At 34.8% G+C, this 121,896-nt stretch overlaps 2 protein-coding genes across 2 annotated transcripts; one reads left to right on the top strand and one right to left on the bottom strand.

The window, feature by feature from the left end:
• Positions 1-398: 398 nt before the first annotated feature.
• On the top strand, positions 399-78,252 carry LOC149786595 (alpha-mannosidase 2C1-like). The gene is given in 30 exon segments (XM_089977095.1): positions 399-524; positions 3,387-3,511; positions 4,604-4,729; positions 13,653-13,776; positions 15,907-15,971; positions 20,279-20,459; positions 22,848-22,945; positions 24,957-25,048; positions 26,839-26,945; positions 28,845-28,955; positions 31,922-32,014; positions 35,346-35,462; positions 36,991-37,086; positions 39,928-40,019; positions 43,074-43,127; positions 48,593-48,719; positions 55,207-55,395; positions 56,147-56,177; positions 57,225-57,422; positions 58,639-58,718; positions 61,058-61,152; positions 63,911-64,015; positions 65,872-65,941; positions 66,871-66,957; positions 67,514-67,657; positions 68,982-69,091; positions 70,167-70,246; positions 71,454-71,605; positions 72,258-72,361; positions 73,839-78,252. Coding segments are annotated over 29 exon segments (3,153 nt in total). The 5' UTR covers positions 399-524; positions 3,387-3,413; the 3' UTR covers positions 73,966-78,252.
• An 8,908-nt stretch (positions 78,253-87,160) lies between these two features.
• Positions 87,161-91,825, bottom strand: LOC149786594 (uncharacterized). The gene is made up of 3 exons (XM_089978226.1): positions 91,515-91,825; positions 88,553-88,702; positions 87,161-88,398 (listed from the first exon to the last, which is right to left on the bottom strand). The coding sequence occupies exons 1-3, from the start codon at positions 91,732-91,734 to the stop codon at positions 88,226-88,228; spliced, it is 543 nt and encodes a 180-aa protein (XP_089834352.1). The 5' UTR covers positions 91,735-91,825; the 3' UTR covers positions 87,161-88,225.
• Between the last annotated feature and the right edge of the window lie 30,071 nt (positions 91,826-121,896).

Below are 121,896 nucleotides of genomic sequence, written 5' to 3'. Positions count from 1 at the left end.
TACATTTTGGAGTATCTGGATATTATTTTTTAATGTATTTTGTAGTATTTACATGTAGATTGGGAGGTCATGAGCAGTATTTGGGTACATTTGGCAGTAATTGGGTATATTCTGGGTAGTATTAGGTGTATTTGGGTAAATCGTGCCACCGCTCATCTATTGGCCTCCTAAAGTTCGATTACGAAGATTTCGTCCACGTATAATATCTAAGTTTGTTGTTTTGAGTTTATTCTTGAGTTTCTTGCTTAAAAAGTGAGACAAATATGAGGACTATTCTTCTTTGCTGTTATCTTTATCTTATCAGAATAACAGGCCATTTTGATTTAGCTTTAATTGGGTCATTAAGTACTCGAAGTCTGGTGCAGTTTTATCAAGCCCAGGTTGACATACTTGCCATTCGACAAAGGAATGTGACAGTTCAAGAGCCTATAAATTTCTTACTTCAGAACCGAAATACGTAATCTATACTACTTGAGAGACAGCTAACGTATCTGGCCCAATACACTTTTGGCACGCATTTTAAGGTGAGTAAAGGAGAAATGTTCAAATTGCATTTGATCCTCATAGTCTGCAAATACTCGCTCAACAAATACATTTTTTAATAGTGCAACAACTTTGTACTTTGTAAAGATATTTTTTAACCTTTGAATTGATGTTCCATGTCTGAAATTTAGTTTTGAATTAAGTTGGTCAGTCATGTATTCCAAACCTGACGATGGATTGCCAACATGGCGGAAGAAGTGCAGATAGTTAGCAAGGTCATTCTAAACGTTCGAAAATACGTTACACTGCAAAAGTATTTCATCGTTTGGAACAAAAATGTTAAACCATACAGCAAGTTCGTAATTTTCCAATCACTAGATATGTAATCTTAGTAGTTCTGATCACTGGCTTAGGAGGTACACCTTTCTGCGCTGATCTTTGGCGATTGTTTGCACCACCAATGGACTTATAAACACGGATATTCTTGAGGGCTGTTCAGAACTATTGTCTCAACTTTTAAGTTACGTTTTCAGTTTTCAGGTACACGAAAGCATGCATTTGAAACAGTAAACAGTAACACGCATTTAAAATCTTTGTTTCGCCTTGATGATGTTTAATTTCTGAATAAATCAAAGGGAGGTGAATTCTAATGGACAATCGGGGACGGTTTATCATCAGATTACTCTAGATAGGAACACATGGGTTACACTTTTTAATTGTCTTGAAGATATTTAGGAATATCACAATATTTATTTAGTTTAACGTACTTTTAATAAAGTGTGTAAGGTTTGACATGTTTTCACATTCCTTTTATTGACTAGAAAACTGTTCATCTCCGAATGCCGAAAATTTTGACTAGATGCAATTTTTATATTTCAACATTGTATCAATTCCTGGCAAAATCTCTTAGGGTTATGGGGTAAAACGAAAATACATAATAATGAGATCCCGGTAAATCCCAAAGAAAGTCAATAGTACTCCCTGCATATTTCAAAATAACATGGACATAACTCATATGTGTGTTGTCGAGTGGCATTTATGTACTATGATGTGGTTGCATGTCTTGCAAAAGTTTCTGTTTAAATCTTGATTTTTTTGTCATGTCGGTTAATACAACTTATGTTGAAGTGTTGTTTAAATCATGCTGATGAGGAAAAAAAAATCTTAATAAAAATCAAAAAGAGTATTAAGTTCTTTCTTTGAAATATTTTAGATTTTCAAACTATCCTTTCAATTATTAATGTAGACGTTGACGTTTCTGTTTTGTCTGACCTGATAATCATTCGCTTCCATTAACAGTGAATAAGTTTTCATAATAAATAATGAAATAATAATACATAATAACAGTAAAATAAATTCACAAATGTATTTCTACCTATAATATGTTGCTTTTGTTTGTATTTGTCCATTGATCGTTCATCTTCTGTGTGTCTGACAATCTGCAAATAATGAAAAAACGCACTGACATGGCAAGACCTGTTTATTTGCTGTCAAGCATCCTAAATACCAATAGTTTTTTTTGTTGTTGGTAGGTTTAGCTGCCAAACGTTTAATCCGGTGGTATCCATAGTCATGATATTTTGTGTATATAATGTATTTGAGATCATCAAATGAAAGATAATTATAACATTTCCCTAGTTGTCATCCGGTCGTCTTGTCCATTAGCTTTTAAGTACTTTGCCATTCTGACAAGAACCTAATCCATAGTTTCTATTTATCCGAGATTACATCATTACCGTTCATTCATTTTTTCGACGCTATTAAACATGTGCCTAAATAGTCAGGAAACTGCAAGTTATCCTTGTGGATTTTCGTTCAGCCATCTTCCCACTAGCCAGTATATTGTGAAATAACAATTCGTTATCTAAACTTCCCATGTTCCGTCAGCTAAAGGTAGCCAGCATAAATACATGTCACGTGCTGTACGGTGAAAGTCCATTTCTTCAACAGACCAATGATATATGAGTAGATTACAAGCATTTAGTGTGTCAAGGCGAAAATGTAAGAAACCGCAACCATATGCTAGTGTGTTGACAAGGGACAAAAAATCATGAATCTAGTTTTTTTTAGGGTTCATACTGAGATATGGTAGTAAGGATTGTGATTACTTAAATAGGTAGCGAGTGGCCGACACGTGGATTAGTTTGGCCCCATACTGACAGCGACCACCCAGAACTCAGCTACAGAATTATATTAAAGATAATTTATTACCATGCTATTGGTACACAGAGGGACAATGTGAGAATCGATTGTGTGTCACCCGAAAATATGTAAAATTCCATTTTATCTTTTAAAGTATTATTTTCTACTAAGACTTTTCTGTTGCCTTACTGGGCTTTCAGATTGGTACAAAGGGTTGCCATACTGGGCTTTAAGATTGGTACAAAGGGTTGCCATACTGGGCTTTAAGATTGGTACAAAGGGTTGCCTTACTGGGCTTTCAGACTGGTACAAGTGGTTGCCTTACTGGGCTTTCAGATTTGTACAAAGGGTTGCCCAGCATTAATTTTTAGGTGTTACAGTCTCCTGGGAATGCATTTGTCTATTTTCCCTGGTGGCTGTTATAAGTTTTCCAGCCCGATTATCATGTTATCATTATCACTGCTCACAAATTGTGAGAAACGTTTTTAAACAATGTTGATGGTTTACATCAGTGGTTCCCAAACCTTTGGCAGCGGACCTCCAGGGGAACGCCAAGTTATTTATATAAGTCTAAAAGTAATTTAATTGGCATATTGGTGCCTGTGCAATGTTTTCTGAAGATAAGAAGGTGTCTTCATATGCGATAAGGCTGGGAACCACTGGTTGAAATTATTTTTGCGATGCGATGCTGTGCTAATAATTCTTTACGTAACTTTCATTACAAATATATTACTTCGTGACGCTTGATGTATCTTATTCAGCTCAGAGCGTATGCCAAGGGACTAAACATGGAGCATGTTGTGATGAAACACAAACGGACAACCCTAGAGAGGGCAGAGAAGTTTATTTCCCCATTGTACTTCACAGATGTAAATTTATATGGCAGGTAATTAATCCTATTTGGTTACAAAGTATGGCCGAAACTATTAGTATTTCCTTAAACAAGGAAAAATTATCCATTATGATATCCATCATTGCCACAATTCATAACAAATCCTACGATGAAGACTGGTTTATGATGTTATTAGTTTAAACCATTTAACGAAGGACAGAGGCCGTACTGGGGCGTGACGGGGTTGGTGGGTTCATTCAGATGAAATAGTCACCTTCGGGTCAGTAGTTTGCCCTGATTTAATGTGAGTCGCACTATCTCCTTTATTCCACCTGAGTACATTAATAATGAAAGTGAAACATCTACGTTGTGCCTGTTCTTCTCAGACAGGAAGATGAAAAATAAATGAGCAAAATACGTTTTTTTACGATATAGTCAATGTTGGTGCTAGTCTGAAGATCATAAATGGCAGAACTTACACTATATTGTTATGTACAAAAACCTTCCAGAAAATTAACATATGCCCAGTCAGAAATCGGTTATGCTTCTATGGTCCCATCCAATTCGATTAATACTAAAATTAATAATTTTAACCAATATTTCATACAAAAGACATATAAAACATTTCATTTTTTAGCAAAAGCTGATGATTTGACTGTAACCTGCTTTTGTGGTTATGGAACAAATGTGTTAAAGAAAATACTTTTGTAATCCTTTAAATGTATTTCATTAGAACTGTGATATTATTGTAAATTTTGAACTTTGTACACTAATATATCCCTTTCGTGTGCCAAATTTGCTATATTTTGGCTGGAAAGAAAAGTCATTCTTCCCAAATATTTGACCACTGAAATAAAGCATTTTTGCTACACTTTACTTATAAAAGTTAGTGCAGGAAATTAAATTACGAGTGAAATGTCTTCTGTTTAGTAAAATTCTCATTCCCTTTACCCCCCATGTCAAGTTTAGCATTTAAGAGTGGAAATATTTTTTGTGGAAATGCAGAAACATATTGTACCTGAAATGGCAAATGGAATTTCTAAATTTAATACACTTTGGAAACTGTAGAAGTATGTTACTTTTAATTGCATAAAATGCTAGCACAATTCAAAGACCTTTTCAGGGTGTATATGCGTTGTTTTCCAGAATTTATCCAAAGTCTGCTCCAGTGACTTCCATACAGCATTATGCAGCACCTGGTAGGATTCCATATGAAGAAGCGGTCAAGGGAGACTACTCTCCAGCTCAAGTAGGACAGTCTTTTGGCCCTTGGTAAGGTTTTGTTCTGCATCCTGAATGTTAGTGGTTATACTTCAAATCATAACTTATCCCTAAAATTTTGACCGACTGAGATTTTTTTCCTTCTTCACATTCCTACATGTGCATGGTCATGTTTTCCAGCCAGTTATCACAGGTAGAGTGTTATCACGTGAGCTTCTATAGGAAGGGTAGTGCACACCACAAGCCAAGCACTCTCTGATGTTACTCATTACATTAGCATTCTAACACAGTAGTTAAGTTAAAAATTAACTTCATCGCATGTATGATTCATATGGCTACATGTACAGTTCATGTTGTTTGGTCTCACACAAAACTGTTGCAATTATTTACAAAATTAATCTTCTCAATATTATTCAAGAAAGAAAAATCAATTCGAACTCAAAGCTGAGTCGAAGATTATATCATGATTTTTGTCTGTCTTTTTATGCAGCAATGAGAGTAAACATACCACTTGCTTGAAAGTCCATTTATGAAAAATAAAAGTTCATACAAAAATAAAAAATGAAAAATAATAGGTCAATAACGTCAAACGGAAGACTCTATAACTAAACCCGCGAGCTTCCCTAATTGGGTTAAAATATTTTGTTACTTTATCTTTGTCGTTCATGTTTTTCCTAAATTTGTATACGTGTTTTGTTTATTTTTCGGACACACATTTTTGGTGGCACCCTCCCTGCTGCTGTCATTCTATCCAAGGATTTTATCAGGACCTATTCGATATTGTGACCGCGGGTCATGCATATTTATCGTGATAAATCCGTGTGGTGTAGCTTGTCCTTTTGAAAAGAAGTCTTTGAGCTTAATCATATTCATATCCCCATAACACCAAATTTGATGAATACTTCGCAGAGTATGTATATCAACGCCATTAAGCACAACTAAAATATTACAGTTATCTCTGATAACTTTTGGTATTTGTATATGACGCTGAGTAACATAAATCGCATCTGTGTTTTTGTGTCTACCTCAAGAAAATATCCCTATTGAAGAACTCTGACGAAATAATTCGATCACACGTGTTGTCTATCCTGATCCACCTAGTCCGTTTAGATAAACTGTTTTATGTCTGGCAACAGGATCATATACCGATGATGATGATGATACTGATTCTTGAATATTTTCACAATAAGTATTTTTATACTCGACATCAAATGTTTCATAACAACCGTTCATTTGTTCATTTTTCATTCTCCAACTGCCACATGGTGATTCATTACCGATATTTAGTTTTTTTTTAAACAAATCTGCATGTTTCTTATCGATATAAAATGAATCCGTTGCTACTCTAACGGATAAAGTAAGGAATAGTTTCCCCATCGAGAACAGATTTATTGAAACATACGCGAGCATCGGAGATTTTAAATAAGTATTCTTTGTTGAGTCGCCACCAATGTAACTCGCAATTGTAACTAATTTAATTCTGTTTGACAGGAAAGCTGTTTATTGGCTAATATATATATATATATATATATATATATATATATATATATATATATATATATATATATATATATATATATATATATATATATATATATATATATATATATTTATATATTTATTTAATTAACCCTGATTGTGAATCCCATTGAAAATCAAACACTAACTTGAAGATCTATGATCTTGAATACAGATTCAATTTCAAAATTTCAGTTTGTTAATAAAGTAAGCGTCCGGATTGGTCGTTAAGTTTGAAATGTATCCTTGATAATAGCGGATTATGACAACACAAATAGACCGGCTTAATCGGTTCTTGTACAATCAAATATTCAGGAAGAACATGAAGTGTAAATGTACATAAAATATATCCTTGTTGTGCATGATTGGATTTTTCAAAATCGATTTTGTAATTGCCGTCAATTGCATCACATACAAGATTAACTGCGACAGTTGATGTTATATTAACAATACCTGGTGAAATAGGACGGAGGACAGAGTACGGATCATTGTTATGTTTGAGAATACCTACCGGTGGGGCTATTATGTCCATGACTCGACAATTTGTGGAAAATATTCATTCATAAGGCCATTGACTGATTTTCTTAACTCGTCGGTATTAAATCCTGGAAATATAAAATGTTTTTCATCTGCTTCAGCTATTGTATAATGATTAGCAAATAGTTGCTTAAAATATATTTTCCCCTACTTCGCTAAACATTTATATACCTAATAATAATTTGATTAGCGTACTCAAGGTCCGATACAATTTGATTTAAATGTTGTATTGTTTCACTAATTTTTTAATTATTTATGTAGCTTTTATTAGGATACTCCTTAATATAACTTTTAAATAACTGTGCTAATGTCGTAAACATATCTTTATGTTCATTTTTAATTTTATTAGCAAGTGATCTAAAAACAATTTCATTAACAACAATCATATCAGGGTTTTCTGGCTCACATTTGTGTATAGTAAGTTGTTGTTGTTATAGGGTTTAACTCCAGTTTTCAGCACACGATAGGCTATACATGGCGGCCAGTGTTAATGGTGGAGGAAGAACCCGGTAAAACCCCGGAAAGAACCACTGACCCACGAGAATCTACTGGCAAGCTTTCTCATATATCCACATTTGCCGAATCTGAGACTCGAACCCACGTAGACATAGGTGAAATGACAGTGATCCGTAACGGATAGTGCTTTAGACCACTCGGCCTCTCGGGGCCCATGTATAGTAAGTAAATGAACATGAATTTAAGGATCCCACCAATATTCTTATCGATATTTTGGATTTCTTATAATTGTTTCTCATCTGTGAGAAAGTCATCTCGTTTTAGTTCTCGTGGTCCATGATAAACAGGTGGAATTTCTGGGCATCCTATCACACTTCGGATCGATGATTGATATGTATCTACATCATAATCTAGGGAGCTTATTTATATCGCAGCTGATAATGTTAGGTCGTGAACAGTGATTTTGGATTCAGATTTAATTCTGCGCTGGAGTTCATCATTGATTTGTTCAATATGATAACTGCCCGTGGAAATTCCTAAAACTTGCCAAATTGGAGTTCAATCGTTTTTTTTTACACGATAAAACCAGATAATTTTTTACTGGCAACCCACCGAATGAATTTGATCTAATATTTGGCCAACTAGTATATACTCTTAATTGTGGCAGCGTTATTTCCTTCGCTAGAATTGCAATTGGAAAGTTGACACTAAATTCAGGATTAGTTGAGCTTGCTGATATCATCGTGGTTTTTGACGGAGTTGTATGAACGACAATCTGCTGTAGTAATTCGTTCAGTGTTGACATTATTTATAATCCCTGATTTTAAATCAGGATTTTTAATCCCGATTTTCTAAATTGGACGTTGATTCTGACACAGTCATTCCCTCGTTATAAATCTTAATCATTTCTGTGAATTTGGTATCTGATATTCTTCCATTACTAAAACTTGATAATATCAAGGAAGATTAATTTGGAGTATGCTGGCGTCGCTGCATGTAACTTTATTTTATACTCATGTAGTTTTATATTTGCACTGTTAGATTTTGTTGCGATGATATTAAGAACACCAGCGCTTGTTGTTGCAGCTGAAAAACAAATTGATATAACTGCTGGTAATGTCGTTGTTATTGTTTATTGCAATACGCCTGGTGCAGTGATAACAGCAGATACTGAATAAACATGTATGTCAACGAACACTACACGTCTGCGATATTTTGTACTTTTACTGTATACTCGTCAACAGTAGTTTCTAGTTTTGTTTGCCATTCAATGCTTGGTCATATCTAAAACGTTGAACGTCAATTGGGGAGTTCATTATATTTTAGTTAGGTGGTAGTTTAGCGACTAATTCAAGACGCCAATAATACAATACGGGGTTGCCTTTTTCTTTAGGTTCCACCATTAAAGTTCCCTCGTTGTTTTGGTTCAACATAACTGACACACATCTAGTAAAGTCAATAACTGGATAACGCCGTGGTATTGTGGTGGATATCGTAAATGTCTTAGTACCAAGTACTGAGAATCTGTATAACCCGGTGACCTTAGCGCGATGTTTAATGGATTTGTTAAGTGGTGACCATAATGTTGATCCAGGTGCTACCGTATACACTACAATGTCGGTAATTGTTTTAATGCCAGAGAGCTTAATGTTGATGACTGGTGGACTTCCAAAAAAATTCATTAATAGATCTATTTATGTTTCTACAAAAATTCAAAAACAATTGTACATGATTACAATATTCAGATCCAAATGTGGACATTCCATAATTGATTGTCATTAAGGAGTTCATCTTCGGAATGTTGCTATCATCAAAGTGTTTCTTCGTTGCAGCGTCATCGCTTGATTATGGTTCTCCAAGATTAGTAATTTTATTATTAGTCATATTGGGAGAACCAGTCATTGTATCACCAGCGGTTAATAAACGATCATTGCTCTCGGTTCTGATTGTGTTGTTGTTGCTGTCTACATATCTTTTCGTTACCACATCATCGTCTGATTTTGGTTCTCTTACATTGATAATTGTATTTTTACTCGTATTGAGATCGCCGTAAATAATATCCCCAATTCTTCTGATACGTCTAACAATTTATCCCATGTCTGATATAAGTGATTCCTGTGATTTTGAAATTTTACCGTTTTTAGTAAACACCACTAAGTTATCTTCGGTCGCATCAGGAACCCGCAGAATATTATTTGTCAACGGGATTTTGCCCGTCTTTAATCGTCCTTGTTTATCCTGAAAAACAACTACTTCATTTTCGTCCACATTTGCAATGCTCAAAATACTAGAGAGTTCATCCTAGGCCTCGTCAAGGGTTGCATATTTAGATAAGTCGCCTTTCAGAGTGTTACTCAGGCGAGAAGATCTTCCATAAATATCTATCATTGTATATTGACTAAGATCTGATTAAAATGTTGGACAACGTGGAATACTCGTGCACTACTTTATGGGGTGGTATTATGAACTTTGACACAGCATCTAGTACACCAATTACTTCATGTCTACATATTGGCGATCTGTTATTGTATGTGCTGGTAATGTTGAATTACAGACTGGAGTGTTTATCGTGCTTATATATTTTAAAAATTATTTTGGTGGAGCCAGTCCGTACGAATCAAAATAAACAATTTTACGTGGATCAATTACTTATGCAACCCAATGAGTATCTGGACCAGAACTTTTATCAAGTTTAATAATACCGGTTTCAACACGGTTTTGTTGTTTTGGTAATTGATCGCACATAAAAATATCTTTGACATTTTTTATACTTACTATTTTCGCAGCATCAAGTAAATCAAACTTTGATATAGGAAGAATCAGCGAAGTGTTCCTGGAAGTCTCAGAACTTTTCCGTACCAGTGAGGCGTTCCTGACAATCTTAGACCCTTTCTCTTTTTTTAAAAGCCTTTATACCGTTTCCGTTTAATTTCTTTAATGCCATTCCAACAGCAGTTCCTACAGCACCAAGTGCAGCTGCTTTTGGAACAGCTGGAGCTGCAGAGGCTATTAACGCTGGTATAGCTGCAAGAAGTGGAAATATACCGCCAGTCTTGATTTAATCTTTAATGGCTCTCGCCATTAAAAAGTGAGACAAATATGAGGACAGTTTAACGTCTGTTTTTGATTGTTTGGTGTCATTGAAATGCCTGAATTTACGTTCTCACAATTATAATTTATTTTGACCACCTTTGATCTGATTATATTTAGTGATAGTTTTATTCCACAGTTCTTTGCTGAATTTGATTGAAGCTTTTTAATCTGACCAGGCGTCAGACTGATACTAACATTATGATATGACATAAATAGCATGAGCAATTTAATTACAGGTTTTCTACTGGAGCATCAATGACTCTCATTCATCCACCAACACCTTGAAGTAGCATTGTTTTGTCTGAGAGTATAACAGCGATTGCTCTATAACTACCACCAGCGGGTAATGCGTTTATTTGAGCTTGGAAGTGTATATCAATGACAGATGGCCTGAGCAAATCTAAATGTTACAGAGAAAAGTTGGTTACAGCGTTGTTAATTTCTATTTGTGATTTTTGCAGACCTGAATCAATATCTTGATCACGTCCCATGAATGCCAACAAACGATGATATGGATGTGCAACATGATTATTCTCAAAGTTCAGTATTATATCCTCAGCTTTTTCTTGATTCCCGTTTATCCTTAATGAAACTTCAGTAACACCAAGTTTGTCAAATATCATTGGACTGCGTGTTTGTGAGTTTACTCGTGTAGCATCTTGAAAAGCAACAAATATATGCCTTGGTGCAGAAACACTTTGATGTGATGTTATATGTCACGTAAATAAACCATTAATATTACTTTGAACACTATATGTGGTCATCGTCAACCATGATAATGTTGATTTGCCACATTGACTCATAAAAGAGAGCAATCGTTGTTCTTCGTCGATTGATGGAGTCATTACTGGCATCGTTAACATATTACTTTACCAGCATTACCAATAGGGTGCCAGATTGCATCATCATCAATAGCTTTTCTTACAAGTACAGCTGTGTGCTTAGCTCCAAAATTAACCTTTCTGACATTTCTGCAAAATCCAAAGATATCTGACAGTGAAATTGCGCATGAAGATCTGCTACGACCATCTTTCAGCATTAATCGACGTGCTGCGAACCCTAAGTTGAATTCTGGATTAACATTAATAATAATATTTTCCACATCAGCGTCAGCAGCGCTGAAATTGTTTGTTGGTCATCTTATGTTATACTGTCTGTTATCAGGTTGATCAACATTATCCTTGACAAACATCACAGACGGATCAGCAGCTCTTGAATAATCATCTGAATATCTTGCTAGACCAAATATTATCATGGCAGTATCGATGTCATTCTGACATATTTCAACATTTCTTACATCAATCATGTATATAGCACTGTTGAATAACGCCATAATACCATTATTAACAAAACCAACTCTAACATCATCTCCATATTCAGTATCATCTGTTTTCAGAATTTCACCTTCTACTTCATTAAATGCTTCAGTAGGTAACAAATATCTACTGGTATCCTGAACTTGAAGTTCGATTCGTCCATGCTGATTTGGCTCTCGTGCATCGTAAGGATAGTATTGATAATCATGCACAGATTCATCTTTGATAACTGGCGCATCCATGTCAAATGATGGATCAGATATACGTTTAAACATTTTATTATAATTGTTATTGTCTAACATGAAGACAAATTCCTGCTTTCAGACTTGTATTTATATTTTTTCTGATAGTGGTACACCAGCCAACTCTGCTAGTTTTTGATTTACAGCTTGACTGATTTTTTTACTAACATTTGCATGCATAAATGTATTTTCTTCTTCCACCTTAAGTTTGATACAGGACATTGTTGCAAGTTTGTACATTTCTGAATACCAAGGGCACTTTCATCCATTGGGTATTAGTTGCATCTTTTCACAGTAGCATAATCCACTTTTGACATGGCAGGATTAATGCTAATTACTGTAATACAAGTATCCCTAAACACCTATATTAACTTGCTTTCTGAGAAACTTAGGTAAGTGATTAGCTGAATTTTTTTTCAAGCTAATTTTTATATACATACATTTATCTGCACACATTGTACTGGTCCATGCAGAGAAAGGGTAAACAGTCTGTAAATATAAAATGTCATGAAAGCAGTTCTGAGTTTCACTTGCCAATCAACATGACACCAGTCTCTGATCTTGGCAGCAGTAATCCGTTGTCACCAGAAGATATATATGAATTCTTTAAGTCGACCTTGATGCATTCAGCTATTTAGAATTTTAATTGTTTCTGTTTGTTTTGTGTTCATTTTACCAGTACTTTTAAAACATTATTGACTATATCATGCCAATTAAATGGGAATTAAGTGCCTTTCCAAAGGACACACAAAGATTTTTTCAACTTGGGCTGGCCTGGGAAGGGTATCAATGCCGGTAACTTGGATTACAAGGCCCTCACTCTATAAACTGAGCTACTGTGGTTCCTTGTTAGAATTAAAGCAATGTATGTATATATGTGTAGTATTTACTAGCACAACAGCACAACCATAGCTTATTCTGTCGAGCCTTATATGTATGGTAATTCGTTTATCGCTATTCCAAAACTACTGAAAGGATTGCCACCACATTATAGACATATTTATCCGAGGTTTTGTTGGTCCTAAATGTAAAGAATGTTAATAATACATCCATTATACTCAATATTGTTGCTACCTTTTAATATATTGTCATGTTAACTTGGAGTATTCACCAAAATACTAATATTGATGTCTAATTTGTCTTATATGACATTGGTGCCAGTCTGACATCCACAGCAGTCATCTTGAAAATCTTGTTATTCCTGAATGAATGAATGGTCATATTAAAGTATGCTTGTCAACAAAACGATGTTTAATTTGGTTGCTCTGAATTTGAAATGGTGATCTTGCAAGCATAGTGTGAATGGCAACACATAAAAATATTACTTGGAATTGTTTCAATTCATACAGCAAACTTTGTGCAAGACAACTTGATATTGGTGAACAATTGTTTTCATGCTTTTTAATGAACCAAGGCATTTAGTCCTATTCAAACCAACTTGTTATATGAATTCAAAGTTAGTAGAATTGTAGTTTTGGTGTAATAAAACTCTCTTCAAATAAGCAAGAAACCAATAAACTAATGTATGATAATATATTCTAATTCACAATATAATTTAAGTTACTTAAATGGACATAAACAATTTCATTTAGTTGGCTTTATTCCCATTTAAATTATACTGTAATAAGTGAACAGTTTCTATCTGCTTTTCTTGTTCCCCCAGGAAAAATATTAATATGAGAGAACTCCAACACGTGATATCCAAAAAGTGTATAACATAGTTGAAGAGATGGAAGAAGAAAATTAGTGTTATTAATATATTATATATTAATTATTTCTTTTGTAGCATAATTGTTTTGTTTTTTTCCACAGCTGATCCACACATTGGTTTCGTGTGGAAATAGATGTACCATCAGACTGGATTGGGGAGGAGGTCAGACTGCGTTGGAATTCTAACACAGAGGCATTAATCTGGATTAACGGACATCCAGTTCAGGTTGTATGACATTCAATGTTTTTTGTCCAGTTTAATGAAACGAGCTGTATGCCTCCCCTCCCCATCACCATGTACACAATTTTTTAATACCTTTTCACCATCTTTTTGTTGTTGCCAGGACCAAATCCATTTCTTTTAAGTATAATAAGTTTTGTTTATTTAGGATATATTAAAAACATCTTTTTACACCTACAGTACAGGTTAATATGTTGAAAGTAAATGGGCTTAAGGCTACATAGAATCCCTGACAAACTTATATAAATAAAAGGGTTTTAAAATAAACAAATATAGGATGAAAAGTCTCAATGTTTGTATTTTTTAGGTCTTTTGTAACTAATTTTGAGAAGTAATTTTGCTTATGTTAAGATTATGAATGGTGAGTAATATTGTAATTGTGGAAAGAGAATTTAAATATCATTTGAAAATTAATCTTTTGCTTCACACAAATTAATTGTATCCTTAAATTTAAAAAATCTAAATGTAAAAATAATATCAAAATATTGTCTGGAATCAGACTCTATAAGGAAATGAAATGTTGTTTAAAAAAACGCTTTACCAGTTTTAACTATTTTCTTGTTTAATTTGTATTGCATAAATCATTATTATTGAATAATTATTTGCAGAGAAAAATATCCATTCATATTTGGAAAAATTAACAGCAATTTATATTATGAAACAAAAACTGATACAAATTAAAGTTTATTTTCAAGTGGGAAGTTATAGTTTGTAGTCAGTTATCTAGCAGGACTGACATCAATGTCAAGGTCATAGTTGTCATGAACTGTTTGTTAGGGATTGGTTTAACATTTTGCATATATGTTTGTAAACGCATGGAGAGATTCTCATAATACCTGAAATGAATCATTACAAAGCTATGATGATTCATTCTGCAATGTTTTTGCCTGCCCCTTTTACATTAAGGTAAATGTGGAGAAAATGTTTAATTGGGATTTTTTGTAATTTTTCATTTGTCTACATTTCCTGAAGTCAATAACAGATAAGGAAACTAAGACAATTCATACTATAATATGCTAACTTGCACCTTGCACCTGTGAACTTGGAGTCAAGGTCATGATTATAGAAAATTTCCAACAAAGATTTTAGTAACAGATATTTCTTTGCTTTTTGTTCATTAACTGCTTGTTTTAATTCTTCATGATTCGAATGGACCAATCTGAAACTAAGACAACTCATTCTGCAGCACACACTTGTACCATTATCTTGTGGTCTTGCACACAACTGGCATCATAGATTTGGTTGAAGTTCCTTCATTTACTTATTATTTCTACACCCCTTTATGATACCATGTTGTTACCCATTAAGTTTCCTGAATACATCATATTGCAGCCCATGTCCTTCATTCTAATAGCCATTGTGTTCTGGGCATAAGATTAATAAACTTGTGAGTCCAAAAGACCAACTTCGGAACGATGTTACTCATGAGAAAGTACTTTGATGGCTTTGTTTAAAATGTCCAAAGATGATGTCATTCTTTTCTGTCCTTGCATATTAGTTTTGTTTGTATACTTCATCTGATGCTAGTCAAATCACTTTTAAAATAAAGACTTCTAAATCACAACAATGTAGGAAGTTGATAGATGTGCAGAAAAGCTATAATACTTTCCTTTAACCTCCCTTTCATTTTTCATCCACTACAAAAGCTCTGTACTTTTATGTTAAGTGTTATTTCAGCTTCTATACCAAGTGATTTTAAAGAAATTAATGTTATAGCAGCCATCAATTGATTTGTGTATTTTCATGGATGACAAAATGGCAAAAGGTTATATTGTCATTAGGCTAAAAGGTTATATTGTCATTAGGCTGAAAGGTTATATAATTGTCATTAGGCTAAAAGGTTATATTGTCATTAGGTTCAAAGGTTAGATTGTCATTAGGCTAAAAGGTTATAGTGTCATTAGGCTAAAAGGTTATATAACTGTCATAAGGCTAAAAGGTTATATAATTGTCATTAGGCTAAAAGGTTATATTGTCATTAGGCTAAAAGGTTAGATTGTCATTAGGCTAAAAGGTTATATTGTCATTAGGCTAAAAGGTTATATAATTGTCATTAGGCTAAAAGGTTAGATTGTCATTAGGCCACCATTTAAATAATCGTTTCATATTTTTCAGGGATTAAGTGGAGAAAATGAAAAAACTGATTTCATTCTGTCTGAATTACTCAAGGAAAATGAAAGGTAAAATAATAAGGAGAAATAGATAATTTATATCTCTACTAGTCTTGAACAAGAAAAGCTATGTGATGGTCTTTTGTCAGGCGTCTTCCATTATCACAAGTTTGTTATTTCTAGTCCACCTAAAATGCTGGGAGAATTGCAAGGAAACAACTTAAAAAATTGGCATCTATTCTCATACGATGTCTAGTTGATTTTAAATGACAATCCATCCCATGAGACATCCATCCCATGAGACATCCATCCCATGAGACATCTGGCCCATGAGACATTACCTTGTACAGCTAATATAGCTGCCATGTTGGCAATCTTTAAAATATTATCACTTCACATCCTAAATGAATTGTCATATTGACATTGTGGTTTTACTAAAAGAATGATATGATATTTATTTGTTCCTAAATAAAAATGGTACTGATTTGACTTCCAATATAGTCACTTTTGATAGAGCTTGCTATTGGCACTCATCCTCAATGGCTGGTCATATTGACATTGGATTGTCATTAGAAGATTCCTTTTAGAATGGTTTCATCTGCATTATTTTATCACCTAAAAGCTCATGATAACTACTAGATACCACAAAATCTATCTTGAGAGCCCACTATTGTGAGAGACAGGGTGTCTCGAGAGACCAGGTCCACATTGCACAGATTTAATACTTATGCAGTTTTATTATCTGTCATTAAAAAAACAATATTTTTTGGCAGACAGGTAATCTTTCAAAACAGTTTCTACCATACTGAATGAAAATGAAGCTTGTCTGACCTCCAAAATGGTCACAAAATTATTTTTATCCTTCCTTCTCCATACTGGATCATCACTACACTTTTGGACTTGTTTTAGAACTTCTAGGATTATTTGGGATTTAATTCACAATATTTTAAGATCCTTTAAATTGCCACATTTTATTCTCGGAAATAAAATATTTGTTGCCTTTTACTAAACTTGCTGGTCTTGCTTTTTCTTTTATTTTATTTAACAGTATTGATTCTACTCAATGTTATGTAAAACTATATGTGGAGGACTTTAGTGAGATGGTGTTTGTATAAAAATACTTTATGATGTTTAATTGGTCCTTAATAGATAATTGTACCAATCAAACAAGAATTTTACAAGACTTTTTGGAGATGTTGTAGGGTGCTAGATTGCGTAAATCACTCAAAATTGTTACAAATTTGCACATTTATGGACCAGTGATCAACTAATTATAGTTGCACATATGAAAATACTCTGCGCAGTATATACTTTTTATTCAACCATTCACTCTCAAAGTGCTTGGTGCGACATAAGATGTATCAGGACGCTTGTCACAGCATCTGCCTTTTTCAAAAACTGTTTACACATCTCAGTTCTTCAAACATTCTGTTGCTGTTTGAACCTTGCATTGAGGGAGTTTCACAACGGGCACATCCAAAATACAGAATACCCTTATAATCCAAAATGACTAATTCCCAGCATAGTTTATCTTTGGTTGATGATTTCATTCAGCAAATACTGACTGATGATAGGGATAATGACAGTGCATTTTTAAAGTTAGAAAGTATATCAGATTATCTGATCTGGGGATGTGGTAATGTAGATACCACTGAGCAATTGTTAACCATAAAAGTGTTTTATAAGAATCCGATATTCAAGATTGATTTACAAAAACTGCATACCGTCAGTCCCACCCAGCCCATTCAGCGGTATTTCGAAACCAAATGTAAAAGATGAAAAATAAAAAGCCTAATTAAAATAAAGATGATTTAAATGTGGGGAGCAATTTTTATTTCTTTTCTCAAACAATTAAGCAATGCAGGATCTGGTGCTACAAAACCATGTAGCCCAATAAGTGTTAAGACAGCAATGATGTCATAGCCTCAAAGTGGTACCCATCCACACTGTAGGGGTAATAATATTTATTCTGTGGTTATGAAAAATTGATTAAATATGAATCTAAAATTAAATTAGGAATTAAAGATATTTATTTGATGAAAATACCTCTGTCTGAACAAGCAGACTACGGCATTGATAGACTTAAAACCCTCATTCAGCGTTATGGAACAGGTAACAAATCATGAATAATAATTAGTAAAATGCTGATTTAAGATAGAGAAACATTGGCAGAGCCTTTGTTAGTGAAAATTCTTATCTCAGAGCAAAATTATCCAAAGGACTATACATATGAGCTGTGGAAAACCGTACCTAAGAACAACAACAAATTGATTTCCCAACTTGTTCCATCTGGCCAACCTAGATATATTTCTATATACTCCTTTAAACAGTAGAATGTATAAGTGGGTTCTCAGCACAGAACAATATTCATACACAGGTAAGGATGAGATTAAGCTTAGAAACAATCAAATGATTATTGGTTATACAGCTAGAGGCAACATCTTTTAAGACGTTGACTTCAATAGTGTTCTAACAAAGTAAACACGAAGAAAGAGAGAGGGATATTGAACTGTCAGGTAAATATTGAACTATGACCGTTTTCTCTTCCCCTCCTTTTTATTCTAATCCCTTCATATTTTGATGACAAGCTGGAGCTCTAATTTGCATACAGTAATATCCTGGGAACATCTCTGTATTATAAGTTGAACATAAAAATAGTTTTGTTACCATGTTTAGTATGTTGGAGTTTCCTGAGAATATGTAAGATGGTTCCAGTCCTCATTTGTTTGGGATTACAGGAAATTCTTATTGGGCAAATAGTAAATAAATTCCTTTGAGGGATTCTTGCTAACAATCTAATGTTTACATACTTATTATTTTTTATTGCCAATTTAGGACATTCAGTCCATTGTCTGGTCTGTGAAGCATAGGTGAAACTTGTCACATTTCTAATGGTTTTGTCATTGTTGCTAGCAAAAAATAAATAGTCCATTTAGCTTTGTGACACTGTTGTATATAGTCATAATGGAAGTCCTTTTATATAGATGACAGAAGGTGGAGAATATCATGTTGTGACATTTTCTGTGTGTTTACATTTTCATTTCTGCACAATTACACGAGTTGTCCATGATCTACCATTACCAGTCTTTGTAAGTAGTCTGCAGTGGAGCAAGGAATAAAATTGTTGGTTTTATGCACAAAAGGTCAAATGTCACTGTTACTGACAGAAGAAACCTGGTTTCTACAAAATATCGTTAGTTTTACATCACAAACCTGGAGAAAACATTCAGATAGTCACAACTGATTACAGGCAGAAAGGAATCGATTTTTGGGTAAAAATTCAGAGGTCCTTTTGAATGAAGGAAGAACACTGGTTTATGCATGATATCTTCATTGCCTAATAACACAGACCCAGGATTTGTGGAAGACTTTAACTTTGAGTAAGGTCCAAACCATTTTGAGTTTGGGGGCCAAAGGTGAAAATTCAAGATCACTATGGCTGAAGAATTTTTTTTATTCCATCCTTATCTTTGTGTCATCACCAAAGTTTGTAGATGGCTTACGTTTTAAGTAGAAGGAAGCATTTTGATGTTTGGGATCAGAATGTTACAGGTCATTGTTCCTCTGACTGAAAGAGAAAACTTCAGGTTGAGACCACATACTTTGACCAATGTGGATTTATTGCTCTCAAGGTAAGAAAGAGGCCTGTAATTTTGGGGTCAAAAGGTCAAAGGTCAAGGTCATTTTAACTCAAAAATGTTTTTTGCCCAATAATGTTTGCTCTTAATTTCATTGTATGACCAAACGTAGCGACTGACCTGCATTTATGGTTAGAAATATTTTTGAAATCGGTAACTCTAATAAGAAAACAATGGTGTCTGTACAAAAAGTTCAATTCTGTACATTATACCTTGATGCTGAGACCTATTGGTAGTGTGTCTCAAGAGTCAACCATGATTTTTTGTGCCTTCATAGAAGACTCTTTAACATGTGACTTATATATTCTGTACTGTTCAATGTACCTATGTTAAATATTTACAGAAATGTTTTTGATTTGTTTTTTATTAGCTGGTTGGCTTGGATTTTCCAAGTGCATCCATGCTCATGTTTTACATACAAGAATAAACATGAATTTTTATAGTGAAACAATAAAATTGTCATGAAGTGAATATGAATCTAGAAAGCTAATTTGAAACCCATCTAAATATTGTCTGGTAATGAAGCTGTTCATCTACAATGATGGTAAAAACATTCAAACTTATTCAAATTCATTATTACACAAATTGCTTCATCATGCGTATTTGCCAGCTGTATTAGCTGTTGTTCTAGTGAACATCACAAAACCCTAATACTGATTTTTATTTAGAAGTAGGATTATGTACATTATTCTGATCATATACCCAATCAATCACATTTTGATTTTATTTTGTTACAAGGCACTGGACAGTATACATAGAGATGGCATGTAATGGTCCATTTGGAGCAGGAGTGGATGGCAAGATCATCCCACCAGACCCCAATAGGACCTTCCCTGTGTCCAGGGCGGAAGTAGCAGTCTTTGACAGGACAGTCTATAATCTGATTAGGGAGGTGGAAGTTCTCCATGATATGGCCAAGGTAGAATAACTGATATTTATAGTATACATAGCGTATTGACCACACTTCACTTCTGTTTTTAGCCATGTTGCAGAATGTAGGATAATTACATGATTGCATCACTACTATTAATGTACTCACCAGAAATAGTTGTATTTACCAATTTTTATATGTTGGAACACAGCATAAATTAAAAACTGCAATTTGGTTTAGGATAAATTTATAATACACAGCTTGCACTTTAGTGACCTTTTTCCATTATACATATTCTGTGCATGTCCTTAGTATTCTGTTTTGGCAAATCCGCGAGTGATTGAGTAGTCTAAGATTGTCAGCTATACTTCTGATTTCTGTCCACGTGGTTTTGTGTCTACTTAGCCAGTGTGGGCATATATGAAAACTTTCCGATAAGTTTGTGATTATTTCAATATACCGGCCACCATATGTAAGAAAGACCACAAACAAATAAACAAAGCCATCTTGTTTAATGGTTGAGTAAACGTCTAGATTTTACATACTACTGGGTGTTCTACCCATGAGTTTTAATCCCATTATGATTGTATTTCATCATTATGTGAACATCATAAGTTTTTGAGACATTGGAAAAAGATAATTTATTTCTCAAGATACATTGCAATTATAGTTATATGTATACAAAAGTGAATGAAAAAATATTCCCATACCTTTTGTCAGTGTCAGGGATATTGTTTTGATACAGTGATATTAGTCCATTGGTTTTCTAACGAAATTTAACAACATTACTTTTTTCAAATATTTTTTGAAAACCTTACATGAATTCATAACAGTTGAAGTCTCTTGGGTCATAGTTTAGGAAGGATGGTGGCGGTAGGGCAGTAGAGGTTAATCTAAAATGGAACTGTTTGAAATTAGGAAACAAGTGACAAGTGTGGGAATTTGTCCTGGCATGACATCAAAGTTGCAGCTTTTACAATCTTAAGAGGAGATATATATATTTGATGAATAATGACAGATATAGACTACAGTGTTTGTTTTGTGGTCAGGACCAAGTACAATGGCATGGGCTTGTCCATTTATTAATTAGTGAACATTAGTTGGAAGCAGGACATATCAGTCACTTTTTCATCACCTCCAATGGCAGCATCAACAGTTTGTCAAGGGTTCAGTTCGAGGTTTTCATATGCATGTAAACACCGTAATGAATTTTCTTGGCTTAAGTGGCATGAATAATTATTCAGCTAAGACAATTTAGTCTATGTCATTCACTTTCAGGTTGTGGTCATATCAAAATTTGCATTAAAATTTGGTTCATATTTTATTTGCTTTTATTTATTCTTCAAATACGTTACCAAATCATAATGCATTATGAGAATTACTGCTACCTCACAAATCCAGCCTCCAAAGATTACAACATTTGAGCTCAAAAGCTAAAAGATATCTGACCACCTAGGTGGCAGTTAGATAGCGTGATCTTCCTTTGATACCTGGAGTGGCGGAAATCCCTCAAAATCTTCAGTTACTACATACACTCATGCTGAGTAGCACGTTCTTTACAGAGAGGCCTCGCAAAATATGTAGGATCTGTTGGGACATTTTCTACCCCAAAACAGGTTGGATGAGTTTCATCTCTGATGGGAACTATACTCCAACTATAAATGTCCAACCTTTTTATTCTCTCTATTGTTGATGACAATGTTTCTAACTTTCAAGTTTTATCCCTTTGCCATCTCCACACTCTTAAGCACCTTGGTACTAACCTGCACGGCTTGTAGATTGCATCCCCTGATATTGCTATAAGCCTGATAATAAGTGCATGTGGGGAATGTGATATACAAAAATAATTTAATGTCCATGTATGTGTGATTTAGATTTTTAATGTAGCTTTAATAAGGGGATGTATCTCCCTCCAGCAGATAACTTTTAAATTAGCTTTTAAGCTAAAAAGTTTAAATCTGGGAAGGCTGGACTTGCAAGATAGTTTTAGTCTTCTAAGGTTATAGAAAAAAATTGGTTTCCTGAACACCTTCATATATTTTTTCAGACTTGGCATAACTCATTATAGAACTAATACATGTACAATTAATTTTGTGACACACATGCATTTTTCCCTTTTGGCTTTTCCAAAACTTTGCATTCATGGCTTAGTTTGCAATTTTACATGCTTGTATTGCAAACAAAAATCTAGTGTCGTAGTGATATGTTTTACTCACTTTCATTTTATGCCAATACTTACACAAGATGAACTGAATGAAGACTTGCAACAAGTTTAAATGGAAAGTTCATTATTTTATTTTTCTTGTTCCTATTAGAATATATACATCTATATCAAATGGAAAATATATGTATCTATGGCTGCCATATGTAGTCTGGACTAAACAAAATATTTCCATATCAATAGTTTAAAGTTTATCTATTTCATTATTATTGTAGCACTTACCTGAGGGCAATGAGAGAGGTTACCAAGCTCTGTACACGGTAAATCAAATGATCAACGCTATACAATCTGAGGATAGGAGTGCCTTTGAAAAGTAAGTTTGTTGCATTTTTATTTTTTCTATAAGCAATACTGCCTTTTTGCATATGTGGAAAATGTAACACCTTCTGTGATTTGTGTAGACACAGATCTGCTATAAAATATTGTGTTTGTAGGACATGTACAATTCTCTGTACTTGTTACTTTTGGGAATCAATTTTAATATAAAGGTTGCTTAATAATGCATTACAAATGATCATTGATCAAGTTTAATTGGTTTGAAATATTTTCTGTATCTGTAATGGAAGACGTGAATTTTGCATATGTGGAAAAGTTTCTTTGTGTCCCATAATTAAGCATTATTATCGTCAAAACAATTGCACACTAATATTTTACCCAACCTCAATCATGACTGTATAGTTTCTATTAAAGATGATAATTTAAAAATGTAAAAATGTAATATATTGTAATCAGTGGTGCAAAAGAAATTTCTCAAAGCAGGAACTCCTCTGCCAGAAAACCTCATCTAGAAATTACAACCTGCATTGACTATTTCTTGAACAGTTGGGCAGACCAAATGTTTCTCAGGTTCACCACTAATATGCCCATCAGTTGTGCTGGTCTAGTAGTTGGAATAGAACTGGCCTTTATATGAGTGGGATTATACAAAAGTTATTAAAAATCATTGCCATGAAATGAGAATATTTAATCTATCTTATTAAATATTTAAACGTTTGTCATCAGTTGTATCATTTCTTTGAGGTTTGTTGTCATTCCATGCATAAAATAGAAGCAAGATTATCTTGGTAGGAGGAATATTATACATGTATGATTCACTTTTCAAGCAAAATGTTGAAATGCAACTGTGATCCATGGAAGGATGAGCCATCTGCAAAGCAAGAAGGCATTGTGAAGTGCAATATCAATATGGAGCATTTTATTTATTACACATGCTGCAAACACGATATTGAATATAATTCTGGAATGACATAGCAACTCCACCCAGCTAATGTTTGTCACTTTCATAACAATTCAGACCATTATATGTTGAGGAAAAAAGGCACATGCATTATTTTCAATCAAGCTATTGAGAGTAACAATAATTTGATATAAATGTCAATGTCATATAAATTATTCTCAATTGGACAACGCCACATTTTAAGTCACGCGTTCTGACCCCTCTGGGTACATTCAAACCTTTGAGACCCAAATATCCTCCAACACTGAAATCATAGGGAGGGGTAGGTTTTCTTATTATTATTATGGAGTTGAGACAAAGTTTGACTGAAAATACATTGGAAACTAGTTCTGAGAAGTTACGTAAAGTAAAAAACACCCAGATCAGCATCATCTGACAACTTACAGCCAATTTCAAGATAGAAAATGCAGTCAGATCATAATAATTGGAATTACACATGTTTAAGATGTACTATTGAACAAATGAGTATAGGATTCCATACTGATTATGAAGTAGGTTTACTGACATGTAAGATGCAAAAACATTGTATTTGTTTGCCCATTCCTCAATCTACACACGCAACCTGTTAAATTATGTTTGGTGGTCACTTTCATAGTGTATTTAGATTCCAAGAAATTTTTTATAGTTAGAGCAGGCTCAAATGAATTTCAAAATCAGACCCAAGTCAGGGGTGGGGTGGGACTACAAGGAAATAATCCCAGTAATCCAGATTGCATTCATTATCACAGGAAAAATACTTTGATAGATTTGTTTAACTGTTAGCCTTCAAGTTTCTCCTTTTTTTGTTATGAGTTACTTTTAATTATCCTAATGCTGTATGTGATATAGCTTTATACATATGTTTGGCACAAAATTTACAGCACGTCATGATACCATGAATTAGCCCACTGAAATAGCTGAACCTAACATAAAGCTATCTGGTTTGAGGTTTCTGGTTGCTGGACTATGTAGACTTATACTTGTGGTTAACGAGATATAGGTTTTGGCAGCCCATGGGCTCCAGGAACAAAGTTTTTAAGACCCTGAAATGTCTTCACTTTTTTCACTCAATATGTAAATTATTACAAATGTTATTATTTATTTCAAGGGTACACAAGATAGCACAAGAGTTCTTGTCACAGAAAAATGGAGATAGCCAGCATGTGATTCATGCCATGGGACATTGTCATATTGATACAGGTAAATAACATTTCTACAGCATGTGATTCATGCCATTGGGCATTGTCATACTGATACAGGTAAATAACATTTCTACAGCATGTGGTTCATGCCATGGGACATTGTCATATTGATACAGGTAAATAACATTTCTACAGCATGTGATTCATGCCATTGGGCATTGTCATATTGATACAGGTAAATAACATTTCTACAGCATGTGATTCATGCCATGGGACATTGTCATATTGATACAGGTAAATAACATTTCTACAGCATGTGATTCATGCCATGGGACATTGTTATATTGATACAGGTAAATACACAGTTCTGCAGCATGTGGTTCATGCCATGGGACATTGTCATATTGATACAGGTAAATAACATTTCTACAGTATGTGATTCATGCCATGGGACATTGTCATATTGATACAGGTAAATAACATTTCTACAGCATGTGATTCATGCCATGGGACATTGTCATATTGATACAGGTAAATAACATTTCTACAGCATGTGATTCATGCCATGGGACATTGTTATATTGATACAGGTAAATACACAGTTCTGCAGCATGTGGTTCATGCCATGGGACATTGTCATATTGATACAGGTAAATAACATTTCTACAGCATGTGGTTCATGCCATGGGACATTGTCATATTAATACAGGTAAATACACAGTTCTGCAGCATGTGATTCATGCCATGGGACATTGTCATATTGATACAGGTAAACACACATTTCTACATTATGTGATTAATGCCATGTGACATTGTCATAGTGATACAGGTAAATAACCATTTCTACATCATGTGATTAATGCCATTGTCACTGTCATATTGTTACAGGTATATAGATATTTCTACAGCATGTGATTAATGCCATGGGACATTGTCATAGTGATACAAGTAAATACACATTTCTACAGTATGTGATTGATGCATGGGACATTTTCATAAGCATACATACCTATAAATTCATAAGTGGTTTTGGAATGCCTGGACTTTTGCCTAAAGACCTTGAAGCAGGTACTTTTACCTAATATATATTTCATTTCAGTTGTTTGCATTTTGTGTTCCATTTGCATCTGTTTCACATTTGCATTTCATCTGTTATCATATAATTTGTCCTTTATGGTCTCAGATGTTCGTTGCATTTTTTGATTATCACTTCCATTCATCACATTACCATTTTCTTTCTTTTTAAAAAAATGAAATTATATTTACCAAATTTGGGTTTTCCACTTTGCTAGAGAGTTAAATCAAATGATTGATAGCTTTTCCTAATTTGTCATTTTACACCTGTACTTTGGTGAAATAGCAAATGAATAAAATTTAAAAAACAATATTTAGTTTACACTAAATTAAAATCTGGTGATGACTGTAGCCAGTGTATAAATATAGTTGTAGAGTATTTGTAAGCAGATTTTATTTCTTATTTTTGTTTTGCTTAAATATAGAATGCATAAATAAAACCAGAGATGATGATGTCACCATAAAAATGGCAGTTGTTTTCTGTTTGTCTTGACAATTATATTGTAAGAGGTGATAATGCTGATGTATCATGAAAAATTGACTTTGACAAAAATTTTAGTGTTGGTTGAACATAATTGAGTTTCAAATCCATGATATGCATTCCCATGTGTTGACAGACTTTTGGTTGACACAGTAAACCATTGTTAATTTTACACAAATGAATATGGACTTGCCGCTTTATGACAGTATCAGTCAGTACAGTTTTATAATTAATTTGGTTCATTTTGATGACAGTACTGATGTTATTTGTTTAGGACTATTTGTTTTTGACAGCATGGCTTTGGCCTTCTGCAGAGGCCATTAGGAAATGTGCCCGAAGTTGGAGCAATGCAATTAGACTGATGGAGAAATACAAAGACTTTAACTTCACCTGTTCTCAGGTAAGATATATACTTTCTATATTATTGAAGACCTCCATTATAACAAAGGACAGGTAAAACCCCAGATGGGGTTCAAATGCTTTTTGTTGTTTTTTATTTTGATTCCATTTGCATTCAGAGAACAAAGGTAGCAAAGTGATCAAAAAGCGTTTGCCTTTACAGGTCACTCACACATCTCGTCCATGTCTGAGCAGGTTCAGGTCTTGCCTCAACAAACGTGGGTATGTGAGAAAGCATGCTAGTAGATTTCTATGGATCACTGATTCTTCTCAGGGTATTACAGGATTCTTGCTCCCCCATGTATACTGGCTCTCATTTATATAGCATATCGTGTACTCAAAAATGGCATTAAACCCCATGAAACCAGAACCAAACTATTTGCATTTCAAATACCATCCAATCATTGTTTTATTTATGGGCTCAGAAATGTATTCTAATTTTATTATTTCCATTCATTTTCCTTTAATGTTTTGTACATTTGTGATGCATTTATAATAGTTTGAATTGTCTTCCTTGATATCATTAAATATGACCTATGTTGCTAAAAATAGACAAACATAAAAAGCATCTTCTGAAAAACAGCAATTGACTACGGAATTATGTAACCATCTTCAGATTATTGACATTTGCAGCTTGACAGACTTTGGTATTAAGGTTTGTTTTGTTTTTAATTTGTACCAATGAGGCCTGTCTATCTTTAAGCATAACTAAAAATATAAAACACAATTTGAACAAATTTTCCCCAGTAGCTGCTCAGCAGAAATTGTACAAAAGTCTACAGAAAGCATTCTTCTTTATGCAAATGATGTTGATTAGCCATAAGACATGTCTGTTTCTACTACAATGAAACATTCTTTAAATGATCTCTTCTCATAAACCAATCTACATCACAGCCTTTCATCTTAAAGGGCTTGGTTTTACTTGTTGTCAAAGTAAAGGAACATACATTTTCCTCTTTTCTGTTCTCCTCATACATTATGATTGGAAAACATATCTGAAGTAAAACAAACAACAATTTCAGGTTTCATCATTAAATCGTACCTGATCCTGATCCTGAAATGAACAGTACATCATCTCATGCCCTCCCTGTACTTATATCGTAGAAAACAAACATGTATATCTGCTCCACATCAATTGACAACTAGAGGGATTTTGGCATCAGTACCTTAATCCAGTGAGTGACCACATTAGGCTCTTACAAAATGTAACAAAAAAGAGTGAAGGCAACAAGTTTTGTAAAATTTAACAAATAATTTATTTCCCTTGAAAAACAAGGTAAAATGAGAAAGAGAACTTATTGTTTTATGAATCAAATCCAACAATAATCTAAGAATAATTCAAGAATTAGAAAATAGAAGTCCTAGTAATAAAAGGTTCTAATGAAACTATGTTCAAATCCCGATGAAATCCAAAATGGAAGGCAATGAAATGTGATGTTGTCAGCATTATACTGATGTGTCAATTTAACAGTTCTTTGTTGAATCACTGAAAAAAATATTCCAGTGTTTGAATTCTGTGTAAATTTTGATAACTGTCCTTGTACAAGAATTAATTTAGAGCACAAGTATTTCCAGGGAAAAATAATCTATTGGAATCCAAATAATTTGAAGAAAAATAACAAATTCAACTCAGACTGGTCACAAAAAAACACATTTAGTGTCAATGATTTAAAGCCCGACTGATAATATTATGGGGCTTGTCTACGAGTTCCTTATACATTCAGTGAAATGTATGTTATGTAATGGATAATTAAATCTGCTTGTGATGTTTAATTTAGTATCAAGAGATGATGACTATATTTTACATTTCATTGTTTGCATGCCCCTTACTGCTGTATATGACATTTGTATTATTTTAGCATTAAAGTTGTCTGCTTTTATTTTGTATTTCCATGAACAGGCTCAGCAGTATGAGTGGGTGAAACAGCACTACCCAAGCTTGTTCGAGGAGATTAAGAAGTTTGTAAAGAGGGGACAGTTTATACCTGTAGGAGGAACATGGGTGGAGATGGTAAGATCCCAAAATTATTATTGGTATTGCATTATTTTTGCCAAATTTATATTTAATTTTTGGGTCTTTTTTTATAGGTTTTTATTTTACTTTGTCAAGTTATACACTTAATACACTTTCATATTGATTATCAGAGTTTAGAACTTGCTGCTGTACTGCTTTCCCAAAACTTGTATATATGTTCTTTGATATGGTTTATTCATTACATATTTAATTACAAAGGAGCAACCTTGTCACATGCTACATACAGATTATGGAATGTCATACCTAATGCGTGTTAGGTTTAGTAATTGCATTTATGTTGGTCATTTGATGACTTAAGATATATCATGTCTGGAAAAAGGAGCACGGTATAAATTTTACGATTGTTGAATAAATTTGAATGTTGGTAAATTTGAAGCATACACTATAAAATATGTTAGCTTCCATGGTATAAAAAAGTAAATCCATGATTGCCCATAAATAAGTTTCACCTTTTTAAGGGTTGCATTAGCAAGAAAACCTTTAAACACATATTAAAACTGAATTTGCAGTTTTCAACATTGGCATTCATATGTACACAGCAGAAATGTTGTATTTTGTCACTGTTTTAACATTTGCCTTGATATTATTTGCTACATTTTTAAACTGTTACTATAGTAGCCACATTATTGGTCTAATTTCTCACAACTTATCTGTTTCTCCAAAATATTTTTTATGTATTTCCAGAGCATTTGAGTATACTAATGTGAAACATATAATATGCAGCCAAAAGTGGATTGATGAACTGAAAACCAAATACGTTATGCCTATATTCGGTGGAACTTGGATAATTTAAGCCCAACAATAAGAATATATATTTTTCTCTATCATAAATTAAGAATACCTATGCATGAGTTTTACAAATTCTACGTTGGATGTGGTTGTTATAGCAACCAACAATTCATCCTCTGCAAGCTGAGATAAAGCATACAAAGAACCCATTGATTGATTACAACAAATAACCCACCATAGTATCACAGAAAAAGCAAACTGATAATTTATGCCAAATTACAGATGTAATGTGTAAGTTCAGCACAAAATATGTAATTCAGCCATCAGACTGATGCCTGTAAAAATGTTAACTTGCTTTGTGTTGTATGGATTATTTTAACCTACAAGGATGACAACACATACTTTTTTCTTTTGTAATTCACAAACTGTCATGAAACTATTTGCAAATGTTCTATAATTTATTATAGTCAATGTTCAGTTTAGTTTGAGTGCAACTGAAAACATACAAAATTCTCATATATGTGAATTTACAAACCTTTTTGGAGTTGCCATTTTTTTCTGGATTTTGCAGTTACTACAGAACCATAAATTTAAATTACAATGCATGTTGTCTCTTCTTCTAAAACAATAGAACCCCTTTGTTACAAGCTGATGCACAAAAAATAGTAATAAAAAAAGAGTGAAAAGCAACAGCTTTGTAAAATTCAACAAATAATTTATTTCCTCAGAGTACAATGTGAAAATGTAATAAAAATGTAATAAAAAGGAACTTATGGTATTGCAATAAAATCCAAAATTTTCGTATAGTTAAAGTTGAAGTCCTTTTAAGTAAAAGCCTGAATAAAATTTAATAGAACTCCAATTTAATAGAAGTCCAAATTAAATCTAAACCTGAAGGTGTTGATGTGCCAACAGCCTTTTGTTGCATCACTGCAATATAATTTTCAGGTTAAAATTCACTATAAATTTCATTGAATGTCTCTGTCCAAGAATATTATTTTTATATGAGCACTTTGTACTTCCAGAGAAAATAATCACTTGAATTAAATAATTTCAAGAAATAAATACCAGCCCAAAATGAATTACTGGTCACAACGATAATACAATTTGACTCTGCTATATCCTAAAGTATGAATGAATTTTCTTTCAGTAACAAAATTATATAGTCCTCTACTTGACCTCAGGTCACAATTAGGATTTTCTAAAAATAATATAACCTAACAGAAAATAACCTTCTAGAAACATGTATATGTTAACAAAATTATATGTTAGTTATTATTAGAAAGTCTGTTCCTAAAATTTCATTATATAACCTGGATTATGTTGGGTACATCAAGTAAATTGTAAGGAAATCCTATTATTCTAGACCCAGACCCAAATAAACATGTTTACTTCTATTAATAATTATCCTGATATTAAACCCATACAGGTAGAGAATATTTGAGCTATGTATTAATTGTTTACAAAATAAAATAAAAAAACAAATAATTCAGGTCAAGTAGAAAATAAACTTGATTTTGGACAAGGTTAAGTCCAACATACAATCTTACATTGCAAAAGCATATAATGAAACAAAGAAGAAAAAGAAACAAAATAACAAATAATGCTAATTAAATATACATAACGCATTCCCCAATCACAGATTTAAAAAGCAATGAACGATGTTGTCACTGAATGTATTTAAGTCGTTTGAGTAACATGACATGTATAAACAAATTAAATATCTTCTTGGTGGCAGTAGTTGGTTTTAAAGTCTAAGAAGATTTACAAAGGGAGCTGAAAAGGAGCATTGTGTGTTAGGTTAACATATTTGAGGCTAAAATTCATTCACTCTTGAAATAAATGATCCCCAAAATATGTATTTATTCTTACCCAAATGTAATGAATTTAGATAAAAACATCCTTTTGACAGTTTGTTGCCCTATTTTCCTTCTGGTTGTTTACCTAGTGTTGTGATGTAAATCTCTAAGGACAAACATGTTTCTGACAAAGTTTTGGATGTTTTTTTCACTGCAATACTCAGAATTTAATCCTTGCCTATTCTGTCATCTTAGTACAATAATGTTACATACAAAATTAAAGTTTTCTTGTCTTTATGGTGCTCCTTCAGTTTACATTTCAAAATTGTTTGTAATATCTCTTTAATATTTCTAATGTTGGATCAGTAAAAGAGCACATAATCAGCTGACATATACAATCTCTTTGTTTCTCAGGATGGAAACATACCTAGTGGGGAGGCCTTTATTAGGCACTTTTTGTTTGGGCAGAGATTCTTCCAACAGGAGTTTGGAGTAACATGTAAGGAGGTAAGCTTTATGTCATCACTGCACTTATTTTGTTCTTTGAACATGTTCCTTGATTGCATGAACATAATGAAAAGAAACTCTGCTACCTCCTGAATTCATACCTGTCCTTTCCATCATACCATACAGATAAATGGAAGAAACTCTTACCAATTACCCCCCCTTAACACTGAAATATTAAACAATAATGATGCAATGCAGTAAGTGCATACAGTTCAAGCTGATGAAGGAACAATATGAGATGTGTAATACTAGATTGAAGTGTTTGTCATTCTCTGCATGCAATGTTTGTACATTATTGTCAGAAGAGTTGAAGAAGGCAACAAGAACAAGGAGAGATATGTGAAGTATCAAATAGAGTGCAACGTACTGAACCTTTACACAAAGACAGCATCAATTGCTTGTGTAGTGGGGACATCAGGATGATCTCCCTCATCAAAAATGACACAAGCAATGCCAACTGCATTGAATAGTTCCACCAAATTGGAGGAACTGAGTTTTAGATTTAAAAAGCTGCCATCTCAGATTCTTTCCAGATGCTGATAAAGTCACAGATCACGCTTCATATAGAATGGGAAGCTATGATGTAGTTGCCAGCTGGGCAGTTTTTGTCTGTACATTCATTGCAAACCTCCATGAAATGTTTGGAGCTGATGCGGGTGTTCCCGTATTATATTTATGACCAAGTGGGCCAAAGCCACTGTAACATGTCTGAGCATTCCTCTCAGGTATTCGAGTCTGAGTGCGTAGGGTAATTTTTGCCATACACAGTTATTGGCTGCTGACCAGTTGGTTCAGCAGGCTGTACCTATTATCTAGCATCCAGAAATATGCTACTTCGACAAGTTTTGCCATGTAACATACAGCAGTTCAGTGGTATGTGGAACCATATGGAGATCAGTTTTACATTCTGCATGTGTTACAGTTCCAGAAACTACAGTCCCCCATGGACCATTCAGCTGTCCAGCAGTGTGCCCACTATTATCTCTGGTGGTCCATACCAGTAAGACAAGCTGCGGTTCATGCCAGGCCACTGATTCAGTCAGGGAGTGCTTGTCTGTTGGAGAGTTACTGCACTCTTCATATTATGCATAATGTATGCCTCAAATGTACAAGATGTAGGCTACTCTTGCAAAGGAGATTATTGTGGTATATTTCAAATTTAACCTTAGCTGTGCTCCACTCCTTTCAGAGTATGTTAAAGGCACTTTGAAAGTAAGATAAGAAGTACATGACTTAGTGGTTATAAATTTATCATATTGCAGGACCATCTGTTGTTTCTGGACATATTTTACCTCTTTTGACAAGGCACATTGAGATAAAAACAGCACAAATACTACTAATATAGATAATGTCTATCACAACCCACCTATTGTATCATAAATAATACTGATCCACTACGGTATTATAAATAATACTGCAGAAGGTGTGCATTAAACTTTAATGACTCACAAGCCCCCAGTCAGCAGTTCTGACTCTCTAAATACATATAGCAACTCAAGTTGGATAAATAACAATTTTATCAAATATACAAATGCAAGAATTTCATGGATATAAATCTTCAGCTCAATATATCATAATACAATAATAGCCGGGTTGACCAAATGCCCTTTACTCTTTACTTCATCATAAAGAAATTACTGTCCTATTGTGAGAGAGTCTCTGTTCAGTGAGTTTTCCCAAGTACTCATATAATTTCTCTTCTTTCCTCCTTCCTTCCTCTTCCTCCTTCTAACACACTGGAAGCCTCCATGGCTTCCTTCTTATTCTCTCAGTGTCATCACTTCGTACATCCTGGTACATCTCAGCACCGACTCTCACGGCACCCTGAGAGCTTCCTTTGAGAAGCTTATTTACCCAGTTCAATTCCCTTCTTTTTGTGAGTTAAGTCTCGGAGTGGCTTTTAGCTAAAAATTCCCTCCTCAACATAAGCTTCCTGCTTTACTAGACAATACATCTCTCTCTCCTGAGAATTAGCAGCTCACTGACGGGTCTGTGTACATTTATGACTAAGAATTAAGCATTTTCCCGCCTAAAGTATTAGCCCCTCACAGCGAAAGATCTAGCTTCTCTCATCCCTAATTAGTCGACATGCCTACCGTTTGATATTGTTTCCGCCTGGGTCCAAGTTTCTTCACTCCATCTTGGTGTGCTATGGGGTATCTGGCCTGAATATGCCCTTTGGCAGAATCCCCACTTGCACAAGGATTAAATACCTTTGAAGCCAATTTAGAGATCCAAAATTATGTAACTCCTAGTAAGACGTCCGGCCAACATGATCTGATTCTGCAAAATTCTGCCTTCGCTTTGTTACAATGTCTGATTCTGCAAAATTCTGCCTTCACTTTGTTATGATGTCATAAAATCTCTTTTATGTTTTTTCTGTTGAGAAATGTTTTGTTTTATTTTCCTGAGCTTCAAAGATTTTACATTGGTTGCCAATCTGAATACAATTCTACCAAAGAATAAGAAGGCAGTGTACATTATTTTGTCATGGGGAAATATAACTCAGTTTATTTTTATTTATTAAGACTTGATTCTTGGTTGTACAGCAGTCTGAAAGGCTTTTTTAATACCTAAACAGCTTTTCATCAATATTTTCATATATCTGGCCAATAATTTGTATTAAATGTTAATATTTTCCTCTATATTTCAATGTTGATGTTGAAATCTGTTTTGTGACACTTTATCTATTACATTAGCTGACCCATTTTTCATATCAGATCTGTGCAAGGGTCTCTGTATGTGACCAAAGTGAAACGGGTAAAAGACATGCAAAAAGAGTCAAAATGGAAATTTCATATATTTGTAAGTTAGTTAGATTGTAGGCATAAATTTGCTGTTAATGATTATTTGTTGTTTCAGGATTTTTTGGTTCAGAATTAAGCTCACAAGGAAAGATTTTGGGTCTAGACCAGTATTCTTCAAATCAAAATTGTTGTTGTTTTCAGGTTCTTTGAAATCAAAGTCACCTGATCTTGGAGTTACACAATGTAACACAATTACCTAGACTTGTGATGTTTATGCTTATAAAGCTTAAAATCTTGTTCCCTGAAACAAAGTTTGATAGAGTCATCCATTTTTGGTCATTCTCATATGTTTGTTGTTCATGTATGACAATTAATAAATTATGCCACCAAGTCAAGATGAACATTTCCCAATTACAGATATTATTTTTGTGTTGACAAGTTCATAAATGTTTTGGAAATGTTATATTTATATTAAGAATTAAATTTGTTTTTGTTTTCACAAACAAGAAATTAACATGTAGCTTTATGAAGATTTTGAAAAGATATTGATATATTAAGGATGGGACATATTCTTTTTCTTTCAGTTTTGGCTGCCGGACACATTTGGTTATTCTGCTCAGCTTCCACAGATAATGAGGCAGTGTGGAATCACCAGGTTCCTGACACAGAAACTGAGCTGGAACCTTGTCAACAAGTTTCCTGTAAGAAGCAGTATATACAAAATGAAAAGAAATTATATTAGAAAAATATGGACACTGAATAATGCCCAATGCTTTGAAAGTTCATACTTTGTTATTGCAATCACATGTAAAAGTTTTTGTGTTTATTATTTTGTAACCAGGACAGGAGATATCGTTGCTCACTTGATAGTCGGAGTGACATACATATAACTGAAGTGTCACAGGCATGAGTGCCTACCCAGTCCAGATGAAATAAGCTGCCTCTGTGCCTTTGTGGCAAAAACACTTAGTTCTCATTTTTTCAACATGGTTTAGCCAGCTGTGTTGCAAAACCTATGAACCAACCAACCAACCTGAATCTTAAGCAATATGGTTGGAAGAACATTATGCCCATAATCAAACAAGAATTGTCTAATTACCCATCTTTGCCCCCATCAAAACTGTGCACAGATTATACATCCTACTGTTCTCATTGATTGAATATGTTCAGTTGTCTTCCAGTTACAACAAGGATATTTGTTTGGAATGTGTGAATAATGGATATGTTTCATTGAGTGTTGAAAATGTTTTAGTTGTTCACCCACGAGATGAAATATATCCGTTATTCAATCATAGCATTAGCATTTTATCTTATGTTCAAATGCATTTGCTAGCAAGTCATATAAAAGATTGAAGCAGCAGATTTCTACTGAATCCCACACCATGATGTCTGAAGTTAACTATGTTCTGCTGTGTTTTGTGATTATTTGCATAGAAAATAAAAATGTTACATAATTAGCCTCCCAATTCAAGGTAAAATAGTACATTAAGAACAAAACAATACTTTGTTCCTTGTTGGAGTTGAATTCAAGTTGTCTTTATCGGCAGGTAGCAATATTTACCACTTGGGTTCATGTACAAGCGTATAATTCATGGCTATATTACTTTTATCAGAAAATCCAGTAATTAATGGCCTTGCATAAAATAAAATCTAAGATGTTAGGACAGAATATATAATTGGTTTCAACTAGTCAATGGGGCACAGTTTCAAAATCTGAAAGAAATAAGATAACAGCATTTGTTTGGTTGGTATTAACCACTTCCTCCCATTAAACATGTTTCTTTTTTAAGACAAGGCATGCAAGCAATATGTTATTAAAAAGAAATGAAAGCAGAAACAAAAACAATAAAACCCAACATTTTAAAGACAGTTGATTATCAAATGTATAAATCATTGAAATTCCGTGAGGTGAAGAAATAGTGTCATTATTTCATGTTAATTTAGCATAGGATACATTCAGAAATTGATTCAGATTGAAATATTCGCTTAGTTTTGAGAGATTCTTTGGTTCTGTCTTATGATTTTAAAAATTCTTATTAAAATATCAGTCAGTTTTACAAGTAAGAATCAATTAAAACTTTTCAGCATTAGGCATAAAAGATATAGAAGAAGCAGGAAAAAAGGAATAATGATGAGCAGGAAGTTGTGGTGGATATGTGGCAGACCCATTAACTGCTTTGTATTAAAAAGAGTTGACATTTTATCAAAATGATGTTACTTGTGTTTCAGCATCATACATTCTGGTGGGAGGGTATAGATGGCAGTAAAGTCCTGGCACATTTTCCACCTGGGGATTCTTATGCACTGAAGGGATATGTTCAGGAGGTATGCCACTACAGTAGTTTGTACTGTGATGTTTCTTTGTCTCATTTGCATTCGTAGATGATTTTTTGTTATCTAATTTGCATTAGTAGATGATTTTTCATTATCTCATTTGCATTAGTAGATGATTTTTGTGTTATCTCATTTGCATTACTAGATGATTTTTATTATCTGATTTGCATTAGTACAACTAAGGCATATGTATTTACTTTTGTGTTATCTACTTTTTATCTACATTTTCATTGTAATCTTTGCTTTGTGTTTAAACTTTAGAAACTCGAATAGAATGGATTAGGTGACAGTTTGTAAGACACATAATGTGTTCAAAAACCAAAATCCATCAGATGAAATTGCAAGTCACTTGCACATATGGAGAAATTGTCTGACAGTATAAACACTTATTCACTTGCTCCTGATGTTTGGAAATGCCAATGACACCAGTGACAAAATTGTACTTATCACTTGAACAGAACAATGCAGTATTCCCTTATGATCTCCTTACCCCATCCAGCACCTTGTGTTTTATCTCCAATAGATTCTGCTACAATGGGAAGATGTTTAGAAGTTTAGGGAAAAAAAATGCATTACCCTTTCAACTGCAAAAAGCACATCCACAACACCTTTTGGACTCAATCTCAGCCCATGGACATTAAAATTAGTCAATACTGTTATCTAATTGTTCAGGACCACCTCACATACCTCCATTATAATGCCTCACATACCTCTGTTATAATGCATCACATACCTCTATTATTATGCCTAACAAACCTCTATTATAATCTTCAGTAACACATGGTAAGTTTTATTTTCATGCTGATAAGGACAGTCTTATCTCACATTTCACCCACCTGGTCTTTCTAGTAAATCTACCTATCATTTCCAATCCATTTCAATCTCATTCATCACCATCGAATACGACTTGCATTGATTTTTTAGCTCTCAAAGTCAATCTCAAACAGGAAATGGGTTTCAGTGACAGAGTTCCTGCAACTTCTTGGTTTGCTAAGTGCAGTGGCAGATTTCATTTGGTATCACCTTTATGTGTGACCTAAGCAAGGAAAACCTTTTAGAAATGAATACTATAATGAACATCTTTTGTACATGACAAGAGAACCTGAGCACGAAAGCAGTCCTTGTAATTTATGACAGCTCCATAGTGGTCATTTTCCTCTGCAGACAGTAGGGGAACTGCCTCTGAAGCCTGCCCTCCCTGAAAGATGAAAAGATCTTCGTATCTATGTATTATCTAGATGAAGAGAAATAACTCTTTGAGATTAATTCCTGTCCCTCCTGTACATGGCCATCCATGTCCGGGATGTAATCAGAATAAACATTTTATTGTAGCTGTGAATAGTTCCTCCAAAAGAAACATTGCAATTTATGTTTAGTTCTGACCATCCATCGTTTATTTTTAGTGATATAGAAATTTAAATTATTGATATACCTTGTGTTTACAATGTTTACATTTTACTAATGAATTTATTCATATGTATGCACTTTTCTGCTGGCCATTATTTTTCATATGATATCAATCTGTAACATTCAGTGTTTTACCTTTTATTGTTTTATACTGTTAAATTTTGTACTTCTAAGGCATTTCAGTAACATGGGTTCAGCTGTTGAATTTGTTTTATAGTTTTATGCACTTGTTTGTGACTTTCATCACTTTTTTATAAGTACGTTGTAATCAGATGCAAGAAATGCAGACATTTTAAAGTTTTGGAGTATGACCATCAAATGTGCCTGGTGTGTACAAATGCTATTCGACATTCACATGTAGCATGTGTGCAATATGGGCAAAAGAGGTTTGGTCCAACATCCTAAAAACCACTGGAAGGGTCATTTCTGACAATTTTTATGGGTCCCAAAAACAGTAATTTGATTCAACATATCAAACAAGCTGTCTTGAGGTATGAAAAGTGAAGCTTCCGGAGCGTCTGTTTCTGCGATGTAAGATCATAGAGATGAAAAATCTGGTGATCCAGTGGTTGCAGCACAACTTCATTATGGGCATAGGTTTAGTGTTCCATCCTTCAAAGGAAAAATATATATTCTTTCTTTGAAAAGATGGATGCTCATTGCTCTTTCTCATGGCGTTATGTATTGTCCTACTGGTAATGTGATGAGGGAATGTATTTGAAGGAGAAAACAAATCTTAATGTCTCTCTGAGAAACTTTAACCAATTACAAAACTTGTCAACTCTCCCACACCTCCCTGAAAATGATTAGGTATTCTCATTGATGTGCATACATCGCTCAGCTTGAACTTTTTATTTTACTGGTTCCAGCTTATATTCCAACATTACTATGAAACATTAAGTATTCTCAAGGAAACATACTTCACTAAATGAAAATACTGTCACACTCCTAACCCTAATGTATTTTCATTTCATTCAACTTGATAGATTTTATATTTCTTTCAGCAAGTACGAGTGTCACAGATTAACATTAATTTATATGGAAGGGAGGAAGGGCATGTACTTGCTTTCAAACAAATAAGTTCTGGTTTATCAAACTTTCAAATTACAGGGGTAGTTTTTGAACACCTATTAAATGCAAGCACGAATCAGAGACATACACATATTGCCAGAGAGGACATATCTCTCCTAAAATTATGTCCCAGAGCAGTCAAAGGTTGTCAAAATGTGAAGCATTCATATCCACATGTGCTTGATTCAAAATGAAGGATTACTCTCTTTTATTAAAATTTGACACCTTTTTATTTTCAAATTACTCCATTCAAGTTACAATTTGTTTGGTGGCATTTCTGATTATAATTATTTTCAATATAGGAATGACAACATGTCTTTCTGTACTTTGAGTTTGATATTTTGCTTATTTCAGGTGCTGTACTCAGTGGAGAATTTCCGTGATAAAGGAAGATCAGGGAAGAGTTTATATTTATTTGGCTTTGGAAATCGTGGCCAAGGACCTTCGTATGTAATTTTATTTTTGTAAACAGTCTGAAATTGAGCTAATTTTTTCAGATATATAATTACAGTAATCAGAACATTCTAATTTCATTTTGGTACAAGTTGAATTATTTAAACTGTGAAAGTGACTGATATGTAATGATCATGATACATTTAGATTGTTAGGTTCTAGGAAGATGCACATTTTTCTTTTTGTGCAAGAACATTTTAAGAGTTTAAACCAGCGCTCAATGTTTCAGCCATCAATTAAATACCTGCACTTTTATGTTTTAGGATCATTCCTGCAAATTATTAATGAAACAATTTTTAAAGAAACCTTTGGGTTTCAGTTACCTCAAACTATTGCTGATGCTGCTATTTATTATGATACAACATCAGGATATTATGACATCAGTGAGGCTATTTGGACTTTATAAACATCTATGGTATAGAATACAGTCCAAAATGGCCACTTTTTTGCATCATTTGTATCCTATCATGTGACCAAAAAGACTGAGATGTTCTGATGTAAATAACAGCATGCCAAAAAGAATTGTACAGTATTATGTTTGTGTCACTATATACATAGTGAATTTGTTGTAACATATTTGGCACTACAAACTATAACAGTTTATCATAGGCTTCTTTTAGTAATCTGTGTCTTTAATATGGAAATAAAATATCTTCCCTCTGGTTGACTACACCTGTGGAGTTTATGCAAGCTATTGATTTTTTCAGGGAGTTGAGAGATTTGTTGTAGATTCTGCAATTTTGCAGACTTTCTCTTCCTTTGTAAAACTGACCTTTGTTTGGAACTGATTTTGTGTTTCCATCATAAGGCTGAGCTTATTGTTATGTTGGTTGTCTATCGGCTTGTTACTAATTTGGGAGATGCTGTAACTTGGAAGAGCATAAGATTCATATTCCAGTGTGATGTTGGAACTTTACTTCCATTTACCCAACACAACATAGTCAATAATGTATTACAATATTACCATTAATACCAGCCCCTGGATGTGGCCAAGTGGTCTAAAACACTTGCCTTTACAGATCACTGCTATCTCACCTATGTTCATTTGGACTTGGGTCTCAAGGTCTGTCAGTGTGTGTATATAGTTCTTGCTGTGATTTTACAGGTTCTTCTTCCACCATCTATACTGGCTGCCATGTACAACATATCATTCACTGAAAAATGGTGTTAAACCAAATAAACAGAACCAGTACCAGCAAATACGAAGTTATGAATGTGGTTTTCACACAATGACTTTAGATGTCCAAATCTACAGTTTCAAATTTTGTGGATGGCATGCAGATGGGGAGAGATAGAATATTATTGATTTTGGTCTCAAAAGCTCAAAGGTCAAAGTCACAGTGACTGAAAGAAGGGAAATGATTTTTACACAATAACTCTAATTCTCCATCACCTTCATTTACCAAATTTAATATATAACTTGTAATTGGAAAATCACTATAAATTTCAGGATTAAAATGTCAAAGTCAAGGTAATTTTTACTGAAAAAAAGAATTGTTCTGTTCAATAACTTGAGTTATCTACTATCTTTTGTTACCAAGCTTTGTTTTCCATGGTTTGCACTTAGACTTAGGAAAAACTCAATTGACCTTTGGCTCAAAAAGTAAAAGGTCAAGATCAGGATAACTGAGAGAAGCAAAATGGTTCCTACACAACTGTTTCAGTTCTCCATCATTTATAGTTAGGTATAAAAAAGGCCCTGTTGATTTTGGAGTCAAAAGGTCAATGTAAAGGTCACTATTACTGTAAAAACAATAATGGTTTCCACACATTAACGCTAGTTCTACAAGACATACCTCAACCAAACATTGCAAATTGCAGATGTCTTGCACTAGGGATAAGGAAGAAGGCTTTTGATTTAGGTGTTAAAAGGTCAATGGTCAAGGTCACAGATGAAAGGAACAGAAATGGATTGTGGGTAAAGGTTCAATTATTGACAAAGGATTATTACTCATTGGCTAGATGTGTAATGTGCTGTTCATAGTACGTTCATAGTACTCTTGTTCTCGGTGCTTTCTGTCTGAGAAAAGAATGTAAAGTCCTGAGAGATGATACTACAATAGGTCATCAACTCAATGATTGAATACATGTAATTCATGCTAATTTGCATGCAATGATATGTGTGTTGTACTGACCCAAGGAATACACTAGTATAAACATTCACTGCAATCTCCTTGATATATATATTGATTTCAATCATATTGTAGACCTATGTCTTTGATTTTAAATGTACAGACCATTGCAGATTTTTAAAATTAATTTTGTGGAGTTTCTTTTTTTTGTTAATGTCACATATAGAGATTCAAAAGAAATTTATCCATTTATTTTCAGTATAAATTTTGATGAATTTAGGGCCAAAAATCATTGTTCATGCCAAACACATTTGTAAATGTATAAATTTATAATTTCTTTCTCACTCCCTCATTCTTCCAGTTGCTTAGGTCATTACACCTATCATTTGTAAATCTACTGTAGTTTGAATTTTACAAGTATATGGTTGCAGGTAATGATATTTATTACTGAAATAACTAAGCAGAAGAAAGGAATATGTTTACATCATGAATGTGGTAACAAAACTCACATGTGCTGGCTGCATTTGCTGGGGACATCTTGCATGAGAAATGCATAGGCTAGTCATAATGTTTTACTAGCTTTGAAATTGCCTTGGTGGGCACAGTAATGTTGAGCTTGCCATTTGGCAAGTTTAATTAAAAGGGTATGCATATAAGAAGCTTGAATAGTAATTGGAATTGGATATTTAAAAATAATGTAATGTTTCTAATTTTCAGTATTACCAATGCAGTATATGAGCCAATATTGCAGCAGGTGTGTTTATCAAATATAACTTTAATAAGTCTTCATGAATGGAAACAAATTGTATTGAATGGAATTTATAATTAAAACTATTAATCAACCACATGTTTTTTTTCTTCTGGCATTTTGAAAGGCAGCCATGTTTTGTAAGATTAAGTTAAGACTAATTTTGTTCAATTTAAATTCCATCAGAGCTATTTCACTTACTGCATTTTATTATTTTCTGTGTACAGGGAGGATATGATTGAGAGGCTGAAGAGAATGAAGGATGTTGATGGTTTAGCAAGGTATGGTATGCATATAATAATAATAATAATAATAATAATAATAATGTTACTATTACTATTATTATTAATTATTATTATTATTTTACAAGGGTTTTTCAACTGGAAAGCATCCTCCTCCAATGGGATCATCAGCCAATAAAACAAATTAACTCGGAAGATATTCTGTCATTCACACATAGGGGTATAGTACAAAAAACTTATCTACATCGTGATGAATACAACAGAGTAATCAAGACATAATTTTGAAAAAAATATTCAGTCCCAATTACAATGGCTGATCATGGCCAGAAGTAAAGCTAAAGAAATGTGATATCATATTCAGCATAATTTTAGTGCTTTAAAAAGATATGGGAAAAAAAAGTTTGGTTATTTAAATGTTCACATTTAAACAGTTGATTGTTCCCACCTGTGTGATGAACAAAACAAAACATTGTTCATGACCACACAAGCACCAAGACCTCTCTATTATAACAATAAAACAAAGAACTGACTGCTGATTTGATTTCAAGGAATTTAATCCCACATAACCTATGGCATGCTGTCTGCTGTCAGTTAATAAGAATTAATTATGGCCAATAATTCCAGATCATTCTGTTAATTCCAGTAGATTTTCTACCACTAACACTACCAGTAAAGTCATTCAGTTTGTCATACATGTAATATCCTTTCATCATCATACACTTTCCTGACAGGAACTACTTATATGTAAATATAATAACTCATACATTGGCAGATGAGTTTGACAGAATGGGGAAGTGTCCCACCAATTTGTAGGCATCCAAGTGGGCATGTGTCTTCCCACATCTCCAAGCATTGCCTTTAGACCTGTAAGTCAAGGCATGGTATTTTTTTCCTTTACTGGGTATTAGTGATTTATTAGATTATAAAGTAATTCTAAGATGCTGTTCCAGCTGTTGAATATTCCATGCAGATGTCCAGTCATCCATACAACGTGTCAAGTGACTAGAGATTGGTTATGTTGGTAACCCATTCTACATCCTGGTCTATAGACTATTGAATCGGGACACCTGTGGGGATGTTACTGACATATTCGTCCATTTAACCATGCATGCAACACAGCCATAGCACTGTTCATGAGGTTGACACCCATGCAGACCTTTTTACCGGTGAGCCGGCCAGCCACGTTGGTACAACAAATTCCTCTTATAGATCTTGCTAGACATATGTTCCAAGTGCACACACATGAGGTCGGTACCGTGACATATACAAGATCAATGAAAACTTCTTTCCATGCCTCAAAGCATGTTGCACCTATGCTGAAGTAGAGCTGGACCAGGATATTGCACACGATGAGTTTGGCAATAAGCATGAATATCTGATGTACCTACTTAGATTTGTATATAGAATGAACTGAGTTTAGTTTTAAGTCTGCAATGGAAGAAATGTATTATGTTTTGCCAGATTTAGAATATCCACACCTCCTTACTGCCACTCATAGCTATAAGGTCAAGGCTTTGGTAGACTTAGACAAGGAATAGGAGAGTCCCTTCTTGTCTCTTCAGCCACATTCATTAAAAATATAAGAAATTGAAAACCGCTGATCCAGCATGATATGTGATCCAGGCATTTCTAACTATTCTTGTCTGCATGCCAATTACCATTGTTTTTTTCATCTTGCTGGTAAGAAACTTACTTGGATGCCTTTAAACTGGCTTCCGGTCTTAATATACATGCAAATATGAATGTTCGTATTTTCTAAAAGAATTGATATAATTGTGTTTGATGCTACATTGAAACTAGTATGTACTATTGTTACCATGTTTTTGACTTTGGACTTGGGGTCATTAGCAATTTTCCTGCTGGCAAAAGATCAGGTAATGATGATAACTGGGAGTCAATGTTAGAATTGCAAAACTCATCAACAGCGCAGCACATCATTCTATGTCCCTGATAACTTGAACTTGGTGCAGTGAGACACAAGTTTATGTCTAAAATCAATTAAGCTTCCCATGACCTTACATTGTGGATGACACGCTTTGGGTCACCACTGTGAGGAGACAGGCTATTTTGGAACTGCTCCTTCAACATTCCATTCAGCCTCAACAGTTATATTAGCCCAATCAGTCTCAACTACAAAGGAGCAATGATCAGAGACAAAGAGATAAGGACAAGCTCTGACTGATCTCAATCTAAGCCACCTAATGAAATACATTATCTAAAATTGAGACAAAGATGAATCCGATTCTCCATCAGAATGGATGAATTTGCTATCAGTTTTGATCTGATCGATACATACTTTCATTCTCCTATCCACCCAGCATCACAGGCATTCCTTTGGCTTGCACATGGAGGGAATAGTTACCAGTTATGAGCTCATCCATTCTGTGATTAGCCATTGGATATATAGAAAGAGTATGAACTGCACTCTTACCCTCTTCTCATTGACTTCATCCACAGTGATGGCAACATATTTTGGGTGAAAACCTCCAGAAAAGTTATATTCTTGTCAAGGGCAGGAACAAGTCATCTTAGTTTTCTGATGAACTGAGAAAAGTCCAACCTCCATCCATCATAGGTTTTGTCCATCTGTGTATGGAGCTTATCACCAATCTCAGTCTCATAGTATGGATTGTCAAACTCATAGGGTCCATTTGTAACAGGAAGTGGATTATAGTGAGAGAGTTTTGCAACTCCTCAGGTTATTCCATGCGGTAGAAAATTTGAGTCTGATGGGCTGTCATTTCTGATAGGCTGTCTTTTCTGATGGGCCATCTTTTCTGATGGGCTGTCTTTTCTGCACCCCTAACAGATGACCTTGAAAGTTCAATGGTGCACCTATTTCTGACCACCAGATCAAAAGGACAGGATCATGACTGAGGCAGTATCATTACAGTGTTAGTGGTACAACCATGGTTGGCTTATGACAGGAGTTCCTCTATAAAAGCCCCAACCAATATATACAGATGCCAGCATTTACAGATGTGGAAGCAACCCAGGAAATGCATTTTCACATCATATTTCTATAAATGAGTGCTCTGATCAATAGCATTCATTTCTAAAAGGACCACCTCTTTGACAAATTAGTCACAATCATGTTGAACAGTTTGGTGGTGGCGACATAAAACCTCAGATGAGAGAACAAATCATCTGACCTGTACATCCTAGTTTGTAAGTTTTGTATTGGTGCTCCTTACTCAATGTCATTGTTCAAATCGGACACATTCCTGGAAATGCTCAATTGGTCATTTATTTGATTTGTATACTTTGAGGTGACAAGGTGAAATCACAAACTGCATACCTTTTTCGTACCAGTTACTGAACTCAGAAAAGGTTTGGGACAGGGATGCACTTTGTGTCAGTTGCAATGGGTTCTTGGGCCTGTGCCTACCCACTTATGGTCTTAGTACCTAAATAATACAGAAGTTTAGGGATCAGAACTGTAAATTGATTATCATAGCTCTTCTCAGATATGACAAGTCTTGGCTAAGCAATATACTTGATTTTGTGATAGATCTACCAAAGATGATTCCAGATTGTTTTTTCCGACAAATGCGGGCACAGGTATTCCAACCCTATCAGGACCAATTTCTTAATCACAAATGGATTTGTCAGAGAAGCCTTGCGAAGCAATAAATGTAAACCTATTATTATGGAGAAAATCATGTGAGCAAGAGGCACTCCATTTTGAACAACACAGTCACTTTGAATGCCTCAATCCCGCGACTGGCTGACTTTACATAAAGAAAGAGTTTTGGCCTTAATTACCATCAAATGATACTGCTTCATGATATCAGACGCTTTCAGATTTATTGGCATAAGGGATATCAGTGATGATAACGATTTATCAGACCTACAAGCTGATTTTCCTTGAGTAGAAAACAAATTCCCCCACCTTGTTTCTGAAATGAAATCTTTCATTGCTTTTGATATGACTAAATTCAAATATATTTAAGCCATTAGAGAGAACCTGACTGTTAAGCTACTATCCTACAAAACATATTTCCTGTCATAGCTTTAGTTCTAGCATACAGGGTGAGCAACTTATGTGCCCTTTCAGTGGACAAGAACTATCCAGTTGCTAATGGATGTTTCCATGATCATTATAATGCAACCAAGATTTGTAGCCGAGAATAGGATGCCATTAGTGGGCTATGAGACAGTCATTATACACTCTCTTTGATATATAAACCAAAAGAAGAGAACATGCAAGATCCTGTCTTTGCCATCAAGCATTACTTGACGCAGAGAAATGTCATGGAACAAGAAAAAGACTCTTTCTCCTGATGAATGTCAGGGAAGGAAAATGCCACCCCTTCAAGGCCTATCATCATGGCTGAAGTGGTTATGTGCCTGGTATCTCTTAAGTCTCAAACGTCTCAGGGATTTTGCTTTGAAAAGCAATATTTAAATCAGGTGGGTCATGTGGCTACTGCCAAGATGACCACCAGATGCAGTTACGTCAGTACAGCTTCCTGATGCATACAGTTTAATGCTATCTCTGGATTCACCATGTCAATAAGAAGATTGTATGAATATTCTAAACAGAGTATAGTTATTATGGATCATGTGAACATCGACTTATGCTGCTTTCATGTTAGGAGAGTGGGTTATCTTTAATATACAGAATTTAGGCTTTCTTCCTTTGAATAATGCCATCGCAGCATCCTCTTTGATTATTAAGCTTATATTTAGTAATAAGTTTGGTAATGGGCAAGAGTTAGTGCCTTCTACCTATATGAATAGACACAAAAGTTGAAGATCGTCCTTTTGTGAAGGCTGCATTCGGGAGCTTGCAATTAGCTTATTTTCTTAACATTGATGTGATCAAGCATATATTCTCAGAGAAAGATAGTTTACTGAGAATGTTATCTGGCATTCCATTGTCATTTATGATTCACTGTTTTGCATTCTGCATTGTGTATATTCATTATCCCTTTAAAAAAATATATTTATCATTACATTTAAATTCATTCTGTTTGTGATTTGCACTCATTCTGCATTCCATCAGAAATAATTGTGCATTTCAATCATGTTTATTCTGCATTATGTTTTTGTTGCACTAGCAAAATTACCAGCTTCTGGTATGTATATATTATGTATGTGTATATGTATGCATCTATCTTCTATCATACATACATGTACACTATATGCATGTTTCTTTTTATACAGGATATTGAAAGCCAAACAGTGTAATAAAGACCATCCTTCTAACTAAACAAATTTCTTGAATTCCTGCAGGAGATATTAGCATGGCTTTATTGTGTTTGACTCCACCAGTAAAAGTCTGTAGAACATTTAATCAAATTCTGGTACCTACTTGCAGTTTGAAAACTAAAGTTGTTTTTCTTTCCCAAAAACAGTACACAAAACTGTTTGAGATTTGACATAACTTTATACATCACAAAGTTAAAATTTGTTCATTGAATCAGTCCAATTTTATTCTCCTGGATATTATTTTCTAAATATATGTTAAAGAAATAAGATGGCATTTTTGACATTTTCAGGGTCAAGATGAGCTCCCCTGATGAGTTCTTCTCTAAAGTGGGGACGGAGGATGGACACAAGTTGTGTCGCTGGACTGGCGAGCTATTCCTAGAACTACACAATGGGACATACACTACACAAGCTAAGGTTCATCATTTTTTAGTACTCTTGTCTGTATATCCACATGAGCTTATGGTAAGACCCTGTATCAGTCAGAATAAACATTACACCTGCAAAAGTTTGTCATTTTTATTTTGTTAACAGGATATATGCATGTGCCATTGTGCCAGTCTCTGATGTCATTTTTATTGTTGTCATTATTATTGGTGACCATGCTTTTAAATTGTATTTCTCACATTTAGGTTTGTAATTGGCTGCATTTAGTGAATGTTTGAAATCGAAATAGTACTGTACTAGTTTTCACACTATTTCCTCACACAGTTTTAGCCATCACAATAAAGAGTAGTAGAATCCTTATTATACATAAGTGTAGGTAGGAAAATACAACCCATGGGTCAGAATTATGTGTCGGACAAGAAGCTTTGCCAATTATCTGATGCAAAGTTTGATCCCTCAGGTGGAAATTTCCTATCCTACACTGAAGTGTAATAAAGAATTCTTTTTCATCCATTTCTGAACAAAACATTACTGTGAAGATCAAAAGGCCTATCTTTAAATACTGATGTGACTTTCAAACAGCAAAACACTCACAGACAATTCCCTTACCTTATGATGGAGAATCACACTGGAAAATTCCCTTACCTTATGATGGAGAATCACACTGGAAAATTCCCTTACCTTATGATGGAGAATCACATTGGAAAATTCCCTTACCTTATGATGGAGAATCACACTGGAAAATTCCCTTACCTTACGATGGAGAATCACACTAGAAAATTCCCTTACCTTACAATGGAGAATCACACTGGAAAATTCCCTTACCTTACGATGGAGAATCACGCTAGAAAATTCCCTTACCTTACGATGGAGAATCACATTAGAAAATTCCCTTACCTTACGATGGAGAATCACAATTTAAAATTCTCTTACCTTACGATGGAGAATCATGCTAGAAAATTCCCTTACCTTACGATGGAGAATCACACTGGAAAATTCCCTTACCTTACAATGGAGAATCATGCTAGAAAATTCCCTTACCTTATGATGGAGAATCACACTGGAAAATTCCCTTACCTTATGATGGAAAATCAAACTGGAAAATTCCCTTACGTCATGATGGAGAATCACACTGGAAAATCCAGTGTAAACTCTGAATCATGTCAAACAAATGTGGTTGAAATGGCTATGGTAATGGCAATACACAGCATCCAAATTTTCAATTGATGAATGCTTGAACAATGATACAAATGTGTTTGAGTCAAAAAAGTCTTAAACACAAGATTAATAAAGATGGATCATCCTTGATTCAAGTTTGATTTGGTATTGAATAACCAGTAATGAATATATATGTTTAGAAAATAATCATATTACAATAAGGGCTTTTTTACTTGTAAATTGAACTTCATTGCAAAACGGCCTGTTTGCAGGTCACTTAACTATATAAGTGTGTTTGACAATGCTGTCTTGATTATTGTGAAAGAGTCTTCAAGTGATGAATGAGATTGAGAAGTTTTTCTACTTTGTGTGCACTATGCATGTAGAAGAAGGTCAAATTAGTTCATGAGTTGGGAAAACGGTCATGTTTAAGGTAGGATGGAGTTATTTTGCATCTGTATTCTACAGTAGAAAACATATTCATACACCCATAGAAATGTAAGAATGGTTAGACAGACCTTCCCTGACCTCATGAAATATTAGACATGAAGTCGTAGATCTGTTTTGTATCCCTATGCTTCATACTGCAGAGCCTTGTCCACCCCACTTCCCAATATGTAACACCCATGGATCGGGGGGGGGGGGGATATTAAGCCAGGGGCTCATTTTAGGTGCATATCTGAATTTGTCATTGCATACAAAGTAAGTGTATACCTTAAAAATCCTGCACTGTGGTTGTAATGGCATCCCCTAACTTTGCTAAAACTGTATTAGGAAGTGCAGGTCTGATGCATGATATAGAAAACTCATTTAATTGCTGTATAATTTCAGCTAGGTCTGGATACATACATGTAGGTTTTTTTGTATGATCTTGTCTTAGCCTCCACTTTATAGTCATATACAGGTAACATTTAATCCCAGGTAACATTGTCTCTCAATGGATATTTTACAGTTTTCTTATTTAATATCAATAATGATGCTTCAGTTCCATTTTTTGTGCAGGTTTTTGTGTACAATAGAATTGCATAGCTTCCACTGTGGTCAGATATATACAGGTAAGTTTTCTATGCATGGTTTTATCATAGTGTCCACTTCATACATGTAGTTAGTACAGGTGGAACTTTAGTTATTTTACCTGTGTAGGCAGTAAAAATTGGCCTTTCTGCAGGTAACTTGTTACTAGAATTGATTATTTATTGTTCACTTCGCAAGTATAATTATAAGGAGTGCAACAACGGGTTTCAAATACCATTCATGTTGGTTGTTGTTGTTGTTCTAGGGTTTAACGCCATTTTTCAGCACAAGATAGGCTATACATGGTGGCCAGTATAACTGGTGGAGGAAGAACCCCGAAAAACCCAGCAAAGAACCACTGACCCACGAGAAGCTACTGGCAGGCTTTCCCATGTACCCACACTAGCCGAGCAATGGACTCGAACCCACGCAGACAGAGGTGAGATGGCAGTGATCCAGAATGGTGAGCGCTTTCGGCCACTTGGGGCCCCCCATTCATGTTGGAGATTATGCAATTACTGTGGAATTGCAAGAGGTGTGACTTAATGTCATACTCACAGAATGTCCTGTGTTTCACCTACAAAAATTTTCATGCTACAAATCAGCAGGCTAGGTGTATCTTCATGCAATATATGCTATAAATTGTTACCATCCTTCTCCTCATCAACAAGGACATTGTTGACCTTGTACAATTTCAAGATTCCAGTCCTCTAGGTCTAGAACTCAACATCCCTTGAAAATTAGTACAATTATGGATTCCTTGCCTATACTTAACATTCTACCCTCTAGAGGATTCCTTCCCTTGTTGGGTTGGCTTAATGCAGCAATGGATGTCTTTGTGAAAGGCCTCTGTCTGGGGCATCCATTACGATGATTACATGGCCTAAATTGGGATTGAATCTTTGACCACTGTACTAACTATCACAATCTGTCAATATGTGGTTCCATTTCAAAGGTAGGGAAAGTTTACTGGACTCATGCTGGAGATATCTCTGCAAGTACATCCTTTGGCAATCTTAATCTGTATGGATGGGAACATATAGACCTGTGGGGAGCAAGTCTCCTACCATTTCTGGGCGACAGTGGAGTGTGGCCCCCTCAGGATCATTATATACATATCAACATTCTGGAGATGAAAACAGTTCAGAATCCTTTTTGCTTGTGGCTGGAGAACTTACATGGGAATGTAGTTCTCATTCTGTACGACAACTCCACATTGGTGACTTATCTCGAACGGCATGGTGGAACCAAGTACCAAGACCTTTGTATTCTTGTTTGAGATTTTCGTTTTCCCTCAATAACCAACTAATACAAATGGAATGATCTCCTCATCTTTTGATTTTCATCAAACAGGTGCCTGATGAGATAGACTTTCTGATGGACCTATTGTGAAATGCCAAAACTGCAACCTTTGTCTCAACAGTCCAGGATCCATTAGGCCTGGATGATCAATGCTCTTTATATTGATTAAAAAGGTGAAATATATACACTTTTCCTCCAAAACCTCATATTCTAAAGGTAATGTGTGATGCAAAAAAATCAGAGTGTCTCCTTGTCTTGATGACTCCACTCAAACGTGCAATCTTGGATCAACCTCATGAATCATAAACAAGAATTGCCAGGAATTGAGATATTCTCTCATCAGCTTTAGTCAATCATGATGGTAGGTGCTTAATCCCAGCCAGGAGTTCCTGAACCTGCATGTCTGGATCTTATTAAAACTTGCCCTTTAGAACAGTTTTGATAAGTGGTGGAGAATCTCTCAAGTGAGATCCTCTCCCCTCTTGAAGGCTTAACAAGGCAATATTCTCACAATGATGCACACAAAAGCACATTTTACCACTGCAGATATCCATATCTCAATAGCTAACTTCCTATGGCTCTTCGACGAGGAACATTTAGCACCAATCACATTTAAAGCCTACCATTCCATGATCACTGGCATACTACATTATCATGGAAGAGATTATATCACACAAACCAGAGACCTATTTGATCTTCTGTTCATTTTGGATGACACTTGTCCACTGAAGTTGGATTCTTGCCAAAGTGGAATCTATTATGGGTCCTAACCTTGCTGAACAAGACACCATCTGCATGGTATTCAAGAGCTTCATTGTTTCACCTCTCATGTAAGTCCTGCCTCCTTAAGGCATTGGTGAATGGCAGGCAGAATCAGTATATACATGTCTTTTAGGTGGACCCTTCTACATGCAGGTCTGACAAGATGGGTCAGTATCACTCATGATGCCCCCTTATTTTATTGCCAAGAACAGACTACTGTTCATAGGCTATCAAACTATAATAATAATTCCTGTCTACTCTGGACACTTCATCTAGGTGCAAGATCTCATGTGGCACTTAAGGAAGACTGTGCCACTGCATCAAGAGAGATTATGCCTCTTATTGCCCTCCAAGAGGAGAGGACAATATATAAATGCATGTACCTTTGTCCTGGATAATGTGGGCTATACTTTCCACATAATGGAAATAACTCTATACCAAAAATATGTTTCGTATCTCATCTCATGAAATTAGAACAGTCACCACGAATATTACATAAGAACGAAACTGTACTTAAACTGTTCTTTTATCCTTGCTGTGTGGTGGAGATCCAAGTACACTTCTACAGTTTTTATCTCAGAGATCTTTCATTCTAAATGACTCAACTTGAATGAACCAATAACTAACAAAAGGTTCTCTTTTTGAGTCATTTAACAGCTTTCCCTTTCAAAGCCATTCTCTGACATAAAGAGTCTATTTTACAGTTGGGGGTCTAATTTAGCACTCTCCATCATGGATCACTACCATCTCACCTCTGTCTGTGTAGGCTCGAGTCTCGGGTTCAGCCAGTGTAGACATGTGAGAAAGCTTGCTGGTAGCTTCTTGTGGGGTGGTGGTTCTTTCTGGGGTTTTCCCAGGTTCTTCCTCCACCATTAATACTGGCTGCCATGTATAGCCTATCTTGTGCTGAATAATGGCATTAAACCCTATAACAACAACAACAACAACAACAACTATTTTACAGTTTGTTTTACTAGCTGTCACACATACCTTCAGGGACTGGAGATGGTCTCTCTAAAGTAAGGAAATATATCTCCTTCCACAAATTTACCATTTCTCCTGAGGCATTATGACTGGATAACATATTTGAAGAAGAAACCATTTCTTTAAAAGTAAAATATGTTTCTTCAATAATATTTATCTAATGATCACATACACATACACCCTCCCAGCCTCCCTACAATTACACCCATGTAGAGATCATGCCTTAAGTTCCAGTAGTAGCTGATGATTTGAAGGGATTCAGCACCAATCCCGGTATCAAGGGAGATCACTCTATCCTACTACCACCATGGTTAAGATGGCTGGATTTGCGAGGTAGCATTAGTTCTCATAAGGTATTGCGATCGGGTAAGTATTATTGAAAAAACATATTTTGCTTGAAAAATTTGGTTTCTTCAAGGTGACGTTGCCTTAGAGTTTATGTGCATTTTTATGGGGAGCATGGCTGTGATGTCATTAACATGATATTACTGGCAAAGATAATACTGGGTTTTATTTTTATATGGGAAGCAAAGGGATAAAAAGTGGTGATGGCGATGATAATGATATTAATAAAGTCAAAAGGCTGTGATGGTATGATGTAGTCATGTGAAGAATCTTACTGACATTAAAACAACATTAGAATTCGTCCCAGACAGTATAAGTTTTTAGCAGTTCCGCTGTTCTTCAGTAAAATCATACTGTCATTGCTGCATTCCAATGCATACACTGAAAAGGACATATTCCATTTGGAGGGAAATTCAGGAAACCTGATCAAGTAAGAGTACATTATCTCCGAACTGGTAAGATCATTGATTATGTGGACTGCCATCAATATAATCCAGCAGTGATCTAAGAAATGCTAAGAATGTTTGTTGTACATATAACAAGAGTATCAATGGCAGCAAGTTATGTGAATGGACTGACTTGAATTATTTTTAAAAATAAGATATGCAAAATGCCATATATCTGACTGAGCAGCACTGGAAGATTTGTTCTATTAAGATGCAACATTTTTGAGAAGTTTCTAGTATTTGTCCTGACCAAACTTTATCACTGGCTCATTTCTATCAGATTACACATACAAACTTATTCACAAAAATATTTGGACAGTGTTTATTTGGACAGTGTTTATCAGGATTAATTGGCTGTATCCATTTTGCAAAATGTCTCAGTGATATTGTAGAAAAATATTAGAAATTATTAACTGATAGATGTAAATATTGCTTTTTCTTGAACTTTAATAATTTGTATTGCAGCTTTGCAGAGGTACACATCATTTTCTTATGTTGATTCATAGGTGAAGAAGAGCAATAGAAAGAGTGAATTTCTGCTACACAATGTCGAGTTTTATGCTACAATGGCAGCCTTGAAGATGACAGCCAATAAAAATGAATATAAGTATCCAGCTGCAGAACTGACTCGTCTGTGGAAATTGTTGCTCCTGAATCAGTTTCATGATGTACTACCAGGAACTTCAATTGGAATGGTAAGGCTTAAATGCTTAAATGTAGTAAGTGTTTTTGGTATTGACTATATTGTGTGTTTCTATGAAGTCAAGGTCATTTTACCGAAAAATGGATAAAGGTTTAAAATGAGAGGATCAGGCCCTTTCGAACCAGTTTATTTATCCAACAGACTCTGTTATTCACTTATCATTTATAAGCCTTTCTCATGGATTCTTTGTTTCTCTATAATACTGTGTTATTCAGTGTTTTACAATTACAGGTTTAGAATGTTTTTTTTCACTGTTTGTAATTTTATAACTTAAATCTGTGTTATTGGGATATATTTATACCCCCACCCACTGGCCATCAGTTATACCATCCCCATTGAAATGTTAGGTATTTGATGGAATTTTAGACCTATGTGTATATTTCAGTACATCTTTGAAGATCAGATCTGCAATATGGTTACATCATAGAATCAAGAAGAGCCACAAGCTAAAGTGGGTCACAATGTCCTACTTTTTAGGCTACTTCACCACTACTTAAAAGTTGCATCCATGCTCAAATTGCAATGTAAATGGTGAATGTGACTTATATTGCATAGTTTTTTCAACATTGCTTACTAACTTGTGCCTCAAAAGTGGGATATCATGTATATTACTTATAATTCTAATTCACTCTTTGAAGAAACACACTTTTCGTTTGTTTTTAATTGAGTGTTTTGGAAAAAGAACGATATCACACAATATTGGTTACCATGGCAATTGAAAGTTTCCTTTTTTCTATTTCTAGGTTTATGATGATGTTCATACATACTACAAAGGTAAGACAAATAGAAATAAACTAACTGGCTGGTACCTTTAGGAAGAAAAATATGTGACATGCTATCCTCATTTCCATCCATTCATCCATACATCCATCAGCTTTCATTTTCATTCTATGACTATGAATGAAACTTGTACATTATCATTACAGGGTGGCTCTGTTCAAAGGTTAAGGTCGCAACTGGATATTTTCAATTTCCTATCCTGCTGTACAATTTTAAAGCTCGTTGAGATTTAGGGTTGAAATTATGTATACATTTACTTACACATCATCACATTGGGGGATATTGATTTCAAGGTCAAGGTTATGGATGAATATTTAAAGTTTTCCATCTTGCTCTCCCTTCTATCAATAGTTTCACAGCCTTTTGATTCAGTTAAGAAATGACAAACTTACCATGGTATAAACAGGGAAATTTTTTTTGTGCTGAGTTTACTTGTTTACCTTAGTATTCAGCAAAGTCAGGATAGTTAGTATCTAAAACATCTGCATGACTTTATGTATATTCATCTGCCGGGGTGGGTGGGGGGAGGGTTATATTGTGATAAATTTTTGATGTTTTGCAATATCATTTAATCTGTTATCTTGTTGTGGACATTTCCTTTTGGTTGTAGTGGCTTTTTTTCTTCCTGGGTCTCTTGGTAAAGTGATTAGCTTTGCAGATATTGCTAACTAGATTTTGCTTTGTGCTATCGAGTCAAGATTGGGCTGATTGTACTTAATTAACATTTGGATGTCAGTGTCTAATCTTTGACTGCAACTACTAACATTAATTCACAATCTTGGAGTATATGGATTAGTTATCTAGTAATAAAAAAAGAAATGGTAAAGTCATGACCAGATTCCCAACAACTCAATTCAACTCGTGGGCATTCTCAGTCTCTCTCCCTCATGAGGAAGGGTTGATCTAAGAACATTTTAAAGTTTTAAATTATTTTGAAACAGTAGTTATTCACTCTCTGATTGTAACTTGTGTTGCCTTAGTAACAGGAGGACACAAAATGCAATGGGGTATGAGCCATTCTTTCCTTTTTTTCAATTATAGATATCACAGAAACTGCAGGAAGATTGGTGAGTCAGGCTCAGAATGCCCTTATTGGCAGCTTGGAGGAGAAAGCTGCAGATACTGGGGCAGTGACCAGTGTTTTCAACAGTCTTGGATGGGAAAGGGCAGAAGTAGTTTGTGTCCTGGAGAGTGAGAAAAAGAAAAACACTCAGGTGGACAGTGAAGGGAATGCTCTAGGTCAGTATCATCATGTGCTAAATCTGGGTCAGTAGGTCAGTAAGCAAAATCTTAGTAGTCCCTGAAATAAGTGCATTTACCCCTTGATTTTGTTCTCTGTACACAACTAGAAGTTATAGATATATTTAACACTGTTAACCCTATTCTGAAGTCTGTAATGCTGAGATAGTGCATGTGTGTGTGATTTGGACTTTTAACATAGCTTTAAAACATTTTCAATCATATCACTACGATGTCTGCAGCATTGCAGTTTATTGTGATATCTAGTACTGGATCATCATGCTGCAGACATATAGCATGATGTCCTACCCAGTCACATTATACTGACACCAGGCTGACCATTCCTAACACTAACCTTTTAATGCCGAGTGCCTAGTGAGGCAGCTGTTAGTACCATTTTTATAAGTCTTTGGTATGACTTGGCTGGAGTTCAAACCTGCAACCTCCCACATCTGAGGCAGGTGCTCTAACCACTAGGCCACCATAGCAGTTATGCTGAGAGAGAGGATCACATATAAATGTTCATAATGTAGGAAAGTGATGTCAGTGATATATGAAATTTTAGTTCAGTATGTATGCCATATATATGCATGTAGTGAGTGTCACATTGTATTATTCAATGAGATCCATATATTTCGCTTTGTAGGAAATAATTTTAAGATTCTTTGTATCACCTTATTGCAAAGACTTTTCATCACTCAGTGACTGTGATGTTTAAAGTTGATTGGGGTTATGTCTTAGTATGATACCTGATTCATAGTGATTTTATGATGCTGTTCAATATAATTATAATGCAAAATGTTTAGATTTAAAGGAAAGAAACTAAATCAAAGAACAGTACATGTATTTTAGATTTATAGCACATGCATGTGTGCATTTCTGATCATTTTGAATATTCTTTTCAGATAGTCATTTTCCCATCATTTTGAATGTACTGTTTAGATAGTCATTTTCCCATCATTTTGAATGTACTGTTCAGATTGGTTTGACATTATAAAATCAATTATCCTATCTAGAGAATGTGATCAATAAAATGTAATTGTGGATATAAGATATCCAGAATTGTAATTGTTGTGCTATTTGATCATGTATTTGCCATCCTTATTAAAGTTATACCTAAGTTTTGATATGAAATTTAGTGAATGTGTAGACTTTAACTTCTTTTTTAAGAAGGATATTGATCTTGACATTGACATGAAATTTGATTATATTCCAGCTTTTGTCAGGGTACCCAGTTATGGATACCAGATTCTCTCATCAGAGTACAGTCCTGCACCAGTCACGGCATCCATACTGGTTTGTCTTGTTTCTTTAAATTTAATTTTGCTGTTTAATTGTTAATAAGCTTTCCTCATCCAATCAGATCCAGTCAATTTCTGGTGTGTTTGTTTGCTTGATTTTGATATTTGTTTTCATATTAACTCATCCTGTCCATGGTGTCTTGTAATGAATGTGCTTTCAAATTAGGAACCGTGGCAATTATTATTGAGAACACCTTGGCAGAAGATTAACATTGTGATCACCATGGTGACCATGTGCAGGTCTCACTGTTCATCCATCCACACCCTAGTTTAATTAAGCTATGGTTACTTTCAGTTTTATATTAAGTTTCTTTTATGGATAATAAACAGGCAGGGTGAATACTTTTGGGCTGGTTCTCCCTTCCATTCTGCAATTATAACTATGTGGATGAAACTGAATCAATTTGAAAATGATGTAAAATCGAGATATGATGGTATAATTTCTTTTTTATATAATGTAATATTGGGTTCTAATGTGTCTTGGAGGCCAAATACCAAAGTATGCCATGCTGTGTACATTATTTTATCATTTTGCATCAGAGTAACAAGAGAAAAGAGCAATTGTTTTCAAGCGGTGGGGTGGGGGTACTGGTTTTCATCTCACTCTTTCCACCAAGTCAATGCCACACAAATTATAGATTGCTTACATTGGAGATAAGTATTGCACCTATTGAGACTGGGTTGACTTCACTTGATAATGGTTTCCACATATTAATGAGCTCAGGTTTGCAGTGAGATTTATTGCTCCAGTTGATATTTTATTTAGAGGCTAGACTGGCTAGAGTCTTATAAATAAAAGTTTACTTTTACCTTGCTGAATTGGAATACAAAGCCAAATACAATTTTCTTAAAGTTTAAAGGTAATGTATATACACACTTAAAAGTCCAAACTCCAACTGCAAACATCATAGACCCTGATCTGCAATTGCATGATGTGACACCAGGTCAGTGTCTGTTTTGCTTGTTTTGCTGATTACTCCCAGCCGACTGTATAACCCCATATCAGCCAATGCATTATACTATGGCAGATCTGGATATATGCAGTTAGCTGTTAGAGGGGAATTTAAAGTGTCTATGGGTCATATTTCTTCTATTTGACTTAGTCCAAAGTTTTAGTTTTATCACTAGAAAGAGTACCCTATACAGAACTGTAGAATTTAAGAGATTAAACAGCTTTCACAGCATCAACATCGCATTTACCCACAACAATGTACAAAAAGTTGATTCACTGGACTGTTTATGATTTCACTGAAAATTTGTTACCCACACTAGAATCAATATTTCATATCCGATTTGTATCAAACTTGATATATATGATTGTATCATCAAGATCTTAGATAATGAATGAGTTTTTCAACATTGCTTACTAATTTGTTATTATTGCTAGGTTATTTTTAATCTATTTGGTAACCATGAAGGCAAAGTATTAAAGCAAGGGAGGTAACCTATGATCAGGTTTATTGAGAATCACAGGTTTTGTATAGTGTGGAGTCTTTTGCCCACAAATAAACATTTAAAACTTGAAATCATATAATTTTAGAATACAGGATATGGTAATGTCAATGCAAGTTATATAATTCAGTACAATTATACACCTTAGAAATTAAATTGTCTGCAATTTTAAGCTGATGAAAATATGTAAAATAAAATTATGACAAGATAACACATAGTCTTAAGTAAACTCATAGTTTAAATAAGTTATTGGGAATGTGTGTGTTTGTGTGTCTCTGTGTTTGTGTGTGTGTGACTTGGGGTTTTAATGTAGCTTTGAAAAAATTTCAGTCATATCACTAACATGTCTGCAGTGTGGCAGTACCCTTTTTATAAGTCTTTGATATGACTTGCTGGGGTTCGAATCCAGAAACTCCTGCATCTGAGGTGGATGGTCCCGCTAACAACTCAGCCCACTGGAAGAGTCTGTTGGGAATGAATAAACTTATTACATAAGAAAGAAAATGATTTAGTATGCTAATAACTCATAAATACTTTTAGGATTGAATTTGTGGTTTTGAGTTTAAAATCCAGGTATGTATTTTGGCTCCATTTCTGATGCATAACAGTAACCTCATTGCTTCAGTTAGAATTTATTTTCTGCATGATAAATAATGATCACATTGGCTGCCAAAGTAGAGGTGAGCTAATGTGACCACTGATTACATTCGGGCTTATTTTTATAATGCAATTGTAATGTCAGTATCATACCAAAATTTACATAGTAATGATTTCTGAATTAAAAACAGAAAATGGCAAAATGAATTTGGAATGGATAACACTAGAATTCCTCAAAAGGCATTTACTTTTAATATTTAAACATGTATTATTTTTTTTATCTAGGAAGGAGATCTAATTAAACTGGAAAACAACAAAGTTATGGCTGTCATTGACAAGATGGGCAGAGTGATCAGGATGTCTCTTCAAGGACAGGAAAGGTAAGGCTGTCTTTTAAAATATTTTAGTGTTGTTAGTACCGTTAATCAAGATACATTAATGGTTGCCAGATTTCTTAGTTTGGTTGAAAAATACATTCATGGATACTTAATTTTGTGAAATAGTCATTTAAATAAAATAACATGAGAAAAGTTTGAGTGGTGGTGTATATATCTCTATACATGATTATACTGTCATTCACTTTTATGTTGCTGTTGTTGCCCTAGGTTTAATGCCATTTTTCAGCACAAGATGAGCTATACATTGTGGCCAGTATAACTGGTGGAGGAAGAACCCTGGAAAACCCAGGGAAGAACCACCGACCCACAAGAAGCTATTGGCAGGCTTTCCTACTTACCCATGCTAGCTGAGCCTTGGACTCGAAGCCATGCAGACAGAGGTGAGATGGCAGTGATCTGGAACGGTGAGTGCTTTAGATCACTCGGCCACTCGGAGCCCCCACTTCTATGCATTTTCCAATCAAACAGGTTGAAATGAAGAAACAACTGATAGTTGAAGCAGATATGGTTTTTGCTTTCCAGTCCTTTCAGTATGGGTTAGTGTCTGAGAATAAATGCAGATAATCTATTTTGGGGTATGCACTGAGACAAAGAAATCTCAGTTTATTTGTCTCCTGACAACTGTGATTTCCTTGACTTGGTACAAACACTAACATAGATTATTTTTCTTGCCCTATATTTTCCAATTAAGTTAAAATAACCATGCACTTCTGCAATCTGGTCAGCATCAATTTAGTTAGGCACATCAGAAAGCAACAAGCGTTTCTCCTTTTAAAAATATTTCCTATTGCGTGGACACCATGACTGAGATGACATGTCTGAGACAACCAGACTGAGATAAGAAAATTAAGGTTAGCAAAGTAGATTTTTCTGCCGCATTGTTGAGTAATGCCTTCAAGATCCCTATGTCATGATTGATATTTTCATGGATAAATTGCTACTAATGTTATTTATGGATAAATAACTACTAATGTTATTCATAGATAAATATCTACTAATGTTATTCATGAATAAATAGCTACTAATGTTATTTTTGGATAAATAACTACTAATACTATTCACAGATAAATAGCTACTAATGTTATTTATGGATAAATAACTACTAATGCTATTCATAGATAAATATCTACTAATGTTATTCATGAATAAATAGCTACTAATGTTGTCTATGGATAAATAACTACTAATGCTATTCATAGATAAATATCTACTAATGTTATTCATGAAAAAATAGCTACTAATGTTATTCATAGATAAATAGCTACTAATGTTATTCATAGATAAATAGCTACTAATGTTATTCATGGATAAATAGTTACTAATGTTAATTATCGTTAAATAGCTACTAATGTTATTTATTGATAAATAGCTACTAATGTTAATTATGGATAAATATCTACTAATGTTATTCATTGATAAATAGCTACTAATGTTATTCATAGATAAATAGCTACTAATGTTATTCATGGATAAATAACTATTAATGTTTTTTATTGATATGTGTGCTTTAAGAGAACATGTGCACCATTGTTTAGATTTTAGTTTCTTTGACTTTAATGCTTTTACCTTTCTCACATTTGCAAACATCATTGGATTGAATTTAGGTGTTGCTAAGTATTCCTTGGATGGATATAATATATGCTTTGTAAATTTACATGTATCACTGTTACATCAGATACAGTCATTACACTATTGCTTTCATGTTCATAATATTTTCAGTGTTTCTTATCTTTCATAAATGTTGAAGCAAAACAAATTCTTGACCATGACATATGGTCATGGTGTGCTTTGAATATTGGCTTTTTTAAAATAATTTTAGCTGTGATGTTTCAGTCTAGAATGCCCATTATAGTGGGATTTCCCTTTTTCACATTCCTATATGTATATGATCATGTTTTCCATCATAGAACACTGGTGGAGGATATCTCTATCTTCCATCAAGTGACTGCTATCTTGTATCACAAGTCCTTCTGTTGCAAGCATAGTACACATAAAGTAGCAAAAAGTCTCCCCATTTCCATCATCATTGATTTCCCAGTCCCATGCCATAAAATATGATGGACACAAATGATCCCACATTAGTGAATATAATGAGCCTTAATACTGACATTAAATTTTAACTCTGTGGTGGGATTTCCCAGTCCCACACCATGATATATAATGGACAATAATGATCCCACATTATAGAGGATAATGAACCTTAGTACTGCCACTAAATTGTAACTCTGTGATGGGATTTCTCAGTCCCACACAAGAAAATATTATGGATACTAATATATTGTAATTCCATATAGAATGAGTCATCTTCCTGTCAGAAAATACTAACTCACTGGTGGGATTTCCTAATCCCACCAGTGATAATGATGGATTATATTAATCCCATATACATGTGTATAATAAGCCATGTTCTTCCATAAAATTCTAACTCTGTGTTGGATTTTCCAATTCCACACCAGTGATAATAATTAATTCTATAAATTTCATACTAAGGTGCATGATGAGACATGTCCCTGCCATTAAAGTCTAATTTCATTGTAAGATTTTCCAATCCCACACCAGTGGATATGATGGACTCTATTAAACCCACACTAATGTGTACAATCAGCCACATTCCTGCCACCAAATTTTGCACATTGTGGATCTCTGTTATAGTTCACTTGAATTATGGAAATTATTTGAACTCACATCACCTCAAACTTTTTAGTGCTAGATTCAGTATAAATGATTTATATTTACACAGAAATGCAGTCTGCTCCAAGTATCCAGCTAACCAATTTGTGATGTATGATGATATTCCACTGTACTGGGATGCCTGGGATGTAATGGACTACCATCTGGAGACCAGGTAAGTTAGCGAAACAATGGTATAAAGTACATATAAGAAAGTAAGGTAGTATGTAAATAGGCAGCTGCATAAGTAAGCATCACATATAAGTTTGTGTTGTGAATTAAAAGTTAGTAAAACAATTTTTAAGGGAATGAAGAAAATGAAAGAATTGAAGAATGGAAATAAAGCAAATGAATTCAGGTTTATAATGAAATAATAGTTCAACCTACTCTATTATTGCATTTGAACTACATCTGACTTTCATAATTCCACTTGTCTTATGTTACATGTTTAGGATCGAACAAACAGTAACACAAGAAAGAGTGAAAACAACAAGCTTTGAAAAATAGAATAATTTATTTCCCTTGAAAAGTTCTGTAAAAATGAAAAAAATATGAACTTGCAGGTTTTAAGAATCAAATCCATTAATAATCCAAGAATAATCCATGAATAAAATTTAATAGTCCTAAAAACAAAATGTTCTAATGATTTCATGTTCGTGTCCCGATGAAGAATTAAAGATGGAAGATGATGACGTATGCTGTAACCTGTAGTGTTGAAGTCTACATTTCCTTGTAGAAAAAAGAAATATCACTTCAGTGTGTTGGAAATCTGTATAAATTTTTATAAAAACTGTCCTTGTTCAACAATTTCAAATAAGCACATGTATTTTCCAGGAAAAAAAGAAATTAATGCTTTTGAATCCAAGTAATTTGAAATAACTCCAAACAGTACAACATACAACTTCCAGTTTAAGAGCCAAGCTGAGAATATCTCTCCAAAACAAAGGTTATGTCATATTCTAAAGTGCAAATAAGGGCCACATGATCAAGTTCCAGAACCTCGTTGAAATTATTTACTTGTTAAAGATCATATACACCCAGTGTTGTCCTGATGAAAACCAATCATTTTACTCTAAGAATTAAAATTTCCTATCATGACCTCGACAACAACTCATCATTTTAGAATAAAAATATAACTTATTTACCTGGTTGCTACTAATTTTGAATCAAGGTCAGGATCTAGGTCAACACCTGGTGTTTACAAAACGAACAGTCAAGGTCAAACTATTTCCTTTGAAAAGTATCATCTCTTGTGAATAAATTTACATTACAATAGCATGTAATGAAAAATAAAAATAAAGCAATTTAAAACTGACAAGCAAACAATTAAATTGAAATAAATACATATTAGATCAGATATAACTAAATCAAATATACATAACATTTGATGGATATTATTTGACCAAAAAGAAATATCAAAAGTTCATTTAAGATGATTTTTCTTTAAATTAGTATGAAACTAATCAGATATATCCAATTAGGCAAATAGTTAATATTAATGATCGATTGTGCTAAGGACATTGATGAATTTTTATCTCCGTGCTCCAGTATGGTGATCATTGTGCTTCCATAAGCACTACCATTTCAAAACTGAAGGCTGGAAATTCACCAAATGTACATAGGATATCCATATGGACACCATCAGTAAAGAGGAGGTATGAATTATGGCCTCTTGCCTGTAGTCTCTGCTAGAGGATCAAAGGTCAAGTACACCAAATGTACTCTGGTTGCCCATATGGACACTATCAGTAATAAATGGGTATGAATTATGGACTTCTTGGTTGTCATGGAATCAAAGGTGAATTACACCAACATTTATTAATATTTTTTGACCAAGCCTTGTGTGCATGCGTATGTAGGAACAGGTCTGTTTCTTTTTTAAAAACATGGAAATTTGGTAACATATTATTAAAGATCATGAATTTTTATATTTCTTCACTAGAACATTTTAAAAAGATATTTTATTTGTTACACGTTGATTCAGTATACATTAAACTGAATTTTTCAAAGTAGTTTTTCTCTCTTCTATAGAAAACCTGTGATGGATATTCTTGAACCTGTCAGAATCATTGATAAAGGACCTATCAGGGCTTCTGTGAGGGTACAGTATTTTTTAACATAATACATAATTGTTGGGCATAATGTCCATGTGATTTATTGGTTATATGGCCATAGGTATAGGTCGGGCATAATGTCCATGTGATTTATTGGTTAAATGTCCATAGGTATAGGTTGGGCATAATGTCCATGTGATTTATTGGTTAAATGGCCATAGGTATAGGTCGGGCATAATGTCCATGTGATTTATTGGTTAAATGGCCGTAGGTATAAGTTGGGCATAATGTCCATGTGATTTATTGGTTAAAGGGCCATATGTATAGATCGGGCATAATGTCCATGTGATTTATTGGTTAAATGGCCATAGGTATAAGTTGGGCATAAATCTCATGTGAATTATTAGTTAAATGGCCATAGGTATAGGTCGGGCATAATGTCCATGTTATTTATTGGTTAAATGGCCATAGGTATAGGTCGGGCATAATGCTCAAGTGATTTATTAGTTAAATGGCCATATGTATAGGTCAGGCATAATGTCCATGTGATTTATTGGTTAAATGGCCATAGGTATAGGTCAGGCATAATGTCCATGTGATTTATTGGTTAAATGGCCATAGGTATAGTCAGGCTCTGAAGGATCAGGGGAAGGAAGAGAGATATCTGTGAAGAAGACTACAAATTTCAAAATGTTTTTCATTCTTGTCTCTGCTGCTACAATATGTTAGGATGTGAAATAGCACTTTCCCACTGGCAACATTTATAGCAGTTGTCATATTGTAAACAATATTCTGTGTTCAAATTTTGTGTTAAAATTCCAATTTTTTTATTGCAAAGGTTGAAGGTGAAATACTTTGTTCTGCATAAGCCATGCAATTTTTCTTTTTGCTTTATAATGTATGAATAAATATTTTTTTGAACATCATAATAAATTTAAGATCTTCCATTTCTTTAGGTTATTCTTTTCCTTTTCAGTTTGCCCTGAAGATTAGCAAAGATAGCATTCTTCATCAGGACATAATTCTGGATGCTGAGAGCCCTTGCCTCCATTTTGAAACTCAGGTACATATAACAGACATGTTTGACATCAGTATAGTATGGCATCAGTATGCAATAGACATGTATGGCATTAGTATATAATTGACTTGTATGACATCAGTATGTAATAGACATGTATGGCATCAGTATATAATAGACATGGCATCAGTATGTAATAGACATGTATGGCATCAACATATAATAGGCATGTATGACATCAGTATGTAATAGACATGCATGGCATCAGCATATAATAGGCATGTATGGCATCAATATGTAATAGATATGTATGGCATCAGTGTGTAATAGATATGTATGGCATCAGTATGTAATAGATATGTATGGCATCAGTATTACCTTTCTATAACTACTATCAAATTGCATTTTATGACCCAAAAAGTTATATTCATCACTTCATGATTGAGAGACATAATTGGAAAATGCATCACTGTAAAATTAATTTAAAAAATATGCTTGATAAAAATTCTTCTTTCCAAAGAAATGTTTTGGCAACATTTCACACATTTAGTGTGGTGCATCTTTCTACCTTTTTTAGTTTTCTTTGATGGTCTAATTGCAGGTCTCCTGGCATGAAAGTCACAAGTTTCTGAAGGTTGAATTCCCAACTAGTGTCCACACTTTTGAAGCTACATACGATATCCAATATGGGCATCTGAAGAGGCCTAATCACTACAACACATCCTGGGACTCTGCAAGATTTGAGGTCAGGCATTCCCCATGTCAATATAGCTTTACATATTTGATCAACTGTAAGAAAAGGTCATAGCCCTATTTTGTAAACACCAGTGACCAAATTGTTGTCATTCATCACACATCAGTATTCTTATCAGAATCTGTCACATCATCATCAGACTTTAACACATCAGTATCAATATTAGATTCCAACACACTTGTATCAGGATATAAATCTAGCACATCAGTATCAGAATTTAACACCTCAGTATCAGAATTTAACACAGCAGTATCAGAATTTAACACAGCGGTATCAATGTTACAGTCTAACAAACATGTATCAGTATCAGAATATAACATATCAGTATTAGAATTTAACACATCAGCATCAGAATTTAACACCTCAGTATCAGAATTTAACACATCAGTATCAGAATTTAACACAGCGGTATCAATGTTACAGTCTAACAAACATGTATCAATATCAGAATATAACATATCAGTATTAGAATTTAACACATCAGCATCAGAATTTAATGCATCAGTATCAGAATTTAACACATCATTATTAGAATTTAACACATCAATATCAATGTTACAGTCTAACAAATCTGTATCAGTATCAGAATGTAACACATGAGTATCATTCTCAGAATCCAACAAACTTGTATAACTATCTGAATATAACACATCAGCATCATTATCAGAATGTAACACAACTGTATCATTCATCATTCTCAAAATGTAACACATCAGTATTAGTCTCAGCATGTAACACTTCTGTATCAAGATCTACACATCTCTATCAGTATCAGAATCTAACACATTTGTATGAATCAGAATCTAACACATTTGTATGAATCAGAATCTGACACGTCTGTATGAATCAGAATCTGAGATATCTGTATGAATCAGAATCTAACACATCTGTACGAATCAGAATCTGACACGTCTGTATGAATCAGAATCTGAGATATCTGTATGAATCAGAATCTAACACATCTGTACGAATCAGAGTCTAACACACCAGTATGAATCTGAATTTAGCACACCAGTATGAATCTGAATTTAGCACATCTTTCTCAGTTCCAGAATTGAAAATATTTGTATATCAATATCAAAATTGATGAAGCTAAAATAAAAGCTTAAAAAGGTCTCATTTCTTTAGTTGTCATTTTAAAATTATGCATTAGCCATTTTTCAAATATTTTTGTCTCCAGATATAGTTAATAAAATTAGACCAAAATGAAAGAAACCTGTTAAACATTTGCCACACAAACAAGTCATATGGGATGAAGGGGAAACAACTCTGTAAATATAGTTGTTTTGTTGGATTGCTATTTTTGTACTTACAGGTCTGTGGTCACAAATGGGCAGATCTCTCAGAGTGCGGTTATGGTGTGTCTGTCTTGAATGACTGCAAATATGGATACTCTGCCATCGACAACATACTGAGACTGTCTTTGTAAGTTGCAATATTATGCTATATTATGTTATGTTATATCATATTTTATTATATTATATTATACTATATTACATTATATTATATTATATTATATTACATTATATTATATTATATTATATTATATTATATTATATTATATTTGTTTGTTTTCTTTAAGGAGGCATATATTTGTTGTATAACTGGATAATATTGTCCTTGAGTAGTCTTTAAATGCTTTTGTTGGCTCATAGTGTGGTATGACCCTTTCTATCTGTCCATCTGTCCATTACTCTTTTCTTGTCTGCATGATAATGTCAGTTCTATAGCATCTATCTTTGTCAGACTTTTCAAGTCAGTTTTTGATTAAGTAAAGAAATGAGTAGATTTTGGGGTGTAAAGGTCAATTGTATAAGTCACTATCACACTGAAGGAAGACAAGTTGTTTCCATATAATAACATTAGTTCTACATCAGAGACCAGAACTAAACTTTGTGGATGGATTGCACTTGAGGTAAGTAAGAATTATCATGATTATGGGATTAAAAGAACCAAATATTGTTTGTTGTCGTGACTACAAGGAAAATATGATTTATGCATAGTCATTTTTTTATTTTGCATTTTCTCTTTCAGTTATTGATAATATATTCATTAGTTTCATGAAGATATTGCTACATTCAGTGACGTTTTTTTCTACATTCATTTTTCTTTCATTTTTATGTGGTGTTCATTGCATTTTTGTTTGAAATACACTTTGAATGTCAGCTTAAATCTCTCTGTCAGCTTGTATTAAGATAAACATAAATACACATGACATCTAAATTATGTACATACATTATGATAGCTGTATATAAAATGATGTTACTTTATTGTGCATGTAATTTTAGAACTTTGGGTTGAAGTTTCATTTTTCTAAACTAAATGTTTCAATTTGTTCTTCAAAACTTAATTTGATGGTGATAATACAAAATCATGTTCAGCAGATGTAATTGGGAAATGTATTTTACATGGCTAAAAGGTAATTGTATCAGTGTGGATATATACAATCTAATAAATGTGGCAAAATTCCTCTTGTATGTATACAAATTTCGTCATCCAGGCTCAGGTCGCCTAAAACACCCGATGCTGCTGCTGACATGGGAGAACACAGTTTCAGATATGCACTGATGCCTCACCTTGGTATGTAGTAGTCATGTAATTGCCTCTTTATCATGTTGTTAACATGCTCTGTAATTATCTGATTCTTCTGTTAAGTCTTTTCTAGTTAGAAAAGTCTTCATTCGATACAAATCATTACATAGTGAAACTGTGGCAGAGAAAGCAACGTTATTCATGTTACTTTGCCGATCACAAGTCATTTATGAGTGGGCTATGTACACCTTGCACATATCAAAATGAACTACTTAACAGTTGATGTAAATTATGATATGCAACACTGTGTGTGATGAACGATATACTGGACTCTGCGCCAGCTTATTTTCATGCTATTTCATCTGCTTGATGATACAGGTTCCCCTTTGAAAACCCTTTTTCTCTTGACTTGAGTGCAATTTTACAAGTTATTTTTTCAGAGAAACTATAAAATCTTATCATGTCATTATCTCAGTTTGTGAGTTTGCAAGTGAATGCAGTTCAAAGGAAAAAAAGCATTAAGCAATTATGTAATAAAACAAATATCTGACATTGATGTTGGGTAATGCAAGGATTTAAAAGCCAGGAGAAATTACACACATTCTAACATACTGTCTTGGTGTGGTTTGTTTCAGTCTCTAGTTTGTAAATCCTTTTGTTATGTACCTAACAGTTTTTTCGCTCAAGGTAGAGTCTGAATTTTGCCATAATTACAAGAGGTAGGAAAATAGCATGAATATTTTCTGATTCTTTATAACCAAACTCTCATTGTTTTGCTCAAGGTTTCCAGGATACAACTGAATAAGTGTGAACAACTATGCCATATCTTTACTTGAAATACAAAAAATTAGTAAATATTCTCTGTAACAAATCTGTATCACCAAGTTCCAACATTTTGTCCATTGCAGTTCTTTTAATGATTTAACATGAAGTTCATATTACAAAAGGTTGAACATTTATGCAATTTCTCTTCCTTTTCATTTAGACATAGGGATTTATTAAATTATCTTAAATTTGATAGATGTCTAACAAAAATATAATTATCACTGTAATATGATCTTGATTGCTAGATCACATGGTTGTTAGCATCAGAAACGCTGAGTCATTGTTTGGAATTTCTGATCCGACAACTTGATGTAACCTAGCAGTGATAATAATGTATATGTGTCACTCTTATTAGACATCAATAATTTTGTAACATCAAGTTATATCCATACAAATTATTAATTCATTATTCTGCAAAATTGTATTGCAGGTAGTTATCAAGAAGCAGGTGTGATACAGGAGGCATATAACCTCAATTGCCCATTATCACTTTGCAAAATGAAAGTGATGCCAGATGTCTTAGATACCTCCAGCTACCTGTCACTGTCAACAAGACAAGTTGTCCTTGAAACTGTGAAAATGGTACTTTCTATGACACATTTAGATGTCTTACTGGCTGATAACTCATTACTAAAATTTTGAGGGAACATTATCTTTTTTACCTTCATTAATGATTTAAAAACACAATAATATTAAAAGAAGATCCCTTACTTTCAATGGACCAATGCTCCTCTTCTGACAGTCGTATACTTATTATTCCCACTATGAAAACAAAGTCATATGGACAGCGTTCTTTTGCATACCAGGGCCCATTAACGTGGAATGAATTGCCCACTGAACTTAGACACAAAGACACACTCAGTGGTCACATTCAAGAGGGCTCTCAAAACTGACTTATTTCAACTGCAAGAACAAACTTAAAGACCTGATAATGTTTCCTACCTGAAATATTGTCAGCAAGTTTTTTTTTTTTAATGTTTGTCTAATTTCATGGTGTTTGTTTTTGTAATAATATTATTTTATGTTTTTATCGTGTAGGTGTTGTCTAATGTTGTAAAGCGCTTAGAGCTTCTAAAGATTAGGTGCTATACAAAGTCCTCATTATTATTATATTGCATGTTTAAATTTCTAGCAGCAACATAGTCCTTACAAATGTGTAAAACTCCTTTAAAAATGACACAGTTACACTTAGTCTTATAGTTGTAAATTAATGTTATTTCATTCATTGTTATAGAGTGAAGATGGACAAGGTGACCTGATTTTGAGGATGTATGAAGCATTTGGAGGTCGAGCTCAGGCAACACTTACAACATCATTTGACTTTAAACAGGTTGTTAGGTAAGCAGTACATATTCTGTAGCCAGATGCTTCTTCATAGCATTAGGAAATGTAAGCCACAGAACAATGTGGTACTTTGACTTGACCATGCACAGACTTGCAACTATCTGAGAACTATTTTTTCTTTTATAAAATAGATCTGTTCTTGAAAGGCATACAGGCATTCAAAATATTTTTGGAGTGTCAGTTACCTTTGTTGTATTTTTTTAATTTATGAAAGCTTCAGAAGTGTAGTGCATTTGAAAATGCTCAGTAAACAATACTCTGATTACTTGACGAGATAGTTTTACAAGGACCTGACTTAGACACAGAACAGATAATTGTTGAGAAAATATTACAATTAGCTCATAGGTGTAGGTCAGAGATTTTCTATAATTTTACAAGGACCTCACTGTGAAAGAGATTGGAGATTTGCTTATTTACTGTTAGTTTCACAAGGAGCTCACTAAGACATAGGTCAGAGACTTGCTGAGGCAGGTTTAAAATGAGGTCACTGAGACACAGATTAGAGGTTTGTTGAGATAGTTTTACATGAGGTAACTGAGAGACAGATCAGATTTGTTTATATAGTTTTATAAGGACTTCATTGAAACAGATCAGAATGTCTTGTTGAGATGTTTGTTACAGGAATGTAACTGAGACACAGATAACATATGTCTTGAGATAGTTTTACAATGAGTGCACTGAGACAGGTCAGAGACTTGTTGAGATAGTTTACAATGAGCTCACTAAAACACAGATTAGAGACTTGCTGAGATCATTTTTCTATGGGTTAATCAAGACACAGTTCAGGGATTTGTTTATATAGTTTTACAAGTGCATCACTGAGATATAAATGAGAGACTTGTTGAGATTATAAATTTTAACAAGGACTTCACTGAGACATAGATCAGATTTATTGAGATACTGGTAGTTTTACAATGAGTTCACTGAGAAACAGATCAGAGACTTGTTGAGATGGTATTATAAAACTTCACTGGGAAACAAATCAGTGACTTATTGAGGCTATTTTACAAAGATCTCACTGGGACACTTATTTTGATAAAGAGAATAGTAGCAGTAATGTTTCATGCTTATGTTTTTAAGATATCTAACACAATTTTGAATCTGCACAGCAACTTTAGTTTCTATTTTTGTGGAAGCAATTTTAACCATATTGGGGAGTCATTTAAATGTCTCTGGATATAGATCACTCACACGAAACTTATTGATGAAATGATAATGTTTTGAAAAGGATAGGAAAGTTTGAACTAAGATTGGTTATTAAGTTCATCACTGTTATATGTTTGTGTATGAAACATTTCTTGACTATAATCAATGTATACTAGTGTTCTTAAACAAGTATTTGTCTCTTTGGTTGAGTAGATAGATTAATTATATTAAACAGTTGATACAAATATGCAAATTAACATTTCCTAAAACTGTTTCTTTATCTTGCCATTTTCTAGTAATTAAATGTCATACATGACTTTTACAGATGTAATAGCCTAGAGGAAACTGACCAAACCATAGAATCTGACAGTCTAAACCTTGGAACTGCAGGCCGCTCTATCACATGTACCCTGTGTCCATTCCAGATACTTACCTTGAGAATCACCATTTAATATTTTCTGTGGATGTATCACTGGTTTATTAAACCAATACAGTTATGAACATTACAGTAAATTCCTCCACAGTACTAACTAATTTCATTCTAGTAATTTTGAACTGATGGACATTTTCTTTCAACTTGCTGCTCAGGTATATAAGTTCAATAATTTTTTTCACTTTGGGCATTTTAAATTATTTTTTTAAAATTGTATTATTTGTTGGTTGGAGGCATTAGTAGCATGGTGAATCTATTTTAATGTGCATTCTTTATGCTTGAATGGCTGAATGATCACTACTGGTACCAGTATCAGATGCAGACTTTCCAGAATCATCATCATTAATTTTAATTAAGTCATTTCCAACTGTCATAGTCAGTAATTTTAATTTAGTCATTTCCAAGTGTCATCATCATTAATTTCCAACAGCCTCTAAAAACAAGGTACTTGAATGTGTATCAAGAAGGCAGTTTTTATTACCTTTAGTAATTTAGAAATTCATCATGGAAAAGTTGGATATTTTTTACATCATGATTTGCTTGCTCTCTCAAAGCATGCAGTACATTTTGTCAATTAATGAGTTGCTGTAAGGCTTTAGGGATACAATCATACATCTTAATGACATAGCCAAAATTTATAATAGTAATGACACAAATTACAAGCTACCAAAATGATTTTGACAGATATTTTGTTTATTTCTCATGATGTACTGCATTTTGGCTTTAAAACGTTTTACTGCACTAAAAGCACAACACCATAGCCAAGAAATTTTTTTATCAAAATTTTAGGACATCACTGATTTATACAGCTAGTTGTTTCAGTGTAGTGTATGGTTATGGAAAATGTAACAAATGGCATAAATATTCTTTTTTGATGGATTACAAGCAATTAAAATGAGTCAGAGCAACTTCTTTGATTATGTACAGTTGTAGACATTAAATATAATGAGAAATCGTTTGGATATGATTGTCTCAGGATTTTAAAAAATTCTGGTTGTAATAAGGTACTGATTTAGGTGCATATGTGCTGACACTCGATTCCCATATAATTTATCTTGTTAGTGAAATTCTTTTTAACAAAATGTACAGATCCCAAGTGGTGTATGATGTGTAGGTAACATATTACATATCTGATTTATAGTGAACTTCAACAGAGCAACATTAATTAAATGTAGATTTTTAGGAAAATATGTTAAATGCACAATATTTTTATTCTTACTTTAATCTCATTAAAATCTCATCAAAAAACTGACAATAAATGTGTCATCTAAATGAATAATTTCCAAATTAAAATCATTCTCACAAGCTCTCTTTGCTATAGCACTGGTAACTGAATTAGAATGATACAGATATGGGATATCACTCTCAATTGGATCATCTTATGATTCAAACAAAACTTGTTAGTTTCAAACGGATTAACCAAGATATTATATTCAGCTAGCTCATTCTCTGGTAATAAATGAATATGATCAAGAGGTCAAGAAGTCACTACTCAAACAGTTACGAGTCCTGGGACCAAGTCTGATGTCAAATTGACACAATGGAGAACATTAACATAGTTGTGCTCTACTTCCTGAATAAAAACACTGTCACTGGAAAAAGACTTCTCTGAGAAAGGCAAAATATGTGATAACAGGAGAATCTAAGAAGTTCCTGTTTCCCTTAATATTTAAACAGGGATAGGATTGACAGAATCACCAATAAGTGATATAGAACCTTTCAACATGAAATGGTTCATAAATCTCCTTAATATTTGACCCAACAAATGTGTTGCTTTCAATACAAGATCATGAACTAGACCTCTTAGAAATAAGAACATTTGGAATAGTTCTTTCTTTATTTTGTTGCTTATTTTTTAAATCTGTAGCTATCAGAAATTACATGCCCTTTCCTTTTACAATAAGTGTGCATAGGACAAGATAAGGATTTCTGATTAGTCTTATCAGAACTTTGATTTCTTAAAGTTGCACTAGATGGAGAGTTTGAAGTATTCAAGAGAGTCTGATGATCTTTTACCAAAAGCGTGTAAAGGAAGAAATTTACTGACAAATGAAACTTTGTGAGTCGAGGAATAATCATCAGCTGTGCAAGCATCATTTTCCAAAGTTTTGACTTTCTGCTCATCAAGATAGCTCTTGATGTCACTATGGATGCAGTTCTTGAACTCTTCACATAATATGAGCTGTCTGAGGTTATCATAATCTTTGTCAGCCATCTTGGCAGTGTATTGTTATCATAATCTTTGTCAGCCATCTTGGCAGTGTATTGTTATCATAATCTTTGTCAGCCATCTTGGCAGTGTATTGTTATCATAATCTTTGTCAGCCATCTTGGCAGTGTATTGTTATCATAATCTTTGTCAGCCATCTTGGCAGTGTATTGTTATCATAATCTTTATCAGCCATTAATGGGAGAAGGTCAAAATGGCCTTATGTAGACAGAGGACTCTGAAGGCAGGTTCAGCTCTCAATCTTGGTTCATGACAAGTGCATGTACTGTGCACCAAATACCATTAGCCTTTTAGTTGTAGTACTATCATTATATTACCAGTACTATATTCACATATATTATTATTATCAGTAGTAGTTTGTTGTTAATGTATTTAGTGTAGCTATTTAGCAAAAATAAAAATAACATAAAAGGTTCAACACAAGATTACTCTATCCTCAGTCTAATTCCTCATGTACATTGCATCATCACATATTCTCCTATTATTGTCACACGTGTTGAAGTTTTGATCAATTTGTAGCATAGTCCGAGTTTCCCCTGACCTTTCCCAGCTTATTATTGATATTTGGACATTTGTGTTGAAGGATAGTAGGGTCAGAGTCAATTGTGTATTGAAAAGTTGGAATTTAATGCGAGTGTGAAGTGGTGGCATGGCATAGCTGCTTACCAGCTGGCCTAGGAAACTTAATGTTACATCAAGTCATACCTGCCATGAATGACCGCATCACTAAAATGGAGATAAACTCCGACCTTTATTAAAATGACCATATACTGTTCTAAAAAAAAAAAATAATGGGGGTGGCTACCAAAATCTTCAATCCTTCTTGCGTCCGTATGTATGAGTGAAACTCAGTATCTCCATGGACGAAAATATTGCAAGAACATAGACAGATACCACTGACATATTTGAAATCATTTGTAACAATGAATGCCTGATTAGTAATGACTGTTAAACAAACATAAAAAGAACAAAAACAGGATTCTTGCTATTGGTGATAGATGCTGCAGTATAGAACCAGGCTAATGTCCATGTCAGTTTCTGTGCAGAGAAAGAATACGAGCTGTGGCATTTTCTGGTCCTACACATGTTTGAAACATGTGCTTTCACTTCTCGACTAAAGAGTCAGGTGCTAATTTTAGTAATGACTGTTCCATGCTGAAGACTGTTCAAGGACTGAAATTACATCAATAAAACAATGTCTCTGGGTACAACTAGGATAAGGTCTCAAAAGATTCTTTGCCTAAAAAATAACATATTATTAACCAATCTTGGCCAGTCAAACCCATGTATACTCTATTTTATGTTCACCCATTTCCAGGCTGGTTCCCATTTTCCCATACGATTAGTACTATGTGTCCTTTAGAGCTAATCCGTATTACATGGGGGTGAATAATGTCTTTGGCTATGAAACCAGCAAGAGATAATAGTTTGCGGGATTCAATTGATACTATTAAAGACTTGTGATATTTGTTGTTTTTCCATTACGTTCTAGTGATTATATCCCAGTCACCAAGCTGTTGTCTATTCAGAATGGTGCAAATCGGGTTACAGACTTGGTGTATAGAGTTAATCCCTGTATGTCTTCTTTGAACTAAGCTGTTCTGTTTCTGGATGAGATAACTGTTTCTTTTTATTTCATTAATTGTTAGATATGCAATAAACATATAAAGAGATTTAATATTTTTCCAAAGCCCAGTCAAAACCATTTTTACAGTCATTAATACAATTGAGCACTAATAATTTTAACACCTAGAACCCTGATAACAATGGGCGAACCTTCAAGTAAAAGAGACAAATTTTGAAACTTGATAAAATAATTATTGTAACTGAAAGAAGTGAAAAAGAGCAGACCACTCATAAGACAGAGATTAAAACATTGGTAAACAAATTTAATGTTATAAAGGAAAAGGAGTAAATCAGAAACGAGTTCATATGCTAATACATGTACATATGATCTTCAAATGTAAATGATTTCATGTTTAATGAGAGAAGTATATCCTTACTGCTATATAATTTTGTTTTCAAATGAACGTATACAATATTTTAGCAAGAACTGTTATTAAAGAATAGAATATATGTACAGTGATTGTGGTTATTTTTTTATTGAATTGTTCTGAAACTAGACCTTGGAAATGGGTTCTTTTGTACAAACCTGCTATGAGAGACCACCTGTCTTGAGAGACCATTTTGCTCTTTGGCATAATGGACAGTCTCTGATAACAGGTTTTACTGTATACCAAACACTATACGTGTATGAGGAAAAAAGATAACAATAAACCTCATGATGAAACATAATCTTGAATTCTAAATCCTGGTGGATCCTCCTGATGTGGCACCCAGTTAATTACCCGGTATAACACCCTTGTTATCAATCATCATACTGACTGAGTTGTATAAATAATAATAACAAAGTCAGGGAAAATATAGATACAGTCTTTTTAAAGAGAGGTTAAACAATCTTTTTAACTTGAATATAAATATATCCTGAAGAGACTGACACGCTACTGGCTGAAAAGAATTTTTGGAATTCAAGACAAGTTCTTTCTTGTAACTGCTGAGTATTTCAAATTATCCACTAGGGAAACAATACCAGAGATAAGACTGGCACCATTTTCATTCAGGAAGAAGCAGACATTATTACAAGTCTTGCTGAAAGCCCATTCTGAATGTAGAAATCCATTGAAAAGGAGCAGTGATAGGATTTCAAGATGCCAAGCAGTCATGGTGGTCAGACAAATACGAAAGTGAGCCAATCTAGAAAATTTGGGCAGGATCAGTAAAAATGTTATGTGAATCCATGGTAATAAATCCTAATTTTCAGCTATTTAATAGCTAATTGCCTTTAAATTGATTTTCACCTAATTCAAGTGAATACACTTACTTAAAAATCTTATTCTTGTTTTAATTATTGTCATGATTGAATCACAAAGAAATATGCAGTACATTGTGACATGATTTTAAATACTGTTGCATATGATTGACAAGCTGAAATGTCATTTTATGCTAAGAGAAATTTAGTGGGTCATACATGTGCTCAGTGAGTCATACATGTGTTCAGTGGGTCATACATGTGTTCAGCAGAATGCAATAAGTGCTTGATAATATCCAACAAGTAACAAATATACTTGACCATCTCAAATAAACCGTTTGCCCTTACTCAAATTCAGCTTGCCCCAATGGGCCAAATATATTTGCTGCTATTCTGTTACAATTTCTATGCTTTGGATAAAAAATGAAAGGTAAAAATGTTTTAAATTAAATCTAGTCTGTTGTTATCAGCCTTTCATTTTAGTGTACTTAAAAGCAAATATGTTACCTTTCTACATTTTCATTTGATATGTTTTAAATAAAAGTAGCTAATTTCTCCAGGTTGTCATCAACAAGGATTCAGTACCAAAACAAAATGGCTAAGACAGTAAATTCCTCAAATGGTTGTCCGTAATACATAAACTAAACTTACTAAACCATAGCCATTTAACTGCAGTCTTAAAAAATGTACTGCATTTTGTGTGACCTGGCAAGAATAACATCATATTTGAAGCTTGCAGTATTTAAAATCTAGTGAATCTTACATGTTACACCTACTGACACAAATATATTTCCAGCTTGCTTTTGTCATATTCTATGCCATGTCATGCAGTAGTCAGTACTGATCAAACCAATGTCGGGGCCCTGAGTGGCAGAGTGGTCTAAAGCATTCACCATTATGGATCATTGCCATCTCACCTCTCTCTGCGTGGGTTTGAGCCTCGGGTTTTGCCAGTGTGGATATGTGAGAAATCTTGCCAATAGATTCTCGTGGGTTTATGGTTCTTTCCCGGGTTCTTCCTCCACCATTTATACTGGCCACCATGTATATCCTATCTTGTGCTGAAAATGGTGATGGACCCTACAACAACAACACCAAACCAATGTCAGGATGACTTAAATGCAGCAGTCAATACTAATGAAGCCAAAGATCACTTAAATGCAGTAGTCAGTACCAATCATAACAATGTAGGGTCACTTAAATGCAGCAGTCAGTACAAATCATACCAATGTCAGGATCACTTAAATGCAGTAGTCAGTACCAATCAAGCCATTGATGTCAGAATCACTTACAATTTTGCAGTAGTTAGTACCAATCAACATGTCAGTATCACTGTATAAATGCAGAAGTCAGTACTAATCAAGCCAATTAAAAGCCAAGATCAATCAAACACAGTAGTCAGTACCAATCATACCAATGTCAGGATCAGTTAAATGAAGTAGTCAGTACCAATCAAACCAATGTCAGGATCACTTAAATGCAAAGTAGAAACCAAATGTTTCACCATCATTGCATGTAAAAGGGTTTGGAGGAAAAGCTGTAAAACATCAGAACTGTCAAAGAAAACAGCCTGGTTCATGTACAACGGTTTTGACCATATGGTGCTTTATCTCTAATACATTTTAATACAACAATCCCAGACACGATGGATACTTTATTTGTAATAAACTGGATCAAAAGTATGACAGTCAGACCTTTTCATGCATATATAGTGTTGACATTTATTCAAGATACAAAATTATAGTAAAATATACAACAATAATTCAAATAATCAGCAGACATCTGGTTTTATGTGAATGCTTCACGGTGGTGCAGATGCGAACTTTAACTTTGGGTCTGTCACGGGGCACTTTCTTATACAGTCAATTTTTATACTTGCTTGCGTTCACTGACGTGCAGGGGAAAATAACAACTTTCTGTATCTGTGTGACTTGAGTCCTATTCAGTGTGTCATTTCTTAATGAATGTGTGTGGAAGGGGATACTATTGAGAGGTTTGACTTAATTTGTGTAATATACAAGATAAAACGACGTTATCACTTGAAATTCTTGCAAATAATATTAACTTGAATTAGTAGGAAATTGCAAATGCTCCGAAGAGACAGCATGTCCGATGTATATATCAAATACATAAAAGAGTTGTGTCCCTTGAATGGCGTCCTGCACGGCTAATAAAGTTTGGTGTGGAAGAAATACGTTCGCTCGACGAACGCACTTACGTTCATCAGATTAAGAGTCTCAGTCTAAGAAACTGATATATTAAGATAAATATGTACATTCTGAGTTCTCCATAATGCCATACAATTATCACACGTACATGTATACAATATAATTGGTGTGATATAAGCTATAGGGAGAGAATTATTCTCATCCGATGAGCATATAATTTGTGTTAGTAAAACTAAAAGCATGTAGGTGATGAGAAAACACAGGTGCTTGACACGAAATCGATGTTGAAAACAAGCAATAATCTGAAGGAAACAAATTCGTAGTATGACAGAAAGGGTCCTATGTCACAACGGGTCATGGGGGTAATCTGAGGCAATTTTGCCACTTGGTATGAAGTTTTTCCTTCAGATTGTTGTTTCGTTGTTCAACATCAAGCTCGCGTCGAGCACCTATGAAAGAAAATAGACCGATTCAATGATCGCCAGGAACGTAGACAGACCATTTTTCGTCATATTAAAGTTAAAAATGACGAATGCATTCACCTCGTCGCGTAGCGGCGATAGGTGTGTGGGGTGGGGTGGGGAATGGAATATGGTACTGCTCCCGCGAGTGTGGGTTCGGGGTGGTTGCGTATATTGAATGTAAACACTAGTCATGAAATCATGGAGTGATTTTCGTTGTGTCAATGTTGATCGTAACACCAACAAATCAGTAAATAACTGGTTTGAAATGTATCATTTTTTCATTGTCAAAATTTTCTTACACAGATGCGTATCTGCGTGTTCTACCTTACAAATTAGGGAGGTCTCAAACCACGGAACTATCAAGTGAGACCTAAGAAGGAAGCCATATCACTGCGTTCATGAAAGAGTTAAGATAACAGTACTAACGTCACAGCATGGTCCTTCCTAGTTGAATAATCAAACACATAAAGACCATCATTTGGTTGGTGATATTGTTTGAAACAGATCATATCATAGGTATCTTGAGTACATGGATCTTGATCAACAGATAGCTTTCCAACACTTGATTGTCGTGCATTATACAGATGAGATAGCTTGTTTTGCATTAAGTTGTCATTAGTTCGTTAAAACTGGTTGTGTATATATATATACGCACTGTGTTTAACATGGGTCATTGGTTCCTCCACCGACTGTTTTCAGGTTCTTCCTCCACCATTTTTCGGTCACTAATCCATATTTTATTCTTAATGAAAAACAAAACACGAAGCCCAATATTAACAACTATCATGGGTGTGGAAATTGCATGACTTTCCCTCAGCAGCGGTTAATATTTGCATATTTTTCTTCGGAACCAGTAACTTATTGGGTATCCTGAAACAGGATATGTTTATTGTTTAACGCCATTTTTCAACACATGATACATGAGTAACATACTAGCCAGTAAACTGGTAAATGGGGTTACAAATAAACGGGGACGGTGGGTGGGATGGATGTGTGAAAATACGACACCAAGTTTAAAAAATGTGCAAGTGTTCTTTGTTACCAATGAATTTGGTCTGACGGAAAAGCCATACAATACGAAGTTGTACCTTTATATTTCAAATCAATTCAATACGTCTCTTCCAAATATTAATTAAGTTTGAACAAAATAGGAAGTATTTTTGGAAAGGTCTCCCAAATGGCGAGGGCAAACACAACCTTGATACACTATTCAGTTTATGCATAAAATATTTAATAAACACATATCTTGCATGAAAACTAGCTTTTGGTAATACAAAAATACTTGTATGAAATTCTGTATGTGAATCAGTCAGTCAGCATGGTAATGTAGAGAGTGGTAGCAAACACTAGGGTGACACAAATGTAACCCTACTACTATTGTCGCCACAATTGCTACCATTGACAATGAACTATCGCCGAAATGACGATTGCTTTGCAACACACACACACACACACACACACACACACTGGAACACACACATACCACCACCACATACCACCACCACCAACAACAAGAACAACACCAACAAGAGCGATATTAATAGAAACATTATTAATGATTACAACAGCAGCCAATCTTTCTGTTGATGAAACAAAATAGATCACTGCGTCTCCCTCTTGCAGAGTTGTGATTGACGTTCATAAACTCTTATTCCTACCCGTGCAAATGTAAAATCACTAAGCATTATTGGAAAGAATATTTAGTGTTGTTGTTCTTCTTGTTGTTGTTGGGTTTAACGCAATTTTTCATCACTTGATATGGCGGCCAGTATTAATGGTGGAGGAAGAACCCGAGAAAACTCCCAAAAGAACCACCGACCCACGAGAAGCTACTGGCAAACTTTCTCACATGCCCACATTGGCCGAATCCTAGACTCGATCCCACGCAGACAGAGGTGAGATGGCAGTGATCCGTAACGGAGTGTGCTTTAGACCACTCGGCCACTCCGGGCCCCCATTATTTAGTGATTTGAGGGTAGGACATGAATATTATAGACACATTTTGTACATTTTTACAGATCTACTTTTTCTTTCTTTTCGAAACAGACGACACGAATTTAGTAACCATGTTAATCTTTACTAATGTATCGGGTTACCAAATTATCTTCCGTCAAAGAAAATATATTTTATCCAGAATGAGAATTAATACCTCACCAAATAAAATAAATAAAAGGCAGCATTTCAATGAATTAAAGAGGATTTCGTTATGTCAACATCATTAATTTGTTCTGTACACAAAACATACCATTTTGCAAAGTAAATTCACTGTTTATATTTTTTTTGTGTGCTTACAATACCAGGCATCAGGCTTTTTTTTATTCCCAAAAAGTCCTTAAGATTGAAGAGTTTCTTCGCTATAAACCATTAATGACTGGTGCAGCCTTCATGTGCTTAGATAACTTAATACACGTCATGGCAGCACGTGACAAAAATACATATTGTTAGATGTGGCCAATTTTATTTAGCGATATGTCGCTCAAATTGTTGTGTATTCACCTAAATATTACAGTTTTGTCTCTTGAGTAAACTTAACCCAAGGAATATGGTGTTTCGTTGCAACTTTTAAATGACACAACCGAGTAATATGACTTGCACAATGACATACCCCGGCATTGAACACACACCATTCTGGTAGCGAGTCAGATACGTTTAACAACCGCGGTTCCATAAACGCCTTAGATGTTTTGAGATGTGTTATACACTGAGAGAGCTACAACGAGGTTCTAAATATCTAATTTATAAAGAACTACACAAAAACTTTAGGAAGGTAAACCCTTCCAAACTAGATGTAATTATGAAGAAAAGAAAGTATTGCAAGATAAATGGTAAAAATGTTAACATAATAATAATAATAATAAAGATAAGTGTACAACATACAAAATCCTTAAAATGCTTTGTAATAAAAACGGAGAGCACTTGTTTATACAAGGAAAGATGTTATGCCACTGGATGGGATGGCTTCATTTACATAAGATAAGGTTAATGAGATATATTTGTCAAAACATATATATATATATATATATATATATATATATATATATATATATATATATATATATATATATATATATACACTAAATATTACCAATCCTGTTGCAGAGATGATTATTGCAATTATGCATTTGTGAGGAAAAGGTTAATAACCATGTATATTAGCCAAATCTCCAATTGCATTACAACCCAAATAAATTCCATGCATGCAGCATATATTGTACTTGACTGCTGATTCAAGCAACGTCAATGAGAAATACAAGTATGATGCACTTCATCACCTTGAATTTATACATTTTATAATATATCATGTTATCAAACCACGTGTAAACCGGACGTTGACAACATTGTTGTTTGTTTATGTTTCAACGCTAGGCAACATCATGCTAGTTTTTTTTTTTTTTCTCTTGTTTTCTGTTTTCATATCGGATCTCCGTAAAAAAGAGGATGTGCTTTAAACCACGTAACTTTAGGTGGCGCCTACATTCATAATGAATCAATATCAAACAAACCGGAACGGGGTAAATCAACTTAAATATTTATCCATTACAGCAGTCTTAAACTGCATTTTTTCTTTAGGCATTCATTTAAGTCTTTATGTCAGACCGTGATGTGTCAGCATGTTTCTTACAAGAGAATTATATTTTTACATGTAGAGCGCTTAATAATACGTCAATATCTTCATACAAAATGCCAAACTGAGCGGTTTAGGCAGAGGATCGACATGCAAATTTATCAGATATGCGAGTTATTGAAAATACAAAAAAGGAGTATAAATGACGTTGTGTCAATGATATGATGAATATATATTCGTAGTTTTTCATCTAAGTAAAATTTTAGATCTGTTCATAGGTGAAAAGTTTTAAGTCAGAGTATGCTCATCGGCTTTATACCAAAACCAATTGTCCACCAGATAATACATAAACACAACCCATTACAATGTGTTTCTAAATCCTCCAGAATTAGAGCTGAAAAATGTATGTATGTATGTATGTATGTATGTATGTATGTATGTATGTATGCATATATGTATGCATGTAATAAGGCTTTTTTATAATAAAAAATGGAATATCTAATTAAGAACTTCCATATAAACATGCCTATAGACATTTCAGATTGATGTCGCTAAACTTCGTATATAAAGAATGGAAGTAGTTACGGTATATATTATTAAATGCTTAGCACTACCTTGGAGACTGTACTATGTTGTTGTTGTGGGGTTTAACGCCATTTTTCAGCACACGATAGGCTATACATGGCGGCCATTATTAATGGTGGAGGAAGAACCCGGGAAAATTACGGAAAGAACCACCGACCCACGAGAAGCTGCTGGCAAGCTTTCTCACATACCCACATTGGCTGAATCCGAGACTCGAACCGGCGCAGAGGTGAAATGGCAGTGATCCACTCGGGGCCTCATGTATGTATGTATGTATGTATGTATGTATGTATGTATGTATGTGTGTGTGTGTGTGTATGTGTGTATGTATGTATGTCTGTATGTCTGCCTGCATGCATGTATGTATGTATGCATGTATGTATGTATGTATGTATGTATGTAAGTAAGAAAATTCAATGAAATGTTTCCATGGTCCGTTTGTCGTGATATCAGCATTCATAAGCTGCTACATAATTAATGTATGCAATGTTACGTGCTTTTTGTGAATACCAACCAATAAAGCTACGTATCTATGATTTAAATAAAGCTTGGGTATTTATAGTTTGGAGTTAATATCACTTTATTATGGAAATTAAATCACCCTCACAAGTAATACAACGACTACCTATCTTGTCCTTTGTATCACCCCGCACAGATAACAGAACTACTACATCTCTTGCTCTTTAAATAACCCAGTACAGGTAATACAACGGCTACCTCGCGTGTCCTTTAAAACACACTGAACAGGTAATATAACGATTACTCTCTTACTCTTTATACCATCCCGCACAGGTAATACAGGGACTGCCCCTCTTTCTCTTTAAATAAACCAGTACAGGGTACTACTAATAAGCAATAATTAATGTTTCTGGCATTACTGAGTCAAGCATTACACCACAGAGAGAGAGAGAGAGAGAGAGAGAGAGAGATGACCATCGAATTGTATTTGAAAAGTGTACGTACGTTTGAAATACTGTGAACGCAAAAAGCAAACGTATCAAGCCGATGTAGCCTCTGTAATTATTTATTTATCCATCGATATCTATCTATCTATCTATCTGCATATATGTCTGTCTATTATCACATAGACGTGTCATATTTGTTTGATGAAACTAATTTATGAACGAATATGTATGTATGTATGTATGTATGTATGTATGTATGTATGTATGTATGTATGTATGTATGCATGTAAGAAAATTCAATGAAATGTTTCCATGGTCCGTTTCTCGTGATATCAGCATTCATAAGCTGCTACATAATCAATGTATGCAATGTTACGTGCTTTTTGTGAATACCAATAAAGCTACGTATCTATGGTTTAAATACAGCTTGGGTATGTACAGTAGGGATGCATGCATAACTGGAAACTTGATAAAAGACGAATTTTGATATGTTTCTATTTATTCGATAAACACAAAATAATAACAGATAGAGAGGAGGAAAAGAAAAGCTCATTATGTGATAAATTAACATGGAAAGGCTTATACAAATGTCATGAACATAATGCGATTTGGACTAAAGATAAATATTATTACATACATATATTATCCTTGGATGAGAATTTAAATAATCTGCAAACAAATGAAGTCTACCAAATACATCAGTTTTGTCAAGAAAGTGATGATCAATGGCGCTAGTAAATCCACGGGATTATCTATAGCGAAAATGATAATATGAAAGCAACCTAAATTGCAGTCTAAGGTATTTATATCAAGAATCTTGTTTAAACTTGAAAAGAATATTTTTATTTTTTTATTTTCTTTGATATAGCTCAAAATGTGTCGAGACATTTTTGTTTTCATAGCAAAACAAAGTTTGTACCCATTTGAGCCGTAATTTTCTTTGACCGTGGAGCCTCCGACACTCAATTAGTCCAAATGTATTGTGCCGAAATGACAATCAGTTAGTTGCGGGTTGGATATCTGACCAGACAAGCCGATTAGGCTGCCCTGACGTGCCATTGACATTCGAAACATTTTATCTATTTTTTCGGCAGTAAATATACAGTTATGAGCTGATATGCCGCCACAGCCAATCAATCAGTCAATAATTATCTGTGACTTTCAATGCCTGCCCCTTACTCGCCCAGAACATTTTTTATTTAAAATTGCTGTATACTATGTACTTATAAGATAGTCTTAAAGATTGTATTTATTAGGAACAGTACCACTGGGTCTAGTGTTGTCTATAAATTCACTAATTATCGTGCTTTTTCGTTGGAACAGAATATAGAGGATCGTATTTAACTTATCATATATTGGATATTGTTTTGATCGTTATTGTCACCTGTTGTATAAACCTTGGAATGCAATTAGCTAGGCACACACAGAACTTTGTCAATATACAACGTACTACATACTTTGTAACTGCAGGAATGTATCTAGCATGTCTTAGCTAAGTGCAGTAAAATACATTTTTCCGGCCCAACAATCCATTTATAACTATGGGTTCAGTCTTAGGCAAAAGGACTGGTTGCAGAGCTTTTCCTGATATTAATGAACAAGAAGATGCCAGCCAATATATCAAGGAGGCAGGGCGCAATCAGCAGGTAGAAGCAGTAGTACAACGAGTATACAGTGGTATTGAACTTCACTCCAAACACAATCAATGCGACCAAGATACAAAGGCCTGCAAAAGAACGAAAAGTCATTTAGTCTATGGTATGCAGGAATATCATAACTATATACATGTAATCAAATTTTGTATCAGAGCGACAGATATATCTAAAGTTTGTAACCGCATTTAGGATACAAACTATTTTACGTAAATTATAAACACAAACCTGCTAATATGGCCAAGATGGCTGACACGTAAGCACATTCTGAATTTCCCATGAAACGTTGGTGGAACATGTATGTCATGCATGTAAGCCAGGCCAGAAGTGTTCCGACTGTACCAAGTATTGTCATAGCAACAACAGCCGCCCACCAATCTGAAAAAGAATGTGATATTGTGTGGTTAGAATTGTAAACGTAATCATTACTTTTTGTGTCGAGTGTACTTTCATGAAGTTGTCTTGACGGCTCATATTCTTGCCTTACTCAGATTTGTACGGATAGCATTGCAAATGTTCGGAGAAAACGACATGGTATGGATATGATACAGTTGGTTTGTATTAAATACGTAGCTACTACAGCTGTTACCAAATACCTAAAGTTTAAGTTACTTAAATTGTGAATCTAGGAAATAAAGACAGTCAATTCGCTGGCTATACTGGAATTTAGTTTATGTGTACATTTGCTCGGTAAGTACTAACTAACTGACTTAAGGTTGCATCTAGGAATGTTTTCAAAGTGTTAAGTGTCAATATAAAAATAATCATTTAGAGTGTTCGAAACATGTATTTGTATTACTATCTATTGATCTATATGTCTGATACAATGCAAAGGTGGCTACACCTTCTTTATCCCAAAGTCATGGTAAAGTACGACACATTTTACAAGATAATAAGAGCATAATCTTGCTTATGAGAATGGTTTGCTTGGAGAGTTTCTTAATTTGATTAGTGCTTTTTTGCTGGTTAGATTTAAATTTTTCTTTATCTAACTAACGTAGATTGCAACACTGAAACGCAATGTCTCCATTGGTCGACCAATGTCGATTAACCTTAAAAACAAATTACTCATCAAGATGGCATACATGTACTTTGTTTACTGTTGGCCGTTTAATCTTTGTTTCATAAATTGTATTAATCAATAAACAAAGTGTTGTGCAACACACAACCCAAATATACATCCCATAATACACTGGTGGCATCTTGCTAGCAACACTAGTATTGAGTGATTTCCATTAAAGACAAATCGTAATTTCGTTTGCGCGAAACCTGATGCACAAATAAAATGACGTCATATCCCGTTTGTCACAAGGTCAAGTACATTTGGTGGGCTGTTTGGAGAATATCATCACGAAATCATTAACGAACGTGCCACTACGTCCAAAAGGACGCACACGTTTCAGCTTTTATACGTTTTTATTTAAACAAAAGAGGACAAAGGAACAACGATTAATTCTTGCAACGGAAAGGAAGCTTGTTGCTAAAGACTGACTTTTACAAGATTCTAAAAATAATCAGTACTCTAGTTATACTTCAAGGCGAGAGAGATAGAGACAGAGTCATATAAAATTGAAAATGCCGTAGAACTATCCTTTAATAAATCTATCTCCAACTACGTTTACATGTAATTTTTTTTTTCATTTCTCTCGTATCTTTTTCCTCTTTCGTTCAGCCAACATATTTACACAATGATTCTTTGTCAATTAAATGTCGACGTCATGACCCTGACTTTTCAATTTCTTATTATAAATGACCTTCTATGATTTTGTGATCCAAGTTCCGTTAAATAAGACTGTATCAATGTCGCGATCGATCGGGAGAGTATAGTAGAACTGAGCTGAATAGTGGTGATTAACGTAGGCTTATACTACCACTCAGCTGAAAATTTATTTTAAAAAATGGATATATAAGTTATGCATGTTCTCACGATCATATAAAGAATTGTTATATAAAGTGAAACTGAAAATTATTATATTTTCAGGTTAATTTTTTAAGGCTAAAATGTATTTTGATTTTTATGCTAATGGTTAAATCGAATTTAAAATAAAAGTAATCCTTGTGACAGTCAATCACTCATCGCAATCAATACAACACTTAAAGATCCACCTTTAATAGGCTTCGATTTGTGAAATAAAGTTTAGCGATAAAAGATTTATCTCATATACCCGCCAATAAAAGGAATAAACAAAACGAAAATCGCAGATATTGTGACATGGCTGTATATGTTTGGTGATAATAATTTTCTTTATTTGTATAATAATGTTAGTCAGTGATGATAGTATATAAGAATAAACATTGATAATTAAAGAAGAAAAGAAAAAATAAAACGCTTATAAAAAAACGCTTATTAGTATTAAGCCTGGGAAACCAAAAATATTAAATCTGCACAATTTTCTCGTAATATCTAAAGAAGAATAATACGAACTAAGAACAAGATAACGTGCTGGTATGCTTCCCAATAAAAACAAAGCAAAACAGTGTTGCTTTCTGAGACAAATCGCTCCGTATGCAATTAGCCGGTTCCTTCCATCCTTCATACATGCAATTTTAACTGAATGTTGAAGAAGTCAAGTATAATCTTCGTTGCATAGATTTTATGCTCACTAACAACGTGATATTTTCTCTTCATTTTTGGGGATTTTCGTTTGTGTTAAAGATGAGATAATTGTTCTCTTGAAAATAAGTGTGGTTTAACACTTTTCGTTGTAGATTTGCTATGTAAGGCATGTGACATGCCAGGATTTCGACTTTACCAACTAGTCATTCCTCTTAATACGCCAAACTTTTTTTTAACAATTGCAAAAAAAGATAAAGCGATGTTTAATATTGTTTGTTATGCACAGCTACCTATGTGTCTGAAATCAATACAAATGAGATAATTTGAATAAGTATTACACTTTCAGTAACTACACTATTTAAACAAACATAAACATTATCTTAACAGCGTTAAAACAAACTTAAAACCGTCACCTCGTATTTACTCCAAATTTGTATCGTTTATCTTTCATCTTTTCTGACTTTTCAAAGAGAGCGCCACAATTTATTTGTTATAAAGCTGATCTGCTATATATTTGTTGGTCGCTTCTTTAGATTGAGCTACTAGCGTCGAGTCACAGGCAAAGATTCTGAAAAAACTGCAATCGTCGATCTTAAATGTGTTATTTATCCTCAAAGGAAAATCAGAACTTACCAACAGCCAAGCCTGTAACATCTGTGCAGCTTGTTAACGTAGTCGTTAGAACGTTTTCATCACTTGTACACGACCGCCATAATCCTAACCTGGAAGAGCCATTTTTTGCCCAACCTGTTGCAGATATGCTAATTAAAACACATACACACGAGATAAATAAAATTATCAACGCTACTTTGGCCAAAATTCCGGATGCTTTTAAACCACTGACAATTCCCATGCTTGGAAGCTGTATTTTACTTTAGATTCAAGTGATGTGGTATCGGTAAATTGTGTGCCGCGGATTCAAGAGATGCCAAATCAAATTTTCAACTAAGGCGTAATGCTCAAAACATCAAACGTTTTATAACTGGGCGTGATGTCATATCATAAGCAATCTAATAGATGACATTTTTGTTATTTATTTGTCTTGCTACCAGGCGACAACGTCAACATCATGAAAATGCTAACTGAAAAAAACTTCGGCCTATAAGTACAGAAACATCTAGTCACATGCCTTAGTAGGTAGTCGTTGCATATGGTGTTGGTAATCATAGCGCACCGATGTGTGACATGCTGAAACGCTTGGAGTGTGGGCATCAATATAGATCCCGCCTAGAGATACAGTTTTAATCCGAGACTCTTTGATTTCTTTGGGATTGAAGTTTATGCAAGTTTTGTTATAGAGTTCTTTGCAAATTCAAATAATAGAAGCGTACGCCTGATTGAATATGTTAATCTTCTAATAGAAAACGCCAACATACTCCCCATTCAGTGTCCATAACGAATGATATGATGATTGGTTCGACATTCTTTGCTAAACAATTTATATGTATTCCGCGTTTTCATAAATTAATTTTCACCCAGGTATGAAGAAGCGTCTTCTCCATCATATCAGTGACATTTAGAAGTGAACAGTAATGAATACAGTTATCTCCTTGTGCATTACTTTACGACAATGTGCAAAGTGACACTGGTATAAGATTTGCTGTAAGATCCTAATATGTCTTCACGAGAGGCAGCTATGGTAGAATCCGCATTAAAAGCAACGACTCTCGGCAAGGTTCAGCTGTGTTTCGTATGACACGATACTCCAGGACATCAGGGTATAGAAACACCAAATTCTGTTCTTTGCTTGATTTGATACGACACCACAAATACATGTATAATCGATAGTTGTTGTGAATGTGTATTGACTTCGGTACCATGTTCGTGTTTTCACCCACAAGGGCAAATGAACTGAGATAACTCTGAAATACAGCAATTTGCCGTTGGGAAAAAACATTCTAAAACGATGAACGATTTAATAGTAGTCAGTCAGCACACTTCTCTAAATTGCACTGCCAAAACGGAGGGTTGAAAATAGCAGAATTTGTATTGAGATGTTGAAAATAAATAATATCCTGTGTGAATTATCATGGTATATATATATATATATATATATATATATATATATATATATATATATATATATATATATATTTGAGGATTCACTTGTGATGTTGGTTTGAAGTCGTAAATGAGAGGAACAATGTTATAGAACATGTTTGTTGAATATTTCAACGAGGAAACGGAAAAGTGGATTCATATCTAGCCATATGGTATAACGGTACCAATTGCGCAAGACCAGGTGGGCGGAGCCTAAGGTGTAGGGAAGATTGCATTCAGAAATAAAGAACAACACTAGCTGTGATTGGTGCATTATGTAAGAGTTATACTTTCTGTTAGGCTTAAAAAAAGTGTAGCCTCTTGGCAACATGTGAGTGTATGTTAATTTCTATTTAGATTATATTTTGTATTTTTTATGATTTTTTAAAAATATGGTACACATGGCTGAAAATGTGCCTGTTGTGACTAGATAACTCTCACCCCTGTCTAGTTCCAGTGGAGTTATCTCTCTTAAATGCAATTTAGTACCTGGTTCTGTCATTGTCAAATTGACAATCTAACACTGCTCTCTAGAAAAGTGTGTGACATGCATGCTAAAGTAGGATAGAAAATATATTTATTTCCCCAAACATTAGCATTAAGGTCTATGGAAAAACAATTGGTACCGTGATACCATATATTGGAGCATTGGTTATGGAACACTGCATGCGCCCAAGACGCATGTGTTCCCTGCGGCTGTGCATCTTCGCACGGCTTTGGATGTCAAGCGCTCCTCTTGCGCGAACTCCTATCAAACATCCTGGAAATTTGGTTGATAAATTCGTCAATCAGCGCAAACTCTGCAGCCGCATCTGTATCCTCAGCTGTCTGTGCCTTGAACCAGGCGGTGTTACGATCCATTCGACATAAATTATTATCTACATTATGCTCAGAAAGTAATTAAACAAGCAATACGTGCAATGATTACCTCGTCCATAGAGATGGTTTTGTTGCTTGGATGCCATTCGCCTAAGGAGAATTGACAACATTGAACTTGTTATTGTCAACATCAAAATATGATGCCTGTCACTTATTAAATACGAATATTTGGATACGGGGTTTAAAATTAATAAACGGAATTTTAAAATCAAATGGTTGCCAAGATTTTGCTATCTTGGTAGAGTGTTCTGCTCTTTCTTTACCTTCAATACCGACATCATAAAGTGTACCTTTGAAAAAAAAACAACTTAATGTTAGAAATATGTTTAAGCATTTAGGAGATATACCTTTATTCTGTCATTTTTAAGAAAGGAATTTAATTATACGGATTTACCAGTTACTGTTTTTCAGTGAACTATAAACCGAAAATACGTTTTGTAACTTCGCAGATCATACTTCATGCACAGCCTTTTGGGTATAAGTCGCTGAACATTAAAAGCTTTTTTGGTCAATCATTAAATAAACACTGGTTCGACTTTATTACTTCTTTATATCATATTTATCTCTGTATGATAAATGTATTTGCTCGGTACAGAGAATCGAATTTATCTCTTGTTCTTTCAAAAGCGCCATAACAAAATCATTCCTCAATTAGTATTTTAAAACTTGTCATTACCACTAATAATTGTTTCTTAGAATTTAGACCGCACGTGTCTTTGTAAGTAACATATAGTCAGCCTTGCGAATATTTTGTGTGTTGTAATTTATGGCCTGCGTCACTCACACTCCACTGCAGATGACAGAGCAGATGGTTGAATACTGTAACTTGTATTTAAACAACTATGACACAAAAGGCAGGTTTGAGTCAAATATATGCTTATAGGTGGCCCCATTGTGCCCCTCATTTCAGATATTTGTATATCCAAAGTTTACGCAAATACAATTCAAATTTTATACGCAAGCTGACTGATTTTAATGTATTTATGAATTAGTGATGTCGTTTGTGTGCTTTTTATTGGGTAGGAGATGAAAAGTAAATCAAAAGTTAGTCCGATTAAATAATCATTTGACGCCTGATTTTAGTCAAGTTACATAGAGAAACCTCATGTCGGAAACATGTGTCGCCACTTAACTGATACACTATTAAAAATCACAATTTCTTCTTGTACATTATGTACGCTGCATATCCCATCTACTTACGACTTGCAAGGTCTACTTAGTAAACATTGATTCATCTGTCTGTACGCCTTTATATGGGTCTCTTCAGTGACATATTTGCCGTCATAGTTAAGCTGGCTGTACCAAACCAATTAAAGATCGTTCCGCACAGCATCGCGAATCATATCCTCGACTGTTTCTTATTGGATTTACTCGCCAGCGTCTCCAATGTAGCTAAAATTACTGAACTCATTTTGTACACGAATTATTTGAATATAATTCAGATTGACATACAGCCCTACGCTTTATATTCGACGCATACTGAAAAAGGAATGTAATTCGACATGTTCGTCCGGAGTTGTAGAAAGACCATCTTTGAAATAGTACAGAAATCAAAGGGAGGCAACTACATTATGACCGAATACAGTCAAATAGGAAAGGTGATCTCTCCTTAATAAACAACCGAATATTCCACAGATAACGGCGACATCGACAAATTTGATGTAAACAGACCGCCTTGTTTAAGCACTTATTGTATTAGATGTGTTATGCTCAACGTCGATTCAAACGGTGTTGAAATACTTCGTGCGCGAAACGAATTAATTAATTATGACTACATTTGATGACGCTAATCTGACAATTCAATGTGCAGCAGACGCGGATATCATTCGCAATTCTGTGCCGAGCGAAAACTAGGTCGAAATATAATTCTTTATGAGAAATACGGTCTCGCATTGATAGACACACATCAGACAATAGCTAATCTAATATTTAATTAGTGCTATTTATAGTCGCTTTCCATTTACGTGATAACAAACTTTCGCTCATTATTTTGCTGATTTAAGACAATACAGATTCATCGGATCACACAGACAATGCATTATATACTTTCATGCATGCATACAGACAATCGTAAGCATATTTACACAGGTACATACGCATAAAGATATTGAAGGCCATATATGCCTACGTACATAAAAACATACATATTCATACATAGATACAAATATAATAATTTGTTTGATTACGTAGCTAATAATTTTAAATCTGGTATTTATGCTAAACAGATATACAAATATAATTTCCAGTCTAAATGTAAAATGCGGGAAAAATCGGTTTTACGAGAAGATTCTTGGTTAAAATTACTAGCAGATTAAACAAACATACATATAAAAAAAGTATCAAATACAAACTTAGTATGTAGTTATTCACGGTAAAAGTGTTCAGTTTGTGAGAATAAAGTTGGCCAAAACTGTGAGTATAAATAATAATTTTTAACTTAAGATTTTAGTAAAATATCACATGACAGAGGCATTTACAGCAGCGTGCATCGTAAACACGAAAAATATATGATAACACAGTATAGGAACTGGAAACAAGTACAAGCAAAAAACAAAACTACAGAACAAAAGAAAAATAAAACAACACATTGCAGCAGAACTAAAATAAGATATATATATGTAGAATAGGAGAGGAAAATTCTCTACAACTAAATGTAAGCAAAAAAATGCCATTTTGAAGTTCTAAGGAAATCTACAAAAGTATGAACATAAACAGTGTACATGCAGCTGAGTATGGCAGAGGCGGTGTATTCTTTACCATATTTACATATGGATAATTTGCATAAATCACTTCCAGACATGGTCTTCACAACAGATCATATTGTTTAAATATATAGTTGCTCGAAAGTTGTGTGGGAGAGAATTCATGAGATTTGCTGCAAAATATCCAGTAAAATGTAGCACATACATGGCTGTTTCTGTGTTTGGAATCTCAAAGATGTTTGCATGACTACATTAATGAAATTAATGTTTGGGTGTTCTTGTTTCTTTTTCTTAAACTACGAGATCATTCAAATACATTGAATAATGCTTGTCAAAACGTTTGAACAAACAATACTCTTTTTGACATTAATTTTAATTATCTGACTGCTACTATTGCACAAAAGTTAGCACAACTTGTTTGTAAAGAAACTGATCAAGAAACACAGAAATTATTAATTTTAATTCGGGAATGATTGATTTTTGCACACAAGCCTGTGCTAATTTATCAAAGACTTCTAAATGTACACTAAAATAGGTATCAGAGATAGTAAGCAGTACTTGTGGGGTATATGAACATCATTTAAATACTTTGCCAAAGCTATGTTGCAATAAAGTAAAACTTAAGCTTGACTATTACTATCGCTGACTATTACACATACTGTGCCTAATTCCTCAGCTGATGTCACAAGCTCTCGAATGCATATACAGGTCTTTAAAAATATTCGAGGTTTTCGTACAAGTTGTTTTTAAATGGTGAGTTAATAGCTATATCTCTAACTTCAATGAATGAATGTGAGCCAAGTTTTCGAAAGGCACCTGAAATATTGAATAAGTAAGTTCCCAATTTTAGTGTATAACATTTAGTTCGACCTTTAAGGTCTTGTTGACCAGAAACTGGTGTTTCTTCAATAAGCATAGTTAAATAGATCAGAATCATTTATGAAAAAGAAGGTTTTAATTAACAAACGTATGAAATTAATCGGGCACGAGAATTGCTAACTGACGAATCCTTTTCAGACATCTGCCCATGAAGCATATGAGTTTCCTGCTTTGTGTCAAAGAATTACATGGTGTTTATTATCAAATCGAAAAGTCCATACGCTGTCAGTTTCTAAAAGAAGAGTTTGTTAGTTCATCATCTTTGGCGGCTCAGTCTCGAGAGACCATGCACGTAGCACCCTTGGAGTGTCCTCTGTCTCTGGGGTTTTGGCAACTTTTGTTGGGGCTGTGTAGACCTATCTGCGAGTGACAATCCATATTGCAGTTGGTGCAGACGTACTGGGAAGTCTGAGTTGCTGTGGTTGCTGTTGCACTCTTCTTTCTCTATCAGCTGGCCTCTCCTAACATCAGCGACTGATATGCCATTACGGACCGTCTGTCTCCAGGTGCCTCGGTCCTCGGCCTGCAATTCTCAGCCGTCTTGTGAAATGTCGCATCCCTTCATGTCCCTCTTGCACACATCTTTGAAACAGAACGAGGGCTGCCGACTCTTCTGGTGTCAGTGGCCAGCTGTCCCTATAGAATATCCTTTGGCAGCCTCCCATCCTCCATGCGTCGGACGTGTCGCAGCCATCGAAGGCTGCGTTTCCTCAGCAGGGAGTACATGCTGGGGATACGTGCACGCTGTAGGATCTCGCTGTTTTGGATGCGGTCTTGCCAGCTGAGTTTCAAGATGAGTTTTAGGCACCGTATATGGAAGGAGTCGAGCCGACGCTCTTGCCTGATATAGGTGCTCCAGGTATCACTTCCATGTAGGAGGGTGCTGAGAACGCAGGCCTGGTAGACTTGGATCTTTGTGTGCTCTTCAGCGCGTTGATTTCCCACACCCTTTTCGTTAGCCGTGCCAAGATGGTGTTTGCTTTTCCAAGCCTTCTGTCCAGCTCCACATCGAGCGAGAGAGTGTTGATAATGGCTGATCCAGGTATGTAAACTTGTTGACTGCTTCCAGGGTGAACTGCTTGCAGGCATCAGCGAAGAGGTCTCCCATTCTCTGGAAGGCATCCTCGGTGTCGGTCACAAAAGCCGCGTCGTCCACAAAGAGCATTTTCCAAATGAAGCACCGACCTCACATTGGTCTTCAAGCCGAGTCGTGCCAGGCTGAACAGCCTTCCGTCGGACCTGGTGAGCAGATATACGCCATCAGTGGACGAGTCGAAGGCGTAGGAAAGTAGCAGGGAGAAGAAGATCCCGAAACAGGTCGGCTTAAGCACGCAGTCCTGCTTCATGCCGCTGTTGATGGGTATGTAGTCTGAGGAGGATCCATCGTACAGGACTGTTACCTTCATATCGGCAAGGAAAGAGATTATCATGATACGGAGTATTTTTTTTTTATGGGGGGCAGCCGGTCTTACTGAGAAGTTCAAATATACACTTCCTGCTGACCACGTCGAAGGCCGTAGTGAGGTCGATGACCATCATGTGGAGTGACTGACCTTGCTCTCTGCTCTTCTTTTGGAATTGTCGGAGGAAGAGATCATGTATGTTGGGTAGACAGGAAAATACCATTGATATATCCATCATACTTGTTTTACAATAATTGGCTTGGTTTAGATTAACGTGCAAGTATCTCTGGTGGTTTAATTGGTGATATTGAACAGGTAAACATTTTCTGAATGCAGAAATGGATGGATGTCACATTGTTTCAAAGCAATTAGTAATATGGCCACATATAGCTCATTCAAAGAGTTGTGACATAGTTGGGGGAACTCTAAATGATACTTTTTATTTAGTGTTTTTTTATCGTGTGTATTAGGAAAATCTTGTCTTTTTGAATTTGGTTGGGAAAATGCTCAAATCATGGCTGAAACTTACTAATTAGGTTATAATGACAGTAAGTTATTGACTTAATAGTTTAGGCGAAAAAAGATAAATGCCATTTACCTTGCCAATGCTGAAATGATGTAAGCTGCAAAGTCTTCAGTGACATGAAATAAATCTAATTTATTTGACATACGAATGTTCTCTTTGATAGATAGGATGTTCGTCGTTAGGGGGGTGGTTATTGTCTGTCTTATGCAACATTTATACAAATTAGTTAAAAGTCTTTGCCACACAGGTCGGAACGTTTTTACAATCTAATCTCTTTGTTGTAGGATAACTGATATTTGTAACTAACTGATCAGGGATCTAAAGACCACAGTCTTTATATTCAAGACTTAAATAAACACATTGACTTTGCTTGTCAGACAGCATCCAGGGGGGTCATGAAACGGTAGATGGTGTATCACATTTACTAGCAGTTATCATTATGCCTTTCAAATCATTTTAATAATTTTACGGTCATTCGTCTTAAATGTCGAGACGACATTTGCTGCAGCTAGATTGAACCAGTAATGCATATGGCAAGAGATCTATTGCGTGACTGTCGTGATAAAAGTTAAAATAAATGTATGTTTTATACTAAAATGCAAACGAAAGAATGATATCAGTGCAATTTACATATAGCGTTATGTTTTACTGAAACACAAACATAGTGTCCGTGGCCATGTGGAGATATGCCGCAACACAGAAATGCAGTTTTCATAGCATAACAAGCAGTGATATATGCTAAAAATAAATCAGTAGATTACAAAGGCAGGCATCGAACGCCAGTCTTCACATAGACTGGAACTTGCACAAAAATATCTGACCTGATATTTCAGTTGGATTAAGCGTTAAACATCTAAGCCGTTAATGGTTCATGGTTCGAGATTCCCGTGCGCCAAATTCGCCATATTGAACTAACCATAGTAGCCAAAGGCGGACTAAAATTAAAAGCAAAAAAACTGTATTCCAAATCCACATTTTTACCTATGCGCTATGGAATAATGGTTAGAATGTCATTAAGATGAGCAATGTACATTCCAAATTTGGACAGGAACTAAGAAAGAGTACAAGGATTCATGTTGGACATGACTTTATTTTTAACATTGCACGTGCACTGATTCACATTAATACAGGAACGCTCAAGTAAAGATCGACCGGAATAAGAAAAATGAGAAAGCTTCCACAAAGGTTGACACTCATAAATAGTCCAGATATGTTTTTTTTATATGTGATTGAATACGTGCTAAATTCACCGAGTACTCGTGTTGATAGGAGAATAAACTATAGTTTGGTTAGATATTGTCTCTGCTTTGGAAAAGCCCTTCACCGTTGCACTGCATGGTTACAAAATGTACAAATTGATCTTGATCAAATGCCCAAAACACATCCTACTTTATATTCATTTACAAATCCCATGTATGTGACAGTCATATGTTTACAAGGCGCTTCAAAACATGATCTAGATAACGAGATAAAATCAACGATGAAATACAATACGCATAATTCAGTAAGGCTTTTAAAGTGGATGAGGAATGGCAAGGTAACAAAAGGTTAAAAGAATTAATGGGTCAGTCTCTGCAGTCGATGGCTAAAATTGAAATGATGACAAATTTATCGAAACACTGAAACATTCTAGAGATAGGAAATACATTAACCAATATGAAGACAAAAATGATTTTAAAGATTAAAAGAAACATCTATACCACCCACAAAAGTCGTACTGTGTTATAGTCCGAGCGACTACAACATAATATATTACAATCACCAATATGTACTTGAAGTGATATCACACTTCAAAGTGAATATACTAGGTGATCTTCACAAGTAGTAAGTCAAGGGACTCTAATGTGGTGTGGCATTTCCAGGTTGTTAAGGAATGTGTGTATGCCATACCACAATCTTCACCCAGTGCATGTTCCCAGTACACCTGTTTTAATTCATGGCGTTTTGTTAAAGATAGCAGGTATAGTGTCTAAACTGTTGGCAGATTATGACATGTTTCTAATGATTGAGAGTTGAATTAGAGACGGTATTAGGTTGATGCGGCATAGATAATCCAAGGCAAATAACGAATCTTATGTTGATGATAATGAAATCTCAAAGGTAATGGATAACTTTGAAATGTCAAGGTCAAACGTACGTGACCATTACGTACTGGTTAAAACTATTGATGGGGAAATTATAAATACGTTAGATGGTTGTTTATAAACATGTTAAACATCCCCAACATTTCAAGATAAGTTTCCGAATCATCTCCTACATCAATTCATTTTTGTGCATGGGTTGTTTTGCAGTATTTTGATCATCAAAATCACTCTAAACTTTTACAGGACCATGAATTGGTCGCAAATTTACAGTCCCGAAAGAATCGTTGTTACGAACATCAATTATTCATTGAAGTCAAAGAATTACTGTTCATCATATTTTGTTTAGGATTATCACATTTTATCAGTTCAAAATATTCACGACCTTCATTTTACGTCATTTTACATTATTTTGCATTATTGGGTTTCTTGTATTTTCAAGCAAAGATATAAACTTAGCAACTAGAAGACCATCGATTTCGTGAACATTTAAAAAAGTAAACGACACAAGTTCCCACTGTTACAGATATCTATAAAAACGATCACTAGTTTATTTCATCAATGCTGTTTTTGGCATTTCTAAATTACCAAATGTCATTTATACGTCACAAAAAGGTGATAATATTCCCTCTTCTCTACATAATTATTACATTTTGTCTTCAGGTTAGTTCTCTGCAGTTTATTGTCGTACAGTTACTAGTCGTTTATTAAGCTTTGCAACATATCTCTAAATTACATCCGAATTAATGTTAGTGTTTAACCTCAGTATAAACCAGTTACTTGATGTTAGCAAAGTCATGCTGTATCCCACCATTTTAACCACTATCTTTAACACCCCACCAGGTAATACAAATATAACATTACTCCATCAGTCTGGTCCATTCAAGTCTTCGTGTGTGATAAGTACAAAATAGCCTGGCATTACTTATTTCGAATATCTTCTCAGTAAAGATAGGAAGGTAGCCTTTTCGAAATATTGTTTTGCATGTTAAATGTTAACTGCTTTATACGTTTTGAACTTCTGTGTTCTATAGTGATACAAAAGATTACCATTCTGACCAGAGTGAACTCGGATAATGAATCTTTGTGTTTGTGTGTGTGTGGGTGTGTGTGTGTGTGATAATGTCAACCTGTCACAGTCTGCTTAAGAATTTCAAGAAAAGTATGAATTGTATAAGTGTAAGACAAACATTTTTATTTTTAAGAAGAGAGGTATATTGCCTAGGAATATCATTTTTCGTACAATGACGAAACTATGGAATTAATCTGTAAATATTCTTATTTGGCAATCACTTTTACACGTAGTGAATATTTCTCTATGTCTCTATTGAACTTGACATCAAGTGTTGAAAAGCCTCAACACTCTCTGATCTCTCCCCCCTCTCTATCTCAACATCACTATTAATACCAAGTATTTGGCTATTTTGGAAATGTCTAATTGCGAAATAGAGGATCATGTGCTTATGGTTACATATATATAAAAAAATCACGTAGACCCTGTATGTTCTTGATAAGAACCAATGATTTTACTCCGATAATAAAATTTGTTTACTTGACTCTCAATCTAGGCCAGGAACTAAGTTAAAAATAGAAACAAGTGTTTCTATTATTAGGTATTTATGGAAAGATTCAGGTCGAACGGAATTTTCTGGAAAATATCAAATACCTTGTTAGCAAAATTACGTTACCTTGACATGTAATGAAAATAAAAATATTCCTAAGCCCAAAACAATCAGATCAAATCAAACACAAATTAAATCAAATGTAAATTAATTCAAATATACGTAACAGGTTATTGCAGTAACGTTTCGTATTTCTCGTTCTTCCTAATGATGTTCAATGAGTTGATTTAAATTTCGTAAAGTGTTATTTTTGGGAAAATAGAGTAATCTGTCTTTTGCATGGTAAATGATACCCATTTAAGTATCGATGTGAATCTATGCCTTGAGCAGAGATTGTATAATAGTGGATTAAAAATAAAACTGGTAAAATGACATAAATTTGTTAAACTTGTATATACATTGTTTTCAAATGCTTCAAATGTAGTTCCAAATAAAAGACGTTGGATAACTTAAATAACATATCTTTTCGCTAGTATCTTAGATTATGCGAAGTATAGCAACAACAAAAAACTGTTGGTGAACCGGATTTGAATGTATCACTTTAAAATAAAGAATTAATTAGTTTAGTGAAAACTGCCATAGAGGACTTAAATATTCTAGCAGAGGCTTATTTAATAAAGGCATTTGCATGTTTCTATTACATCCCTGTTGGCACTATATTACTTTGATTCCTTCTGCATACTTTGGCACAGTTGATTGTCATCACATATAATAGAACATGAAGCTGGAAAATGAACCAAGTCCAATGGTGTAACATTTAATGAGTTTTCTCGTAGAGCAAATCTACATGTAAAAGCTCTAAAGGAGTTGAAAAAAGAAATGCTGGAAACATATATCACAAGGGACCAAAAATGAAGCGTTGAAGTGCAATGTGCAAATTCCCAGAAATTTAAACTTCTAAAAATACAAAAACAAATAGTGGGAAAAACACATTTTGGAGATAGAATTTTTAAAATTTCAAACAAAGATAACAAACCCATAACCATAAAAATGTTACATAAAAGAAAAGGAAAACAGAAGCAAATTTGAAACAAAATATAAACAATAAATAAAAGCTAAGGGATTTTAAAAGTAGACAAATAGCAAGAAGAATTATAAAAGTCAATTAGAAGAATAATTACTTAAAACACAATGTATGAGTACAACATAATTAACAAAAATGACAATGAAGTTTTTAAAAGACTAACAAATTATATTAAAAAACCCATAAAGTCAAAATAAAATTCACATGTATTTACCAGATACATGAAGCGAAATATATTTGTTAATCACGATGAGGCACGAAAAGGAATGTAGTAGCTCACACACTTATATTTTCTATCAACACATCTTACAAATTGGGTGCGGGGTACTTTGATGTTATTTTGAATGTACTCTCAGTAAAAACGAAAACATGTAATTGAGTCGATTGACACCTCAGGGAAAGGTGCTAGGTACTCTGTGCTCGGTAACGTCCAAAAACATTTGGTAACACTTTCGAGCGAGTTAAGGTCTCTACTCCTCTTCTCCTAACCAAGCCTAATTATTTGCTCTTGAGTCGTGTTCAGAAACGTAATTTCGTGTTTCGTCCCCTGTGACATTTAATTGTTTCTGGTCACTCTTTTCAAATTTGCGGAGCAACTGTTTAGTGATTTCATCCCGAGTCTGTATTAGATTAGTCATTAATAAATGTGGGCCTCATGTTAAACAAACCCTGATGTGTTTCAAATGCTTCTTCATTGTATAAAAAAGACAAACAGCCAACGAATTAATATGAGTAATGTCTTCCACGTAATGGCAGAATTTTCACCAAATGACCCTTTCACTGCAGCAAGTTTTCGTTCACGAATCGCAGAAAACGTAGGCAATCTTCCATGATTTCTAGACCATCTTTCAACCAATGAAACCGTCTCAAAAGTACAGCTTTTGGTAGCGAATTGTATCCGAAAATATTTGCCACATTTCACCTGATGCCATGAGAAAGGTGCCCAAAGAGTACCTTGATTTTATAGTATGCATGCGCATTGGTACGCCATTGTTATTTACCTGTTTGCAGATGTCAGGCATGCTGGTAGAGCAGCTGCAGAACATATTTGTTTTTATCAACCAGTATTAAAGTTTTTAACAGATTCAGCGAAACAACCACGTTATTACACATATTCAGACCTCTCCAACTTAGGTTTTAATATTAATTCAACATGCAAGAGGAAGAGTAGTAGCGATTATACTTATACTCACTATATAACATTACATCATATATACAAAGGAAAGGGATAAGTATTTTTCATACCAACATAATTTCATAGCAATGCACATACACAGAAGCACATAGAGAATGGATATTTTGAAAAGGTGGACGAAAAATTGGAGGGAGACTGCTTTGTGAACCTTGACAAATAATTTAGTTATCAAAGTTTTAAAAGCAGTATTATGAAGTGAATCCAAAATAAGCATGAACACGTTATACTATAGTCCCAAAGATCTGGAAATGTACTGGTCCGCCAAGAATCGTCTAGTTGTCAACATTTAGTTGTAAGAACTCATATAAATAATTCACAATAGTTCCAAATGGCATAATGAAATGAGGACTTTCTGTTTCCACTGAATAGTCCGTACAAATGTTTTTCCTCTCAAACACTAAGTACAACACACAATACGTCAGTAGATTTTTTAAAATCCTCTTCCATTTGTAATTGCTTTCTATAGTTTCGAGAGGTTCCATTCGCTCGTGAAAAGTCGACTTAAGAGAAAGAGAAAAATGCGCCTTCCTATCAGTTCTCACAAGTTGTCAGATGTAACATTCCATTTTCTACCCAAACCATCTGTTTTTCTTTTAAAGAGAGATATATTTTATGAACTTTTACTTGCTGTGTTTGGACGTCTACTTCGATTTTATTGCATCCAAAGGTAAGTGTTAGTAGGATGATTGTTTCACCTTTTCACCATTATGATTAACTGTAATCCTCTTAGGTTAATTAACTATATTCCTCGTTGTTCAACTTTGATCTGAAATCCTATATTTAATTGACCACTCCGATAATGGCGAATCCATCTGCAGATCTTATTTTTTTTATGAATTTCGGTATCTGTATGCATTCCAAACTGAAACTGGGGATGGCGTAAGCTTGCATTATGTTAAATCTCTAAAACGTTTTATGTTTGGAACATTATCACGAGTTTGGAATACACATTTAACTTATATTTTAACAAAAATCATTACAATCTCGTGATAGTCCTATCTAGATATGGCGTGTTAGCCTTATTGATCACTGGTCACATTGTTTTTCTTATTTATTATGACCAGTCAGCAGAGTTCCGTTAGGTCAATGGCAGAAACTAATGAAATTAAATGGAGTAGAAATGAAATTTTAACCCAAGCATATCTTCCATTTTGTTGATTTTACGTAGCAATCGATCTATAAATCACAATTGTCCCTACTTAAATTAGAGGTTGTACTTAGATGTAAGTGTTATGAGAAAATAGATTTGGTGGAAGAGAATACATGTTATCTGGTGGGACACTACATGAGAAATCTATGGTTGTATATGTTAGTAAAACTTAGTGAAAGACCAAAGTAACCTATTAAGAGACAATACAAAAGAAGTCAAAATTATGATCATAGTGATCATTTATTAATTACAGCCCTGGAATTGAAACGGAATATTATCACAGATTTATCAAAAGGTTTAATAAATAAATACGACTATGTTCTTTTATATTAATTATCTATTGGCTTTTATAAACCTAAATGGTACAATAATACATTATTATAAAATACATCTTTAGTCCCCCACTTGTCTTACTAACTTTGCCTCTGTCTGGTACTCCAAATATGTATGGACTACTGTCTATTTCATAGATTAGTGAAATCAGGTAGGTTGACCGATCTCTGTATTTTATTGCTTTTTAAAGGAAAATCCTTTTATATCTCCGAGATCCAATCCTCTCTCAATCTCTCGAAGAAAAACCCATTTTTTATCTACAACTCACGTTCGCTACAGACTTATGAAAACAAATATAGAAAATCTGAAATACAGTTCGGTTAGAATGTCCAAATGCAATATCGGTGCGTTTAATCGCAGGATCATGACACAGTTGTCTCGAAGACACAAACTCTAAGTTACCAAATGCTGCTTGCTTGATCATACGTCTTTTCAATATAATATAATGCCTTTTGTAAATTTCACAAATACCCATTGTCTTTGATGTAGCTATCCGATGCAAAGACACATCAAAGTCATTAAAGTTGATTGCTGCAAGCATATACCATTTTAACAGACTCTCTACAAAGCAGATTACTAATATATAAAATCATTTTGTAATAATGTTTAGCTGTTGGTAAAGAAGTAACTAGTTTTAAGTGATCTTTGGGAACGTCATTTTATTTACTTATAACTTTTTACTACCCAAGACAATATTGTTACGTAAGTAATTGCATTCAACTACATTGAGACTAACCCGATGCTAAGTGATCCTTCTTATGAGTGAGGTTAATGCTGTATACTTGAAATTCGTTTATCTCTTAAATTTGACATTATCGGCCACAATGCTGGTTTGTTTAACCAGCTGATTAAAGGATATGTTGTTTACGGAAATAGGTGTGCCTCTGCGGACCGGATTTGAATATACTGAAGCTATTGAAGATAACGTTTTCGGCTATGAATGTTTTCTTTGTGTTTCCTTTTCTATCAATTGATTTCATCCTTCCATTAAAAATAGGATATGAGAGAGAAGATTGATCAACTTCGAGTGAACTTGATTGATGATTAATTCATGTAGCAGTGTTTATTCGTTTGCCCAACCCTTACATGCAGGCTTAATGGCAATCGTTGTTTTGAAGCAAAGATTATGTTTTGTTACTGTTTATGTTTATTATACACTCCAGTAGCATGTAACCAAAGGAATATGGCGTTCATTATGCTCGTATGTTTGCACGTCTAATCATAATCATATTTGTTTCTGAAACAAGTCGTTGATGTCAAGATAGTTTCTAGGAGGCACCATTTTCGACCTAAACGTTTCCGGATTCGATATATGTTATACTGCCATGGGAAACAATTGTTGCACGAGTAAGATATATTAGGAATATATGGTGATATGACACATACGACGTGTATAAAGTGATAATATATGTCAATATTTATCATTCAGTAGGGGTCTTTACATTAGCAGAGAACCAGGTTTATATCAGCTGCAGTTTACCTATGTTAATATTATGAAATACGTGCTATATTAATCACCGTTTCACCATCTAACACGTCTAAAAACTGCGGAGTGACTTTGCTGTTTCGAATATGGTTGTGAAACAGAAACTTCTCTTAGGCAATGCTTGGTTCTGGAATGGTATAACGCTGTTTCCTTAGCAATCAGGATAATGGTCATAAGATAGCTCCGTATCGTTTCGTTACCGAGCATGTTTTTCCTCTTATTTTATCAGATGGTTCAAAGCTCTCAGCCAAACATATTTAATTGTTTCTATTTATTTTGTAAATAAAGGATGATTTAGTGCTACCAGCATACAATTAAATAAGCATTCAAATCTTGTTGTAAAGTTTGATTTAACTACTCAATGCACGAAGTAAGGGTTATACTAAATACGGTAAGTATATGGAGATTCGACACAGTCCTTAAATATTGTTGCTATACAACAGTAAAATGCATTATTTGTTAACAGTATTGATCACAGTAAAAAAGGTCATAGAAAAATACAAGAAATATGGTCAACAGCTTGTTTTTCAGTTTTTAATGAAGCCATTATCAGAAAAGGATTGGTCAAAATATTAGCTTATTTTTCTAAATTGGTGTAAGAAACTTCCTCCTCTAGCTGAACTACGCTAATCATGAGGGAAATTCAAAAGCATTTATCGATGTATATCGGTTAGTTTGTACAAATACCTCATTTACCAGGAAATATATCATCAGTATAAACATTCTAAAATCGAGTTTAGGTCAGGATCTATCAAGCACAAATCAAAGTTTGAATTTAGGTCACAATCCTCTGAATGGGTTATCAATGACCTGTACTATTTGTTCGAAACAGAAACTGTATATTCTTTTCTTACATATTGCCTCATTATATTGCATGTAGTTTAGATTCACATCACACGTAAAGAAAATTGAAATAGTACTAATTCATGCTTAAAGAAGATCCAGATAGTATTTATTTTCATTCGTCACATCTTACCCAAACACTCATGCAAACAGCGTTTATGCTGAAAACATTTATACAACAAACACATATTAAGTTGATATAAAAGTTGGATATGTCTAATGTCGGAATAGAGAGAAACAAAACGTATACAACACTGGCAAACTCGTTCCTTACACACACTAACTTTCATAGAAAGTTCAAACGATTGTATGTTAAAGATTTGTAATGTCAACATAGGCTGATTGATTGTTTTTGAGAAATTGGAATTTGAATTTATCCTACAGATGTTACAACTTTAAAAAGAGAGTGTTGTAAGTGCATTGCAGGATGTTAAATGTTATATTACACACACCCCTATCCCCACACACATATTTGTATATTCTAGGCTGTATTATTAAAATAATCTTACTAGATTGTTTTGCCTTCTGCAAATTGCTTTGAGTTTTGCCAAGATTATCAAAGTTTAGTCCTAATTGAGGCTTTTTACAAAGTTATGTACTCATAATTGCAACTCCCTCATTGCAGTCATTTTTAAGTTTTCTGTCAATCCATCAGTTCATTAGTAATGTATCGAATATTCTCCAACACTGCTGAATATACATGTAAGAAACGTTTCTTTGGGGTTTATCGGTAACAAACATGAAGTGGTACAACTATAACCAATTTTTTCGAGCAAAGAGGACGAGACTCGTTTTCTATTAAAGTGGATTTTTAGGATAAATACTCGTGGTCATGCATCATTTGTTATGCAGAGAAATATTGTTTCTGGGTACGAATGTTGCACTTCCACGGGTTTAAATGCACGTAGGTCATACAGTTAACAAGGTTATGATCCAAGTACTGTTGTTATATATCACATGAAGTGAAACACGCACACACACACACACAAACACACACACACACACACACACACACACACACACACGCACGTGTTCCAGTTCATCTCCAGCAAACATATCAATTCTTGTGCTTCTCTAGGTGAAGAATCATTTAAATCTGTCCGTACTGATCTGACTTTGCTTAGAATTTACTTGTGGTTCTGAAGTAGATGAAATTTCTTTACTGTTAACTCTCATTTGAATTAGATTGGAATGTGTCTCTTGCTTCCTAGCCCTACTTTCTCTCTTATAATCGCTTCTAAACTGTGCATATGACATATACAAACACCTATTCACTACATTCTGTTTTAACTTTTGAACATGTTCTTACAGATATTTATCATGTTGATTTTTAGTGATGCATTTATTTATCATTTTAGTTTGATACAAAGACTCAAGGAGATTGAGGGGACAGTAATATTTAGTGAAAATAAATGTTCCTTCAGAGGCACGATCAGCACTTTAAGTAATATCGCTCCATCATGGTTAGAATGTCAAAAGAGGAAAGTCAGGCAAGAAAGATATGTGTTATGAAGGACTCTCATATGTCGCGAAAGAGAATTTCCCAAATGAGATAATGTGAACTTTAGATGAACATATACCTTGTAATTCTATAAATATGTTGGCTCTACCTTCATATAAAGGTTTGCTAATTTCTGGGTGGATATTACGTTATCGTTGATAGTAAAGTTATCGTGAACAGAATGTATCTCTTAGAAAACAGTTTGGATCCTTTGATAAGAAATGAAACTGTCGACCTGTGTAAATTAAGCATTAACAATGATTTTTCATCTATACTTAAGCTCTATACAGCGGATTAAAGACATTGTCAGGAGGATGTGTATATGTTGCAGTGTGCCAACAATGGACTCCTCTATATATCAAATTTCTTTGAGAGTAACTGAAACGCTGAGACTGCACAATTATGATGATTATATGTTAGCAATATGATCCAAAATTTGTTAGATTGTTCTGTGAGGATGTACAACGTTGCAAGAGGAACAGCTTACTGAGAAAACCAACAACACATTAGGTGATGATTTGGGTCAATCAGATTAGATTCAGATCTCTATCGTCCTACGTGAAGTAGGACAGTGGATATCTGATTCTAATCAGACTTTGAATTCGGTTAGTTTGACTAAGTGATGAAGATAGTAAAGACCTGCAAGCAATTTGATAAAAGTGATTTCCCAATGCGCCTAAGGATATGACATTGACATTTCACTCTCAATTTGATGTTATTTGACTTTTATATCAATACAATTATTTGGATTTTGTGGATCAATTCAATGACATTGTGGATTGCGTCAATCTGTTATATTAGAATGTTCAAGACTACAGGAGTTAATTCGGAAATTTCGATATCCTTGGATATTATATTTTGGAGATTGTAGAATTTAATTCACAATTATTCTGTGACTCTTGAATCTTCACTTTTTATTATAGAGAAATAAATAAAATGAGGGTCACCTTATTTGTCTTACATATTTAAATACCTAAAGTCGCAATAAGATAAACGGTGGAAAGCCTCTCCTATGGGGATGGATTGACACCGTAGATGAATTATGTTGACAGTGAATAATTGAAAAAAGTATTACATATATATTTACACTGGCTTCAGATTCCCAATCTGCCATTATCCATCAAGTAGTGGGATAGCGTCTGAACTGCATGATATCGGATGTTATTGCTAGGTTAGCAAATGTGTTCTGTGATTATATTATATATGCTGGTTCCAAGAAATATGGGTAATTCATACCATCAATTTGATAACATAGTCATGGCTGTAAAATTGGTGAACACTTGCATATCAGTGACATTTTAAGAAGACGTTTCAGATAATGTAACAAAAATCTTAAAATAAATCTAAAATGGTGTTTTGAAAATTGGTCGAAGTAAGAATCTTCATACAAGGAATCTGAAACTAAATGGCAAATACACTTTGTGGAAACACTGAATCAGTGCAGTTCACCTGTATCCCAAGTCAGAAGGTAACGATGAGACAGTCTGGTTGAATGCTGAATTCCAATGTTTTATTCCTGATGAAGAGTGATCAGGCAAGCTTACAGGATTGATTATACCTTACAAATGTGTACTTGTATATGTACATATGTATTTCATTTATTATATTTATACACTCAAGCGTTGGAAAAGAAAATGGATAGACGAAAATGAATATAAATAAAAGTTGAAAAGCTGAAGAAAATATTTATTTTGTTGTGTGTTTTATCCACTTCCCTTTTTTCCACGTGCTCAATTACTAGTAATGTGTGTGTGTGTGTGTGTGTGTGTGTGTGTGTGTGTGTGTGTGTGTGCGATTTTGATTGTTTAACGTAGCTTTAACAATTGTTCAGTCATATTGCAGTGTGGCAGTTTATGGTGATGTCTAGCACTGTGGCATCATGCCGCAGACATGTAGCATGATATTCCACCCAGTCACATTATCCTGACACCAGGCCGACCGGTCCTAACACAGATCTCTTAATGCTGGGCGCCAAGCGAGGTAGCTGTTAATACCGGTTTGCATGTCTTGACTTGGCCGGAGATCGAACCCACGACATTAATATTAATAATATTAAATTACCCATTTTATGTCTGTGCACATCTGACAAAATAAAATGATTCGGAATCTGCTTATGGATCTTCTCTTAACTGAAATTCAGTTATCTTTTGTCATTGCACACAAAATGTTGTACGGCTGCGTGAAACAAAGTCAACTATATGCGCTAAACTTCGGTATAAAATTTATTAGGTTAGCAAAGTGTAGCGTGAAATATCAACGTAGATTCTGCGCGAGAAGAGGGGAAAAGCGTTTTTCCTTCTAATATTAAATAGTACAGATAAGTTTCATAGACACATTTCTAGAAAAGGATGAAGATACTGTTTTCCTAACCATGGATATGCTATACAATACTCGGAAGTACTTAGAATATTATAAATATACTTTTACGGATCTTCAAAATGCTATAACATATAATGTGTCAGCCAAGCCAAGCATTTAATTCCTGACCTTGTGGGGGACTATATTATAACTCCCCAAACATGATTTAGATATAGTATTATTGACACAATCAATGCATCCGCTGAAAAAAATAGTAATATAAATCTAGACCTGACGAAATACTATAAAACAAAACACAATCTAACTTCTTCTAACACTGGTAATGTTATCTGTATGCCCCAAAATAGTATCCTTCTTGGGGGAAAATAATGCATCATGTTTACGTTGGACGTAAAATTAATTATAACTATGGTTTTTCATTTTGTTTCAATCTGAGTTTGTTTTAAAATGATTTATTTACATAAAGTTACACTTTTGATTTCAATGTAGGACAAAAATAATAGAGAAATAAGTGCGGGGTTCGAAGTCATGCTAGCTAATTCAACCTTTATCAACGAACCCACACAAAATACTTCGGGCAATGCATGTTTACCATTTTTGGAACCATTTATAGGAAAGGTATCTTTATTATACCCATTTATGTGATTATACGTTGATTCAGATCACAATTCTTACTTTTAAAAAAGATATATCATATTTAATTTAAGCAGCGGGGGGGGGGGGGGGGCGAATCGGACATTTTGTCCAATCGTTATTTTGCTTAATTATTACTTTCTGCACTCAGCTGATCCGGTGTAGTCAGCGCTGGTAAAAAAAAAACGACGTCGGTCCATCCTACACGATGGTGACGTCATTTGGTTTAATGCGCGCCGATCCCCAGCGTCGTCAGCGTCCGGTAAGCACAGCGACGACCGCGTCGATGTCATTACCCCCCCTGCTGCTAAGTGGTTATTTACAACTAACCGAATATTTGGTCAAGTCCGATACGATATCGTGTCCGAGGATCATGCAAATTTATCGTTACAAATCCATGTGGGGTCGACTGAGCATGACTAAAAAAGTTTCGAAAACCATTAAAGTCCATGTCACCGCCGCACCATGTCTGCCAGATATTTCGTAGCGTGTGTGTATCAACGCCGTTGAATACAGCAAGAATATTACAGTTGTCTCTGATTACTTTTGGAATCTGAGTGTATCGTTGAGTGACATATATCACGTCGGTGTTTTTATGCCTGCCTCTGGAAAATATCCTAGCTGGGTTTTTTTGATTGTCTAACATAACGTCATCGTATACGACTAGATTGTTAACGTCGCCATCAATATCATCAATACCTGGTGCATCATTGATATCTGTAATAAACTCAATAACATTATTTTCAGTGATCGCTGATGCATTCTCGTTAAAATCTTTCAATACCTCGTAGCATCGTTGATCATCTACGCTAGGGGCGATTAAATACAACTTATCCCACTTCATCCATCTCATTATTAAATTGAGTAACAATTGCGTCTTGCCGGATCCAGATGGTCCGATGATAATCATCCGGATCGAGTTTGGTAACGCTGCAACATGCTTAACTGGTTCTCTCGTTTTAGTTGCCGAAAAATCAATTATATCCATATATCTATACATAAATTATGGATCTATATTGTGTGAAGTGTAGAGTGCGTACTGGCACAAATGATATGACAACCGTTACAACAAGAAATAACAGATCGGCGCTTACTGGTAAGTGTGTACAATGCGGTACAAAAAAATTTAGATTTATTTCTGCTAGACCCGGGGATGCTTTAAAAAAAAGCGAGGAGGTGATATTGCAGCCAAGTTATCAAAACTCCCCGGAACACCGTGGGCAAAGTATCCAGGAGAAAAGCACCTCCCAGGATATAACTACTGTGGCCCCGGAACACGATTAGATATCAGACTCGATGATCAAAATCAGCCGCGACCCGGTGAGTATCCAATAAACGCTATCGACGAAGCATGTCGGATACATGATATAGCTTATCGTAGCGGTAATCTGCAACAGCGTCATATCGCGGATGTAAAATTAATTCACGCGTTAAATGCTATTCCTGATAAATCATTCAAAGAAAAATTGGCTTCATGGTTGGTAAAATCGGCTATGAAAGGTAAATTAATGATTGGAAGCGGAGCTTCTCGCGCTGGTAATTGAAAACGCTAGCGTTTATAATAACAACATGGAATCCATCTATTATTCTCCGAGAGGATACTGGAAAGGAAAGGCCGCAATTGGTAAACTCGCAAGCGCTGCAAAGGTAACAAAGGCCGTTGCGGCTAATTGGTTATCCAAACAGGCTATATGGCAAATTTATCTACCACCGCCTAAACAAATAAACTTCTCGCACTTTGATGTCAGCGTACCTAATGAAGTTCATCAGGCTGATATATTATTTCTGCCGCATGACAACGGTTACAAATACGCGCTAACTGTAGTTGATGTTGCGAGTCGATACAAACAAGCGGAGCCCTTGAAAACAAAGTCAGCAACTGAAGTAGCCGATGCGTTTGAGCGGATTTACCGAAGGGGTCCTCTGCGCTGGCCAAATCTATTACAAGTTGATCCTGGCAATGAATTTCGCGGCGCTGTTTTATCAACGCTGAAACATCATAGCGTCGCGATACGACGAGGTCATACTGCGCTACATCGTGATCAGGCAATTGTTGAACGATTCAATCGGACTCTTGCTGAACGGTTATTTGGGTATCAATACGCGAAGGAATTCATCCAAGAAAAACGATCTCGTGAATGGGTTAAAAGGTTACCAGGCGTAATTGCAGCGTTAAATAACGAGATTACCCGAGCAATCAACATGAAGCCCAGCGACGCGATTAAATACGAGTACATACCCGGAAGATCAAAAATAGATAGCGTTTCCAAGCCGATTCTCGGCGATGTCACTGTTAGATATCTGTATGAACCAGGAGAGCTTGAAGGCGGTAAAAAAAGAGCTGCTGATCCTATTTGGAGTGTTACCACACATAACATATCAACGATAACACGATCAACTGGTAGACCACCGATCTATAGACTGGATTCAACTGCTCCTCAGCGCGGATTTACTCGCGAGCAACTACAAGTGATACCTGACGATACTCAATTACCCCCGCGTGGTCTTAACTAGCGCCGTTGCGTCTATTGCACTCAAGACAAGTTAACCTCACATTACCACGGATATGACCGAGACTGTTATCGATCCTGTCCACGGTAAATTGGCGAGCGTCTTTATCCGAATAACGCCAGCGCATTACACAATTGCAACTCGCGCAGTGATTATTCTGTTGTTGTCGTAACGCAATTATTAATTCGGCATCAATATCAAAACGCCGCTGTTTTTTTTTATCCTGTTGGCGGTAACCAGAGAGTTTTCTATCAATGACGCTTGCATCGATGATGTCATCGTTGTCGGTGACTTTGTCGGTGACTTTGTCACTGGCTTCGTCAATAACAATTCTTCGAAGCTGATTTATCCTCCGTACTCGGGACACTGCGAGATAGACTAGATTCGACCATTCGATGCGATTATCAACCATCCAAACAATTGTATCCGTGATAGTCAATCCTTGCGAGGAATGTATTGTTGTTGCGTATCCTAGCGTCCACGGGGATTTATCAGCACGTAGCGCGTCCTCGACGACGCTGATATCAACGAGCACGATATCATTCAGCACGAGAATTTGTTTTTCTGTCGGGCCCGGGATTTCAACTTCAATGTTCTGCCGCCGTGTGTCCGCGGGTCTATAACACAACGGCACTGGACGCGTTGCAAACTTTTCCGTATGCAACGCAAACAACTTCCGCTGAAGTGTGTCTCTGACTATCTTTCTACTCGCTACAATCAAATCGTTTGGTCTCCATGTTTCCCAGAATTCATTTAACGGCGTTTCCGGAATCACCTCGCAGATTATTTCACATTGAACTCTATCCGGCTGTAATCTGATTAATTTTTTAACCTCGCGCAGTTGTTCATCAAGTGCTCGGTAATCAGTATCGGTTTCTTCATAATAGTCCACAAAACCCTTTAACCAATCATGTGGACCCTCGCCGACAAATGGTGGTGGTTGGCCATGGTCGCCACACATGATTACCGCTGTATTCGCGCGCAGCAACCACTCAAGAAACATTTGTAAAGTATCTAACGAAACAGTATATATCTCATCCCAGATGATAACCTCAGGAATAAATTTTTCACCCATTCGATCAGGAGTCCACTCACCGCCGCTGTATCGAAAAAAGCCGTGATAAGTAACGGCGTCAACATTTCGTTGTTTTATCTCTCGCGCTAGTCTATGGGTCGGTGTAAGCACGATTATACTTGCCCGCGTTCGAAATAATTCAATTGCCCGAGTCGTCTTTCCTGACCCGCCACAGCCGCTTAAATAAACTGTTTTATATCTACAAATTGGATCAGAACACGGTGGTGCATTAGACCATTCTGATAAATTATCACCGCGTAAGTAATTATTTTCAACGGTGACATCTGCTGACTGGGAATAATCCCGTCGTATTTCATTTTTAATTCTCCATATACCCCAACTCTCGTCCGGACTAGTAAACTTGGCTATGTTTTCCTTATACGCTACGTCTATATAAAATGAATCAACGGCTACTCTAACCGCGGTGTCGGGAAATCTATTTATCATCGAGAATAAATTGATAGCGGCGTAACCCAACATAGACGCCCTCAAATGTGGATACGCGGGGCTGTCTCCATCAAAGTAGGTAACAACTGTACCCAACTTTGTTCCATTGGACAAGAAAGCTGTTTTGCAGTTCACGTATCTATTTTTTGCCACTGCGTCCTTGATTACGAAATCATATTCTGCGTCATCTATAATCAGCCGTGAGCAATATCGTTTGTAGTCGTGGTTTTTTCCACCTTGTGTGAACTTACCGATTATTCTTCTACCGAGATCTTTTGCCTCGCGGTTTCGTTGGTTGAATATCTTTTTGGACCATTCGATGATATATTCCTCGTCGGCATCAATGTGTTTTCTGGATTCATCAATTATGCTATCTAGACGCTCTGGTTCTGGTAACCAGACTTCAGTCTGCGCCCGGTATGATATAATCGCGTCACTAACAATCAACGAAACTAGCATGCTACAATCAATCATAAACCGTAGCAGCGCTATTGGAAGCCATCTCTTTTCAGCCATGTGTCTACCGATCCAAATATAACAACAGCGATGAAGTCCTGCCGCGAATTCAAATGATACTATGCGAGCGAATCCGGTTAAATCAAAATCAGGCAGTGGTCCATTAATAGCAACACGAGTCATTTCATGTCTGGGGTGTCCAAATCGTTTGAAATACTCAGCGGCGGATCCATACCCGAGAAAACTCGCTGGATAACAGGCAACCATATCAACGGAAATCATAGCGTCGCGGTTGTATTCAGTGTTCCATAGTCCACCGTGATAATATTCCAAACAACTGGATTGTACATCCGGTAGAAATTCCTTGCGCGTTGGTCTCCACGCATTTTTCCTTGCTGCAACATGAGCCGCAACCGATGGAATCGTAAAACAATTTGTTAGCAGTTGTTCATCATGCTCTTCAAATTCCATGGCGGTTTTTTTCATCTTGTTGTGAAACGCTTCAGTGCGATATAATTCACCGTTTGGTCTTACAAACTGATCAAAGGTATCCATGTCGTTTTCAGCGCTGCGAAGTAACCACACTGATACAGGGTCGTTTTTACACAAGCAGGCAATAGCATCAAATAGTTTCCTCTCCGCGAGAAAACCATCCTGTATAAATTCCCCCGGGATATACTTTACTGTTCTATCCCGTGGAAATATTGTGACCGCGGGCGTCCACGCGTGTTCGTTATGATCAATAATTTTGATTGGGGCTCCCTTTGATTTATACTTTGATTCATATAATGCTTCACCGGTTATCGTTGTAACGGTTATTGGAAATCTCAGCGACGTTTCTAATTTCGCTATGTCGCTGATGGTTGCTCCTCGCTCGCGCACTGTCTTCTCCCATTGGTTTATTTTACTACGTCGTAAATCAGTCAATTTGTTTCCTCGACACGCATTTGTAAAATGCTCTATTATTCGTTCTGCTACACAATTTATCCCCGTTGACTGTTTCATCGGCGCTAGTTTTCCGATATCAGGTTTTTTATTTAACGGGTATATTCCATAGACAACTGCTGTTTCAGGATACGCTCGTTCATAGTATGGTCTGTCAACTCCGGTTAACAGCCCTGGCTTGGAGTCGCGGCTAACAATGACTGTTTTCTTATCGCTGAGAACCGGTTCAAATTTATCACGTATGATCCAATTACCTGATTCCACCCGGACAATGAATTTTACTCTGAAGAAATACCTTTTACCGTCAAGTTGTGATATTATCATTGCTGCGCTGTTGTCGTTCATGGTTGCATCAACAACACCATCAATTCGAAATGTTGACCAACTATGAGATGCACCATCACGCTTGAATTCATTAATACAATCGCGTATTTTATTCAACAGGGTTCTATCGTTTATTAACGCTTTTGGTGCGTCCTTGAGGACTCTATCGAGATTGAACTTAATATTTTTCCAGGGCTTAATTGCTGCTAATCTCTCGAACTCATCCATATAATTAAAACAAGTATTTAAATGAAAGAATATAGTATAATGAATAAATGCAAATGGTTGATGATTGGGTCGATAACCCCGTGCAATAAATCATGTAGAGGTGAATTCTGCGGGTATCATTTACAAAGCGTTCGTAATGGTTCTCTTGGCCCCCTCCCGTGCTTGGTTTGTCACGTTGGTGTAAGAGGAAAATCACAGTTGTGTATCAATTGTGGCGGAAAGCGATACAGAGAGTTAAAACGCTATTATGACAAGCGAATAAAAAATGCCGTCATTGACCCCACCGCAGACTTCGTCAGCAAAACCCCCCAAGACTATGTTGCAAGGTTTATAATTAAACCAAATAATGAATTAGACAAGTAGTATTATTATACAAATGAACCAAGAATTTCAGCCGCTACCCGTGCTCGTTAATTACGAGGCATCTCGCGACGGCGTTGTTAGAAATTGTAGACTGAAGAAGCCGGTTGGTACCGTAAATAATCACGGGTATTTGGTGTTTGGTGCCGGGAAAAAAAGCTATTACGTTCATAGAATAATCTATGAAGCATTTAACGGATTGATCAACGACGGTCTTGTTTTTGATCACATTGATGGATGTCCTCAAAATAACAGACTGTGTAATCTGCAAGCCATCTCTCAGAGTGAAAATAGTAAAAAAGGCGGAACTGGTAAATACTCAAAGAAAGCAAAGAGTGTAAAATCATTTGATACAACAACACACGAAGAAAAAACTTTTCAGTCGATGAATGAAGCCAGTAGATATTTTGATATTTGTATGCCCTCAGTACGAAAAGTAGCAGAACGAGTATATCAAACAGCGATCTCAAAAAAGACGGGTTACAGAATTCGATTTTCATATATAACATCAAAGGGAGATAACTCGTTTTGTGATAGCGTCGCATGACAAGAGTTACGTCCCTTGAAGTCCAATTAATGTTACGATTAATTAATCATTTTACGATGAAAACTAATGAAATACACGCTGTTATCTAACAGCTGTATTCTTTTTTTTAGTGTTTTATTTGAGTATTTGGTTTCATTTAAACGCTGTGAAACACCATTAATAAATATTTAAGGATTCAACGATTCAAGGGAATTCAAATTAACACACACCTTGTGACTGACGCGGTTGTACTAGTCACCTTATATATAAGATGACTCGTTATAAGCCTGGGGCTTTCGAAAGCCAATTCAACTAATCAAAACTAACCCACGCTCTTGACCCGGGCGTGTGGTTGTCTTTTGTTCACAATCATGCAACCGGGTTAATTTAATTGGGTTGCTTTTGATTGGTTGAATTGGCCGTAGAGTTCCGCCCCGCCGTTTTATGTTTGTGCTGTCTTGTGCCGTCCCATCATCCATCAATCATTTCATTGTAAATATATCTATCCTTAATTAAGTACATGTAGTGATGTCCCCCAAGCATATCTTCTGGGCGGTCTACGATGACGTTTGTCACCCTAGGCCTCCCTCCCGGAGATGTATGTTTTGGGGTTCCCTTGGGCTCAGATGGATGCGAAGGCACCCAAGGGGTTTGTCCTTAATTAAGTATATGTATATGCCTGTAATCTGCCACAACACTCGAGTGGAGATTTACGGCATTGTACTGTCCCTGTATGCCTGTAATCTGCCACAACACTCGAGTGGAGATTTACGGCATTGTACTGTCCATACAAAAAACGGGGTCAAAAATGACCCCAATAATTTTATTAAAATTTTTGATATTAGAAATAAGATGTTTATAAGAATATGGATTCCCAAGACATCAATAATATATTAACTGAGATTTCAAAATTAAAAAATCAAGGAATTGTATTATCTGATAGGCTCAACAGCGAGGAAATATTATCCGATTATGAGGCTATAAACGAACAATCGAAGCGAGGGCGTTTTACGCTAGCCCGCGAGTATTCTTTTATAAAACGATTACAACATACAATTAATGAGAACCTGTATGGTAATGACGTAAGCGTATTCATTGGGTTATTCACTGCCGTTGAAACAATACGAAAAAAACTCGGACAGCTTTATGAAAAACGCCGCGAGATCTCTGGTAAGATTAAAAACATTAGGAGGATTATAGACGAAACCCCAGCTTGAAGTTACCTGTGCCCACGTCGCGTGACGAAGTCAGCATACCAATGTAACATTATATACATGTGATGTACAATGTCACCATGGAAAGACCCGGCGGAAAATTTTATTTGAAATCGCGGATCAATGTACAATAATGGTAGGTGAACACTTACTACTCGGCTAGCCAGAGAGCGGCTAGCAGCGCTTAGAAAGTTTATACCGTTACGAGACAGAGTGAGAGAGAAACTTCAAACGCGACAACAAATGCAAACTGATTTTGCTGTTGGAAGTGAACAGTTATTTGCCCCGGTAACTAAAGCGACTAAGGATGTTA

This window comes from Sinohyriopsis cumingii, chromosome 12 (genome assembly GCF_028554795.1).
Source record: "Sinohyriopsis cumingii isolate HCF-2022 chromosome 12, ASM2855479v2, whole genome shotgun sequence".
NCBI lineage: Eukaryota > Metazoa > Mollusca > Bivalvia > Unionida > Unionidae > Sinohyriopsis > Sinohyriopsis cumingii.
The sequence above is the reverse complement of the archived record's forward strand: the minus strand, read 5'-3'. Positions and strand labels throughout refer to the sequence as shown.

What these genes read in the sequence shown, in the direction of transcription:
- LOC149786594 (XM_089978226.1), bottom strand. Translation starts at nt 91,734, where the DNA reads ATGGGAATTGTCAGTGGTTTAAAAGCATCCGGAATTTTGGCCAAAGTA. An exon ending in TGTTACAGGCTTGGCTGTTG is followed by an intron (nt 88,703 to 91,514) that starts GTAAGTTCTGAT and finishes ATTCTTTTTCAG; the next exon opens with ATTGGTGGGCGGCTGTTGTT. An exon ending in CATCTTGGCCATATTAGCAG is followed by an intron (nt 88,399 to 88,552) that starts GTTTGTGTTTAT and finishes GTTCTTTTGCAG; the next exon opens with GCCTTTGTATCTTGGTCGCA.